Genomic DNA, 144,179 nt, shown 5'->3' on the forward strand with positions numbered 1-144,179 from the left:
CACCTTTGAGTTTCCCTTTGAGACTTCTAGGAGGAGAAGGGGAAAGAGGCAATTGGACCAAGAACGGGAACCGCATGTCCTTGCCACTGCATCGGTTGTCTCTGATACAGGTTGGTACTCTAGTGTCACCTGTAAGTGGTTTCTAAACATGTGAATGTTGCACATGTTTATTTAGTCGTTGTGTCTTGTGCTCAGTGAAAGTGATACACACTTATCTGTGACAATGTTCGGCACCCCCTCAACACCTGGCCATAGGACTCCTCATCGGCGATTGGCTTTTGATGGTCTTTTATGTGGAGAGGGATCACATAGTGATCCTTGTTGATACTAATTTTGGTATTATTTGTTCAGATCAAGCTTTTTGTTTGTAACTATGTCATATATGTGCTTGATGTCCCTTGATGTTTAGCCATTCTTAATTCAACCTCTTGCGTAATATGGAACAACTTTGTTTATTGTAGTTGCATTGTAATGTTTTCTATAACTATCCCTAACCATCTTTTATAATGTATCTTTGTATGCAGGTCCGTTGTTTTTTTGCCCTGTTTTATCACTAAATGGCATTCACATACACGTCGGGTGACAGGCGCAGGTTTTATGCAACTTAATTTTCAGTATTACGCTTTTATGTCTTCAATTTATTGAATGTTCTAGTTAAATAATTAATACTCTTATGGTGTGATTATGTTTTGCATTTTTTGAGTGCTTGATACTCTTATGTCTTACATTTCTTGAATGCTATAGTTATATTACTAACTCTCTTATCGTATGTATCTGCAGACTGCTAAAGAGATTGGCAGAGAATGACGAGGAGTCTGCCTTATTTCAACGCCTCCCGGATATCATTGTTTCGGATATTATTCGAACAATAACTCCCAAACGGACCACTGAGTGGACCATTCAAATGGGAAGATATTATACCGACGACAATATGTACACGGTCCACATACAAGACGTGATCTCCTTCGCCAAATTGTCAACTATGTTGACGGTCGCTTTGCATAGGCGACTATGGCCAGTGTATTTTGCCCTTGCGTACTGGCCAGTCACTCTCCCTCAGATTCACATAATCTGTGCTGACAAACCCCATTGGAGACATGGACGGTCCCTAGTGCCTTACTTTGATGACAGTATCGAGGATGTCATGGCATTCTTTCCATGGAACCTACTTATTATGGACTACACCCCCATTTTCATGGGTTATGGTAGTCCATGGCCAGCAGGGAGGTTTTTGAGGATACAGAGTAGATTCCCATCGTAGAGGAGGTCCTCTAATTAAAATTGTATAACTAGTCCTGTATGACTATGCTATTATTTATAAAACAGTTAATTTCTATGGTTACATAGCTGATCTTTGAACATTGTTTGTCTCGAATGTTTACCATTTATATGTTTGTCTTGGTTATGTTTACAATTTATATGTTTGTCTCAGTTATGTTTACAATTTATATGTTTGTCTCTATGCACTTTGTCTAAAAAGCAAAACACTTTATATGTTAATTTAAATCTAATAAAAATAATCCTTTCTCTAAACAACACGCGTCTATTCTGGCTCCAAAAACGTTAGTCGCGCGTTTTACATCGTCGATTTTGCAATAACAGTCGCGAAGGCCGATTACTAACCTCTCACTAACACACGAAACTAACTGGTGTGATTGACTAACCTATCACAAAAAAATGAAACTAACGGCTATGATTGACTAACCTATCACACAAACGCGATATTAATGGCTGCGGTTGACTAACCTACCAAAAAATGCGAAACTAACGGCTGTGGTTGACTAATGGTTGTGATTCAACTAGTGGCTGGTGGACTTTTCCTTTTGCCACGCGAAACGGCGAGCTAGACTAACACGCCATCGAAACTAACTGCTACAATTGAGTAACCTGTAACAAACACACAAAACTAACTGCTGCGATTGACTAACCTGTCACAAACACGCAAAATTTACTGCTGTGGTTGACTAACCTGTCACAAACACGTGAAATTTACTACTGCGATTGACTAACCTATTAGTAACACGCGAAACTTACGGCTACGAATGACTAATCGTGCACAAACACGTGACATTTACGGTTTTGATTGACTAACCTTTAGCTAACATGCGAAACTAACGGTTGCGAGTCCAGTACTGGCTGGCTCAAAAACAATAGTATGGATTGACGAAGATGCGTGTTAGTTGCGCGTTCTACACCGTCGATATTGCAATTAACGGCTGCGACTAAGTAACTTTTCACTAATGGCTGAAGCTATTCTGCCTCCAAAACAAACCTTTCGTAGAACATGTTAGCGACAGGTTAGTCAATCATAGCCGTTTATTGCAAAATTGACGATGTAAAATGCATGACTAACACACAACAGGTTAGTCAATTACAGCCGTTAACTACAAAAATGAGGTGTAAAAAGCGTGACTAACACGCGTGTTTTTGGAAGCAGAATAGACGCGTCCCTTCTACAATGGGCTATCTATCCTAAAGCTAAGATACACACCCACACTGGTTGACAGAGAATAAGCTTTTGGACATTTGATGATACGACAAGTTGGAAAGACTGACCATAGAATCACTAGCAAACTAAACTTAGATGTGACTAAACTGAATGAAGATCAAATAGAGTTTCTGTTGAGGGAGGACTCTACATATAAGAGGCTATATGAAAAAAAGTGATGAAGACAAGCAAAGACTGCAAGCAAGATTAATAGTTACAAACCTTTCGTGTCGTAAAGCTTTAATAGTTAATACTCATTGATCTATATTTAAAGTGATGAAGACAAGCAAAGACTACAAGCAAGATTAATAGTTACAGACCTTTCATGTCATAAAGGTTTAATAGTTAATACTCATTGATTTATATTTAATATTTATGAAGAATAATAGTCATTGAGCAGTCTATCTTATGTACTTGTGATTCAGTTTATCCATCATTTATAAATAAGCATTTTTTTAGTCTATAAAAAAAAATTGCCATCATACAATTAGTGGTTCTTTTAAATCCGCTATAAAAAAGATTTTAACCTAAAGTTATGTTTCAGGTATAGATTCACCCGCCTTGGTTTGCTAACACTGATTGGGAAGTCATATTAACTTATTAAGAGGATTCCATTCATCATAGAAGCCACATAGAACCATTCAAAAAGCATGAAAAAGTGTACAACAAACCAATCATTAACCATTGATGTTTAAGTGAAGTCAATCACATTTATTTATTTTTTATTTTTTTTGACAAGGTGCCAAGGCCACTTAATATATTTTTACAACTGGTTCAAGGGACTGGTTCAAGAAGGGCTCCCGAAGAAAAGAACTAGAAAGAAAAACTTCGGTCAATCAATTTTATTGAAAATAACCATTCATGAAGCATACAAAGTGTCTTCCTAAATGAAAGAATATGTCTGATGACAAAAAAGTCTGCACCATTGCTGATGTTTTATTGAAGAGGAAAACTTTCGTAACAATGCAAGCCTATTATAGAGGTAGAGGTTGAGTATTTAAATGACTTTTGTTTCCCTCAGTGGTCAAAGTAAGGGGAGGCACATCATTCCCATCATCTTCATCGGTTACAGAGGCAAACACCTCTGCGTACCTCTATGTCCAGTACTGAGCATGTTGTGCACAAACATCTAGCATCTCTTGCATCTGGTCACTTATGATTTTTTTGTTTTAGCACACGCCTCATGAACTACCTCTTGTCTCTCATTCACCATCTGCAAACCACGCACTTCCAGCTCAAGGTCCGTATTCTTATCGTCCAAGTCCATGACCTTGTTATTGAGTTCCATGCATTTCTTATTGAGTTCAGTGCATTTCTTATTGAGTTCGGTGCATCTCCTTTTCACTTCAGTGAGTCTCCATTCAAGATCAGAAACAATCCCCTTTAGCCTTTCATTTTCAACATGGGCAATTTCGACCTTCTACGTTAGCAGTTCTACTTGCATGGCGTCAAACTTCATTGTGTCCATCCCATCGTTCCAGTTTGCAAAGGGTGGTGGTGGTTGTCTTGCAGACTTTCCTAAACTATCATCAGAGGTAAGAACATCGGCCATTCCATTCGCCTTTGAATTCGTAGCAGGCGTTTCGTTCTGCAGAACAGATGTTTCCACACCCTTTCTTTTTCCTATCTGTGGTCTTCCCATTGCCATCCCTGCAAACAATGCCAAAAATAAGTATATGTAGATAGGTGGGCAAGACAACATTAAAAATGTAGGAAACAATAGTTTATGCCAACAAGGAAGGAACTGCTATCTGTTGCATTTTTTGGAATGAATACCATTATGCACGATACAAAAAGTTAACATGTTCGGTAAAGTTGACATGTTCACTAAACTGGGCAGTTGGGTGCCAAGTTACCTGCCAATGAGGAATCCATGTTTTGGGAAGATAACTCCATTAGTCAGCAATCCTCGTCTTGCATCCAACTCATTACACATATGCCATGAAACTATAACAGAAGTCTGGTGTATTTTAATAGTTTTTTTGTTTTTTCTGGTTATTTTTTTGTTGTTAATTCATTTCAGATTCAGTGTTCAAAAACAAACAATAACAATGCTATATTCAACTATCATAAGCTATAGTGGAAAGAGCACATGGTTCACAATTTCAATCAAACATTCCGCTTCATTTGTATATGTAAAAGAGTTGCAGGGACCCAATTGGTACGCAATAACAAAACCTATGCATATGCAACATATAAGAGACCTTGAACAAAACTTGAATAGTAAATGACTATCATCGACTTTATTGTACCATCCACTATCATTATTAAAAATGTTGCGCACCAAAGAAAGGTTTGTGAAGTTATTAAAGGGTAGTTGATGGTGCAGGATCACCATGAAAGAGTCCAAGAAATCAAGCCTTTACAGTTATTTTGCTTAAAATAATAGGAAAGGTGCTTAAAATAGTAGGAAAGGTTGAATAATAATGTACAATTCATCTAAGACAAACAATAATTCAGAGGATTTAAACTATGCTAAGGTAAAAGCCATGTCAATATAACATCTCCAAATCCCATCTAAATAAAGTCTATGAAGACTAAAATTCCACCATAGTATCTCGCTCTAAATATTTGGAAAGAGGAATAACAACTATGATCAAAGAATATTATCGCCTCCGCTGTCTGGATTGCGCAATGGAGTTGACGGCACCATAAAATGCTCTACGCTTCTTCTCTTTCTTATGCAACTCAGGAGGGTTGATGCCAAGTGATCGCAGCCTGCGACTTACCCGTCTGATCACAGGGTCGCGTTTAACATCCTCTTTTTGTGGCTAGACAATTTTGCCAACTTTATCCTGCCACATACAAACGACATCATACGAGTGCTGCCTATTTCATTCCATTGAAATAAGGTAAAGGATGGAATGAGAAGACAGAGGAAGGGATCTTGTCATCTTTGAAACTTACCAAGAGTGGGGAATAGACCAGGTCTTCAATGGGCCACACCACCCACAAGTTTAGAGAATCCGATAAGATATCGACGAAAGGACTTGGGAAAGGTAGCTGGGCATTTGCATCAAAGACTTTGACGATGCGAACTTTAGCATAATGTCGTGGGAGTGGAATAGTATGACACATTACACCCTTCCCCAGGCCATCAACAATGCCTTCCCCAACCACTACCCCATCCAAAAGTAGGTGGACTTCAACTCCAATAGCAACAGCATGAGCATCTTCATTGGCACACTCTTCTTTGTCTTCCATGGTTGCTTGCATCAATAACGAGTGGACACGATCGCTTAAATAAAATTCTTTATACATCTCGATCAAACATAGTCAAATGAATTCATGCCAATGCAGTACAACAATACCGAAGTAGCTGTCTCTCCCGACCTGTTGCCCCCATCATGGCCATGGTCTGCATTTGTACATCCATCATCATTTCCCCCAAACTCTTTCTCAATGCTTGTTTCTATCGGATTATACTGCAAAACATGACACATTGTACAGGAGTGTAAGTACACATTAAACCCATATGCCTACGAACAATACTAGACCAAGGCCAATGAATTTTACACAACTAAGGCAAAAACAAGAACATATATAATGGACACAAACCACAACATCATAAAAAATGCTCCAGTATAACACTACCCCTCATCGCCTGTTATCCAAAAGAAGAGCACAGTACCTATTCATCTTTGCTCTTATCATCCAATGTCTGGCCCAATTGAGTGGACTCCTCTGCAATCTTCTCGCCACTGCATGCACTCAAATTTCCATTCACCGTATCCTTCAGTTTCTCCCTCGAAATAGAATTCTGAAGTTTCTCGTCCAATACCACGACCAACTGCATAAAAAAAGAGTTACTGTATAGTATAACACACCATGTCATGATATAGCACTACAAGTCATGCACAATAGCATCGCATTACCTATTCATCTTTGCAGCTATCCTCCAACCTCTGCCCCAGTTGAGGAGAGTGCTCTACAATCGTCTTGCCACTGCATGCACTCGATTTTTCAATCATCGTCTCCTTCACCTTCTTCCTCCTAACAGACATCTGAGATTTTGGACTTGGTTTTTCGGGAACACTGCAAGTACACACGGTGTCATCAGGCAACTGCATTGATTGTTCTTTGCTCGTATCGTCCATCATCTAGCCCAAGTCACGAGACTGCTCCATAATCTTCTCGGCACTGCATGCACCCAATTTTTCATTCGATGTCTCCTTCAACTTCTTTGACGAAACGAACTTATACATAACAGACGCCCAAGGTTTTCGACTTAATTTTTTTCACACACAGCATTCTGTGTCATCCAATACCATAGGACAGTCCATGCTCCCTCCACAGACCCCATTAGCCTACAATGACAAGGACGAAATAGTCAACATACTACACAGTGTAGTGCAAAGCATACCATGCAATGAAAACACACATATGGACAAGCCAACAGACAGTCACCTTTGATGACAAACGTGTCGCGTCATCTGAAGTCAGACTTGTTTTTTCTGTGGCATTCTTCTTTTCTTGCTTCCTCGATGAATCACATGCAGGCTCATTGGCTGGCACGTTTGTTTGAGGATGTGAAGTCTGCCTTCTTTTTTCCGTAGCATTCTTCTTTTTTTGCTTCCCCGACAAAACAGGTGCACCCTCTTTTGTTTGATGACCTGAAGCCCGCCTTGATTTTTTTGCAGCATTCCTCTTTTTTTGCTTCCCCAACGAAACAGATGCAGCCTCATTCACTGGCACATTTGTTTCATGATTAGCCTTCGATGATAGAACCTCCTCGCCATGGCCTGCACTGTCACTTAAAATCTGGGCACAAGGATAGGATACCTCAATAAGTCATTCTTCACATGTTTAAAGGAATTTAGTAAACTACAAAAAAATACAATCACTAAAAAATTACCTCTATTGCAATATTCTTTCTTTGCAGTAACTCTAAAACCTTCTTCCTTCTCGCCTCCCTAACCGGACTGATGTTGTACACTCGCATTGCTTCCTTTATCTCTTCCTTCCCTTCGGTAGGAAGCTCATCACGTGTTTTCTTGCCATATTTCATACAGACCCGGTCAATGACACATTTTTTTTGCATACTGCGTCGTATGCCCATTTGGTATTCAATATTAGACTCCCTCTTTTTCAACTCCAACGATGATTTCTTCCTATGATCGGCACTGTGCTTTCCACTTCCACACGATTGACGACTGCATCGTGCAATCCCCAAAAATGGTAGTTGATGTTCTCTGGCTCTATGCATATTAAGCCTCCCCAGATCCCAAAACCGAAAACCTCCATTTTCGGAACAATAACAGAAGAGACAAAAGTAGTACAACCTGCCATTAATATGTTCTCTTTTGTGATCAGCCTGTTGCTGCACACAGCCAACAAAGACAAAGAGTCACATTCAATTTTGCACTAATCAAGCATTATAAAGATAATCCAACATATAATGACTAATAGTGGACCTCCTTGTTACTCGCCCCTCCTTGTTCCTGTTCATGACCACTGACAAAATCACGTTGTCGTTCAGCCTTCTGCTCTATGCTCACCTCATGCTCGCTACAAATGTCCCCTTTTTCACTCTCACCACCTCGAGCATCAGTATAATTGGCCTCATCTACACTTCCACTGGCCTCATCTTCCTCACCAGCACAACCACTATCATAATGTTGTTCAATAAAATAGCACACATCATCGATCCATTTTATGCCCGTGTATATATCTACATTTCCACTTATAAATCCCAACTTCCACCAACCATGCCATGCAATGAGAAATAATTACCAGTGTGGTTGTGCAGTCGCTGAGAAGCCGACTTGACAATGGGTTCAAAATTGGAGACCCGACTAGTGACTCATTCAGATTTGAATCCCCAACTAGTCCCTGACCTGAAGACCCATCCCCAGACTCTTTCGGATCTGGATCCCCAACTAGTCCTACATCTGAAAGCCCAACTCCTGAGTCTTTCAGATTTGAATCCTCAACTACTTGTGGATGTGAAAGTCCAACTCCTGAATCTTTCAGATTTGAATCCCCAACTTGTTGTGCATCTGAAAGCCCAACTCCTGAGTCTTTCAGATTTGAATCCTCAACTACTCGTGGATGTGAAAGTCCAACTCCTGAATCTTTTAGATTTGAATCCTCAACTAGTCTTAGATACGAAAGCCTAGCTCTTGAAACTTTAAGATTTGAATCTCCAACTGGTCGTGCATCAGAAAGCCCAACTCCCGACTCTTTCGGATTCGAATCCTCAACTACTCCCAGATGTGAAATCTCAACTCTTGAATCTTTCAGATATGAATACTGAACTCTTCCTGCATATGAGAGCCCACCTCTCTCATGGGTATACAAATTAGCTCTCCAGTCACAAGCATTAAACAGTTACAACACCAAGAAATACTACATGTTACATAATCCATTAAAACTACTTAGCTTACAGGCAAGCCGATGTCACGCAGCCAACTCCCAGGAGATCATCTACCTTTAGCTCCAGCAACCCATAATAAAGATCAACATTTTCCCTCAACCTTTTTCGCAACGCAATTGACATGATTGAACTGAAACTATAAAAAAATGCAATTCATATTTGTCACACTATCAATAACACCACACATTCACTACAAATGACATAGCCAACACACGACCGATTATGCCCACATTCCAATACAAAGTCAGCATGTCGCTGTGTTATGTACAACCCAGCTAACAGTTTAGCCATAAACTATCCATGACATTCTGCTCTAGAACATATTTGGTTGCAATTGCAACAAAATAATGACTATGATCCATCGCCAACACTGTTAAAAAGGCTTCCTGTGTTCTCCCCATCCAAAATACAACACAAAAACTAGACTTTCTTAATGATTGATAAAGAAGGATGCAAAACATGCTTAAAGGATCGGCTGTGTCTATTCCGGCTCCAAAACGAACCTTTCCTACAACGTGTTACCGACAGGTTAGTCAATTGCAGCTGCTAATTGCAAAATCGATGCTGTAAAACGAGTGTGCAGCAATTAAGATGGTCAATCTATGTGAGAGAATAAACAACAATTCATTACCATTAACAAAGTCTTTCACAACAATTAATGGGTACAGAGACCTCCAATTCATTTTTTGAAAGACATAAGTCTTTTGAAACGAGTGTCTATTCTAAAGCTTCCATCTCTTTGTTGACATGGGAATAGTACTATTTATTAAAAACGTACTCTTAAGTTACGAAAAGAAAAAAGAAAAAAACACTCTGAAGGATAGACACGTGAGGAGTTCATCATGCCAACCTAAGACACCTCAAACAGAAGCCCAAATCACAATTCAGATTGGAGTTGGATCATCAAACACATGTACTTCTCAAACATCACGAACATCAATAATCTAGAAATACAAATACACTACAATGAACATTAACACTCTCATGCAAAACAACAGAATATATACAAATTTATAACACATAGTTCGCAAGAATCAAGATTTGTGGTTCATATATTCAACACTGGTTTCATGACTCGAAGATCCATAAATAACAATCGTACTGCGTTTAGGTTCAAAAATTATATCTTATTGTCTAATATGGTGCATCTATAGCATATAATAAAATGCATCAGCCAATTGCATTGTTCATTTTCATTATTATCAAATTCAGTAAAAGTAAGGACATTAATATTACATGATCAAGAACTGAAATTTATACATACATTTGTACCGCATAAAAAAAATTATATACAACAAACTATATATATATATATATAACAAGCACCTTTCAAAAAGTTGCACAAGCCCAAAGATTATTAATAAGGGGACATTATAGTGCAAGTAGTATTAAACAAGGGAGACAAAGCAACAACCTAGGAATGTCTGGACGTTTGTCGAGGGACTACTCAATAGTCCTTGAAAATCAACAACCTACATGGATAACTAATGTTACTGGTAGTCTACATTGGGAAGTAAATGCATTTCAAAAGACATAAAAGGAACCTACATGTTCATATATGAAATTGCAGTTTAACATCCAATATAAACTACGACTAACTAATTTATATCACCTAAATTATATATGTCAACTTGCCATAATACCAGAGCTGTACAAGAGTTGTCTATATCAACCACCTATTTTCGTACTATTGTTGTGCGCTCAAGGACAAACACCTCTATTCCAACTCGAAATCAACGCTATGGTCTGACTAACACGCAACTTAGACTCGAAATCAATGTTACGATACCTCCTCCCTACACATGAAAAATAACCCGCTTGTTAACAAGCGATAACAATACGACTAACACTATATTTTACATTCAATGGATGCAATTGGATAACATGTCACTAACACATAGTACCATTTGTCTATTCTCAAGCCTTGTTATTGACTAACTCCATCTCCTATGTTAAATTGCATCATGTGTTAGCCTTTGGCTTTACTGCTGTTAGCTGCATCAAATCACAACTCGTACATGAACATTGGTCTGAGAGGTTGTGTCTCTTCTGGTTCTAAAATATAAAAATCATACAGACTAACAGCGTTGTGTTAGATAGAAGCAACAATCAAATGCAAAACCTACGATTAAAAACCTGCCACAAACATGGCGTGTTAGTCCCCCATTTTGTTTTTTGCAGCCACAATAGAGGCGTCCCACTGCGAGAGTAACTTGAGTTTCATGCTAGTGTTTTCTCTAATAAAAGTACCAAGTTTTTGCAGCCCGCAGCCTCTTCTTCCTGCCAGGATGCCCTCCAAATGCGATCCCTTCATTCACAAGCTTTTAATTTGCATGTTATGCACAATAAACTGGCAGTAACCACGAAGCATGCCACAGCCATCCTCCGGCATTTCCACATAATTTTGTGTGGGCATCGAGGACTGAAACCGAGAACTCCACAACAACTCCACATCACATACCATGGGGCGGAGCCACAATACAGATAGCCTCCCACATATATATGCATAAATGTTTATTCTGCACTTTTCGAGTGTGATTAGGTGCTTCCAACCTGTGTCAGACATGTCTATTCTGGCTTCAAAATGAGATTGTAACAATGACATGAATCGACATACATGTTTTGGCTCCAAAAAGGACATATCGTACCAATGACATGCATCAACATACATGTCCGAGAATAAATATATATATGCAAATACAATTGGTAGGCACCTAATAGCTACATGAAAGACAATGTGAGGTAAAATGTTTTGTTTCAAATTGAGCTTCTTTTACTTGGTCTTGACCTCATTTACATGTTATGGTTTGCCTTTTGATGCAAACAGACTCCTCAAAATTAGGTTGTTGACTGATTGATGCAACCATTCCTTGACTATGTGTGACCTGCTCTTGTTTAGGAGTTGATCTGTTGTTTGTTTGATGATAGCAAACATGGTGCCTTTTTTATTTGCCTAACGTGGAAAAAGTAGGACTAATGCGTGAACGAAAACATTATTGTTGAAGGGCTCCTTGTTGAAGCAGCCTCCGTCTATTCTGGTTCATTGTTGAAGGGGGATTTATGGGACTATATGTTTTCTTTTTTTTATCTAATGAGCACCGAAGAATAATAGAAACAGAGCATAATATTTCCATAGTTTCTTTTATCTATGTTTTATTCTATTGTTTTCCTCTGTATTATAGAGGACATGCTTGTGTGTGTGTGTGTGTATTGCTTCATATATATATATATATATATATATATATATATATATATATATATATATATATATATATATATATATATACTAACACACACCAAACCGCAAACAAACAATGCAAACCCTGACAATTTTCAACAAAATCCCAAAAATCAGCCATCAACAATCAAACAGGGAACCTTGGTATCCTGACATGACCATGCTGCAAAATGATGCCTAATTTACACAGACAAAACACAAAATGACATAGGAAATAAAAAAGAAATTATTGAATGTCTTAGGGTTTCAAATTACCACAGCCACCTAAGCCTCCACCCAAATCATTGTCCTCTTCACACCTCCTGAGGGCACACTCACAACCACCTCTACGATACAAAAATGATATAAAAATTTACAATTTCAAACACTAGATTGACGAAGGAATCATAAAACTATCTTTATGTGTTAGGGTTTGAATTTACCGATGCTGCCATAACCCTACACAACAATCTTCAATCGTACCACCCCCTATACACTTCGATACCTCCTCCCTGCACATGAAAAAAAACTTGTGTGTTAACAGGCGATAACAATACGACTAACAATATACCAAGACAACTTGGGTTATGCATACGGTTGGCTTTTCTCCTCCCCTTCCGAGCCACGCATATTTTAAGAATGCATACCTATAACTACAATTGAATCGCAAATCCTTCGCTCAGTGATTCAACCGGGCACATGAATTTACAGCCTGAATTTCCATGGTCGAATATTTTGTTTTGCCTCCACCACTGCGTTCTGCATGTAGCTACTGGATGAAATATATTTTCAATTTTCGCGAAATCGAGTTTTCATTCAAAATTTTTTTAAAAATGAATTCAAAACTGTGCCCATAACACGTGACCACTACCCGATGTTAGTCATGTTAGTCGACTCGTCGACGCAATAAAGCGGCTTAGCCAAAAAAATTGCCACGTGGTAAAATCGAAATTGGCGGTCACCGAAAATGTAAAATGCTTGGCCGATGGTCTGTTAACCGCCTCGCCCGATGTAACCGTCACATTGCGGTGACAACGACCGAGAAAGTGTTAACCGTGAGCAAGCTTTTCCATCAAACGCAAAATGGCAACATCATCCACGTCATCGCAGCCACGAGGAATTCCATGTCATCTGTGGGTCCCAGGAATGTCACTCTCATGGACCTGTCGTACTTGAATGGTATGCCTTCGGCATCATATGGAGGCATGTCATTTTGGAACCAGAATAGCTATAGCCTTATGAATTGTCTTTTGCACTGAGGTCAAGTACAGGACGACAACACCTTGTTTAATAAACGCTTTGTTGACAGGATGGTTGACAGCTAAACTTGTCATGACTTAAATGTTTTATATCGAAAAGGTAAGATGCCCTCAACTACTGAATCGTATCCTATACAAGACAGCTCTCCTTGTCTAATAAGTCCTATGTGGTAGCTAGGTCAACAACCAAACCTATTAAAGTTGTGAGGGCCTAAATTTTTTTACCATGAGGAAGTGGTGGGCGCTACTCTAGGCTAATGGGTTAGGTATTGAGTTTAAGGTATATACTTTGATGAAATAAACTTTGTGCAGAATCTGGAGGAGATGACGAAATCCAAAAAAGGAGTTCCCTAGGGAAACCGGTGGGGATTCTTACAGCTACCAGTTCCCATGAAAGAGTTGGAGAATCCTCTGGAGTATGTTCGAAGGGCCAAGCATATGATAGACAAGAAGAAAATGTCACATGCAGTGTTTCTAACCCACAAACTGCTAAGCTACATTACACGATTCAGAAGCCCCAAGGTGGGTACTGTACCTCCTAGACCTTAAAGCTGCACCACCATAACAGCAAAATTAAAAACATCGTGCATTTTTTTGACAGATTACAGCTAAAGCTCTGTACAATACGCTGGCCAATACTACGCTTTGTGTGACGAATATGAATGGCCCTGCAGACAAGATGACAATGGCGGGATATGAAGTTCAAAGTGGCTTCTTTTCTGTGTCTGGCTTTCCTCAGGTGAAGTCATTGACTGTATACAACTAGGTACTTAGCTTCATTGTACCTGGGTTCTTTTTTTTGTTTGTCCAGACAATTCTTGTGACCTGCATGAGGTACGCTGACAACATGATAATGCAAGTGATCACTACCAAGGGTTATGTGGACGCAAACAAGCTTTCTCAATGCTTTGAGGAGGCATTTATCGAGATGACAGATGCCTAATATAAGAAACACTTGATCAGTTTTTAATTAGAAATAGCTACATAATAATAATAAATAAGGTAAATAAGGTGACTGGGTCCATCCTTAAATTTAGGCTTTGGAAATAATTGTTATTAATATTGGATGTTGACAGATATGTATGTTAATGATATCAGATTTTCACATTCTATAATTTGATTAGATTTTGGATAAGATTGTGTAATAGCTTTTTAAATCAATATTTCATATTTTGATCTATATTAGAAAGCTATTTCTATTTACTATAAATTTACCAAAAATAGTGATATGTGTTTGAGTTTGAATTATTGTAATGAAATGAATTACTATTATGGTATTTGATAGTGTCCAGAGTTATTTTTATTAATTTAAGAAGAATTATTTTATTTGTGATCATTGTAGACAAGATTTGTGGTATAAATATGTTTGATATTGACATTCGATTAATCATATGTAAGCATTTCTACAAGGAGGTTATAGTTTATATACGTGTAATTCAAATAACTTTTAGTAACTACAACCTAATCTTTGTCTAAACAAAATAATAGAAATATGATATATGCTAACATTCCCTCCCTTATTACATTGTTCCTGAAATCTTGAAATTCACTCAAGGGACCCCTTAAGACTTACATAACATAAAAAAGACATTGTGTGTGGGAAAAGCGGGTCGATGAAACTTAAAATGTGAAAATTATGTTCAAAGGGACTTGTCCACACACCCACAGGACTTCTTGGTGCAAGTTATGGAGTCATGAGGAATGACTCAACTTCCCAAAGTAGGTTCCATGGTTCTCTATCTCACAAGATCCCTCAAGCCAATGCCTTTTCTCTCAGATCACTAAGCAAAGTGACTTAGGGATGACGAATGCAAGATTGAGGGATGCTTTAGATTGATTTTAACATGAAATGCATCCTATTTATGCATGATTCTATGAATGAGTTAAACTAGATTATAAGATGACAAGATTAGTAGCAATACTATCCTAACATGATATACTAGTTAATGATAATGGGCGCCCTAGGGGGTGACACGACTGTTCGATACTCCGTCAGCTCAAACAACCGTGTCACCCCCTAGGGGGCGCCTATTTTTTTTACCTTTTGCCATAAATTAACCCAAAGTGAATTGCTTCACAATTGACTAGTTATCTTGGAAGATATATGGTGAGCAATCTTAGGGGTGGATTCTTCCCCACCATTGCATTATGATATTACAAATGTCTGGATACTAACTCGGCTCAAAGTTTCTATGCTAAAGTTTAAAATCAGGTTTCTCGTTCAGCCGTCAGTGATAAACTCCCTCAGGAGGCTTCCCAACCTTTAGAACTAAGGCTTTACATATCTCCAAGATACTGGGGGAAGGCTAATCACTGCGCGCAACCGTTGAAAAGGACTTTCGTCACTTTTCACTTTTGATTATAGTGGGTTGGAACACTTGGCATCAAAGTCGTTTCCCACTTAGGTCATTCCCTTCACACCAGCCAAAGAATGGCTTTAAGAGTTTTTCAACCCCTCGGGAAGGCAGACCTGCTAAAGGATTTAATGCAATAAAAACTGAAAGTGTAAGAGTGGTCTAGTTTTTTGATCACCCAGTTAAGGGGAGAGCATATTCCTTCCACTTTCGTAGCAAAGCAAACAAGTGTTCTTTTTAACTCTTCATTGCAATGATTTGTTAAAATCTATATGGAGATGTTTCTCCATAAAAACATGGTGTTTATTTTATCCCTTTAAAGCAATGATTTTTTGATCTAGGAAAAGAACCTGGTCAACAAAGCAAATTCGATGTTTGGTCAACGAAAGAAATCAATCAAAAGGGGAAGCTCTTCCCTCTTTAACTGTGAATGACTTTGGACATGTGTGATTCTTTTACTTTGCAAAAATCTGAAGTGGATCCTTTTATGCACCAAAGGATGGTGAAGTTCATTTTAAACCCCTTTGTTTGCAAAAATAAAAAGATTTGTCTTGTTCTTTTTATAGCCCAAAATGAAAATTTTTGTCCTAGAAAAAGAAAGAAAGATGTTTTTTTGTGGTTCTTTTTATTTGCCCAAAATAAGGTGAGTTCAATTTTATCCAACCAAAATTAAAAGACCCTAAATTTTAACTAATTTAACTAAGAGTAAACATTTAAACTATTTGTAATTCTGAAAATAAAACTAATCTACACCTGCAAGAAATTGTCAAAATCCTACAAAATACCAATCAAAACAGTGCTGGTGGACTTCTACAAGTCTAGATTTAAGCTCGGTTACAATTTAATTTTTTGTTTTCTGTCTGTAATGTGCTACCAAAAAAACCGTACGCGCTACAAGATAACTGGGATGCGCTATCAGATCGATCCGATGCACTGAAATGTTTTCCGAATGCGTTGCTCTGTTATTTTCCTGTGCTGAGACCTACAAGAAAAATGTTTAAAAATTCTATGCGCTAAGTGATGGTCTGTATGTGCTAGGAAATGAGTCCCACATGCCGAACAGTGAGCTAGATGCGCTGGAATGTTAACCAGATGTGCTAAGGGATGTTCCCCACGCGCTGATTCTTGTTTCCCGCATACCTGCAAAAGTGATTAGATTTAAAAACCGATTTGATTAATGGGTTGAGCCCCACGGTGGGTGCCAAAAATGTGTGCTCATCATCCTCATCACCCTCATCATCATCATCATCACCTAGTGGGGTAGAAGAGGTGGCCGAGGTCGGCGAGGGGATAGAGGGAGAGGAGATCAGGGGAGGAGAGGAGACGGGAGTGGAGATCGGGGGAGGAGAGGAGACAGGGGTGGAGATGGTGGTGACAGAGGGGTTCGGGTGGAGAGAGCAGTGCGATGAGCTGTGGTGGATAGAGGGAAAGGAGGTTTGGCTATTGGAGCTGGGGGTGAGGAGAGAGTAGGAGAGGTGATAACAATGATGAGAGGGATTGACAATTTTAGATGGTCAGCTCAGAGGAGAAGGTCTGATGTGTTACCCCCACTAGCACCGAGGACAGGGAGAGGGATAGGGGTACCACTTCATAGGTAACCATCTAGATGCAAAATTCGATGCACCGGGAGGACGCACAGATTAAGTCACTACAGATATCAGTGCAACACCTGTAGACACAACTACTGGCGCATCAAAAATAGATTATACAGCTAACCACTGAGCAGGATATAGTTCTAGAGTGGTTGGGTCGATCTAAGGCTCGACCAGAGGCTTTGGAGAGAGGGGCGGTGGGTGGCTCGATGAGAGATACCTTAAGAGAGGTGGCTTTGAGAGCTAAGGAGGTGGAGTACTACAGGAGGCATTACAAGGATGCGGTACCCAGGGAGCACCAAGTGTTGATTTTTACAGCTTCGAGATCAAGTCGATCCAGAGAGACTGGGTCAAGGACAGAGAGAAGAGGCATGACAAGGCATCCTAGACAGGATCCTCTTGGAGATCTAGGTGTTGGGACATCTGCTGTGAGACTGTCACCCTCAGGAAATAGTCATACCTGAGAGACGTTGTCTCTATTGTATTTTGATCAATTTGTTGTATTTGGCACAGACATGACATATTTTGTACATTGATCATTATATATATATATATATATATATATATATATGAAACCATTTTCCTTGATCCTCATGTGATGTGTTATGGATGATGCTTTCTATATGATGTTGATTATTCTATAATGATGATGCAATGCTTAGATGTATGTGATTTGATATGAATATGATGTGTTAATGCATGATGTTGTGAGATGTATCTTGAAAATGAGATGTATGATATGTAAAATGATATGCAACTAATTGTAAAATGATATGCAACTAATTTGTAAAATGATATGCAACTAATTGGAGCATCCTCATTCAGCGTTTGTCATCTTTGTATAGTCACATGTTTTTGCTTTCTTTGTAGGTATCATTATTCAGCATTGATTTGTTGGGATATGTTGAAAATTTATACAAGCATAATGGTATAATTGAACCATAATGACCTGAGAAAAATTTACATGATTTTTGATTTTGCAAGATAGCACAAGCGTCAAGGTATAATTGAATCAGGACGACCTGAGTGCAGATTATGTATAACAGACAATATTAAACCATTTGTATGCGCAAAGTGGAATCATGTCTTCAGTGATATACCATGAATCACATCTCGAGACAAGTATTCGCACAGTACAAGTGATCGCCTCACAGACATAAAACTAAAAAAATATTGGAGTCCCCATGACTTTGTCCAGCTTGATGCATTGTTGAGAAAATGTAAAGGATCCAATAGTTTAAAAAGTTCAAGTGCAAAAAAGTCAAAAATTTATGCAAGATACAAACATTTGATACTTCTGAAAATCATCCATCATGTTTTGCGAATCCCTTTAAGTGATCAATGTTTGGTTTTGTGATTTTTGAGTTGTTTGTTGGATATGATTGTTTGAGTTTGCTGCAAGTTTTGATGTCTAAAATGTGCAGTAAGTTCTGATCAATGCTGCCTCTAGCTGAGTTTTCCTCTTAATGTAGATATGTACAGTAATTACCAAGCTATGGTGAGATGTGGTGAAAAGATATGTCGATAAACCAGGATAGTGACTACGCTAAGTATGTCCTAGATGGATAGTGTGATAAAAATGTCGGGTGATGGCCAATAGTGCTTGATCGTGGATATAACGGTTTGGTAGTAAAGATATCTAAATACAGGAGTTGTCCTCTCACAGTAGTACCTATTGCCAGGTTTTCACCAGTTGTTTTTATTGTACCTTTTTATTTGTTTTTTCTTGATTTTTGATATTTTTTGATATTTTGCCTTTCTGTGCATTACACTGCTCAAGTGTCGTATTTCTTTAGATGGATGTTGTTAGTTGGTTCATCAAGCACATCTCCTTCTGAAGTTGTTAGCTGATAAGAACCTGATCCATAGGTTGATATGATGACATGGGGACCTAACCAGTTAGGTTCAAATTTCCCTTTCTTTTCCCGATCTTGCTAATTTCTAGGATTTTACTTGAGTACTAGGTCACCAATTTTAAAAATTATGGGAATGACCTTGTGGTTGTAGCTTCTGTACATGCATTGCTGATATGCTTTGAGGTGAGTGTAGGCATGTTGGCGTCTTTCATCTAGAAGTTCTAGATCTTGCAGTCGATTGACTTGATACTGTTCATCTAGAATTAGGCCTTTCAAAGAGACTCTGAGAGATGGAATTTCTACCTCCAAGGGTAAAATTTCTTCTGATCCATACACCAATGAATATGGTGTAGCTCCCATAGGTGTGTGGATGCTAGTTCTGTATGCCTAAAGTGTTGGATTGAGTTGTACATGCCAATCTTTGCCTACATCATTCACTGTTTTCTTTAGGATTTTCAATATTGTCATGTTGGATGCTTTTGCCTGACCATACCCCTTTGGGTAGTAAGGTGTAGAGAAACGATGTTAAATTTTGAATTTTTTACATAGTTCTCGGGCATCTTGGTTCTTGAAAGGTCATCCATTATCTGTGATGATGGAACCTAGAATGCCATATCTGCAGATTAGATAATTAAGGATAAAAGAGGCTATTTGTTTCCCAATCACTGTAGTCATGGGGACCGCTTCAATCCATTTGGTAAAATATTTTGTTGCAGTTATAATGAACTTGTGTCCATTTGAAGATGAAGGATGAATTTTGCCGACTAAGTCCAGTCCCCACTGGCAAAAGGGCCAGTATGTTGTGAATGGCTATAGTTCCTATGCTAGTGCATGTATAAGATTGCCATGGATTTGGCATTTAGGACACTTCTTTGCAAAATGATAAGAGTCTTTTTCCATTGTCGGCTAGGAATATCCCATTCTTAGAATCTTTTTAGCAAGAGTAGGACCACTTGAATGTGTGCCACAAATACCTTCGTGAAGCTCTTGTAAAGCGGAGTCAGATTCATTACGATCAAGGCAATGAAGAAGAGTACCATCTAGACCTGGACGCTACAAAGTATCAGCAGTGAGAGTATAACGGGCGGCTTGCCGGATAAAGTTGTGTTTTTGGTTTCGAGATAGGACAATGGGTAGGATATTGATTTTAAGATAGTCATATATCGGTCTGTATAACGGAGAGTCCAAACTGGTCAAGGTATAGATAACATGGGATTCAGAATGGTCATAGGATGGGGAGAACAGTTGCTCTACTAGAAACTCGTAATGACTTTGTTGCTCTAGAATATGTAGTAGTGAAGCAATAGTAGCCATTGCATCGACTGCTCCAGAGTTGTCCAACCTTGGTATTTGCTCGAAGGTGATGTGTACAAAATATTGTTTGAAATCATCCACCATTCGTTTGTATGGTAGCAGCTTGTTGTCCTTTGTCTGATAGTCATTGTTGATTTGATTGATGACTAGTTGTGAATCTCTATAGACTTTTAATTCTGTGATTCTCCATTCCATGACCATTTTGGTGCCTATAACCAGTGCCTCATATTCAACAATGTTATTTGTGTATGGAAACATGAGCCTATATGATCTTGGTATGGTGTGCCCGCCAGGAGTGATGAACAGAATGCCAACACCTGAGCCATGTTGAGTATAGGATCCATCAAAGTATAGGGTCCATTGTTTGGTGGAAATAGCAAGAGCATCCTTGTCCGAAAATTCAATCTCCATTGGTTGTTTTCCTGGTAGCGGTGCTTCAGCTAGTTGATCTGCAATTTCTTGTTCTTTGATAGCTCGTCACTCTGTGTAGTGGATATCAAATTCACTGAGAATCATGACCCATTTAGCCAATCTACCTATAAGAGCTTCTTTGCTGAGCAAATATTTGAGAGGATCAATTTTTGTGACTAGCTTAATTGTGTGAGCTAGCATGTAATGCCAGAAATTTTGAGAAGCAAAAACCACTATTAGACAAGTCTTCTCAATGAATGTATAGTTGAGTTCATATCCATTTAATGTTCTGTTGATGTAATATATAGCTCGTTCCTTACCTTGTTGATCTTCTTGTGCCAATAATGCCCCCAGTGATATATCTGTTGTTGAAATGTAGAGAATGAGTGGCTTTCCTGCTATTGGTGGTACTAGAACTAGTGGGTTCATTAGATATTGCTTGATTTGATAGAATGATTCTACACATTTGGCTTCCCATCTAAATGGTATATTTTTATGTAGCAAATGATTGAATGGTAGAATTTTATCTACTAGTTGAGCAATGAATCGCCTGATTGACTAGAGCCGTCCTTGTAGAGATCTTAGCTGGTTGATGTTCTTTGGTGGTGGCATCTCCATTATGGTTTGTACCTTTGCTAGATCCACTTCAATACCCTTAGCTGAAACTATGTAGCCTAGTAACTTGCCTGATGTAACCCCAAAGACACACTTCTTAGGGTTGAGCCTGACTTGGAATTTCTCCAATCTGTCAAAAATATTTTCTAAGATGCTTAGATGTTCTGCCCGCATAAATGATTTAGCTAGTAAATCATCCACATAGTCTTCCATGAAGGTATGCATCATGTCATGAAAGATTATTGTCATTGATCATTGATAAGTTGCCCCAGCATTCTTTAAGCCAAAAGGCATAACATTCCAACAATACGTTCCCCATGGAAAAGTAAACGATGTTCTATCTTGATCCTCCGGGGCTATCTTGATTTGATTATAGCTTGAAAAACCGTCCATTAGTGATAGCATTGCATGGCCTGCTGTGAGGTCTACAATTATGTCGATATTGGGCAAAGGAAAGTCATCCTTTGGATAGGCTTTGTTGACATCTCTAAAATCGATGCATATTCTGATACTACCATTTGGTTTGGATACTGGAATGATGTTAGAAATCCATTCAGCATAGTCGATAGGTCGAATAAATCTGACGTCTAATAGTTTCTTCAGCTCAACTTTGACCATGAGTGCTACATGTGGATTCACCTTTTGCAGTTTTTGCTTGACTGGCTTAGCTCCTGGAGCAATGGAAAAATGATGCATGATTAATTGTGGATCAATCCCGGGCATATCTGCATATGACCAAGCAAAATTGATTTTCTTTTCTTTGAAAATTTGGATAAACTCTAATTTTCCTTCGTTTGTCAAAGATTATGCAAGGTGTATATTTTTGGCTGCTTCTGTAGTACCAATGTTGATTGATTGAGTGGGCTCAATCAATATGGGTGATCACTCCTGATAATGTTCAGGAAGAGTGTCAAGTCTCCCATCTTTAGGTACCTTAAAAAGGTTTTCCCCCTCAGATGCGTCCTTTATTTTTACTTTTTTGTGATCTATTGCTACCATTGACTGGTTTTCAGCGATAGATCCTTTATGTTGTTCATTTTTGCGACTGAAAGACTTGGCACTCTCCGGATTGCAGATGTCGTTACTTTGTTTACTAGTAGAGTCTGTTTCAGAGTTAACGGTACATAAGTAATGGATAATGGATTCATCATTTGGGAAAATTGGTATATCATGAGTTTCAGGTTTGTCCCAGTCTATGAGGTCAGGAAAGACAAGTGGTAAGGAGTCATTAGGCGGATCAAGTTCAACTGTTGTAAGTGTCAGGATGGAGGTATTATCGTGGTTGGTTGGGGTATTAAAGAAGTTAAGGATTTCGTCCAGGTCTTTGATGGTATCATCTTCTGTGTAGACTTTCTCGTAATGTCGTTGCTCGTTTTCTTTGGCGTCATAGATATTCTTTGGACCAAATTCAAGGAGTCTAAGTTCTATGTCATGTTCTTCTTGAGAGATGGGTGTATGAATTTCATTTGCAGAAATATCTTCAGTAACATTGGAACAACTACCCCATTCATATTCATTGGAATCAGTTTTAGAGGTATTATCCCAGATTTTGGCAATGCTGTGGACGGGTATGTTGTAGGGTGAAAATAGGTCTTTGATGATTGATACAAGTCTGATAGTTTTCTCTGGTTCTGTGTCAGATCCTACTTCCACTCTTTGCATTTGTTCATATATTGTCTCTCCTAGGGGAGGAATGATGTTATTAGGAGGTGATTCTTCTTTATCGGACACTGGTTCTTGAAGATGATGTGCTTCTGCAGTTGATGCTTATTTCTTTTGTTTGATGGGCTTCTCTTGATGTTTCTTTCATTCTTGATATTCACATTCTTTGCGTATTGTCTCTGCTGACGCAAATAGTGCCTCCTGCTAGGACTCCTCCTTGTATTTCTTCTTTGCTTTCCACTGAGGTTTTTGGTATTTACTTGGTGTCTTCCTTGGTGGTAGAGTGTGTTCATAGCCCAATCCTGTTTTGTTTTTACTGAATTGTGAAGGAGGATCTAATGGTTCTGTGATGCCATCCTGATGTTTTCCGATAGGTCCTTTGCCATTGTATCCCATTTTTTGCATGATCAAGTAGCCTTTTCCATATAGGTGTGTTGGTATAGCTACTTCCATAGTAGTCGCTTTGTCTTCTTCCTCATCCTTTTATAGCCAACTAAGGATGTCTTTTTCCTCCGATTCATGTGCTAGAGTGCCTAGTTGGATAAATTTGCCATCAAACTTGGTGATTGGTTGTGTTGCTTGATGTGTGGATGTTGTAGGTAATCCATGAGATTTAGGCGATGCTGGTAAGTTGGCTAAACACAAAGGTTCCAAAGAGTATTCTCCCATGCCTTGCTCTTTGATTTTCATTTTCTACTTGAAATCCATAGACATTGATTTAGACTTCTCTTGCTGAATAGTTGGTGCTAAAGAACTTTGTTCTTCTCTATTATGTGGAACCAAGCTATCTTGGGCTGCCCCCATAGCATTACAATGTTGAAAAGGGTTATGATCTGCTGATATAGAAATCTCTTGTCTATTGTAGGGGAACTTAACACACTGATGATAAGTAGACGGTACTACTTGCATTTCATGTATCCAAGGTCAACCCAATAAGATATTATATGTGAGGTCTATGTCTAAGACTTGGCACATAGTGTCCTTTTGTATTGGTCCTACTTGAATTGGCAACATTACTATTTCTTTGGATGATCTCTCTTTGTCATCATATGCTTTGATAGTGATCTTCTTGTGTGGATCAATAGATTGCTCAGAGAAGCCTAATGCACGGATAAGTTTCAAGGTACAGATATTGAGTCCAGCTTCTCCATCTATTAATACTCTTTTGACTCGATGCTTGTAGACCAAGACTTCAATGTGGAGTGGAGTATTGTGTGGATGGCTCAATGAGATATTATCATGCTCAGAAAAGGTGAGGTTATGAGGTCCTATCATATGAGCGACCATGGCTTGGAATTTGTCAACATCCAGATATTGAGGTACATTTGTTTCTAATAGTGCTTGTTCCAAGATGTCTTTGTGTTTTGGCGAAAGTTTTAGCAACTCCTGTATAGATATTTGAGTAGGAGTTTTGCGCAGTTGACTAACTAGATCATATTGAATTTTGGGTATGGTGTATTTTGTTGACGTATGCCCCTTCAAGACATATTTTTGAGCTTTGGTTGTTACGTTGACGGATTCATGTTCACACTTGTCCTTGATTGTGATGACATTTACTTGATTGTCCTTGGCTGATATATGATTGATGGTGTTATTGTATATGCGACTGATACAAGCTCCACATGTATCATTTGAGGTTGAAGCTCCATCCTTGTTGTAGTTTGGAAGAGGATTCTTAAAGGCTCCATGGTCACCATTTATCTTGAGAACATCGACTGTTAAGTTGCCTCTATCAATCATGTCTTGAACCATGTTTTTCAGCCTCATGCAATCATTTGTTTGATGACCTTTGTTGCGATTAAAATCACAAAAGTGTGAGTCATTCCACCAGGGTGGTTTGATTTGTGGTTCAAAGTTGTTGATCACTCGTAAGGAGATTATTTTGTTTGCCAGGAGTTCTCTGAATGCTGACTCCAGTGATTTCCCTAGTGGTGTGTAAATGCATTTTGGAAAGTTGTTTGCATTACATCGTGAGTTTGTATTAGGTCCTTGATTGGTGTTATTGCTTTGGGTATTGTTGGCGTTGTTTGTGTTGAGTTGATCTTGATTGGTATTCAGTGTATAAGTGTTACTACCTTCGTTAGCACCTTTTAGATTCTTTGTAGCTTGAGGATTACCTGATAACGCTAGCACGGGTTGCTTGGATTTTGGATCATTTGATTCGTTTCCTCCTTCATTTCCAGTGTTTTTATTTCTGGTCCAAAATCTGGTTTTGTCTAAGTTGTTGTTGTTTTGGTTGTTGTAATTGGATGAATTTGTTCCTTCTTTGAAGAATTTCAATGTTCCTTTCTTGACACATGCCTCCTCTACTTGGATGCCATTTTCAATCAATTTGGCAAAAGATGGTATGCATTGAAGTTTGAGTATGTAACTCATCTCACTATTCAAGTTGTCGATGAAAATTTCCATCTTTTCTTTTTCAGGCACATCTCGAGGATATCTCGAAACCATACGTTGCCAACGTTGAAGGAATGCCATGAATGTTTCATTGTTTTTCTGCTTGGTATTACAGACATCTAGCATAGTGATAGCATGTTGAATGTTATAGGAATATTGAGTTATGAATTTGTTGACTAATTCATTGAATTATCTAACAGGAGGTGTGATTTTGGATAACCATTCCATTGTTTGTCCTCCCAAGCTTCTTGGGAATAACCTCATCAAATAGGTGTCATCATGGGCAAATTCAAGACTCATGGTACAAAATTCCCGAACATGATCATGAGGATCGCTTTTCCCATCATATTTGTCAAATTTGGGAATATCTGAGTTTGGAGGAAAAGGCACCATGTTTAACCGTCTGTCAAAATGATAAGGACAGATTTCAGTTAAGGAGTACCGTACTGTTATCCCTTTTTGCATGTCTTGCATTTGTCTTTGCAACATTTGCATTTGTTGAGTGAGAGCAATCAAAGGTGCATTTGCCTGCCAAGGGAAGAGTTCTTCCCTTGCATTATTTCTAAGCTGAAATGGTGTGTGCAGGGGTATGTTTTTCTCGGGGATGTTTTGCTTGGGCAAGTTCTATTCTGGTATATTTTGCTCAGGTATGTTTTGTTCAGGGTCACATGCTTCCTCCTCTCTTTGTAATTCTTAATAATCATAATGTCAAGACTTGGTTCTAAATATGTCAGTGTCAAAGTCATCAAGGAGTTTGACTTCTTTGCTTGTGAGCATGAGCAGATATTTTTCTTTGTCATTTTCCATGAGTCTTTCCACAAGCTTTTGAAATGAAGCGCTTTCTTGACACTCTTGGAGAAGTTCCTCAGAAATTTTGGTGTCCTCTAGATTTGGACACTCAAAAGGATTTGATAATCTTTGATTCATGCTGGACTCTGCTTGCATTTCAATTTGTTTGTTTCATTGAGAGCGAGTAATAATGGGCATCTAGTAGAAGCTTTCCGTGATAAAAGGAATGAACTCCTCTTCGATGTTTTGTTCAAGGGTTGGTGGTTCAAATCGGGGTATGTTGTAAGTGATGCACTCTTCAGGGAATAAGGCCAGATTGATCTTTCCTCCTTTATTCAGGCATTGACTGAATCCTGATTTTTGACAGAATGCTCTACTCCTCAATGGTTCCTTGTCAAATTCGTTGGTTTTGTCTTGAAGATACAAGCGGATATGATGAAGGAATGTTCGATGAGATTTAAAGAGTTGGCGATTGATGTATAAAAATTTATTCTGTTTGGCAAGTTTCAGAGAACTGGGTTGTTGTTTCCTCAACTTAGTGTTATGATAAATACTCTTTCTTCTCAGAATATGAGGATTAGTCATGCACAAGCGATCAATGGTTTCCTTTGATTTGTTTTGGATTTAGTTGGATTGTTTTGGAAGCTTAAGTTTTACTTTATCAAATGAAGGTTTAGATTCCCCCTCACGACAAAGCATGTCAAATGATATGGAATACGGACTTTCCTGATATGGAAACTTGATTTGACAACTTGGAGTTTTAAAACAAGTGTGTTTTTGGATAGAAATCCTTTTGATTGAAGGACCTGTTTGATACTTGTAATGAGGTTTCTTGATTTTGATAGGAGAGATGTGTGTTATCTTGTGACTAGTTTTCAGATTTTGATAGCTTTGTTCGATGGAAAACTTTCTTTGAGAATAGTTTTTGGTACTCGGTTTTGATTTTCTGTTTGACAAATCTTAGGCTGAGGAAGGAAAGCTTCCTAAATTGTTTTCAGATTTTTCAAAAATAGCCTCTGTTTTGCCCCCTGTTTTCTTTGTTTTTGTTATGTGCTAAGATAGAAACGCAATGTGCTACAGAAGTTCCTTAATGTGCTATAAAATAGACTACACGTGCTACACTGCCCTCTATGACGCGCTAACTAGTTTGTTTTGAATTTATCTTGGTCTAAAAATTTATGCGCTAATATGGGTTGTTAATGCGCTAGCTGCTGGTCCCTACGTGCTAATTCTTGATCCCTACGCGCAAAGCTGTTGCTTCAATATGCCAGCATGTTTTCAAAAAGTGCTACTTTTAAATAGCTAGTGTTGGATTTTATGAAGCACTAATGTTCAGACTTAATACGCTAAGGTGAAGGTCGAATGCGCTAAAGGATGGTTCCCACGCGCTAAGAATTTTCTCTTACACACTAAACTGCCCTAATAGTTTGACTTGGTTGTTTTTCTGCAATTTTAGAACTTTATTTTTAATGATGATGGATAATTTTCTGAAGTAATAAATGAAAACACGGCATAAAAGACACAACCATTTTTCTTAGTCTAAACAATGAGTGTATGTTCTACAAGGATGTGTTCAAATCCCCAATGTTTTAACAGGTTTAGATACAACAACATATAATTCAATCAGACTCTTTTTTCAAGGGTCATAAGTAATATCGTAGCCCACTAGTCTCGATACTCCGTCAGCTCAAATAGCTGTGTCACCCCCTAGGGGGCACCCATATTTTTGCCTTTTGCCAGAAATTAACCCAAAGTGAATTGCTTCACAATTGAGTAGTTATCTTGGGAGCTATATGGTGAGCGATCTTGGGGGCAGATTCTTCCCCACCCTTGCACTATGATATTACAAATGTCTGGATACTGACTCAGCTCAAAGTTTCTATGCTAAAGTTCATAATCAGGCTTCCTGTTTGTCAGTCAGTGATAACATCCCTCAGGAGGCTTCCCAACCTTTAGAACAAAGGATTTATGTATCTCAAGGATACTGGGGGAAGGCTAATCGATGCGCGCAAGCGTTGAAAAGGACTTTCCTCACTTTCCACTTTTGATTATAGTGGGTTGGAACACTTGGCTTCAAAGTCGTTCCCCACTTAGGTCGTTCCCTTCACACTGGCCAAAGACTAGCTTTAAGAGTTTTTCAATCCCTCGAGAAGGCAGGCCTGCTAAAGGATTTAATGCAATAAACACTGAAAGCGTAAGAGTGGTATGGTTTTTTGATCACCCAGTTAAGGGGAGAGCATATTCCTTCCACTTTCGTAGCAAAACAAACACATGTTCTTTTTAACTCTTCATTGCAATGATTTGTTAAAATCTATATGGAGATGTTGCTCCACAAAAACATGGTGTTTATTTTATCCCTTTAAAGCAATGATTTTCCAATCTAGGAAAAGAACCTGGTCAACAAAGCAAATTTGATGTTTGGTCAATGAAAGAAATCAATCAAAAGGGGAAGATCTTCCCTCTTTAACTGTGAATGACTTTGGACATGTGTGATTCTTTTACTTTGCAAAAATTTGAAGTGGATCCTTTTATGCACCAAAGGATGGTGAAGTTCGTTTTAAACCCCTTAGTTTGCAAAAATAAAAAGATTTGTCTTGTTCTTTTTATAGCCCAAAATGAAAAAATTTCTCCTAGAAAAAGCAAGAAAGATGTTTTTGTGTGGTTATTTTTATTTGCCCAAAATAAGGTGAGTTCAATTTTATCCAACCAGAATTAAAAGACCCTAAATTTTAACTAACTTAACTAAGTTAGTAAAAATTTAAACTATTTGTAATTCTGAAAATAAAACTAATCTCCACCTGCAAGAAATTGTGAAAATCTTGCAAAATACCAATCAAAACAGTTAGAAAAATCTTAGCTTTTGTGGACTTCTACAAGTCTAGATTTAAGCTCGGTTACAATTTAATTTTTTGTTTTCTGTCTATAATGCGCTACAGAAAAGACTGTCACTACAAGATAACCGAGATCTGCTATCGGACAGACCCGATGCACTGAAATGTTTTGCGAATGCACTATTCTATTATTTTCCCACGCCGAGACCTACGGGAAAAATGTTAAAAAGTCTATGCGCTAAGTGATGGTCTGCATGCGCTAGGAAATGTGTCCCACACACTAAACAGTGAGCTGGATGTGCTGGAATGTTAACCAGATGTGCTAAGGGATGTTCCCCGCATGCCTATTCCTGTTTCCCACGTACCTGCAAAAGTGATTAGATTTAAAAACCGATTTGATTAATGGGGTTGAGCCCCACGGTGAGTGCCAGAAATGTGTGCAGGAAAAGCGGGTCGATGAAACTTAAAATGTGAAAATTATATTCAAAGGGACTTGTCCACACACCCACAGGACTTCTTGGTGCAAGTTATGGACTCATGAGGAATGACTCAACTTCTCAAGGTAGGTTCCATGGTTATCTATCTCACAAGATCCCTCAAGCCAATGCCTTTGCTCTCAGATCACTGAGCAAAGTGACTTAGGGATGACAAATGCAAAAATGAAGGATGCTTTAGATTGATTTTAACATGAATTGCATCCTATTTATGCATGATTTTATGAATGAGTTAAACTAGATTTTATGAATGACAAGATTAGTTGCAATACTATCCTAACATGATATACTAGTTAATGATTTAAGCTAATGATAACAAAAATACTCTAAAATTCTTATTTAGATTAATTCCTATTAAAAAGAAAGGCTAGATGTGTTGATAAAATTGAGCATAAATGAGATACTAAAAGCTTGGATGATCTTTTTTAAAATGGAGGAATGAGAGCTCTATTTATAATGAAAATAGGGCAATGGAAGGTCAGGATTGAAGGATTTAATCAAGGGTCGGGATTGAAAGTTATCAATCCAAATTCCATGTTTACAATTTTCACCAATGAATGGTGACAATTGTCAACATAAGACTGCTTGAGAGGAGATGTAAGAAGCATTAAATGCTTGAGAAGACCTCATGGTTACCTTAGAAGGTAAGGGTTAAGGTTAGGTTAGGGTTATCCAATGGATAAAGCTTTTACCCGAGGGGTAAACTCTTGTGCAAAGGCTAAAGGAATAACCATGGTCAAAGCAATGAATGTTTGATGAGACCCCTAGGTTAGAAGAGGGTTGGGTTAGGCAAAAAGTCTCTAACCATGCCACTAAGGATTAGTTAACCATTACTGGTTTGAAGACTTTGGGGACAAATTTGTAAGAGTCCTTCCAAATTTGGGGGTATTCAACAAGTTAGCTTGTTGAAGGCATAAAGGCTTTAATGCCTTTTGAAGACTTTAATCCAAATTTGAGAAGTGGCCTCCTCAAATTTAGGGAAAAGGGATAATGGATGAGTTTAGGCTAATTGATTAGGATTAGATGGATTTTAGAAGAAATTAGGAAGAGGGTTAGGATGCAAGTGGGAGATGTAGGAAAATGCAAGTGGGTGGTGAAAATAGATTTTAATTAACATAAAATTAATTTATTTTAATTTGGTTGCAAGTTGGGGATTAAATAAATTAGATCTATTTAATTGGGGTAAACTATTTAATTAAATGTAAATTTAATTAAAAAGTAGAGAGAAGGGGTTTAATTAAATAAAATGATTTATTCAATTAAATGATGTAAAGGGCTTAAGTGAATTTAAATAAATAAATTGAATAGTTTATTTAATTAGATAGAAGAATGTGGGTGATTTAATTAAATTAGATTTAACTAAATAGAGGAATCAGAATAAAATGAACACTAAATATTCATTTAGGATTATGGTCATTTTTATACGTCTACAAACATGATTAAAATAAATATATAGAGAATGTTTTTTTTCAGGAAACAAATATTGAATTAGGTGGAATTCCATCAAGACTTTATTAGGATGTAGCTTTGAGCTAAAGCTAAATTCCTACTGGCTAGTAATAAATTAATGATAGAATTGAAAGAGTCACTTTTAATTTATGAAGAATTATTTCATTATCATTTTATCTATCATTAAATTGATATAGATGTCTTAAATATATGTTGATTTAATTGAAATTATTTAAAAAAATATTATTTTACAATAATTTAAAGATAATTTATTTTATTTATATGGTTTAATTGATGTCTTATGTTTTGCAATATTGTGATAATTTCAATTTTTTATTGGGATTATGTATTTACTGATTGATATGTTAATCAAATTCATATACATATCTTAAATTTAATTCACAAGAATAAAGCTCAATGATACTTAAACTATGTAAGTTCTAAAGAGGGTCCCTCGACAATATTATTCTTAAAGACTTAAGACCCCAATTTTGCCAAGAGACCCAAGAATAAATATCTTATTCTTAATTTAATTCATGGTACAAGCTACTCAAGATTTAACTACTTGTACAAAGTAGTAAAAAGGATATATGGGGGTTTAGCGATTTGATTTCTTATGGTTAAAAGATTGGCTTTAGACTATGGATTGCCCTTGAGCTTTTTTATTTGGATTTCAATATCATTTTGTTAGCTTATAAACTTGTTGATATTTTTCCTAGATATATTGGGATTTGGACAGGGAAATGAGGATAGAATAAAACTATCAATTTATCTTAGGTAAGGTCTCACTAAACAATCTTAATCCTTATCTCCACCACTGAAACTAATTCTTCAAGTATAAGACAAAGCACATGAATAAGACAACATATCTATTATTTAAACATTCATAACATCTTAAGACAACCTCTTAACCTTTTACAAAACATCATGATCACATTTTAAAAATACGAGCATGTTATGTGCACATAACTCTCTGGTAAATTTTAATGGTAAACATTACGTATCCTTTAATTTGGGGATTTAATTCCATGATACATTTTTGTACATAAAACCACTCATCATATTGATATTGAAGAATGTAGTTGAGGGTTAAACACATTCTCCTAGTGTTCTATGTACAACATGTCTCATTACCTTAAGTTATAACTTCTTTTTTTTTAGTCAAAATAGAATTGAGGTAAATTATATTTGTCTAAACAAGTTCACAAATTGATTGCATGGCAGAGTAGTGTAATCACTTCATTAGTATACATATCTTTTAGAAGATAAGAACAAGTCTCACTTTGAAATGTCCTATATAAAATAGACAAATAAAATATATATAATTTTTAATAAATTGACAAATAATTAAATAAATTAAATTGAAATGTGCACAACAATAATTATATCACTATATTTTTAAATAACTCGAGTTACTCATTTATTTACAGATGATGGCTAAATGATTCTACGAGCTTCTACAATTTGTGAGATGGTTCTTACTCGCCATAATCAAATAACTCAATTTCCTAAATAGTATTTGGTCTTGAAAAGTTTCAACTATCTCAAAACTATTGCTTCAATGCATCTAGACTCAAAGCAAATACAGAATTTGAGTTTGACTTCTTTGGGTCTGATGAACTTGAGATCACAGCTTGGCTTAAAGGTTTTGTTTACATTTTTTCTCAAGTACCTTAATATTTTAATTTTCACTAGCTAATGTTTGTACTTTCCCTTATTCCTCCAACATTTCACAATGCTTAGTTTGTTAAGATTTTATTTCACAAATTTTGTATGGGTTAGTGAGAATTTAAATTTAGGACTTCTCATTTATTGTTGGGGTGTTGTAACATTGAGTTACCATCTCCATGCCCTATCATTTTGTTATAGTCTTTCTTGATGATTGCTACATCTTTTGTTTGAGCATGGCCGATTTTCTAATACCCCTTGAAACACGCATTAGGTGAAGACTTCCAAGTTGTTGTTGGGGATGCTCTACTACTTAGCTACCATCCCTCTTACTGACTGGTCCATTTTTAGTTAGGGTGCTCTATCATTGAGCTACCATCACTTCCGGTTGCCGCTCTATATATGGATTGGGTGTGGCTCATTTTCCAACACCCTTTGTTGACTCACATTATTAGTGCGTGGGATCTTAGCTTGGCTTGGCAAGTTACAGACATAGCTTTCACACTATGTTAACTTTTTACGACTAGCTAGGAGTTAAATCTAGGACCTCCCATTTGTTGTTGGCATGCTCTATAATTGAGTAATTGGGCCTCTTGATGATTGATTTATCTTTGATTTATGTGTGATCTATCATTGAGCTACCATCACTAATAATTATTGGTCTTTGGATTGGGTGTGACTAATTTTCCAACACACTCTTTTGAGTCACACTTCGAATGCTTGAAATCTTAGTCCGGCCTAGCTTTGTAAATATAGCTTTGATACAATGTTAATTTTTTATCTAATAACTAGAAGTTGAAACTAGGACCTCTCTTGATGATTGATCCATCTTTAATTTCAGCATAACTCATTTTATAACATACTTTAGTAATACCTTTGTCTAAGGGTTTAAAATACAAAATCTTAATAATAGTTTTTTTCACAATGATTAAAAAATTATAAATTAAAAGATCTTATTTAAAAAAATTTGATTTGTTTCGTCTCAGTCAATTATTTTTTAATTATTTCAACAAATCAAATAAATCTTAATAAAACCACTTCAACAAAGCTGATTTGGTTCAATCAGTCTCTCAGCCATGGGATAAGTTTTCCTTATTCCTCTATTTGGTGGAATCGGCTGATTCAACAAAATGGCAGACCCTTAGGCACTTTTAACAGGTTGAAAGAAAAACGTTTATTTAAAAAAGGTATTCAAGTTTTTCAGGACCTATTGGATCCCTACACCTTCCAATGGAAATCATGGCCTCTTCTTAAATCCCAATTCCACCTCTTAGCCTCTAATAAGCAGTTGGTTACTCCCGAACTTAATAGTTTGCTATCATTGGTTACTCCTGAACTTAATAGTTTGCTATCATTGGATTGTCATGAATTTTTTTTTGAATGATTGGAGATAGCCTATTAATCATAGAATTTGCTTTTTCCCCCTTCGAACCATATATAAGCAGCTCCTTCCTCATATTGCCATCTCGCCTCATCTCAATAGAATGTGGCATTATCCTTTCCTCCGTTCCAAATGGAATAAACTAAGCCTCCAGATATGGAAGTCCAAATCTGATGCTCAATCTCAACTTTTAGCATGGAAAGTGCTTCATGTTAAACTGTCTATTGGTAATTGTCTTAAGTCTGTTCATCCTCTGCCCACTTGTCCTTTTTGTGCCAAGGTAGAAACTATAAAGCATGCATTTTGGCTCTATTCTCATGCTAAAAAATTTGGAACTCTTTGTTCACTGCGTTGCCAGCTTTATTTCCTTGCACATGGTCTTGGAAGTCAGCTCTCCTTGGTGCTTCTCAAACATGCACAAGTGATTCTCAAATGTTTTTGGAAACTCTGATACAATGTTATTTTATCTAATTCAATCCTTCCTTTGCAGATTGAGCTTTATATGATTTGTGCCAATTTGTCTCTCTAATTAAAGTCTCTGCAAAAAAATTGGCACTCACAAGATGGAAAAATTTATGATCTTCTACAACAATTGCACATCAATATCGGGAATTATGGAGATCAAACACGAAGTTGCTGTTTTGTTTGGAAAGGAAATGCTTGTCAGTTTTAGCCTTTGTATTTTCAGCTGTGGTGTATTTCCAGCTGTATTGTAATTTTGTATTTTCAGTTGTGGTGTCTTTCGAGCTGTTGTTGTTCATATTTCAGCTGCTGTAGTTTCCTGTTTGTGTAATTCTTTATTTTGCTTTCTTCAATTAAAAATAAATAAATTTTTTTTACTAACCCACACAATTAAAATGTGACAGATCATTGTATAATTTAATATGTTACAGTAATAGGTGCAGATGCACTGTAAACACTGGAGAATGGATCCACACCTTATACTGCGTTTATTTGTCCCTCAATGTCTTTTGGTACGATGTGATAATGACGAAGACAAAATTTGCAGGTTCCTCAATTAAAAAGAGGTTTAAATAGGTAGTTGAAATAGCTTATCAAAATATATTTATGATTGTAGGACACTGTCTGGAAAATTTATATACAAGTGTCCTTAGGTAAAATGAGAAAGCTGCAGACTGAGTGCAATTAAAATTAAATATGTCGTGAATTTGTTTTTAATAGATTACATCTAAAGCTTGTACAATACGCTGGCCAGTACTACGCTTTGTGTAACGAGTATGAATAGCCCCGCGGAGAAGAATTGAGTTCTGGACGCCTCTATTCTGGTTCCAAAATGGCAGTGACGATTGACTAACATGCGTGTTAGTCGCACGTTTTACACTGTCGATTTTGCAATAAACAGCTGCGATTGACTAACCTGTCGTTAACACGCTGTACGAAAGATCTGTTTTGGAGCCAGAATAGCTTCAGCCCTGAGCTCTATACTCTCATCCAATTTTCAACTCGATTTTCTGTGGACGACTTCATAAGTGAGTTGGTACTACGTACTAGGTACTACTTACCTCGCTACTGGAAAATCCATTGAACAGATTTAATTAAAAGAAAATGTATGCCATCAAAGTAGCTTAGAAAGTTGTGTAACAGCAGACATTCTTCACTCTCTATTTAGGGGAAAGGACTCAGTCATTGAGCTTTCAATTTTGGTGATAGAAGTTGTTGATTTAATACCTCCATATTTGCGATTTAAGGTTCAACTTTTGAACAACATTACACCAATAGTTGTATGATAAGTACCAATAATTGAATGAAATATACCATTTGTTGTGAAAAGTAACCAATCATGTGATGCCACATCAGCTGCACAAGTATTGGGGCTATTTTGCACACCTATTGGTCTCACTTTTTTTAAGGTTGTTTTGGATACCTTGGCAAAAAACATGCTGATGTGGCATCATATTTGATGATGTGAATCTGAAACCTTAGTTATAAGCAAGGGACTTGCCAAGTAAGCTGCTGTAAAAAATTCCGAGTGATTAGAAATTTCCACATAAGATTTTGAGAAGCACAAAGTTAGGGTGCACAACTAATGAATCCTCTCCCCTAATCAAGCTGCAATTAATCAATATATTCATGTGAAAGGCTGCAAGAATCTTCTACCTCGAGCTCAACAATCAACATTCAATGCTGCTGATCGAAAGGATCGATCACACACACCTTAGAAAATGGTGATTGATCATGGCTTTGTCTCTGGGGCTACTGTTTCTGCTTTCTTGCGATAAGATTACACTTAACACAATTACCACTGGGAAGTGCCCCTCATAAATAACACTAATCCAGTACAAGGAAAAATAGCAGAGCCAGTAAAATTAACGCTTTGGCCAGCGAGGATGATACCACATACGAAATAACAAACGATATGATCGCTTTCCATCTTTTAAGTTGAATGTAGTAAATAATAGAGTTGACAAGACCATTTTCTTCGTACAACAAACGAAAAAGGCTTTACTTTTTTGTGAAGCAGGAGACGAAAGGTATTGTTGCAATCAATGCCTGAAAAGTAAATGGTGGAAAATTAAAATGAACAGACGACATGATTTCAAGTGTATTTTCAATCTACTAGATTGTTTAAAATAAGTCGTCCATCTCAAATAAAGGAATGATTTCAGCATCTCTTATTTGAGATGGACAAGCTGATTTTTAAAATCGATGGTTCAGGATTCATTGTAGGGGAAGAGCACTAGTAGCTGTCATAGCTAACTTTGCGCACCCACAGATCTTAAACGGTACATTGGATTTTGAGTTTTTTTTAAGTTGTTTTCGTATGCAACTTAATTGCTAATGGTTATTAATTTGGCTTCTGGGTAGTAACGATGCACGTTGTGGAATCAATTATGCACACAAAGGTCAAAAAAGTACACAATTCAAAGTGTCGCTTGATACCTAACTAAAGATGTTCCAAGAACCGTCAACTCAAAATCGCTAGTACTTGTTGACAAATGTCCCAATAGCGGTGCACAAATGTTCCAATAGTGGTGCACAAATGGGCCAATTATGAACAAAAAATTACAAAAAATGATCGACTATTGGTACAAAACCAGTTTATTAATGGTGTTTTCACTATGACGGCTATTGGGGGGTCAACATGACAATAAGGTGACGGTTATTAGAGCTATGTTATCTATTGGTGCTCTTCCCTTAGTCAATACAAGACAATTGAAACACTTTCGTCCATTTGATTTTTCTTGTTGGTTGTACGTGAAAGTGAGGAGAACTACAAGACAAATGAATACATTGTAAGCTCTTTTACCACGTAGTTTCATACGCTTCCCACATAGTTTTGTACGCAAATACATTGCCTACTTGCAAAAAATTGATCTATCATTACTTGTAAGCTCGTGGGAGGCTACTTGTTTGATTGTTTTTACTCCCAAATTTTTGCCCTCGGTTTTGGCTTTTCTAATGTCTCAGATTTGGGAAATACCCGACATAAAATACACATGTTTTCTCTACCCATTCACGTATTTCTTCTCACACATCTAGAACCTAACAAATTTTCTATTCAGTAATTAAACTTTCATTGTTTTTTGATTTTTTCGTCATCGGGTTTACATTGGTAGGCAGACATTCTATTGGTAGTAGACTCAATGTGGGCTTGTTAAATCTTGCCTTTATTATGCATGAATATTAATCAACATCCTATGAATGTGATCAATTGTTCCGTTGAAGTTTAATGTAAACAAATTATAAACCTCCTACTTCCCAACAATGTCCTAAGTTTCAATTTCCAAACAATTTATGAATCTTTAATTTTTTTAATAAAATATCTCATAATCAATTTTCAAGTTATCTCTATGTTGAGAAAAAATATTGCACATTGAACATTTATATATGTTTCTTCTTAAGATTCAATTCATATTATTATACATAGAGTGAGATATAGATGAATAAAGAGGGATTGTGAGATAGATATAGAGATGGAGATGGAGTTAGAAGATATGGATAGAAAGAGATAGTAGAGAGATGGAGATACAGAGCTGCATAGATGGAGAGAGAGAAAGAGAGGGCAGAGATAAGGAGATAGAGATAGAGAGGGCATGCATGAGAGAGAAAGAAGGTAACATAGACAAGTAAGAATTGCAACAATTAATTTTTATTGACAATACATTCTAACATGAATTGGGTGCATCCTATCAAATGATGTTAATGCATAGCACTTGTAAGAAGTAAAATGTCATTTTTCACATTTAAAGTCTACATAGTAATATCACAGAGACAATATAGTAGCAACTCAAGAGAAATATACAAAATAATAGGCAAGTATTATGTATCATCTCTCTACATGTCATTTATAGGATACAAGTAAGCTAGATTTTGATGAGGTGTAAAGACGTAAATCGAGCTAACTTCAAATAATAGCCGAAACTCTTTATTCTTAAATAAACTCATAAATCAGTTAATAAATCTATTTCATTCCATTTTTCCATCCATAGCTTCATTTGATCATTCCATTTAGATCGTAATAAACACGAAATTTTTATAAAAGATAAATATTCTTTATTCAAAAAAATCGATAAAAGTAGTATTTGGATCATACAATACTTACGCATTTCAAGTTGTCGTAAATTCAATAACGAAATAATACGAAGTAAAGGGTGAGATGCGTCCATTGATCTGCAACCCAAGCTATCGCTAATGCAATCTTTAGCATGAAGACGAAAACAAGATTCAGGCGCTTTTTTCGCCCAACCTTGAAGCTTACGCTTCCCCGGAATTCTTGGTCAATCAAGAATACTCGACCCTGCACGAATTGCTTAGCAAAAGAAATTCGAAATGCAAGATGGAATCTGGTGTATGCTTAGATAATACAAACATTTTCAATTTTCTAACTCTTTTAAGAAACAAGCATTCATTATCAATCTAGGATATGGTAGAGAGGATAAAATAAAAGAATTCCATCTATTTCAATGGTTAATTCAATTTGATTACTCGGCCAAGTATAATGCCATGCACAGTAAAAATAGATAGTTGGAAAAGCAACTATTCTCTCTATAATCCACATTCGGCACCTGTCTTGGAAGGTAACTTTCCACAAACACAAGCCTATCTAGCTTTGTTCACTTAAATTCATATAGAAGACAATCTTTCGCCTTTTAATTCTAGCTTCCTATTTCTTGCAAGATAAAAATACTATGATAAGAAGACAATCTTTTGTTTGAAAAGAAATTGATAAAATAAATCTTTTATTACAACCAATCCTATATTACAGGAAACAATCTTTTATAGATAATCAAATATACATCTAAAATAAAATAATCTTTCCCTTCTATCTTTCAAGCAATTTAAAGACAAAATTAAGATATTAAGAAGGTGTAACACATGTATGTATCTTACATATAAATTGAATAAAATGAGTACACATTCTTTTATTCAATTATCAAAACATAGCATAATCATTAACATGCATTCCATTTCTTACGGTTTAGAATTTTAAGTTTATCTCATCTAAACTCTCTCTATCTTTCCAAGTGTCGTGGTTTATTTACCACTTTTCTCAAAACATCATATTTAGTTTAAAACTAATATGTGACTTTTCATGATTCAAAACTTAACACACCGACTTCACTAATTTACCATATCGACAATCTAATATGATACAAGTTCATAAAAGCCTGTCTATAAGGCTTTTTTAAATGAGACACTCGATAACCATCTTTACTTTTCATGCAAAATTCCAAGTGTAAGTCTTTCCCTATGATATCAAAATAACTTCATTATTTAATAAGTCGTTATCCTATTATTTCATCTTCTTCGTGGTTCAATCACAAAGTTTCTCTCTCTATCCTCTTCCTTTATTTCTAGAGGATTGGGTGATCTATGAGAGTTTCACTAAGTTTATCAACAAACTTAAGAAAGTATTTCACTATTGTATCTATATTTACATGAACGTAATTTTTGAACAATTAACAATGATTCCTTTCACGATTCTATCTCTTCCATTAGAATATTGCATAAGTCTAAAACTAGATCATCCTGTAGAGAATATCTAAAGCAACCTATGATACAATTCCTATCACTCTTTAGCATTTTCCATGCATCTTCATAGTTATTTAATCATATGTACATCATAATACATTTCTCTATAAGGCTATTCAAAAGAGAGTTCACACAATTTTGTTCTAATCATGGCTTGTCTCAATCAAACTTTATTCTAATAAATAATTATATATAACTTCATGACTCACTCACTATCCTTGCATAATGACCAAAGAATTAAGGTAGATCCTACCTCCTTATGCTCTTGTTACTAGCTTTAGGTGATGAACTTTCTTCCCTCTTCACATTTTCCTACTCTCTTTCAAGATGGTTCACAAACTCTTTGTTGCTTTCCATCTGTCGATTCTTCTACTAACTCCATCCTCCATATCCTTCTTTTCTATCTCTTTTATCTCTAAACTTTACTCTAAAATTTGACTCTAAATCTGAGATGATTACGACTTGATCGTAAAACACATCTAAATCTCTACTACTTTTCTCTTCTTCCTTCCATTCTCTATTCCTTAGTTTCATCTCCTCCTCTAGACTCTTCAATAACCTTCTTATTGCTTGATGCTTCTCACACCGTCGCTATTCTAATACACTATTTTATAACTTTACTATTCCTGCATCTCTTTCGTTCTCTATTCTTCTTCTTGTTGTCTTTATCGAGCTCATATCGCTATTCATCTTACTATCCTCCTATGTTAGCTACTATTATTTTGGTTTTGACTCAGAGTTTAACCATCTCAGTAGCCACATCTGTTAGTCGTAATATAGTTTCAGTTTCAAATGGATTAAAACTCGTGAAGGAATGTTTACATGTCGTCCATGCACTGCAAATACCGTTTTAATGATTGAGAACCTTGTTACTAATCACCCATGTCTATATGTTCTCATCAACCGATAGTTCATTTTTAATAAAAACACCAAGTGCTTGATATTAATATTGATTCACTTATCTCGCGGTTTACTCTTAGTCAATGAAAGGTTTTAACACTATCGACCTCCTCCTCTTAACTTATTGTTTTCTCACAGTCACCCTAAATACCGATTATCTGCAAGTAAGTTTTCAATTCTTAATGGCTGCTACGTGGGTTTATACTTTAATAGCTTGGTCGGTGTTTATTGCCATGTGCCATGTAGCTTGGTCGGTGTTTCTTGCAACGTGGTGCAGTTGTACGTATAAAAGGGAGGAGGGGTGGTCGGTAGTAATACCGACCCCTCCTTTTATTTAAGGGGGGTGGTCGATGTTACCATCGACCACCTTCTTTAATATATATTTTTCTTTAAACTAACCCCGCCATTATCACTATTATAATTTGTTTTATTTTTTTTTATTATTTTTTTTTTGTTTATTTTAATTTCATTTTTATTATATTTTAATATATAGTTAATGTTTTTTCATTAATATATATATATTTAAACATTAATCTTTGTTTAACAAATTAAATATACATGTAAATGTATATTTTGGTTTTTTATTAAAACAATATTCATAATTTAAAAAAATATGTTTTTATATATCTTAATTACATATGTATATACTTGTATATGGTCGATTCATACATATATATATATATATATATATATATATATATATATATATATATATATATATATATATATATATATATATATATATATATATATATATATATATATATATATATATATATATATATTTATTTATTTATTTATTTATTTATTTAGTTAGTTATTTTAATCTCAAATGATTATGCAGATATAACAAAATTCATGAAAGAATCATATTTCACGATAATTGGATATTTATAACTATATAGATATACATGTATATGATTAAATTGATTTCTCATATACATATACATTTTATACTATTGACCAATTTACAAAAGTAAACTCATAAGTACAATTTTCATACATTTATACATATCTAAAAAGAACATAAAACCTAGGGTCAATATTCATTTTTGAATCGTTTATACATTTCATCTCTTTTAACAATAAAGCATAATATTTCACCATTACTCATGCAACTTAAATTCAATTCAATCGCCACTCACATCATGCAATCAATGCACATGTATAATTATTTAAATCAATCTACTACTCATACTAAATTTATCATTTCAATTTGAACAAACACTCAAATAAGGTCATTTAAATCATCCATCTTTCAAGATGCAAATATAAATCCTAATGTGGTGTGTGAGAGGTTCCATCTGTCCTAACGAAATACAAGAGCTAAGACAACTCTACCTAAACCATGTTCTCGTCTTCATCATTGTTCACCTATTCCTACATTCACTTTGCACTCAATCGCTCATTAGCAATGACGATCCCAATTTACAATAAAAATTATTACTGATCATTCAATTGTATATAAATCATATCAGTACATTCGATATCCTTTCTTATTTCATTAACAGTTCTATTTTCATTTCATCTCAATTTCATTTGAAAAATAAACATTATTTTCCTAATTAAATAATTATGGAAAAATAGGGTTCGTGACATCCTTCCCCTCTTAAAAGAGACATTGTCTCGATGTCTTTATTATTCTATCAATAAGCACAAACTTTCTCAACATCATAAACATTAACCACACATTATGGTCTCAATCAAATATAGCAATAATAGTATCATCTATACTATCCAAATTTACAACATGCAAATCAAAATCAGAGTATTCAAGTATTTCATGCATCAAGAAAATACTACTCTAAGAAAACAAAAGATGAATATGATAGTCAATCATCGCATCATCCTCCCAAATAGAACTATCATCAGAATATCGGTCCACTAGATCCAATACTGAGTGAAATCTCTGCTAAGTAGTCTTAATGCTACTTCGATCAAGAATTTGGATGTGCTCCACTAGCATCATTCCTGGATCCTATATCCATAAGCAATTGGATTCATACTTCCGGCACATCGAGGGGTCCCACATATCTTGGTACCAACTTTGATGATTTCCTCAATAAAATAAAGCTCTTATGAGTCTTCCCTCTCAAAAGAATTTCTTCTTCAGTAACAATTATCTGAGAGTCTTGTTTCTATTATCATATCTTTTCTTGTCTATCGACTATCTCTTCCAATATATTCTTGATCAATTTCATTTGCTCATTCGTTTCTTTTAAGCATATTAGAACCAATGATGATCCTATCTTTATTCTATCCCAACTGACAAATGTTTGTCATTTATGTCATAAGCATCATAATGGGTATCATTCCTTAAAAACACATGAAAAGATTTTGTTGTATGCCAACTCAGTCCAAAGGCAAATATTTCTTCCATTCGTATTTCTAATTCATGAGATACATCAAAATGAATTTTCCACAACCCGATTAACTCTTTCTATTTTTTTTCCATTCGGTCATCTACGTAAAGATGTCATGTCGATTTAATTTAGTTCCCAAAGATATATTCAATATTGTCCAATTCCAAAATATCATCCAAACATTCCTATTTGATATTTTTATTTTTGAAACTCTATGCAATTGCTAAGTTGAATAAGTAAATGTCTTCACAAGATTTAATGATTCATCTTTCTATATATCCAAGTATGAAATATGCAAACTCTGTCAATCTGTTGACAATAACCAACTATGATGTCATGCTTATTCTTTCTCAAAAGCAATCCTTGAATAAATTTCATATTAATTTTCAACCACCTATACTTAGGTTTGATATAAAAGTCCTATTATATGATCATACTCAACTTTCGATTGCTAAACATTGTGTCACATACTCAGCTATTTTTTCCAAAATTCTTAGGTTCGTCACATCTTTATCAACAATCTCTAGATTAACTAGATATTTCCAAATGTTTTAAATATGGTACAATATTTACTTCCTCAAGTTTCTGCCTCTAAGTGAGTACATCCTTCATTGACGTTCTTAATTATCCTCAAGTTATTTTCTCAAATCTATCAAATCTATGATCCAAAATATCTACATTCAAAACTTCAATAATGTTTTTCTTCCAAGTGATTTTGTAATAATTGTTATCTCAAGTTGATCTTATAGTAAACATGATAGATAAAATTTCCTTGATCTATGAGAACCCATCATTTGACTTCCTTTTATTTCCAACTATTCCAACCAACTCAATCTATTTCATACCTTAAACTTCTATCAATCCATAAGATTTCCAAATTACTATGTATGCTCTTAATCGACAAACAACAAGGCAATCATGATGACAGAAAATTTCCTAACATCATAACATATGTTATTCAACTACTAACACAACCTTATACTCAATTATCTCAAATGTGTTTTTATGCCAAAGGCCATATATTCTTGAATGTTTAAGACTCCAAAACCTATTTTAGCAAAAGACATCTTTCATGGTCACGTGATCTCGAAGGTAAAAACTAAGTAAGATCTCATATAATTGATGAACTAATTTGAATTTGTCTATCTACTAAATATGTATATAAAATTTATTTTCCTTTGCAAGGTCTATTCTCTTATTCCACACATTGAATTTACTCAAACTAAAAATTTCACAACACATAGTATTATTGCCCTAACTGACACAGTACCTATGTTTGATACACTCTCTGCTCCTACTCTCTTGGACATACCCTCAGGGGTTCACTATGATCATGATAAGGATGAAATGCAATATGCAACCAAAAGACAACTAATCCAAAAAACCAATGATCAAATAATTCATCAATAAACCCAATAAAGCATCAAACTGAATACATAACAAATGTACTGTGTATCTAGGACTAATCACATATGAAGGGGTGTTGCAACACCTTAGGGTATCTTTTCCAGAGTGTGCAACATAGTACCTATAATTTCATGTTTGAAGATAAGGACACAAATCTAGAATACATAGTCCTACGCAGATTTCATCATATCATCCATAATTCCTATCCATAAAGTACCTACCTCATACACTATAGACATAGAATAATATCTCTCACAAGAGATAAGCTAGAATAATTATCAGTCATAATAAATCAAGCATCTCAAGCATCTAGGTTCTAATAACAACCATCACTTGTATATCAATAAAATCCCAACTTACAACTTTACTATATAAGTACCCAACTCTTACTCAATAAACTATCATCCGACGAATGTGTTCATTAAGTATGTCATTCTAGGAGATACTCTCTCTCAATCTATCCAGACACCATGTTGATTTCGCAAAAATCAACTTTACTTATCGATTGTCCATAAATGATATCACCAAAATTTATATCTCTTCTCATGGAATCAAATGGGGTGCATCCTTTCGACTTATCTGGACTAAATATATAGTTGACACAATAGGGACATGCTCATATAGATATTCTTCGTCTATCTCCTCAATAAAATAGTCCAAGTATTCTTGTCTCCCAAGGGAATGGTAGATGAGATTTCCGTTACCCTACACAGCTTAGTTAACTATTTCTTCTCTCTTGGTTTAGAAGTTGATTCCTTTCTTCTTTCATCTTAGAAGCAAACAACTACTTTTCTCGACCTTATCATTCTCATCTTGAATATCCTGAATTCATCTCATAGTAGGAGGGAAATTTTTCTTCCTTATTCAACCATCCTCCTTCTTCTAGGTTGTTGTCATCAATTAACCTTGAAAAGGCTCTATGCTCCTTTATTTGCAAATTTCATGCATTAAATATCCAATAGCAAGTTTGTCAAGCACATGACTTCATTCATGAAGCGGACTCATAGGCCCTAGAGTTATAAACTGTGCTCTGATACCAAAATGTAAAGACGTAAATCGAGCTAACTTCAAATAATAGCCGAAATACTCTTTATTCTTAAATAAACTCATAAATCAGTTAATAAATCCATTTCATTCCATTTTTCCATCCATAGCTTCATTTGATCATTCCATTTAAATCGTAATAAACACAAAATTTTTATAAAAGTTAAATATTCTTTATTCAAAAAAATCGATAAAAGTAGTATTTCGATCATACAATACTTACACATTTCAAGTTGTCGTAAGTTCAATAATGAAATAATAAGAAGTAAAGGGTGAGATGCGTCCGTCGATCTGCAACCCAAGCTATCACCAATGCAATCTTTAGCATGAAGACGAGAACAAGATTCAAGTGTTTTTTCCGCCCAACCTTGAAGCTTACGCTTCTCCCGAATTCTTGGTCAATCAAGAATACCTGACCTTGCACGATTTGCTTAGCAAAAGAAATTCGAAAGGCAAGATGAAATCTGGTGCGTGCCTAGATGATACAAGTATTTTCATTTTTCTAACTCTTTTAAGAAACAAGGATTCATTATCAATCTAGGATATGGTAGAGAGGATAAAATAAAAGAATTCCATCTATTTCAATGGTTAATTCAATTTGATTACTCAGCCGAGTATAATGCCATGCACAACAAAAATAGATAGTTGGAAAAGCAACTATTCTCTCTATAATCCACATTCGGCACCCGTCCTGGAAGGTAACTTTCCACAAACACAAGCCTATCTAGCTTTGTTCATATAAATTCATACAGAAGACAATCTTTCGCCTTTTAATTCTAGCTTCCTATTTCTTGCAAGATAAAAATACTATGATAAGAAGACAATCTTTCATTTGAAAAGAAATTGATAAAATAAATCTTTTATTACAACCAATCCTATATGACAGGAAACAATCTTTTATGGATAATCAAATATCCATCTAAAATAAAATAATCTTTCCCTTCTATCTTTCAAGCAATTTAAAGACAAGATTAAAATATTAAGAATGTGTAACACATGTATGTATCTTACATATAAATTGAATAAAATGAGTACACATTCTTTTATTCAATTATCAAAACATAGCATAATCATTAACATGCATTCCATTTCTTATGGTTTAGAATTTTAAGTTTATCTCATCTAAACTCTCTCTATCTTTCCAAGTGTCGTGGTTTATTTACCACTTTTTCTCAAAACATCATATTTAGTTTAATACTAATATTTGATTTTTCATGATTTAAAACTTAACACACCGACTTCACTAATCTACCATATCGACAATCTAATATGATACAAGTTCATAAACGCCTGTCTATAAGGCTTTTTTAAATGAGACACTCGATAACCATCTTTACTTTTCATGCAAAATTCCAAGTGTAAGTGTTTCCTTATGATATCAAAATAACTTCATTATTTAATAAGCCGTTATCCTATTATTTCATCTTCTTCGTGGTTCAATCTCAAAGTTTATCTCTCTATGCTCTTCCTTTATTTCTAGAGGATTGGGTGATCTATGAGAGTTTCACTAAGTTTATCAACAAACTTAAGAAAGTATTTCACTATTGTATCTATATTTACATGAATGTAATTTTTGAACAATTAACAAAGATTCCTTTCACAATTCTATCTCTTCCATTAGAATATTGCATAAGTCTAAAACTAGATCATCCTTTAGAGAATATCTAAAGCAACCTATGATACAATTCCTATCACTCTTTAGCATTTTCCATGCATCTTCATAGTTATTTAATCATATGTACCTCATAATACATTTCTCTATAAGGCTATTCAAAAGAGAGTTCACACAATTTTTTGTTCTAATCATGGCTTGTCTCAATCAAACTTTATTCTAATGAATAATTATATATAACTTCATGACTCACTCACTATCCTTGCATAATGACCAAAGAATTAAGGTAGATCCTACCTCCTTATGCTCTTGTTACTGGCTTTAGGTGATGAACTTTCTTCCCTCTTCACATTTTCCTACTCTCTTTCAAGATGGTTCACAAACTCTTTGTCGCTTTCCATTTGTCAATTCTTCTACTAACTCCATCCTCCATATCCTTCTTTTCTATCTCTTTTATCTCTAAAATTTACTCTAAAATTCGACTCTAAATCTGAGATGATTACGACTTGATCGTAAAACACATCTAAATCTCTACTACTTTTCTCTTCTTCCTTCCATTCTCTATTCCTTAGTTGCATCTCCTCCTCTAGACTCTTCAATAACCTTCTTATTGCTCTATGCTTGTCACACCGTCGCTCTTCTAATACACTATTTTATAACTTTACTATTCCTGCATCTCTTTCCTTCTCTATTCTTCTTCTTGTTGTCTCTATCGAGCTCATACCGCTATTTATCTTACTATCCTCCTATGTTAGCTGCTATTATTTTGGTTTTGACTCAGAGTTTTTAACCATCTCGGTAGCCACATCTCCTCATCGTAATATAGTTTCAGTTTCAAATGGTTTAAAACTCGTGAAGGAATGTTTACATGTCGTCCATGCACTACAAATACCATTTTAATGATTGAGAACCTTGTTACTAATCACCCACGTCTATCTGTTCTCATCAACCAATAGTTCATTTCTAATAAAAACACCAAGTGCTTGATATTAATATTGATTCACTTATCTCGCGGTTTACTCTTAGTCAATGAAAGGTTTTACACTATCGACCTCCTCCTCTTAACTTATTGTTTTCTCATAGTCACCCTAAAAATCGATTATCTACAATTAAGTTTTCAATTCTTAATGGCTGCTACGTGGGCTTATACTTTAATAGCCTGGTTGGTGTTTATTGCCATGTGCCATGTAGTTTGGTCGATGTTTCTTGCAACGTGGTGCAGTTGTACATATAAAAGGGAGGAGGGGTGGTCGGTGGTAATACCGGTGGTCGATGTTACCATCGACCACCTTCTTTAATATATATTTTTCTTTAAACTAACCCCGCCATTATCACTATTATAATTTGTTTTATTTTTTTTTATTATTTTTTTTTTGTTTATTTTAATTTCATTTTTATTATATTTTAATATATAGTTAATGTTTTTTCATTAATATATATATATTTAAACATTAATCTTTGTTTAATAAATTAAATATATATGTAAATATATATTTTGGTTTTTCATTAAAACAATATTCATCATTTTAAAAAAATATTTTTTTATATATCTTAATTACATATGTATATACTTGTATATGGTCGATTGATATAAGTATATGGTCGATTCATATAAGTATATATATATATATATATATATATATATATATATATATATCTCAAATGATTATGCAGATATAACAAAATTCATGAAAGAATCATATTTCACGATAATTGGATATTTATAACTATATAGATATACATGTATATGATTAAATCGATTTCTCATATACATATACATTTTATACTATTGACCAATTTACATAAGTAAACTCATAAGTACAATTTTCATACATTTATACATATCTAAAAAGAACATAAAACCTAGGGTCAATATTCATTTTTGAATCGTTTATACTTTTCATCTCTTTTAACAATAAAGCATAATATTTCACCATTACTCATGCAACTTAAATTCAATTCAATTGCCACTCACATCATGCAATCAATGCACATGTATAATTATTTAAATCAATCTACTACTCATACTAAATTTATCATTTCAATTTGAACAAACACTCAAATAAGGTCATTTAAATCATCCATCTTTCAAGATGCAAATATAAATCCTAATGTGTTGTGTGAGAGATTCCATCTATCCTAACGAAATACAAGAGCTAAGACAACTCTACCTGAGCCATGTTCTCGTCTTCATCATTGTTCACCTGTTCCTGCATTCACTTTGCACTCAATCGCTCATTAGCAATGATGATCCCAATTTTCAATAAAATTTATTACTGATCATTCAATTGTATATACATCATATCAGTACATTCGATATCCTTTTTTATTTCATTAACAGTTCTATTTTCATTTCATTTCAATTTCATTTGAAAAATAAACATTATTTTCCTAATTAAATAATTATGGAAAAATAGGGTTCGTGACATGAGTTGTATGACCTATATTTTGATGACTTTTCATTCCTAAACATGTTACATATTTACATTGGTTAGAATCTTGTCCTAAATTCTCATTCACATTTGAGTGTTATTCTTATACATTTTGATTTTATTTAAAATTATTAAATATAAATACAATACAATATATAATATATTATACTTATGATTACATATAATATAACAATTTATTTTATGAATTATATTATTATTAACCATTATAATCTATAATAAAACTTCTTGAATACAAATAAATTATTATAATTAATATTTAATATATTTTAATATTGAACATATTAAATAAACATATAAATATAATACAATATATAATTAATATATAGTATACATTTTACATAATACAAATTAAATATTATTATTAGTATTATATATTATATTATATAATAAAATTCATTATAATTAATAACTAATATGTTTTTATACCATTAATCAAATCAACATACAGATAATCTAATAGTTAAATTATTATTTACGGTAACTACTGAGCTCTATACTCAAATCCATCTCACTGCCGTAACAATTTAAGTATGCTGGAAAATTTGCAACTTTCAACTCGATTTTCTCTGCACGACTTGACAAGTGAGTTGGTACTACTTACCTCGCTACTGGAAAATCCATTGAACAGATTTAATTAAAAGAAACGTATGCCATCAAAGTAGCTTAGAAAGTTGTGTAACACCAGACCACCTTCACTCCCCACTTAATCAAGTAATTAATTAATATATTCATGTGAAAGGCTGTAAGAATCTTTTGTCTCGAGCTCAACAATCAACATTCAACGCTGCTGATCGAAAGGATCGATCACAAACCTTTGAAAATTGTGATTGATCATGGCTTTGTCTCTGGGGTTACTGTTTCTGCTTCCTTGAGATAAGATTATACTTAATACAATAACCATTTGGAAGGCTGCAATCTATTTTGGTTTCAAAACAGATCTTTCGTACAGTATGTTAGTGACAGATTAGTCAATCACAGTCATTAATTACAAAATTGACGATGTAAAGAACTATCATACTATCATTTTAGAGCCAAAATAGACGAATCCGAAAGAATCCCTATAATATAAATAATACTAATCCAGTACAAAGAAAAGTAGCAGAGCCAGCAAAATTAACGCTCTGGCCAGGGAGGATGATACCACATACGAATTATAATCGATCTCCATCTTTTAAGTTGAATATCGTAAATAATTGAGTTCACAATACCATTTTCTTCGTACGGCAAACGAAAAAGGTTTTTTCTTTTTTTTTGTGAAGCAGGAGAAGGAAGGTACTGTTGCAATCAATGTCGTGAAAAGTAAACGGTGGAAAAGTAAAATGAATAGGCGACATGATTTCTATCGTCGCACTGTGCGTTTGTTTGAAGTCTTTCCGTCAGCGTCTTTTGGTACGATCTGATAATGATGAAGACAAAATTTGCATGTTCCTCAATTAAAAAGAGGTTTACTTAGGCAGTTGAAATAGCTTGTCAAAATATACATTTATGTTTGTAGGACAATTGTCTGAAAAATTTATATACAATTGTCCTCAGGTTTAATGAGAAAGCTACAGGCTGACTGGAAAATAAAAAATGTCGTGTATTTGATTTTGAAAGATTACAGCTAAAGCTTGCACAATACGCTGGCCTGTACTACGCTTTGCGTAAGGAATCTGAATGGCCGGGCGGATAAAAAACGTTTTTATTTATTGTTGGATTAAGAAGAAAAAAGAAACGATATTATCTATATCTGAAATTACAATCAAGACAGTAATAACAGATAGGGGAGAGGAGCCAATAGTGTGCGGGTACCAATATATGTTATAGTACATAGACAAAATGAGACCAATAGTGGTGCTCTAAAAATGTCATGTCAATGTTTTTTTTTCAAAAAGTTTCTCTAAAATTCAAAAAATAACCAATGATGTGATGTCACATCTGCGCACAAGTAAACATGACTTAGTGCACACCTATGGATCTTATGACAATTTGGGACCATTTTGGACACCTTCACAAAAATGCATGCTGATGTGGCATCATATTTGACCATATGGACTTGAAATTTTGTTTTTGAGTAGGGACTTGACAAGTAAGCTGCTGTATAAAAATTAATTTTTTTTTGAAATGTCCACATGATTTTGAGAAGCGTGAAGTTAGGGTGCACACGTTTTGACTCCTCTCCCCTAGACGGAGGTTGTGATGCACATCAAATTCACCGATAAAGTATAGAGCAACATTTGCAAAAGCAACAACACTTGCAACGAAGAAAGCTCCTCCAGAATTGGAGAAAAAGTGAAGAATTACAATGAAAAGAACAGTCTTAAAATAATATCATTGAATTTTTATAATATATGAGATTAATTTTGTTTGTTTTTAGATTTGATTGTAATTGTTTTGATCATCAATATTTTAGATTTCATTCGTGATATCATCAAGATGTTAGAGAACTTAAAGTTCATGACGAACTCCCTCATAATAGATCGCAGAAGAAATCTAAAACATTGATGCTAAAAAAACTTATATGTGAACAACTACTTCAATAATGAATTGCAATCTGAAAGAAAATTAGAGATGGCACAAACCAAAAAATAGGAGAGAAGCAACAACCTTAACAAAGCTGGAGAGGACACTTAGACATCTCCAAAGCCATCAATAGAAGGTGAGCCTGCTACAGATCCAAAAGAGTTGTAAGAAAATTTGATAAACCTCAATTCTACCAAGGAAAAGTGTCTCTTAAATGGGACAAGTTGTATATCCTTCAACCTACTGTAGTTATGCTTGAAGATTACAAATAGATGTGTTTAAGATCATTGTTAAGTTTGCAAATAATTTTAAGTCCAATTGACAAATTTGTAATTTGTAGAGAAAGATAACAAATGTAGGTAGCTTTATATTATTTAAATATTGAATTATTTAAATATATTTAATTTCACATATAATCAAGCATACATTAAAGCAATTTGTTCAAATATATATGAATAGAGATATGATAATAGATTTCAACATACTATTTAAGTAAACAAGTCTAAAGGGCAAGCAAAACATAAGGAAACTATTTTCTTTGTAAGAGACCATAAGGTCAAATACAATGAGTACATAATACATAGCTGATGACAATCCTAATGGGAACTCTCGACATCTATCCCCCTCAAACATACCATTGGTGAGAATATTGTCAGAATGTTTTTCTACTCAATCGTGAAGCACTATGCCTTCCTCCAATTATTTCTAACATGAAGAATACCCAACCATCACAAGGATGCTTAGCAATACGAAACTAACAAGAGTAATGGAATATGATGCAATATAATATATCTAAATTCTAAGATGCTAATTTAATGATATTATGATATGGAAGAGAGTGTGAAACACAAAGATTCAAATAGTAAGAAACCAAACATAGATTTTATGAAGGGAATGGAAAGAAGTTGTGTGGCAAATGAGGAACAGGAAGGTGAAGTTACCCAAACTGACTGTATATCAGAGAAAGGAGACTCCCTTATGTTCAGAAGAGTCATGATGGACCAGAGCAGTGAAGATACCAGATCTACTCAGAGAAAGAGTCTTTTCCAAACTGTGTGCAAATCAGGTGGTAAGTGTTGCAAGGTTATTGTGGATAGTGGAAGTACTGATAATTTGGTATCTTAATAGATGGTAGTGAAGCTTGAGTTGAAGAGGCTTGAGCATCCTTGTCCTTATGAGGTAATTTGGTTACAAGATGATCAAAAGTTAGAAGTAAAGGAACAACATTTGGTGAATTTTAATATTGGGCCTTTTAGGGATGAGGTCTTGTGTGATGTTGTATCTATAAGTGTTTGTCATGTCTTGTTGGGAAGACCTTGGCAGTTTGATAGAGGAGCTATTTATGACTGTAGAAGAAACCTAATCACTATTGAGAAAGATGGGCAGAGTTCACATTGACTTCTTTGAAGGAGAAAGAGAAGGAGGTCAAGAATCTGAGTCTTGAGAAAATTTGCAGTATTGAGAACCCAGTTGCAGAGGTTATACCAAAAGATGACATGAGACTACAGAAGGATCTGATAGATAATCTTGATGGATAGATAGAACCGGATGACATAAATCTTATGGTGACAAATAAGATGAAGTCTTGTGGTAGAAATAAATCAGAGTTGTAGAAGAAAGAGAGCAATAAGAAGAGACAATATGCAGACCTGAAGGAAAGGAAGAGAAACAAAGGGAGTCACAGGTTAGAGAATCTGGTTGAGGTCTTGGAGGAGCTAAAGAAGAGGTTTGCATATAAGGAAGATATTTGGATCAGAAATGAGCATGGGCTCTTTATCCCGAATCCTTTTTGATGTTTATGAGATGCCTCTCATCGAACATCTATTTCTACCTGGGGTGTCTAATGCATGAGCATCCCCGGTCTTTGAGCAATCTTGCATCAACCAAAAATACTTCCCTTCAGTTTAGTTCTTGTTCAGTTTAGTGCGCCTTTCATTGTAGATGCTATTTTCAGTTTCCAAGCTGGTTCATGTGCTTAATTTCAAATTTTTAGTCCATTTGGATTCTTTTTCGGCTAGTTATCGCTCTTGGTTGACTGTTTCTGGGTTCCGGGACAGTTCTTGTGCTTATCGGTTGGTCTTCCTTCATTTCCGAAGCGGTTATTTGGCATGTGAATCTATTTGGGGTCTTGTTCGATGTTCGTTGGCGTGTGCCCAACCTTCTCGCTGATCCGTACTTCTTGGTTATTTTTCATAAGAATTTATTTCATTCTCAGGGCCAACCTAGTTACACGTTTCATTTTCCTGCATTGGTAAATGTAATCTTTTGTGGCTGACCCAGACATGTTCTGAAGGGTATATATAGGTTATTATGTAATCATTTGTAGGACATAATAAGTAGAAATCAGAATAAGGATTAAGATTCATGATTAGTGATCCGGTTGATTCTAAGAGTCCTGGATGGATTGTATCTGGCTTGTAGCCTGCATGTAACCGGTTGACTACCGGATGTTCTATGATGATTGTATGATGATAACCAGTTGGTTGCTAGAGGTTCTAAGATAATAATATGATTTGTTTCTGTAATCTTGCTATGTTTTCTTGTTAGTTTCGTTGTGTTACTCTTGTTGCATAAGACGATCAGTTCTCTTTTGAGGGTTTACCGGTTATGGCTACATCAAAAAGTGAGCTAGAGCTCAAGAGATCAAACAAATAGAGAGTGAAAATGAGGAATTAAAGTGAGTTTTATTGCTTTGAAATGGGAATATCCATTTTGGATGTGTTTGCACAAAGAAACACATGTAAAAAGGGTGTTGATGTCAAATATATCTGTTTCCATATGGAACTTTTTGGGATATTTGCATGCTAGAATATCATATAACATAATTGATCTTAAATTTGAACCATAGGCTACTAATGTTTCATCTTTGAAACCCATGAAATTAGAATTACGAAATCATGATCATGAATTTTTTCATAAATGCATTGGGCTCAATACATAAGTGCCATAAATGCTTAAGGCACAATTTGTGACACTATACAAAAATTTATTTACACATAAACACCTTTTGTAAACTAATGAAACAAGAAAACAAGAAAGTCCAAAGTCAAATCTGACTAGCACTATTGATACATTTATGCAAAATCTAAAATGAATTAGATTTTTGAAAGTATCGAATAAAAGAGTCAACAACCATACTAGTTTCCAATATAATATATGATGAGTTATTCACACAATCAAGATTGGTGTAGATGGGATAATGAGATCTAGCACTCAAACATGATTTGGATTTTCGGTCCTTTAGTTAACCATACAATCAAGATAAGAAGAAAACAAGAATAAGGTATCAACACTCAAACTCTACAAAACTCTAAAAAAAGCCTTGATCAAGTAAGTTAGTGGTCTTTGCAAGATCACGGTGGGCCAAAACAGACCCTTAAGTGGAAATGAAATTTCAGAAAAACAAAGTTAGGAAAATTCACGTAAAAATTTGAATAAGTTATGAACATTATTTTAAAAATATGTAACAATAGAATCTGTAGAAAATTGAATATAGTTTCTAACCTACTAATTGTTTTCTAGAAAAAAAAACAAAAAAACTATTTGATGAAAATTTGAAATTTCAATGCACTAGTACTTAAATTTCAAGAAAAAGATAAGTATGTGTGTCTAACTACCCTAACCACAATCAAATCATGATTATTTTTTATACGATTTTAAATATAAGTAGTAGACTCATGTTTGGATGTGACACATTTTTTTTGTATTTTTTTAAAAGTAAATAATTAAAATTATGATTTTTTTACTACAACTTTTTCAAAAATATAAAAACTCGTATGACTGACCACCTTAACTTAGTAAAAAAATTATAAATTCAATTTTTTGTAATCCTATAGCAGGCGAATAATAGAATGTGACACATGTTTCAGATTCAAAAAATATGATACCATTTGAAAGTTATAGATGTCTTTCAATCAACCTATCAATTAGGACTTTAGTCAGAATTCAATTAGAAAATGAATAGTATTTTTTTATTAAAGTCAAAATAAGGCAAACCTTATATTCTTGGAAAGCTGAGAATGTCCTTAAAAATTCCTTTTCATTTCATCAATTTTGGCTATAAAAAAAGTCATCAACCACCAGGGTGAAGTTTGGAAAAGCAAGGAAAACTCAAAAACACGTTTTTTGTGTTGACTTTCTAGGCTTGGCATGTCCTAGCCAAATCCCAAAGAAATCCTAAGTGAAAAAGGAAGGGAAAAAATTATGTTAGGAAAAATGAATATTTTCTTTCAATGTCATTGCTATGATGTTATGTTTTCTGAATCGAATATCCATTCAAAATAGATAATCCATTTTGGAAAACAAATTAGATATCCGTTCAAAATGGATATTCGTTTTGGAAACCAAATCAGATATCCGTTTCCATTATGAAAAAATTAAAAAACACATTTTAGTAAAATGGGCATAACTTTTACGTTTCATATCGAAATTTTGATTTTTTACAGGCATTGGAAGGGTGATTCAGAGATCTATGATATGTAATAGGTAGTGTTTCTTTATTTTGTATTAAAAAAATTATAATTAATTTAAATTCATACTTCATTTTTAAAACATCAAAAGCTCACAACTTTTTCATATGAATTCCCTCTTTCATGAATTTTTGGTAACAATCATCTCAAAATACTTGAAACACAAAATAAGTAATTAATAAAAGAAAATTTAGGAACTTTACTAAGTTTAATAAATTTTGGTAAACCATGTTATCTCTCTTTATTTCTTTCTCTACCTCTCTCTCCTAAGATCTAAACCTATCACTCCACATGTTTGTTGCTCCCTCTCTATCTTTTGTCCATATTTATACATCTCTCTCTAGATGTATCCCTCTAACTCTCATTGAATCCCTCAATCCTTCTCTCTCTCAAGCTAAAGACTTAAATTTATACCTCTTCATCACTTCCTCCTCTATCACAATCTCTCTCCCCTCACTAATACATTTGGCCTAAAATTCCGACGGAGAAGGTATATTGTGATCAAATTTGATTTTTTTTGAAAAAATTCCCGCTTTCGTCGGAATTCCGACGATAATGCAACATTTGGTTTCGGCGGAGAAGGAATTGGCAATGACATTTGTGTTTTTTTATAAAAAGTGCCCACGTTCGTCGAAATTTTGACGATCGCGGGCATTACTAAAAAAAAAGAAAAATCCAAGTCATTTCATAAATCCCGCCTCTTCGTCCCGTTGACCTCTGCCATTACAAAATCCCACCTCTTCATCCCGCCTCTACCATTACAAAATCCTGCCTCTTCGTCCCATGGACCTCTACCATTACAAAATCTCTAGCTTGGATAAGTCTCCTCTGGCAGGGAACCTATGGGTTTAATCACTGCAGGATGTAGGAATAGTCAGCTATCCTAGCTATCTACTACTAGTGCTCCAGCTGCGGAATGAAGCGGTTCCTCCCATGCCGATTCCGGCGAAAGAATCCAGATCAATTACATGCTCAAGAAGTCGCGGGTGGGGGTCTAGTAAGTCGAGAGGTTATTGTTGGGCCATCCCCTGATGAACACCAAGTAGGGAGGCAGACATAGGTTCCCTGTGGGTTTAATCATTGCAGGATGTAGGAATGGTCAGCTATCATAGAGCTGTTTTCCTTTCCTTTCACATTTGAGCCAAAGGATGTATTTGTCAAGGTGGCCATTTCAATTATCATCGCTTCACTCTAAATTGGGCATTATAAGATCCGGTTGAAGAAAAAAGGTAGGGTACAATCAACAAATTCATTGTTATACATATTCAAACATTTAGATTCAAAGTTTATTTTATATTTATTAGATTAATTGCCAATAGCAGAGATGGTGAGAAGTTTCTGTAATATGATATGATCAATTTAAAAGAAGAATTTTTTACAAGACCTAAACCGTTGAACAATCCTACAATCATGTATTAATTAAACACTACATTTTAAATAATGAACAATATAGTAAGCCTGAAACATATCAACACTACTTTCCATATTTAAAATATATCCTAATTAAGGAGAGGGATGACCTAAACCTGCGTGATCGAGTACCATTATGTAAAATATATCCTAATTATGGATGCTGGTAGATATGGTTGTGACAAAAAATCCTTGCTGCAGAACTGTGAGAGCACTGTGTAGTGATTGAGTGCTATTTTTTGTCAGTGTTTTGGAAGGGAGCATAAGTGTACCATTAGGAAGGTGGTATAAAATGGCAGCTGAGAGGTATAAGGTTATGAGGCGTGGGTTAGGATAAGATAGGGAGGTAAGTGATGAAGGATGTAATGGTGAAAGAGTAAGTTAAGATATGTTAGGGGTTTGGAAGGTAGGAAAGTGAATGGGGGGAGATAGAAGGATGTGAAGGATGGAATGGGGTTAGGTTGATGAAGTAAAAGTGTGTATGAGTTTAAGGTTTAGGATAGGATGTAGGAAAGTGGAGGAGGTTAAGATAGGGGATATGAAAGGTAGATGGAAGGTAATAATGATAGTAAGTTAGGTAAAGGTTATGAGGTGTGGGTTAGAAAATAGGGTGTAGGAAATGGAAGGAAGGGTCATATCACTTTGAGAGTTTTCACCAAGATGGGTAGCCCGAGTATGGACCTCAAATCTTACAAGCCATGAGGATCCACTTGTAGTAGAGGAGCATATACTTGCATCTTGGGAGCTTATTAGGAGTTTGCCTTGAATTTGGGAAATACACATAGAGTAGATAGAATATTGATCAATACACATTACCTAGCCTCATCATGCATAAATACAAGAGGTATAGACTATAGCAAGCACATATCATGAGCCAAAGGATCATATTCAAGAGTTGCTTCATCTCCAATCCTCTACATTTTTAAGATCCACAAATGGGGTTGAGGATAAGTCTTGGTTACTTACCTTGGACTTATGCTTTGGGTTGCATCTATATGTGAGCAACCTAAAGGCATAATTTTCAATGCAATTTTTGAGAGGACTTGCTTCCACCTTGTGGTACTAGGAGGATAAAATGCACCAACTCACATTGGAAACCCTCTCCAGATACCATTTTGGAGTGCTTCAAAGTGTGTTCTATTTCAAAATATTTTTGACAGAGATGCATAGATGAGTTTCACAATTTACATAATAAGGTTTCATGGTGGCTCAACATGAGAGTTAGTTTTTGGAGTTCTTGTAGTTTGTAGATTACATTCAAGACAAGTTACTTGTCAGTTATTTCATTAGGGGTGGAAAGCCCAAAATTCTAGTTTTCCTACACATGGCCAATCCAAATGACTTTAGGGTTGCTATGGCAAAGTCTCTTATGGAAAAGGAGGTACATGGGAGGACACAAGAAGCATGAGAGAATTTTGTAACCTTGATGAAGGGACTAAAGTGTCTATAGGCCTCCCCATCCTTCAAAGGATAATTTAGACTTACTATATGATTTACAACTTAGAAAAACCCAATAGTATCAATATTAGGGACAAAGGTCTAGAGCATAGTAGGGGCCATAGGGTAGTCACATGTGACCATCATCGACACAAGGATATTTTAGGTATGAGAGACTATAGGGCTATCAAGCTAGGCCTTCTATAACTCAACAACCTTTTAGGGGAGAATCTAGTGTTTTTAGTAGTTAGGATCTTCTAATTATGGTGGGGCCTAGCCAACATAGGGTTATATGAGAGGCACATGTTATGTATATTTTAGTATAAGACAGAGAGTGCCCACAAGGTTTTAGAGTAGGTGGACACCATCCTAGGATGTCAAAGTATATAGTTGATATGTGGGTCTTTACCCTCCCAACCACTCAACATATACCACCATGGGTGTTTACCCTCCCAAACACCCAAAGGTCAAAGGAAGATTCACTGCTGCAACACTCACTTTTTGTGACAGTCTTAAGAACTTAGGACAGTCACTCCTTTCGTGGCCATTCTTCTTCACACAACACTCTCTAACATTAATTATGATGATAGTGTACCTCCTTAAACCTTCCACCAACACCTAGCTCAATACCAAACTCTTTCCCAATCTCGCTAATGGACTAATTAACTCAACTTGCTGTGAAATTGTGATGGTCAATGCAAGGTTTAGGATGATAGTAATTAGGATCTTCTAATTATGGTGGGGCCTAGCCAACATAGGGTTATATGAGACAGGGGTAAGTTCAACAGTGATGTGTATTAGATTGTCATCAAAGTTTCCTATTAGTGTTACTTTGTATCAGCATTAACCACTTATTGTCATGGGAATCAACTAATAGACAACATAGATATTTATCATCAACCTCCTTTTTTTTCACCAAAAGGATAAAAATTTATTAAACACAATGAGAATTACAAAGCAAGAAAGTAGATACATAACCTAATCTAATGTCCATTTGCATAACCTAAGAAGGTAGATACAACTAAATAATCTTGAAAGAATTGCATATGAAGGGCACTATTAGAAAAGAACTTATGTACCATGCTAGTCTATGTAGCTACTACTAATTATTGCATAGAAATAGATACATGTGTTAGAATGTGTTGAAATAGTAGCTAGCTCGAATAGGACAGACCCTATAAATGTAACTTGTAATTTGGTCTAACCCTAATTGGGTGATGTAACTTGTGGTCCTATATTGAATGTAACTTGTAGATAGGGTGATGTAACTTGTGGTCCTATATTGAATGTAACTTGTAATTTGGTCTAAATGTAACCAAGGATAAATATTCAAAAAGTATAATAATTACAGTAATACATATATCACTCTCACGCCTTCCTTAATTTGATATAAGGTCCCTCTATCCTATTAATGCATGATAGCCTCGGTAGGATAATTGATTGAATGAGAGATAAATGAAGTCTCTCATTCAATCATCTATCCTATCGATAAACTATGATGAAGACTTCAAGCTATTGTTCCTTCATTTGATCGATGGTCATTCTTAAATTTGTATATATTCAACCATACTTGAAATGTTCAATCAATGCTTAACTCCTAAGACCTTAAAGGCCATAATGGACCTTAAGACATCATAATTGATTGGCTCTTCACTCCTAAGACCTTCAAAAGTATTTAATGGCTTCATTGAGTCCTTTGGTCTTCTAGATGCACCTGCACCAACTTGAATTCTCCTTCCACTAGTACATTTAGAGCTGATTTCTGACAGTCGTTTGTCGGATTTTCGACGAATTTTTGTCAGAGTGTCAACAAAATCCACCGTTGAAATCTCAACATCAGATTGGTCGATGATGCCATGCCCGTCGGAAATTTGACAATCCAATGGACTCTACCGACGGTCAAAGAAGTCATCAGTCGAAAGCTTGGTATTCATCGTAATTCTGACGATGACCATTTTAATAAAAAAAAGTAATAATTATCATCGATATAAAAAAAATAATACCTGAGAAAAGCCCTTTTGGTTTCTAATTTGGCGTTACAGTACTATTCACTTAAGTGATGGGTCCATTTATCATAAAAGTGTTCTCCCCTTGTCATTTACCTAGGCGGTCCCTTTAAATATTTTATTCTTGTTTGCTTTTAATCTGCCTTTTCTAATGTCCGTCGGGCCTTATAAGTATCATGCGATTTTCTGTTGATCTGATGGCCCGCGTTGATTTGTGACCAAAAAGTGCTCGAAACTTAGTTTCCGCGAAGTAGTGAAAGGCGAAGGTGGACCCGACATATAGGTTTGGACCAAAGCTAAACACCGATCAAATTTCATCTGATCGGATGGACAGCGTGGTTTTGTGATATCAAGCTGAATGTGTTTTAACCTTCGCGAAGTGGCAAAAGGGTTTGGCGGGTCCCAGAGATAAGCGGTCTTCTTTGGTTAAAGAATGATCAAGTTGGAAAAATATCAATGGCTTCTCGTTGTTTCGTGGCCGGGAGATGCACGAGCTATGCCTTCAGCAAAATAGCGAAAAGGTGGAGGGTCCTGCTAAGAGTGGTAGTAAATGTGGTAACCCCAGTTGGCGATGACATGGCAGTGGGTCTGGGCAAGGTTGTCATTAAAAGAGTAAACAACGAGCAAGTTCTTGAGATCTAATGGCTCGCATGAATTTGCAAAGATAAGATGCTAGCAAGTTAGTCATTGCAAAGTAGCAAAAAGGCCAATGGGCCCAAGGGACAGGCATGGTATGAAGTTAAAAGCAAATAAGGTCTGTTTTGATCTAACGGTTCTCATGGTTTCGTGGCTGCAAGCCAAACGAAGAATAATGTTCATGAAGTCGCGAAAGACAGGTGGAAATCACATGGAGGAGTGATGTGACACGTGGTTTAAAAAAGTGGTTGAGGGCCCACCTAGGTGTAACCGGTAGTTATGTGGGAATAGTAAAAGGGAACACATGGCGGATTAAGGGTGGAACCAAAAGGAGTTTCCAGGGCTAATGGCCGACTGCCATGTGGTGTTTATTAACTGGATAACAAGTGGGGTAAGTAATTTCTGGATAAAGGGCCCACTTAAAAGGCATTCATCTCAAGATTGATCCAATGCTTCACGTTGTTTCATGACCCGAAGATGCCTGCAGCTTAACCTCAGCGAAATGGTGAAAACTGTTAGCCATCAAGATGAGGCGTGGTTAGTTAAAAGGATTGACAGTCCCGGTTGGAGTTAAAGGCCGGGTGATTTGAGTTTGATCTAATGCTTGGCGTGGCCTCGAGAAGGAAAAGTGCACGACTATTAAACTTCGTGAAGTGGCGAAAAGGAGGTAGGGTCCAACACTTAAGAAAAGAGATTAAACGGAGATAAAGGCGATGTAAGTTCTAGAGATCCAATGGCCAGTGTTGTTTCACGAAAGAAAAGAGCACGGGTTTTATGTTTTGCGAAGTAGCGAAAGAGCAAAACAGAGGAAAGACTTAGAGAAATATTGACCCGTTGGAGCCAGTTTTGAATTCGATTTGGCGAATTTAATTCTGAAAAGAAAGCTGAAGCATGCGGAGTTAATTTCTAAAAACTTAAATGCCAACTTTCCCTTTTCAGTTCGCATCAACTTGATTGCTAAGTATTGTTTCATCGAAGTTTGTTGCAGAGCGAATTGTTGCAGAGCGATTTTCTTCAGGTGAATAATCAGGTTTCTTGTGCTTTTCTTGATAACTCTTGGTTTGTTCTCAAATACTGTTGTGTAAATTATTTCATTAGAGGTCTGTGCTAGCTTCTAGTGGTATAATTATTTGACCAGAATGGCACCCAGAAGAGAATTTATAGGGAAAGTGAATTACCAGGACCGAAATATCTATGATGATTTTTTAGAGCAATTAACCAAGTCCACCAATGCTGGGGCTAAGGCCAAAGAGCTAGTACCTAAGAACCCTCATCTAAAAATTGGAGATGGCCTTTATGATAAGGGTAATTGGTTGAGGGACCCTGAAATAGGATTGTCAGGCTTAGGACTCTTCAAAGTCAGTTTTGGGCAGAGGAATTCCCCAGCTCCTTTGAATGACATATGGGAGCAGGATGTAGGAAAGCTTGTGGTCCCAGGTCTTTTTATGGATGTAGATCTGTTAGCCCTAATTGCACAAAATTATGACTCTGTGGCAAGATGCATTAGGAACATAAAGGGATTAGTCTTGATTGAGATACATGAAGATGAATTCAGGAAAGTTTTTAAACTCAATGAGTCCTCCAATTTGTTAGAACCTATTGACTTTGAGTCGTTAACCCAGGTTTACAACACACAAAGGGATCATCTTAGAAGTGGCCCATTGAAAGAATTCTTTGTAAAGATAGGGGGGTTAACAGTTGTAGGCCCTAGCACAATGGAACCATTCTCTCTCAACCTATTCACTTTGAGAGCTAAGGGTATGTATTGGGCATTATGCTAGATTTTTGGAGAGGATGCTGAAAAGAATATGCCAACCCATTATATGTTAATGATTGCACAAATTCTAAACCCCTCCCTAGCAATAACATTTGATTATGCCTCATACCTTGCTAATGCAATTCATAAAGGGTTAGTAGGAATCAAAAATGGTAAGGTGGATAGGCCATTTGGATGGTACTCCATGTTAATGCATATGTTTCTGTTCAAAGGGGCTGATTATTTTGGAAAGGAGATGGCCCTGATTAAGGTCAAGGATAAAGAGGAGATGCCAGTGCAATTGTGGAGTACTGTTCTATCTTGGGATAGAGAATATGCAAGTTATTTAAAGTTTGATAGATGCTTTGCATCTAAAATTAGGATTCTTCTATGTAGAGAAAACCCTAGAATTCCTAAGGCTCTTTTGGAGTTTCTCAAACCAAAGGAGTTTGCAGAGGATATCAAGATTGTTCACAATTGGGGAGACATATATTTGTACCTTGTGTCTACTATTTTTAGACTGTTTGGATTTAGAGGCACCCCCTTTTTACTACCCTATCAGGTCCCATTGAAGATAGGGATTGCAAAAGTCCTGAGACAAATTGGGGGAGTACAAGAAGCAGAGCTAACCAATAGAGGTAAAGGGATTATTTTCCCAACTATTACCATGGCTCACCATTTTGTGATCACTAAGGGTGGATGGAGATTTTTTGAAGAATTCTTTAAGCCATATAGGCTGTCTACTACAGTGTCAAGATGTGCAGACCCCGAGGATTTTTTCAATGGCATGTTCAGAAAAATAGCAGTGTGCAAAGGTAGGCCACATCAATTTCAGTTCCTAGAAGATCTGATTAGAAATGAATTCAACTTAGATGAGCAAGAACTGAGGAAGGAGAAGTGGGTGGCATATAAGAAAGCCCTTGATTTTATCCATCAATTTGACACTGGCTATGACCCCCTTTCTAGCTTCAATCCATTTGAGGAGAAAATAAAATTCCTGATTCTTTATTTTGAAGATCTCATGCAGACCTTAAAAGAAAAGAGGGAGGCCATAATGCAAAATGAGTCTGATAAGGCTAAGATGGTATTGGCTAAGCCTGCCTTTTCTAGAGATATCCCACGTGGTGACTATGTAATGCACAAAAGGTCAAAGTACACTGTGATAATGCCAGTGAAAGGTGAGCCTTCCACTTCAAAAGAGAAGAGGAAAATTGAAGATGTCATTGACATCCAGGATTCCCCTAAGAAGCAGAGAGTGGGAAAGGAAATTGAAACTAATGAGCCTCAATATTCTCCATCTTAGTCTCCTATCCACATTGGAGATGAACAAGTTGTGGCTGAACAATTATTGCAGTTAGGGAGTCTTGGTGAGATTGCCTATACCTATGAGGAGACCAAAGAGGGGATGCCCGAAGAGCCACCTAATGCTGAAATGGATTTGACTGATGGTGAGTTAAAGGGCCAAGAAATGGACCTTACTATTAAGCAAGCTAGTGGATAATTCCTAGCTGATAGTAATTTTGTCACAAAAGGAGCTTTTATACAGTTTCTATGGAAGAAAAATATTGATCAATTCAAGACTAGATGTGAACAGAGGAAAAGTGAACAACCTCTTAAAATTACAACTCAGATAGAAGAAGAGGTTAAGAAAGAAATGATGGAGGAGTTCAAAGTAATCACCCCTGAGAAAGGAAGAGAAATGGTAGCAAAGGCTGGTTGTGTTGATTCTCCTTGAATGGGATATAGCTGATGCCTTAGTGCTTGATGCAGTGAGGAAAGAAACAAAGCCTATGGAAGGAGTGACATTTAGCAAAGATAATGCTGCTCTTGTCATGTGGTATTTAAAGAAGGATGAAAACAAAAGAAGGAAGGATGCATCAAATTCTAGCCTCTTAGGAGGCATGATAGTTAAAAGAGTCCAAGACATAGGGGTAGTGGAAGCTGCAAGCACAGTCCTAGAGACTGCAAAATTCAGTGTTGCGGTGGCAGAGACAGAGGCACAAGAAAAGGCTAATCTCCAATTGAAGTTGGAGACTATTTTCAAAGCTTACAATGATGCTAAAGAAGGAATAGCCAACAGAGACAACATAATTGCTAGACTCTAGAGTCAACTGGCATGTCAATATCATCCTGGTGAATCTTCTACACTCATGATAGCCTCCTCTCCAGCAAGACCCCCTCCTACTAGTCCCATCATTAAATATCCCCCTTCTCCTATGCCTTCTAGTTCCCAATTACCTGAAAATGTCCAACATGAGTTGGAAAAATTGAAACAAGCTCAGACATTGTATGCAAACAAATATGAGGAGAAGGTGAAAGCCACCATCTTGAAGTTTGTTGACTCAGTCAAAACCTCCAATGTATACATAAATATGAAGAGGATTCTTGAGATTTTGTTCAAATTGAGAGAAGAAGAAGCCACTTTGGAACCAATCCTGAATAAGTGGGTGCCTAGAGGTAAAGAGTTAGATCTCATGTGTTCTTCCCATGCAGATGCAGAAGAGAATGACAATCTAAGGTCCACATGTGAGTTTATAAAAGAGATGAATATTCTTTTAGTGGAAGGAGCAGGTATAAAAAGAAAATCCCAACTTTATAGGAAAGAATATGCAAATCATAAATTTAAAATGTTTCCAGAAGGTTTCATTGGTCCTATCCAGCTAAAGGAAGAGAAGACTTGGTTAAAGGAGGTGGACCACAATTTGTCCCTAAGGATCAATTAGATTATTAGTACTAATGACACATCCTTATTTGTCCAAATGATTGAGGAAATTGAAAAAGTGAAATCTCATTATGGTTTCATAGAAACAGAGATTGGGCATGTACGAGTCACTTGGAAGCGGCTAAAAGATATGAAACAGAAGATTGCTAGTTTTACTTGGCCTAGTGATGATGTGTATCAGGAGTGGAAAGATAAGTACATGGGACAGAAAGAAGATGCTCGGGAGCAGTTACAAGAGGTTGCAATAGAACAGCAAGTAGAGGAAGCCGCAGATGCTAAAAAGGACTTATAACCGCTTCTTGAAAATGACTGGTTGTTTGTAAAAAACTTTCTTTTGAAGAGTCCAAAGCTTGTATGCATCCATACTATTATAAATGGATACTAGGACTCCTAAAAAAATGATCGCAAGTAATTGTAAGAAAACGTTGCAGAAATGTATCTGAGCTTTTTTCCAATCTTATGGAGAATACTCTGAGTTTTGTAATATTTTCTCCAAATTAATATCAATATATAGACTAAAAATAGTGTATATACATAAATGTGCATAGCAGTCATAGGGCAACTCATGTCAAATGTGCAACTCAATACAATAAATAATCTTAGTTTGTAGCCCTATAGCATCATAATGCAGTCCTTGACCAAGTATGCATACAAGAAACATCTAGTTCTATTAAGGCACAAGCATCAAAGTCAGAGGTTATGACAACTAGTGAAAAACATCAAGAACAAAAAGTTTAGTCTCAAGAATTAGGAGTTGTAATAAAAAAAATTACAAGGATGAGGCATATTCATAACTTTTGCAGTCCCACCTTGGATATCAACACTAGAAGCAACTCATATTGTTCGTGTAAAGACAAGACAATATGGGAGTTCATTATACCTAGCAACTCGTGGTGTTGTTGTTCGTGTTGGCTCTGTTGGACCCTACAATTAAGATTCAATATACATTATTCAATAAGATTAACTGTGCAACATAATGAAATATTGAAAAGTGTGTTACCTTGTTGAGCTTTGCTTGGTTTCGAGAATAGTTTAATATTCTCTACTTAACAGGGCCAACCACATGAAGGTGGAAGCTCATTTGGCCCCTCCCCCCCCCCCCCCCAACATCACTCTAAATTCCCCATTGACATCTTATAACATTCATTCATTTATTCTTTCTACCATTAATAAAATATAGCATTCATTCATTAATATCACATAACATTCATTAACACATAACATTGATTAACATTAATTAACATGCAACATTCATCAATATTAATTAACACATATCATCCATAACCATTAATTGGCACATAATTACATTCACTAACACATAGAAATCAGTCATTATCAAATAAGTTAGATTACAATCATTTCTTTCTTTGTTTTTTCTTTGAAGCTATGAAAAGACTAAGTGGAACATCAATGTCTTCATCATTTCCCCCCTCTGCAAATGTTCCGCCAACTGCTCGTGATCTCAATGTATGCCTAGTCCTATACTAAGGATGAGGATAGTGAAGCGAAGGGGGGTCCTCTGCAATAACAAAGAAATGGATTAAATTCAAAAAAAAAAAATATTATTGTTACAAGTATTTCATTAATTTAGAGAACATAATTGTTGTGCTCTTTACCCGATGGGGCCACATCATTTTGTGTAGCCTTAACCTCAACATGCTGAACACCACGGTCCTCTTCACCTGAGTGGGGAACATCATGTTTTTGAGGTTGTGTACCCAGATCCATGCTCCACTTTCTCACCATCAACTACATGCTCTAAAATATTAACAAGAAAGGTTACATTAATTACTACTCTAATTACAAATTAAGATGTTTAATTGTATTAATAGCTAAATAAATAAATTTGGATAGCAAATGAATACCTCCACTACTGGGATGCACATCTAGACGTTCATGTGCAGGTGGTGTTTCACAATTAGCAGGTTGCATTCCAATGACATGCACATTGTTATCATTGCTTGCTTATTTAAAAAAAATATAGTCACTTTATGTTGGAACTCAACATCAATTAGATTATTGGTAAAGTATTCAATTTGAAACAACTTCCATTTACCATATTTACCTGTGTGACGGATGCACTCGAATGTTGTGTATGCCCACTCAATTCTCGTAGCCGATCAACCACGGCTGAATAGCCTTGCTGGTAGGCAATTCTCTTGTCATCTTCTGTGGGCGCTCTATTGAATTCAAAGCCCTACATTTTTACTTGGTACTGTGAATTTTTCTTGCATTGTTTGATAAAAAAAAACGTTTGCAATTTATTAATATTTTAAGAAAATATGGGAGTTTACATGAGATACTTACAATTCGTGCAACAAGTTTCATGTAACCACTAGAGCCGAGTTTGTGTTGCCCGTTCTTTTCTTGCCTTGCCTTGGTTGCCTTTGACGTGTCACTCAGTCTATAAAAAGTTTGAAACATGTTAGATTATATAAATATAAAGAGTAATTAATTAGTACATAATTACATTCTTAATAGTATCTCGTACCTTCTTCTGGCATCTACTGATGTATTTTCTTTTTTCCTTTCAATTCTCTCCTTGGCATCCAAAATCAGGTCCTTCCACTCCCTCTCTGGAATCATGGGGGGATGCTCGTACTATAGGTTCCTCTCCAAATGGGTCCTGTATTGGTCCCTCACATACTTTAGATATGTGCCAGCTTTTTCAAGGAGCTTGGTTTTGTCAAATGTGTCATTTCCAAACCACTCAACCATTTGGTTTGTCAATTCATCTTTTAACCTTTTTTCTTGGTCATTCCACATTTTAAAGCAAAAACAAACCTGTTAGATTCAGAAATGAACTGAAGCTACATTTATTACACTTGAAGAAATGGATCAAAGGAAAAGTATTCTAGCAATGATATGAAATCAAAAGTGGATAAGGGTTAGTTCACATATGATGTACCACCTTTTACGTATGGTGGGCCCAAATATCTGCAATGCAATGTCACTAAGATGTTTATAGAAAATATCATTGCTTGCAAAAAATTCATGGGATCAATATTAGTCCAAAACAAGTGATCATAAAGTAAATTACAATTAGAGTATATATAATAATAATTTTAAAGTACCTGGAACCTTTTGTATCTTTAAGGGAAGCATTTCTTCGTCGCTCACCACAAATGTGGCCTGCAATGTTCCCGTACTAGCAATACGAGAAGATCCAGGAAACTATGCTATGTTATCATTAGTAGTCACTGTGGCACATCCTCATGTGCATCTCCTCCTGCAAAAAATGAATCCACTATGAAATGGCATTAGAATTCAAGAAAGAACGCTTGAAGGGAAATAAACACATGACAGAAGATAGAGAAAAAGAGGGATCTACCAACAGTGGGCGGGCCAATATGACGTGCACTAGAGGATGTCTGCATGCTACGTGTTGCCAACATTGCAGTTGGCAATACAGGTGAGGGTGACCTCTGATGAGGCGGGGTCGGCATTTGCACAGTAACATTGACAGCACCTAAAGAATAATACATTAAATATATTAAACATTAAATATATGAAAAGTGCAAGAATTGTAAACAAGGATGAACCTTTATTTTGAAAATTGACAGTATCAAGTATGATGTGTTTTGGGTACTTAAAGTGATAAGCCAAGCAAGTGATAATACAAGAAAATCGCCATCACCTGATCCTGCAACACCCCGATCGTAGGAACGAATTTCATGAGGGTGGATAAATTGCTATAAAAACAATACATACATATTTTAGTTAATGACATAAAAAGAGAATAAAATATAAACCATTATTGAACTTTTGTTATAATTAAATCTTTCATTACTGTTTACTTGCAAGTTTTCTGCTGTCTTATACAATAGTTCCACCCTTTGTCATATCTCATCAGTGGTAGGATGCACGGTTGCCAAAGCAACAATCCCTTTTCTAATTTTTATAAGAGGCATTTTAAAGAATTTCACAAGGTCTGTGGGATCTTCAGGGTCATCATTGCTTAACCCTAATGATTCCACATCCATAGAAAGGTGCTCAGGTACTGCAACTACCTTTCCCTTTCCCCGAACATCCATATGTGTCAAGAATATCATTAACAATTACAAAATTAGTATAAATCACTAAAAAAAAGAACATAATAATGTAACAGTTTGCTTCTACCTAATTTGTACAATTACAATGAGGTTTACCTACTCGGTAGAAGTGTCACAAGGTACATCTCTGTCTGCGATATGTGATGGATCCATGTCAGCCTGTGACAAAGAAAAAATATAAAAAACATTAGCGAAATTACATCATACCAGGGGCTCGTTCTACTAATATATGAACATCTTAAGGATAAGGCTAGGGCAACCAAGGATGATCCTTTGATCATTAACGCTCATATATCTGAGAGTTGCAAAGACTCTGACTCGAATGGGGATCAGCCCAGCACCCCTACCCACAAAAAAAGGAAAGTTGAAACAGAGCATGAGGAAAAGGAGGTGCATTATGATGAAGAAGAGGAAAAGGATAAGGACACTGATACTGAAATGGAGCAAAATAAGGATGAGAACTATGGTGAAGGGGAGGAAGGGGGTAATTCTGAAAACCCTCACTCTAACCCTAAGGGTTCGGAAAATGAGAATGATGCTCTGAATCCTAAGGAGTATGACAACCCTAACTCTGAGGAGACTAAACAGGGCAAGGACTCTGCGAACACCATCTTGGACACTGCCCGCAACTGCACTCTAGAATTCTTCAATTTCTAGAAATGGGTTGTTGAAAACATCACCATAATGTAGGGTTAAGCAGAGGGAGCTGGAAGATAAGATTAATATGTTGATTAAGATTTCTGACTCTGGGAAACAGAATGAGGATATGAAAAATAGTGAAGCTGAGGAGAAAATGGAGATGGAGGACTGGTTGGAGAAAGATCTGATCAAAGGGGACCTGAAACATTTGGAGGATGTTATTAGAACTCTGAAAGAGCAAGTGGAGGAGGACAAAGACTACGTCAACACCCGGATCGCCCGTAATGAGAAGACTTTGAAAAGCCTTATGAACCACAACCTCCAGGTCCTTAAAGTTTCTTCCCAGAATATGAACGCGTTGGTGGATCATTTGGAATGGAAAAATCAGGATAAGAACTTGGTAATTATAGAAGATGCTCCTACTTCCAGCCCCACCCACCAGAACCCTAGACGCAGAACTAGGCAGACCACTATTGGGAAGGACACCAAAATGAAAGAAATTCAGCTTGGACAGGAAAACAATGACCTGAGGGAAGCGGCCAAGGCGATGATGCTCTTGGTACAGAATGCTGAGGAAACTATGAAGAGTTTTTAATTAACTTGTAATGTTGGGCTTGGGGCCAATTTCTTGCTGGCCTCTTATTGTCCCTTTCTCTGCTGCTGGTTTTTTTGCTGGTCTTTTGCAGCTATCTTGTTTTGTTTCCTTCTTGATTATCTTTCGAATGTAATCGGGTTTTGAGTCCCTTAAAACCTATTTTTACTTAATAAAAAACATGAACTTTGTAGACAAAAAGAGTATTAAATAATAAAAAGATGTTGTCATCAAAATCATTGTAAATTTTGTAATTCCTTACCTTTACTTTATGTAGACTATGCAGGATCCTCAACTAAATGGTCACATAAATAGTCACATAGCTAATAAACAATCCAATTTCCATAAATAAACACAGTTTAAAAATTGTCACATAAATAGTCACACCCCCTATCTCCATCTCCATATTAAAAGGTGCATCATGAATTAATTATGTAATGGCATTAGAATTCAAAACAGAATGAATTAATTATGTAAAAAAAATTATATCAAGAAGTCAATATTCAATAGATAATATACTAATCGCATTCCTCATACATTTCATTCCTCATCATCATGAACATCAAGGTCGTCTTCTTCTTCTTCTTCTTCTTCTTCTTCTTCTTCTTCTTCTTCTTCTTTGTGAAACTGTCGATCGTGATCATCATCCACTTCATCTTCTACTTCTTTGGTATCTTCTTCTTGCATCACATTATACTTTATCGACCTTCCTCTTGGATCATGTCTAACAACAAATGACCAACCCGGTTTATGTGGAACCTCAGAGTAAAATACTTGCTCACATTGGCTTGGAAGAACATAGGGCTCATCCCCAACTGGTTCAAATGACCTTGTATTTAGCATTATAAAACCATTATCATGTTCAATAACAGTTCTATCAGGATCATTTTTATTCAATCGTAGCCTGTACCATTTGACGACTAACAAAACTAATTTGAAGGAATTAAAGTCACACTCAAGTATATCATCCAAAATGCCATAGTATCGATTTTGAGATTTTTGAGGATGAATGCCATTTCTCAATGAAATATTTGTCACCTCAAAGACTGGAGTGATGCCAGAATCACAAGTTTTCTTTGTGTCATCCAACTTTTTTATGCAAAATTTATGACCATTGCAGCACACAGCATTGTGGTGTTTGACCTGCGATATGTCAAACATGTAAAATTTATTGCATTGTGAGTTGATAAACATATGGGTGATTAATAAATTTATATGTACCTGTTTATCTCTTAAACCATATGCTAAATCAATTTCCCTTTGCGTAACATTGGAATCTCCATTACGATGTGCTTCTTTAACCAATGAAGCTACACCTTCCCATGTTAACATGCGTCCAGAATGTTGACAACGTTCAATCCATACCATCATCCAATCAAGATTGTTTGCAATATACAAATGTAGTACATCCCACTCTCGACCAACTATACAAAAAATAAATAGACGTCTTACAATCGACTTATTTTGAAGATTAAGAATTAATTAACTACAATAACATCTTATAATTACCTCTCACTTTCCTTAATCTACCTTTCCCCATCAAGTACTCCCCTTCGAATTTGTTAATGGTGTTGGGATCCCAAATGCGATCCATGTGGATCTTTGCTGAAAACTTAGGAAGATATTTAGAAATGTACACCATAGTCTGGTATACCATATATCCCTCCACCATAGAACCCTTAGGATGTGCTCTTTGTCAAACCAAAGCCTTCAAAAATTTCAAGTGCCTCTCAACCATTCACATTGACCTAGTGTGTACAGGTCCACACAATTCAATCTCCTCAACTTGGTGTATGAGGTAGTGTTCCTGTGCATTGAAAAAAGCTGGAGGTAGACACTTTTGTATTTCACACATTAAATGACGAATTTTTCTCTTCCAATATTTTATATCGTCTTTATGGATTTCTTTACATGACAACCACCTACAAGGTATTCAAGATGCAAAAAAATATATTACATAAGAAGTAAAACAAATCGCAAATATAATATCTATAAAATGAAATAAACAAATATCACTACTTACCTTATGTATTTTCCAAGATCATATATGACTTGCTTGACATTATTGTCGAAGTCGTCTGGGAGAGATCGAGGTAGAACGTACTGCAACAATTATAAAATTATCTTTTCATTTTTTGTAACATAATGAAAAGTACATGTATGCTCAATACTTAAATACATACTACAAACACAAGAACATGAATTACCTTAATTAAGGTATGCCAATCATGCATTTTCATCCCTAGCCCAAATTCACTTTTCTTTGATATGAGATTGTTTATGTTCACAGCAAATCCTATGGGAAATCGAATTTTTCGTATGACTTCTTTTATAGCATTGCTTTGCTGGTCCGTTAATAACCAAGGAAGCTCACTTATATTAATCTGGTCTCCATGGCTATTTGATTGAATGACATTTATCATTACATGATTGGAATCCTAAATGTCACTACATATTTTGACAATTTTTTCTTTGTCACGCCTTCCATCCAATATTTTCCATAATGTCTCTGTTATATTCTTTCCAATATGCATACTATCAAACAAATGAACAATTTGTAACTGCTCGTAGTAGGGCAACCTTCTAAATTGTCGGGGATAACTTTTTATTCCCTTAGGAAGGTGGTCATTTATGCCTTCATGACCATCATGATCATCAATCACATCATCAGTAAACAGAACAAAATAGAAAAGATGTTTTATGACAAACCAATAGATGGAATGGCATTACCTTGACGATTAATTCTATTATATTCCAACTTCCACAAGTGAGGTGTCATTCTTCGTGGCTTTGATGTATTCTCTTCTTTCCCATTGAAAAGATGTTTTTCAGTATTTTGATACTTATGATTTTTGTGGAGAAAGTGCCTATACTCATCAAACACTTGCTTTCCTAAAATTTTTGAATGACGAGATTTCATCTTTGGACCACAAACAGGACATGCAAATTTTCCCTTTGTTTGAAGACCTACAAGATAATGTATAATTGGATTAAATATGATAATTTTTTGAATTATAATGTTCATGCACAACTTAAACACTATAACATACCACAAAAATGTGTTAGCCCTGGGGCATCGTGTATTGTCCATAGAAGCATCACATGGAATTGAAATTGTCTTTGTCCTATTGGTCTAGAGATGTCATACATAGTGACACCATTCCATAACTCCAGCAACTCATCGATAAGAGGCTCGATATATACATTCATATCTTTAACTTGGTACTTACCTAATCGAATGAACAAAAACATTACATAATTATTATGACCATTTTACTGCAATATTTATAGTTAAATTTAGACGACTATATTTAAATGATAAAATACCTAGAACAATCATTGCCAACATTATGTGCTCCCTCTTTATTGACATCCATGGAGGAATGTTATTGTTGATAACAAAAACAGGCCACACTGAGTAAACAGATCTCATCTCTCCAAATGGATTGACACCGTCCGCTGCCAATGAAAGCCTGAGATTACGAGGTTCTTCTTTAAAGTGTGGCCACTTTTCCTCTATGTCCATAAATTCTGAACCATCCGCAGACATTCAAATAATGTCATCTTGACTTCTATTGCGTGCATGGTAATCCATAAATTGTGCCAAGGTAGTGCACTTGAATAATCGTTGCATACGTGGAATAGTGGGAATATAGCGAAGAACCTTGTGAGGAACCCTTTTTGTTATTTGATCTATTCGATATCTACTAATATGACATTCAGGACATTCAGTTTGAAATTCATGTTGTTTGTGATATATAATATGATCAGTGGGACAAGCATCTATTGCTTGATACTCCATTCCAATATCTTTCATAACGGCAGATAATTCTCAGTATGAGCGAGGTAGAATATTTGATGGTCGTAACAAAAACTCACCTATCAATCTACAGCAACAAAATATAATTTTTTATAATAAAGAATATTAATGGTACAACATGATTCACAGTTTATTATGACATATATGACATGCCTTAACATACGTGACATTGTTATGCTGGATAAACCATTCATAACCTTCAAGTTCACCAACAACAATACAGCGGAGAGAAGAGTTGCCTGCAAGCCTTCATAAAGGGCCTCAGATGCCTTCTCAAGTAGAGGGACATCATGAACAGCATCAAGGTCATCTTCATAATCATGATCAGCTACGCGAGTACTAAATGAGTCATGGATCAATTTATTTGTACCATCATCTTCAATTGTGTTTTCTGGCTCATGATCATCATCTTCCATGGGATCATTATCTTTAGCTTCGATATTCACACCTCCATGTTCGTCCACTTCGAAAATCATATTCTCAGGGTTGTGTTGATCTATACCATGTGCTCCGGGGTGCTCGACCTATATAAAATTGATATACATAAATAAACCATGATCATGATCTCATCATCACGTGATTTATTATGTATATAAATTGTCAAAACGATATAATGAAAAACTTACAAATGGATGATAATCATGTCCACCTTCAATGTGACTATGCAACCTACAATGTTTCTTCACTATTTTGATAGAAGTCTTCTAGTCTTTAACCCCTTACAAATTTTGCACGGACAATAACATTTTCCATCACCTTTTCTTTTCAAGTTAGACCACAATCTAGCAATTGTCTCCTTATTTTGTTGTTTGTTGATATTGTCTAACATGGTCTTTCTTCACAGGCAAGAAAATAGAAATTATTGTCTGACATGGTCTTTCCCTCAGGAGCTGGCAAATCCTGCTTCCATACTTTAATTCTATTTTCTCAAAGGACAATCCTAAAAATCCATGCATTGCAAACAACTTTTTATACCTTTGTTGGTTGTGGTGGCGTCCCAGAGAGTTTACATAAATAAATGAGGACATGCCAATGCTTTTAATGCAGTAGTAGAAGTCTATCTCTTATTCAATATCTCTAGTGAAACCCCCATGATCTTTTGTTGGAGTAGAATTTGTTATATTCTAGAAAGGGTCTTGTCCTTTGTTGATGGGATATTCATCTACCTCAAGAAATAACTGTTCTTATCTCCAACAAGAAGTGGAACTAAATGAAGATCTAGCACCATGAAATTAATCCTCAAAAAGATTACTATAGTTAGTTTTGGTAGATAATGATCTGGGTAAAATACTAATGTGGCTTTACGAAACATTATGTACTAGCTTAGCATACTCTAACAACTTTGGTGCGACATGCTACATACAATTAAGTCTCCATCGGTATCTCTATTGTGTTTATAGATTGGGATTCAATGTACTCTTTTTATACACATATTTTACTTTCAACTGAGGAGGTTTGTATGTACTTACTTGTCTTTTGATTGTATCCCTATTTCAAGAATTTCTTCTATCAAAAAATCATTTGTTGTAAGTTGTACAAGTGGAATCTTGAACATTCCTTCCATGCTAGCCTTGTTGATACGTTCAACACCATCTTGTGCAACAAATCTTTAGAACTCCATTTTTCTGAATTGAAGAGTGAGTAGTAGGGACAATCTAGGACACTTACAGAGGTTTTGTAAGAGAGATAAATAGACCTAAATATTATGGCTTAATAATGATCAATAGGTAAACAGATAAGAAACTCTCAATATCAAAATGACTTTCTCAATTGTCTTTACTAGAAATGGATAGATCTGCTAATAAGGGCTTTATGACTGTATGTCAACTTTAGACTCAATCCAAGAAGAGCTATAACTAATATGCGATATCTAGATTTATGATCTCTATAATATAACATTCCAATAATTATGTTTCCACGCATCTATACCACAACACAAACATCATGCCAGTGTTCAGCCATAGCAATTGATATCCTAATTATAGAATGTGAAATATGCACATAACTATGAATAAAGATTAAGAAAAACAAAGAAAGATGCTTATTGCAAACATAAATGACTAATGGACAAGAATTGAATTCATTGTAGATAGTTTTGAATATCAAATTCACTTATTTGTGTGCATTTAGTTACTCATGTACTTGTGGCCAACCATTTATCTCTTTCATAAGTTAAACACTTATTAATAACATTAAATGGCTGAGTAATTATGTTTTAGTAGAAATTGAAAATAAAATATTTTATTTCAGGACAGCTCACACTATTCCCTATCATATTTTAGACTCTCGGTTTTGTTAGTAGTGGTTTGATGTCTTTGGAGCTAATCATTGCATTTCTTTAGTTACGTTTTCCAGCCTACTCCCAACCTATGCCAAAATGGGAGCTTTGGAACAAGGTATGGACATCCATCAAAGCATAAAAGATAGAGGAATTTTGTCAGATGTAGTTGCAACTGCACAAAATGGATTTGTTGAGAAGGCTTTAGAAACTTTCAAGCAAATGCAATCGACAGGTGTAAAGACAAATTCCATGACCATTGCTACTATCCTCCCTACCTGTGCCAAAATGGGAGATTTGGAACAGGGTATGGACATTCATCGAAGCATAAAGGATAGAGAAATTTTGTCAGATGTTGTAGTTGTAACTGCCTTGGTAGACATGTATGCAAAATGTGGAAGCATAGACAAGGCATGTGAACTATTTGATAGAATGCTTGAAATAAATGTTGTCTCGTGGACTGCAACAATTGTTGGATATGCACAAAATGGATTTATCGAAAAGGCTTTAGACACTTTCAAGCAAATGAAATTGGAAGGCATAAAGCCAAATTCCACAACCTTTGCCAGCATCCTCCCTGCCTGTGCAAAAATGGGAGCTTTGGAATAGGGTATGGACATCCATCAAAGCATAACGGATAGAGGAATTTTGTTAGGTGTTGTACTTGCAAATGCCCTGCTTGACATGAATGCAAAATGTGGAAACATGGACAAGGCTCGTGAATCGTTTGATACGATGCCACAAAGAGATGTGATCTCATGTGAACAATCAACACGCACATATACGGGAGGAAGGGATTGCTGATACAAAATTGAACGCTCACTCCTCAATCACAGTTCTATGGTTTTACGAGATTAAACTAGGACAATTAACAACAACATCTATATTTTTTGCAACATGAAATTAAAAACTAGGGCAATTTGAATCTACCTCCTGCGTGGGATTGCCTTTGATGCGGGTTTGATGTTCTTGGGGGTTGAAGTCGCCATGGACACCTACGTGGGATTTCAATTCACAAATGAATTCCCCACCTCTTTTTTTATTTTTGTAATGGCCGTTGTCGTCGGAATTACGACGAACTCGAGCACTTTTTTGAAAAAAAGAAAATTCTCATTGCTAATGCCTTCTTCGTCGAAACCAAATGGGTAATTTTCATCGGAATTACGATGAATGCGGGCATTTTTTCAAAAAAAAATCAAATTTGGCCACAATATACCTTCTCCGTCGGAAACCTTAGTTGAAAATCTAGTCCAAATGTATTAGTGTTTAATGCTTGATTTCTTGTTCACTTGGAATTGAATTGATTTTATAATTAAGAGATCACTTTAATTGTAGGTAGACCCCTTCAAATGATAGGGTAGGCTTCCTTTTATACCTAATATATGTCTTGAAAGCATTTTATCCCGATGGCATTAAATTAAAGTACTTTCTCTTCTATCTGGTATTGGTGGAGCAGAGGTTGCATTGCATCAACCTATGATACATATTTCCGCAGATACAACACAAGTTAAATGTATCCAAGGTTGATGCAAAGCAACCTCTACTCCACAGATCACCAGAAAATAGAGAAAGAACTTTAATTTAATGCCATTAGGATAAAAGGCTTTCAAGACAGATAAAATTTGAGTTTGATTGTCATCATTTACTTTGCCAAATTCTTCACACGTAACTCCTGAATCAATTTCCTACACACAAAATGATGAAAATAGGTTTGTTGATAGGGGCTTTCCTAGGTCAAATAGGTTTGAATATACCTTGAAGTGTGTAATATGGAAGGTTTGTATTCTTAATCTCCTGCCCGTTTCTTAATTTAAAAGACAATATCTTTATTAAATATCTCCTCTATTTTTGGAGGTAGACATCTTTACGAAAAGATCTCTTCCTCCCTCTTTAAAATGATCCCTTTAGATATAATCTAAAAATGCTTAAAATTGAACATGATACCTTGATGAATCTTTCTTGAATCCTCACACAAGGTTTTAGGATGTCATGCAGACTGTTGATCATGAATGTTGTTCTTTAACTTGAATTCTCCTTCAATGCTTGATGAATTCTTGATTGTTTGTTCACTTGGAATTTAATTGATTTTATAGTTAAGAGATCACTTGAATTGTAGGTAGACCCTTTCAAATGACAGGGTAGGCTTCCTTTTATACCTAATCATACATAAAGTGTTTGAATTTTTTCTCACACATGAGGCGAGAAATGAGGGGTCATATTTTGGGTCCCAATCACGAGTCTTGTCAATTTAGGATGTGACATGCTAAAGTGGGCATCAATGTCTCATGATTAGATGGACCTTAAGTGATTGTCTCCCTTGCATATGATTTGTTTGGGTGATAAACTTCACCATTCTACTCACAAGAATTTTATTAAGTCTCAAATATAGGGAAACATAAGGCTTCAAATAGAAAACTTGTACATGCTGTAGACACCCAAAATTGTCATGTCTAATTAAATAAATATTTTATTTATTTAATTATCTAAGCCTAATTCTTCTATTAATTAAATAAATCTTTATTTATTTAATTAATTCATTTATCCTCTTCTAGCCTTATTTCTCATTTAAATAAATACATTTATTTATTTAAATTATCCCTTTCCTATATTAAATAAATATTTTATTTATTTAATTGTCCTACTTCTTCTATTAATTAAATAAATCTTTATTTATTTAATTAATTCATTAACCTTTTCTACACATGACACATGTCATTCATCTCTTAATTCATACACTACCTACCTCTTTCATTATTTTGGTATTTCTTATACCTACCCTCTAATCCTAGCCGACCTCTCTTTTTACACCTCTCAATCTTAACCCTCCATTTCTTATTGTGTCTTCTATTTAAGGAGATGCTTTCTTCATTGACAAACCCTAATGACTAATTTTGGAGGACTTGACTACACTACAATTCTACTTGCAACCACATTCCGTTCTTTGTTGAGCTCTTGTGCATACAAAAATCTGAGAGCAAGCATATCAAACAAGATCAATGGAGATAGGAAGAATGGAGATCAAAACCCTAGTGGACAGTGATGGTATAATCTTTGTGATTTTTGAGTTATTTTGCATTGTCTTAGGTTATCTTCATATGTTATGGTGGATCTTTGTTCATTGTTAGGCTAGGGTTTTGTGGTTGAATCCATTTTAGTCTTTCAATATTGTTGTTTATTGCTATCCATTTTCACCATATACATTTTGGCACGCCCGGTGGGACTCTTGTCCCTTTGCATTTAACATTTTGTTGCAGATTTTGCATTTTTGAAGTTGCAGATCGGACGATTTCGACGACATTTTAGGTTTTTTTTCGCGTCTGCGAGTGTTCGGATCGCGTTTTTGTATTTCAGAGGCGTCTGTGACATATTTTATCGCGTCTGTGTTTCTGTCATTTTCTATTTTTGCAGGTTTCCGAAAGTCGCGTCTGTGATCCCGAATCGCGTCTGTGAACCCTCTGATCGCGTCTGCAGAATAAAAAGGCGTCTGTGTTCTGAAATCACGTCTGCGAATCACAGAGCCGCGTCTGTGTCGGACAGACGCGTCTGTGTCTGGTATAACAGCGTCTGTGCATTCTGTTTTGCAAAATTTTTTTCAAGTTTTTCGATTCGGGTTTTCGGATTTTGTACTTAGGGTTTCAGATCTGGTTTATTTTTGGCTAACCTTTGCAGATCTAGCTAACCTGGTTTGTGCAGCTTGCTTTGGAGACAAATACGTTTTTGTTGAAGGCCCCTTTTCACAAAGTCTTTTTGGGTTTTCTTAAAATTTACCTAACTTGTGTGCTTGCAGGAAGGGGTTATCATTTGAAACAACCCAAACTACTAACAATTTTGTTGCAGGGCCTTAGCTAGGGTTTTGTAATTTTATTTGTGTGCCTTGTCTTCATAGCTTAGCAAACACTTCAATTGGTGCACTAAAATTGAACCATTGTCTTTTGTGTCTTGAGCAATAGGCTCTTTTTGTTTATTCTTTAGAGGGCCTGTCTTCCCGTGTGGTCATTAGGACTACTAGTGAGAAGAGAACGACCCAAGTGGTGGCAAAAGAAAAGCCATCTTCTTCCAAGCCACTATAATCAAATGTATTCATGGTGAAAACTATGAATAACGTGTGCTGATTAGTTCATACCGACACTATGTCTCCCCATAAACCCGTTTGATCAAATTTATTTGATCATTTGTAGGGCGTAACCCCTACCGGCTGGGAGCCTTCTGTATTTACAGAGCTGAAAGTGCCGCATGTATGGCCACACGAGCGGATGCCCTTACTAGTACCTCATTGTTTTAGATGCCCAAATCCTTCTAGTTGTTGAGGCAGGAGGTCGGACCTCTGGTAGCGGCCCACACACATACGGTTCTTAGTAGAGATACAAAGTTCGCCATGGGGAGTTTTCATGGGGACTGATGCTTGGCTGACCCGAGAAGTGAGTGCCGAGGGTGGAGCCAGTGAGGTCAAGCATCTAAGTATCCGCTCTGAATAGCGTAGCCTCGGGGGTAAAACCCCATGTGGGATCAACAATTATTGTCCTGGCCAGCCATAAGAATTGTGCTTGACTTATGATAAACACTCAAACAATCAAGACAAAACAGCAAAACATTGTGTCTTTTGTGTCTTCAAGTGTATGCAAAAACTTTTTACATCAAACAACACACTTTTTGGAGTCTAAACAGTCTGCAAACATTGGGTCATCAACACTGTGTCCTCTTGTCACGAAAAACAGTCGAAAAATCAGATTTGGTCACAGCAAAACAAATTCACAGATAGGAAAGATTGCACTAAGGTTACAGAAACGCGTCTGTGTCTGTTAAAACCGCGTCTGTGTCTGATAAACGCGTCTGTGAAGTACAGAATAGCGTCTGTGTTTTTATCAGCGTCTGTGTCGAACAGAGACACGTCTGTGTCTGGAAATAGCGTCTGTGACGTATACAGGCGCGTCTGTGTCCACAATTGCAAAAATCTGTCAGTCTTAGCAAACATCAACAGGAAATCTCAGAATCACGTTTGTGTCAAACAGAATAGCGTCTGTGTCTTAAAACCGCGTCTGTGAAGTATACAGAGGCGTCTGTGTCAGGATTTGAAAAAAGTTTAACAGTCAAGCAAACAAAAAAATCAGTTTCGGCACACTTGAGCTTCCTAGGTTATCTCTTCAGGTTCATCTAGCATTCAGCCTGTTCTAAGGTCTTACACAGTCCATCATTGCTTCATACCTCATTTTACAGTCATGCTTGTCTAAACTTGAGTCAAAAAGGTCACTTGCTTGTCCTCACTATACTTTGTCAACACACTACATACTACAACACTTTGCTAAGTGGTCCCTCATCAAGGTTTCTTACCTTTGGGTCTCATTTGGTCTTACTTAGAGTCAAGGTCAGCTTACCTCATCAAGAGAAACTATCCTCTCTTTGGAAGTCACACCTACTCTACAACATACATACTTGGTCTTACACTTTGGACATTGCAAGTAAACTTCAGATTCATTTACACTCCATACAACTCTTGGTCTTACATACTCTTGTCATTTTCGTCTAAGTCTCTCACATATTGGTCTAACACCTAGTTCATTGTTGAAACCCGTCTTCAAAAATCTAGGAGAAAAGCTAAAGAAGCTCAAGGGCCCGTAAACATGAGTTCTTATGAGTATGACAATGATGTCTTCTACAATCCTGAGCACACTACATTACCAGACATGAATGTTTATAGACACAATCCAAATATGGAAAGCGCAAACGCTATACACAACGCTACACACAATGATAATGTGGACAATTCTTCAATACTATCAGCAGACATACAAGAATCTATAATGGATCCTCAATTCAATAGATTGGTTGAAGAGATAATGAGGAGAGATCGTCAATACTTTCTAAACATGATGGCACAAAGTGGAGCTAAGATACCACATGATTTTGACTTATCTCAACTTATGGAAAGTAGACCTTCACAACAAACTCAACCAAATAGTGGAGGACCAAATAATATGATGCCGGAGTCACCATCAGTTTTGCTTCAGAAACCAGCAATCCCACATACACAAGCTCAAATGCATGATACTTACACTCAAAGACCATCATGGAGGCCTTATGCTCAAACACATGCTCAAGATATGGGTCAACCAAGACAAATGGATACTCAAGGACTTCCTCAAAATTTTGACACAAGGAGACCTCATGCCAAAATTGGGGGCAACACAATGGAAAATGAAAGGCCTATTGAATATGGTTTATATACACAAAACAGATATGGGGTTCCTCAACAAGAAATTATGCCAAGTGCTCCATACATGTCGCAACAATATCGACCTCCATATGGACATGTCTACGATCAGTATCATCCATACATGCAACAAGCTCCTCCTCAAATGGGTGTTTCAAACATGGGATATGCTACAAGAAATCCATCTCCTCCCAAAAATAATTTGGAGCAACAAATTAGAGATCTACAAAAGAAAGTGGAAGACATGGGCACATCAAAACCCACATATACTATGAGAGATATATGCCCTTATCCCTTTGATAAGAGCATTCCAATGCCTCCGTTTCCTCCGCACTTTGCAACACCGAAATTTGACAAATATAGAGGGAGAGGAGATCCCAAGGCACACATAAGACAATTCTTCACAGCTTGCATTGAGGTAGCAGCAGAAGAAACATACTTAATGAGGTTGTTCCCACAGAGCTTAGGAGATCAAGCGATGGAATGGTTTTCTCAATTACCTCCTGGTATTAAGTCATGGGGTGACTTGGCAGAGGCATTCATTCAACATTTCTCTTACAACATTGAAACAGATGTCTCAGTTACTACCTTGTGCAATACGAAACAAAAAGAAGGAGAATCTTTTGCGTCATTTTTGCAAAGATGGAGGAACTTAGCTAGCAGATGCTCTTGTGAAATCCCGCAAAAACAAATGGTGGAAATGTTCACACAAAATGTTAACAAGGCTATTGGTTATGATCTCAGAAAAGCTTGTTTGTCTACATTCAAGGATGTCATTGAAAAGGGCCTAGCAACAGAAAGAGTCTTAATTGAACAAGGAGTTATCAAACTATTCAAAGAAAACAAAGAGGACTTTAAGGGAAAGGACAAACCAAAGTTTTGGAACAAGAACAAGAACACAGTTAATGATGGTGTTGTTGATGCTAACACAGTGAGACCAAAGTTCATCTTTTCTGGATCAAATTCTACCAACAATCAAGTGAACAATCAAACGGCTGCTAGACCACGAAGGAAGTACACTCCATTGGGAGAACCACTTGAATCAGTATTCAAAAAGCTTGTAGCAAACAAAGTGATCACGGTCCCAGATTTTCCTCCATATGAACCAAAGGTAAAACCGAATTGGTGGAATGATGATGAATATTGTGAATTTCATAAGAGCAAGGGTCACAAGACAAGTAATTGCCATCGATTGAAAAACATTGTACAAGATCTCATTGACAGAGGAGATATTGAGATTGAGGGACATTCATCTAACCAAGAGCATGAGGTGTCTAAGGAACCATTCCCAAAACATGACAAGGGAAAAGGCAAAGTCACAGATGATCAAGCCAATTACACCAGAACATCTTACAATTATGATTCTACTATTAATCACATCTCAATGGACAATCATATTTCTACCATTACTATCAAAAATAAAAATCCTGAGAATCCTCCTCAGCGACCTAAAATTGTCCTAAAAGGTGTGGGATCTTCATCCGAAGCTACCTCTGAATGTCATGTTACAACCCGTCGAGGTAAGATCACATTGCCAGGAACCTCTTCTAAGAATACCAATCTTCCGTCAACTAAGCCTGAGTACGATCTTGTAGAGCAATTAGGGAAAACACCCGCACTCATCTCTATTCTTGAGCTCTTACGTATATATCCTGCACATAAAGCTGTCCTTGACAAAACCTTGAGAGATACTGCTGTCCCTACGGATCTAAACGTGGATCAGTTTCAAGCCATGGTGGGATACCTATCTATTCCACACTCCCTCACATTTACAGAAGCCGATGATGCCTCCATAAGTCAGCCTCACAATGCACCTCTACATATTGAAGCCTTCATACATAAACACCGAATAAAACGAGTCCTGATAGATGGAGGAGCAGGTCTTAATATTTGTACATTGAGCACCATCAGACAATTGGGATATTCTGACAAAGCTGTGAATGTTACAAACCAAATCACTATTAAGGCTTATGATGATGAAGAGCGCTCGTCCAAGGGCACGGTCATCTTACCACTCAGAATAGGGCCAGTAACAAAGGACGTGATTTGTCAAGTCCTGGATCTAGACCTCACGTATAACATATTGCTAGGACGTCCATGGATTCATGAAATGAGAGCGGTCCCATCAACATACCATCAGTGCATAAAATTTCCTCATAATGGAGTCGAGGTAACGGTCAATGGTGATCCAAATCCATTCATATATTGCAATAACTTGAGATCACATACTGAGATTATCATTCCCAGCAATCGTGAGGCTACTCCTTCTTCAGCATATATTGATCCTGAGTCATTAAAGCCCTCGACATCCAAACAAGGTGAACTTAGAGCCAAGTTTCAAGACAAAGGCATGGGAGAATACACTCTGAATCAAACAATGTTCTTACGACAAGTCATGAACTCCCCCAAGGAATATGGGAGACCACATCCAAATAAGCAAATCTCCATCATGCTCCTCAAATGGGATCCTACCGTCTTTCAAAAATGGGGCGAACTAGAGGAAGAAAGTTTATATAAAATGCTATATAAGGACGCTGAAGATGATACACATGATCAAATTATAATACCCTGTGAAAACTATGGTAAAGGTTTCAAAATTCTGCAGAGATTCGGGTATGATGGAAAAAGTCCTCTCGGACTACGCAAAGAAGGTGTCATGGAGCCTCTGCAACCTGAGCTAACTACAAGAAGGGAACGCTCTAAGGGGCTTGGTTTTCTAAACCCCAAGATTCAAAACAAGAGGACAAAACAGATATGGCGAGTCAAAGTGGTTGAAGTTCAACAAGAGGATAATTATTCCACAGACTCCAATGAGTGGGAATGGGGTTCAAACAAATCCTCCAGCGATTATGAACTTAATGAGACATTTAGAGAGCCAGATGAACCTACAGAGGAGGAGGAGTTTTACAAGAAATTCAGAGTTGGTCAAGAACCGACCCATAAGGATCCCGCACAAGCTTCGTTTCAAGGCCCTAGGTCAGGATCACATAGGATGAGGACACCTGTCCCTGAGGGTGCTACTAGTGATGATAATTTGGACTCACTCACGATCGACACTGATGAGGAGAGTGCCATTGACGACCTCGATGACTATCTTGACATACCTGAATATAACCACATCTTCACTATTAGCCTGGCGGATTCTAAAAACACTAAAGATCTTCCCCTCGTTCACCCCCAACTCATTGACTGGGATCAGGATGGACCACCACAGATTGATACATTTCAAAATGACGAAGCTATTGTTGATTATCTTGGCATTCGTGATGATCTTCCTCTTGGAGACCATAAAGCAGGATACACCATAGAGCTAAATAACATGGCATACTTTGGTGAGGGTGTCGGGCCTTCTAGTCGCAAAAATGTGAAAATAAAGACAAAACAAGGGTCTTATGGCGAAAACCACACTGTGGCGCTCTTTGACTCTAAAAAAGTAAAAAGAAAGGACGTATCTGAGGGTGAAAACCTCTCTGAGGCGCCCGAAGATGGAAGGTTTGACATTCTCCCAGCGTCATACGAGGAAAAATCATCCATGTTGGTAGAGGAGACTATAAAGACAAACATTGGTACAGCAGAGGTTCCACACAACATATTTTTGGCTCAATCATTGACAGAGGCCGAGAAAACAAGGTTCATAAGCTTCTTTAAGGAACGACAAGTCAACTTCGCATGGTCTTATGCTGATATGCCTGGACTAGACCCCGACTTAGTAATGCATCATTTAACAGTCAAACCGGGAGCAAAACCAGTAAAGCAGAAATTGAGGAAAATGCATCCACAAGTGGCATTATTAGTCAAGGCAGAGCTGGAGAAATTACTAGATGTCGGATTCATATGCCCAATTGATTATCCTGAATGGATCTCCAACTTAGTACCTGTTAGCAAACCAGATCGCAGCATCCGAATATGTACAGACTTCAGGGATATCAACAAGGCTTGTCCGAAGGACGATTTCCCATTACCAAACATTGATTTAATTGTTGATCTCACAGCAGGCCATGAGATGTTATCTTTAATGGACGGATTCTCTGGATATAATCAGATCAGGATTGCACCTGAAGATCAACATAAAACATCATTCACTTGTCCATGGGGAACCTTCTGCTGGAATGTCATGCCCTTTGGGCTGAAAAATGCAGGTGCCACGTATCAACGAGCCATGACTACTATCTTCCATGATCTCATGCATGTAAAGGTGGAAGATTATGTCGACGACCTTTTGGTTAAATCAATAGACAGAAATACACACTTGGACATACTTTCAGTTGCTTTTGATAGGCTGGAAAAATACAAGGTAAGATTAAATCCAAAGAAATGTGTCTTTAGAGTAACCTCCGGGAAGCTCCTAGGATTCATTGTGTCTAAAAGAGGAATAGAAGCGGATCCAGCAAAAGTCAAGGCTATCTTGGACATGCTGCCACCCAAGAATATCAGTCAACTTCGGTCTTTACAAGGGAGACTCCAGTCTATACGAAGATTCATAGCACAACTTGCAGATAAGTGTAATCCTTTCCAGCACCTGCTACACAAAAACATTAAGTTCAAATGGGACGAGAACTGTCAACAGGCTTTTCAGGCACTTAAAGACTATCTTTTGAACCCGCCAGTTTTGATGCCACCAATTCCGAATCAACCATTGCTACTTTACATATCAGCTACTCCAACAGCACTGGGGGCACTACTAGCACAGCAAATACCTGACGGCAAGGAAAAAGCAGTCTACTATATCAGTCGCACATTGGTGGGATATGAGCTCAACTACACACCAATTGAGCGTGCATGTCTCGCTGTGGTCTTCGCTTCACAAAAATTACGACATTATATGCTCACGCACAAGACCAAGTTGATTGCCAGAATTGATCCACTAAAATATCTGCTCAACAAAGCTACACTTACTGGGCGACTGGCCAAGTGGGTAATGATTTTGAGTGAATTCGACATTGAATACGTGGACAGAAAAGCAATCAAAGGACAAGCCATCGCAGATCAACTGGCAGATGCTCCCATGATAGATGATGTTCCTCTACAGTCAGAATTTCCAGATGAGTCCATTCTAACAATATCACCTGCAAAGCCATGGCAACTATACTTTGATGGCTCATACACACAGCACGGGGCAGGAGCGGGTATACTCTTTATAACTCCCCAAGGTGATTCTATACCAAAGTCATACCGCTTATCATTTCCTTGTACCAACAATATAGCAGAATACGAGGCATTAACAACTGGGTTAAGAATTGCAGTTCAGTGGAAGATCCAAGAACTTCGTGTTTTTGGGGATTCTCAACTTGTCATCCGTCAAGCAACTGATGATTATCAAACAAAAGATGAAAAGCTAATGCCTTACAAACAACTGGTAGATGATCTGAAACAACACTTTGCAAAGATAGAGTTTGAGCAGATACCAAGAGAACAGAATCGCGCTGCTGATGCCATGGCTACAATTGCTTCACTCATTGACCTACCACAAAATGAGACCTGTTATGAGTTCCTGGTTGACAACCTGCTGATTCCGTCATATGAGATCACTCTCACGGAAATGATATGTGTTGTTGGTCCTGAATCCCAGTTATATGGTTCCATATTCACATACCTTCGCGACAACATCTTACCTCCCGATCTATCGAACAACCAAAGCCGCACTTTCATCCGCCAATCCTCCCGATACGTTATCCTAGCTGATATCCTATACCGATGAGGTCTAGATGGCACCCTCCTTAGATGTTTAGAGAGTGACGAAGCTCAGATTGCGTTACGAGAAGTGCACGAAGGGATATGTGGTCCGCATACTAGTGGTCCTACCTTGGCCAAGAAACTCATCAGGACTGGATACTACTGGCCTACTATGGAAAAAGATGCATATCAGTTTGTCAAGAGGTGTAAGCAGTGTCAAATTCATGGAGACCTCATACACGCACCAGCACAAGAACTACAGCCCCTTGCATCTCCTTGGCCCTTTTGTCAGTGGGGACTCGATCTCATAGGCAAGATTCACCCTCCTTCTTCCAACGGACATAAATTCATTATCACAGCCACAGAGTATTTCACAAAGTGGATTGAAGCCGTGCCTCTCACGCAAGTTACTGGGAAACAAATCGCTACTTTCATCCTGAACTACATCATTTGCCGATACGGGATTCCTACTTCCATTATTACCGACAACGGGCGTCCTTTCAAGAATCAGGATGTTCGTGAACTCTGTGAGCGATTCCATATCTCTCATCGTTTCTCCACACCATATTACCCCCAAGGTAATGGCCAAGCTGAGGCGTCTAACAAAACAATTCTCAAAATACTTAAAAAGACAGTCGATGACGCTGGCCGTAACTGGCATGTCCAACTCAATCCCGCACTTTGGGCCTATCGTACCAGTGTCCGCACACCTACAGGAGCTACACCTTACTCACTTGTCTATGGTGCTGAAGCCATCTTGCCTATTGAGGTCGAGTTACCTTCTTTACGGGTCTCCTTGAGAAACATAATCAACGATGAAGACTACAGGGTCTCTCGCTTACAAGAACTAGAACTGCTGGAGGAACGACGACACACTGCTTTTAATCAGCTCAAGGCTTACCAACAACGAATGAGTCGCAGTTACAATCACAAGGTCAAGCCTCGCACATTTGAGGTAGGTGACTTAGTCCTCAGAGAGAACCCCAAGAATCAGCAAGATAGAGAAAAGAAGGGCAAATTTGAACCCAACTGGCTTGGTCCTTACATCATTACAGCAGTATATGGATCTGGGGCATATCAACTCTCAACTACAGAAGGGGAATCCTTGGAGGATCCTATCAACAGCATGCACCTTCGCAGGTTCTACACATAAGCTCTTTTTGAGTATCCTAATGCAAAAATACAAAAAAATCAAAAAATTTCAAAAATACAAAAAAAATTTATAAAACAAAAAAATCGTTACTTGGTGAAAACCTGGCAAACAGGCGCCTTGTGACAAAAAAAAAAAAAAAAAAATTGCAAAATCCAAAAAAAAAGTAAAGAGAAATAATTTCGTCCAACGGTGAAAACCATTTCGGTGGCGCCCTGGGCAAGTACCATGGTGAAAACTGGGTCACCAGCGCCATGCGTAGGGACTTTGCTCCTCCCTCCTTCAGGATTCCCTTTCGTTCTTTCACTTCGCACACACTCACGACCAATTCACTCACAATAAACTTACCCATTCCCATCATGGCTTGTTATTGATCTACCCAAGATTGGTCAGCCATTCATAATAAACCCTCCCTTTTCACTCTCTTTCCATCCATAATAAATCAGATCCTATCTGTGACTACGGCCAATTCCTACGTCTAGTAATGGGTGTGGAACTGAGAACATCACATGTTTCGAGGAGTACAGTTTCTTCTAGCTTTCTTCAGTCTATCCGCGCGCAATTCGCAATAAAGCAACATTTTGCATCACAGATCCGCAATAAAAGTTCCATCTTCTCCACAATAAGGTATCAGTTTCATGGATTCAGTCAGTTTCCAAGGAGACACAGCAGCAACAATGGGCTTCAACAAAATCAAATCTTTTAACAGACTCAGACAACATATGGTTCAGTGCTATCTATCCTTTTTGTGAAAGTGAACATTGTGACCACAATCAAAATTTGACTTAAACAAGTGACAAGAGACACAAACTTGAGGACTACAGTGGATGTGGGTGTCGAGTCTTGGTTTTCTTTTGGTTTTATCTTTTTGGTGACATGTCTTTTAGCTTTTCCGGGATGTCTTTGACTAGAGATTCTATCTCCAGGATGTCTTTGACTAGAAAGGCCAGGATGGGGTATCATCACTTATTTGCATTTGCGGTCTGTGGATTGTCTTTTAGTAATGCTATGACTTGTCCAAGGATATGAGGACACTGTGAGTCTAGTGTGAACTGGGGCATTCCTTGTTTGTGACTGTCTTATCTCCATGCAAACAGGTACAATGACTTTCTGGGCCGAACATATGCCTCGATTGTCATAACCTATTCTGCCATAATAAAGCTCAATGATGATAACGCACAAGAAGCTCTTTCACGTTTATATCTTCTGTCTTCCATCCCTCTTTCTTGATTGACTTCCATTGTCCTTCTCGAGTCCGCGTAGCCCGCTATCACATGACTGAGTATAATGACACACCAAAAACATTTGCATTCCATATAGTTGCACCTGCATCACCACATATAAGCATTTCATACATATAGATATTATCATTGCATCACATCCTGCATACAACACATGTTAGCACATCTCACATTTTCATTATGTAAATAATCATTTGCATTATTATATTCACTTGCATCACATACATTTTCATTCGCATCATGCATCACATATACAACATAAAAGAACAAAAATATATGGCATTGCATCATATAAGCATCCATATCACAACACATGCATCACATAAGGTACACATGCATATAGCTGCCGCAAAAGATGAATCATCTCATATATATAATCAATCAAATGTGTCATAATACAATGATGTCAAAAGAATCATATGGCTACAAAAGAATCACCCGCAGGTGTCTACAATACAACAATGATACATCTACTGATACAATGGGAGCCCACTATAGCTATGAGGAACTCCCTCCCTCGGAGCCACCTCGCCTCGACGGAGTCTGAGCTGTAGATGGCCCTGCCCCTGGATCCCCCTGTCCCTCTGGTGGTGGTGGAGGCCCCATAACCCCACCGCTGGATGCCTGTCTCCTGCGGCTCCCTCCCGTAGCCGTCGCTGTGCGCGACGACCTCTGGAAGCTCCTAGCCCGCTGCTCTGCTGGCACGGCTGCATAATATAGATCCCTCCAGTAGGCGATCTCCTCTCCCGCTCGCAAAACATAGGCGTAGCCTGCCCCTGCATCCTCTGCTGCCCGCCTACCTGCCCTCAGAGCTGTCTCGGCCTCGGTATATCTCTGGATGGCCTGATCCCTCTCCCGCTCTGTATCGCGGACCCTGATCCTGAGGTGGTTCCTCTCTCGAACCAAATCCTCAATCTCATCTGCCTGACCCTAGCAGATCTCCCGCAGCCTCACCACCTCATCCTCCTCGGAGTCTCCGCTCTCCGTCCCTGCCTGTGGCTCCTCCTCTACAGGTGCCTGTCCCTGTGCCTCTGCCTGCACCTGTCCCTGTGCCTGTATAGGTACCTGTGGCTGTACCTGTCTCTGTCCCTCTGGCTGCACCTGTCTCTGTCCCTCTCTGGGACCCTGTGCTGCTGGCACCTGTAGGGGCAGTCCACCCCGTCCTCTCACCACTGGAGCTGCTCTCTCCTGACCTCCCTCCCTCCGAGGTGCTACCCGTCTCTCTCCCACCACTCCCCTCCGCCTCCACCGGCCCCTACCTGCATCCCCTCCTCCCTCATCATCATCTCCTCCACCCTCTTCATCCACTGGCTCTGCCGGATCTGTCAACCTCGGAAATGGATGCTATGCCCAGTACGCAGAGTACTCTGCGTCCATCCCTGCATCATCTACCTCTGGCCACATGTCCCATGGCATCGGCATCATCTCCGCTAGCTGCATCACTGCCTGATCATAAGATAGCAGTGGGCCAAACTGCACCTGATCTCTAACAGTACGGGCATACATACCCGAGCCTCGGGGCATCCTCTGAATCCGGCCATACTGCCTGCATACCCGGTCCACCAGCTGTCTCTCTAATATATAGGGCGTCCGCCCAATCAGGTACCTGCTCCGGAAGGTGTAGGGCAGCTCCAATGCATCGTCCCCCCACTCCTCGCACCCCAGGTACGGCCTCCAGATCACCACATCAATGTCATCAATGACTCTCCTCCAGTGCTCCAATCTCCCAATCCGAGGCTGGGATGTGATCATGGCATACAAATGAACAAAACTCTGTCCCTGTCCTCTACCTCTGAAATGAATTGGCCTCGTCACTGGAAGGTGCTCATAGGCCCACACCTGCAATAGAGTCACACCGCAGCCCAGCCCCACTGATCCGTGGTATACAAACTGATGCAGCTCATAGTACAAATGTGCTAGGACACATGGCCCCCATGCATACCTAGTGTGCTCTGCCATCAGCGTCTCCAAGGCCCCTCCCCAGCCCACTGCCAATCCTCGTGTGGCCCTGTCTGGACACAGGTATCCACTGATAACTCCCCCAACAACTGCCGGCAATGCTAATCCTGTGGTAGTCATGGTGTCCCAGGCTACATGGCCTGCTCGCATCTCCAACTCAGGATCCTGAAAGACCCGTCTCAAGGCCTCCCTGTCACCGTCACGGTCGTAGGGGATCAACTCTCCATCAATAGGAACATGTAATATCCTGTATACATCCTCCAGTGTCACTGTCATCTCACCCATCGGCAGGTGAAACGTGCATGTCTCTGAGTGCCATCTCTTGGCCAACGCAGTCAGCAACCCCATGTTTGCCCGAAACTCGGGCACATAGAGCATATATGTGAGACCCATCTCCTCAATGGAAATCATGTCCTGGATGGACAACTCTGGACGCAGTCTCTGTGTCGACGGGAATCTCTCCCGTGACTCTAACATCGGCAAATACTTCTGCAGTCAAGTAAATCAATCTTGTCAGTTATCGTGGCATTCACTGTTTATCACAAAATGCTACTCGCTACCCAAATGCATATGGCTATCTACCCTAGTGACACTCACTGTTCATCACAAAGTGTTGCTATCTATCCTAGTAGTGCTCCCTGTTCATCACAAAGTACTACGAGTGTGACATTCCCTGTTCATCACAAAGTGTCACTCACATTCGCACTCCCTGTTCATCACAAAGTGTTGCATATCCTGGTGCTCCCTGTTCATCACAAAGTGCCTTGATCTATCCTAATCTTCCTAGAGGACCTGCTTGAGTGTATCCTCTCAGCAGCTTATCCAATCGACAGCGTATGTTCATCACAGAACTGCCGATTTGACCTAAAGGACTAAAACCATGCATTTAAACACATAAACGCACTTTTTCAACACACACGCGCTTTTAACTCATAAACGCGCTTATAGACTGCATAAACGCGCCTCTGCAACACAGACGCGCTTTCTAAACACAAACGTGCCTATGCCAGACATAAACGCGACCAGGGAACACAGACGTCCCTGCATGACATAAACGCTATTCAAAAGCACAGACGCTACTACATTTCACAAACGCGTCCGCATTCAACACAAACGCGGTTCCAGGCACAGACGCGCCTGGACCCGACACAGACGCGCCTGTTGGACACAGACGCGCCTGGCGCTGACACAGACACGGTTGCGCGTTTTTACACTTTTAAACTACCCTATTTCTAGCGCATTTATTGCTCCTAAACATGCATTAATGACAAAACTTGAAATGCGTGAAAGTACGAGGAGGTTTTCGGGTACTTACTGGCTCTCCTGCATCGGCTGGTCGCTGGAATCGGTGGACACGGTCGAATCTATGAACGAATGCCATCGCTGCTGACTGTTGCTGCTCTTTTCTCGCTCTGCACTGTGATCTCGTAAGGGTGTGAATGACAATGAGGATGTCTTTTGCCCGTGGTCTATCTTATAGCCTACCCTAGCCCTCGCCCTCATTTCCCGAGTCAGTCTTCCTCATCCCGTGACTTTGTCACTTTATCTAGTCAGTCCATTCTATCCCATCTTTCTTATCGAGAGATTGTCTGCAATCTTTCCAGACTTTTTCATCCAATCTCTCGAGGGGGCATATCATTCCCATCCTGGGGCAACTCTGTATCAGTTCATCTTATCTTCTTTGAAACAACGCGACAAGCCGCATTGTCTCAAAGAGGGGCAAAATGTAGACACCCAAAATTGTCATGTCTAATTAAATAAATATTTTATTTATTTAATTATCTAAGCCTAATTCTTCTATTAATTAAATAAATCTTTATTTATTTAATTAATTCATTTATCCTCTTCTAGCCTTATTTCTCATTTAAATAAATACATTTATTTATTTAAATTATCCCTTTCCTATATTAAATAAATATTTTATTTATTTAATTGTCCTACTTCTTCTATTAATTAAATAAATCTTTATTTATTTAATTAATTCATTAACCTTTTCTACACATGACACATGTCATTCATCTCTTAATTCATACACTACCTACCTCTTTCATTATTTTGGTATTTCTTATACCTACCCTCTAATCCTAGCCGACCTCTCTTTTTACACCTCTCAATCTTAACCCTCCATTTCTTATTGTGTCTTCTATTTAAGGAGATGCTTTCTTCATTGACAAACCCTAATGACTAATTTTGGAGGACTTGACTACACTACAATTCTACTTGCAACCACATTCCGTTCTTTGTTGAGCTCTTGTGCATACAAAAATCTGAGAGCAAGCATATCAAACAAGATCAATGGAGATAGGAAGAATGGAGATCAAAACCCTAGTAGACATGTGATGGTATAATCTTTGTGATTTTTGAGTTATTTTGCATTGTCTTAGGTTATCTTCATATGTTATGGTGGATCTTTGTTCATTGTTAGGCTAGGGTTTTGTGGTTGAATCCATTTTAGTCTTTCAATATTGTTGTTTATTGCTATCCATTTTCACCATATACACATGCAACTAAATCCATTGACTAATCAGAAGAACAAAATTAAGAAACGGTTTGATCATCTGAGAGATGTTGTAGACTTGCAACACACCAGCTACTTAGTTTTTGCAGGTAAGGATTTTTTTTGTTTTGGTTATGGTTGTGGTGTTTGTAGGGAGACATTTACAAATTTATATCTATTTTCACTATTTAATGGTTTATGGGTTTGTAATGGCAATTTAATGTTCTTTCATATTTTTGTATATATTCTTTATAATAGCCTATTATATTGATTTGTTCTATTATGGATAATGGTGTGGGTCAGACGGCTTTGCCATCAGTGCATGAAAGCATTGCAGGAGTTCTACTTTTAAAAATTACACGAAACATTTTTAATTTATTTGATTTAGTGTTATTTGCAAAAAAGTTTATCAATGATGTTTCCTTTCTCCAAGAATTGTCTAGGATCTTTCCGTTAGATAATATGTAACATCGAATGACTAAATATTTTATTTACAAATGCTTATTTTATTTAATTATTATCTGAGCGTGAATTAAAATTTATATCTGTACAGAAGCAGAACATACAAGTTGAAGAGTCATGTGTAAGTAAATTTTGTAAAAGAAAGCAAACAAACATTATCTTGAATGACATGGAAACAAGCTCATCAGCTGCCTAGAAGAGAGCAATTGGAGAAAAGAAGAGGAAAGTGTTAAAGGGTGATAAATACATAGAGAGTATGCAATACAAACAAACAATGTCTGAAGTGTGTGATGTGATGTCTCTAATTTATGTCCAGAGGGACTAACTGGTTTTGGAGTTCCCGCGAAACCTATTGGGCCACGCTTGGAGGAAATCAATGTGTTCATGCAAGGAGCACCTTTTTTCTATTATGAGAATGATGCTTTTGCACCGAAGGATATTTGAAAGGAAATATCCAAAAATTTCTATAGTGTGGAACCAGAGTTGGCGGACTCGAAGTAATTTTCATCTTTCAGAAGACCAAGAGGTTATGTAAACAATCTCCCAATAGAAGGGCGATTTCAAGCATTACCTCTCCCCCCATGACTATTCGGGAAGCACCTCCTCAAACAAAGGAATATTGGCTTGCATGGGATCAAAGAAAAAAATTGAAGCATAGACTCTAGACGATGTGGTGGTGTCCTTCGGGAAAAAATCTGCACTATAATTGAAAATTCATGAGGGAAACTGCAAGATAGTGAAGAGAAATACATTCTTGAAAAGTGGGAAGAATGGATCTTGGTTTGGGTGGGACCAAGGTCAGGTGGCTCCTCTAGAGGTTGACGAGATAGAAATCATGCTCTGATTTGAAAAAGATAACACTTGTGGAACTTCATGTGCGAATGATCGATTGCATTGTTTGGGTAATGTATTCCAAATAGATACAATTGCGTAACATTTATCTGTCTTGATTAAAGCCTTTTATCCTGATGGCAATAAATTAAAGTACTTTCTCTTCTATTTGGTATTGGTGGAGAAGAGGTTGCATTGCATTGTATCCCAGGTCGATGCAAAGCAACCTCTTCTCCACCAATACCAGATAGAAGAGAAAGAACTTTAATTTAATGCCATTAGGATAAAAGGCTTTAATCAAGACAGATAAATGGTATGCAACTATATCTATTTGGAATGCATTACCCAAACAACTCAATCGATCAGTCGCACATGAAGTTCCACGAGTGTGATCTTTTTCAAATCCTCATATGATTTCTATCTCGTCAACCTCTAGAGGAGCCACCTGACTTGGCCCCACCCAAACCAATAAGATCCATTCTTCCCACTTTTCAAGAATGTATTTCTCTTCACTATTTTGTAGTTTCCCTCGTGAATTTTCAATTATAGTGCTGAGTTCTTCCCAAAGGACACCACCACATCATCTAGAGTCTATGCTTCAATTTTTTTCTTTGATCCCATGGAGGCCAATAGTTCTTTGTCTGAGGAATTGCTTCCTGAATACTCATGGGGGGGAGAGGTAATGCTTGAAATCGCCCTTCTATTGGGAGATTGTGTACATAACCTCTTGGTCTTTTGAAAGCTGAAAATTACTTCGAGTCCACCAACTCTAGTTCCACACTATAGAAATTTTTGAATATTGCCTTCCAAATATCCTTCGGTGCAAAATCATCATTCTTACAACAGAAAAAAGGTGCTCCTTGCATGAACACATTGATTTCCTCCAAGCATGGCCCAATAGGTTTCGCAGGAACTCCAAAACAAGTTAGTCCCTCTGGACATAAATTAGAGACGTCACATCACACACTCTAGACATTGTTTGTTTGTATTGCATACTCTCTATGTATTTATCACCCTTTAACACTTTCCTCTTCTTTTCTCCAATTGCTCTCTTCTAGGCAGCTGATGAGCTTGTTTCCATGTCATTCATGATAATGCCTGCTTGCTTTCTTTTACGAAATTTACTTGCACATGACTCTTCAGCTTGTATGTCTTGCTTCTGTACAAATATAAATTTTAATTCAAGCTCAGATAAAAATTAAATAAAATAAGCATTTGTAAAGAAAAGATTTAGTCATTCAATGTTACATATTATCTGACGGAAAGATCCTAGACAATTCTTGGAGAAAGGAAACATCATTAATAATCCTTTTTTGCAAATAACACTAAATCAAATAAATATAAATGTTTTATGCAATTTTTAAAAGTAGAACTCGTTCAATGCTTTCATGCACTGATGATAAAGCCATTTGACCCACATCATCTCTCACCGTCGGTATTCCAATGACAACTAAAGAAACATCCGACAAGGATGTTGTATATCCGATGTCACTTCCATGTCGGACAATCGTCAAGGAGAAAACATAGCATCCGTTGGAATTCCGACGGTAATCCGCCAAAATTTGTGGCCAGGGGAGCAAATATAGCTGCCGTTGGAGGAGTTCATAATGTTGTCGGATGACCGACACAAATGGCATCGTCGAGAAGCCCGACAACAAGTTTTTGATGGTAAATTTGGTCAAAAGTTGGACGTGTTGTTGTCGCAAGTCCGACAATTAGCTGTCGGAAATTAGGCCCAAATGTACTACTGCCTAAGAGCTAGACTAGTCTCTCTACATTGCCCTCCCATCTCTAGAAAGAAATTTTAGAGGCGAGGAGGAGAGGGGTAGAGGGAAGTATCAACAAAAGGAGAGGGGGAGAGGTGAGGAGAGGGTAATTTGGGGAAAATAGAATGAGAGAGAGATGGAGGTAATTAGGTGGTAGGAGAGAGAGATAGATAGAGAGAGAGAGAGGTGAAGAGAGAATGAGAGGGAGAGTTGGGAATAATTAGGGTGTAGGAGGAGAGGTGGAGAGGGAAAAGTATCAACAAAGAGAGAAGAGAGATGGAGAGAGAGGTGAGAGAGAGATCGTAATTGAGGGGAAGAAATAATGAGAGAGAGAGAGAGAGAGAGAGAGTTGGGTGTAATTAGTGGATAAGAAGAGAGGGAGAGGGGTAAGTATTAACAAAAGGAGAGGGGGAGAAATGTGGAGAGAGGTGAAGGGAGAGAAAAAGAGAGGGTAATTAGGGGGAGGGGGAGGGGGTGATGGAAGTATCAATAAACAGATAAAGAGAGAGGGTAATTAGGGGTCTCTCTCCCTATCTCTCCTATCTCTTCCTTTGTTAATACTTGCCTCTTCCTCCTCTTCCCTTTCCCTAATGACCTTCTCTTTGGACCTTTCTCTTTGAACCTATCTCCCCATCTATCCCTCTCTCCCTTTGTTGATACTTTCCCCTCTCCCACTCTCCTCCTACCCCCTAGTTACCCTCAACTCTCTCTCTAATTATCTCTTCCCCAATTACCATCTCTCTCTCACCCCTATCTGCCCATCTAACTCTACCCCAACTCTCTCTCATTCTCTATTTGTTCCCCCAATTACCCTCTCTCTCACAACTCTCTCCCCCTCAATCCCTTTGTTGATACTTCCCTCTCCCATTCTCCCCCTCTCCCCATCCACATAATTACCCTCTCTCTCTCTCTCTCTTCAATTCTCTTCCCATATCTCCTCTCCCTCTACTGATACTTGCCTCTCTCCCCATCTCCTCCTACTCTCTAATTAACCCAACTCTCTCTCTATCATTCTCTCCTCCCCCCAATTACCCTTTATCTCTCTAACATCCCTCCCCTTCTCCCTTTATTGATACTTTCCTCACCCTACTCTACCCCTCCCCCTAATTACTCTGTCTATCTCTCTCTCCCTCTCTTTTCCCCTAATTACCCTCTCTCCCTTAAAAATCTCTCCCCTCTCCCCCTCCCCCCAATTACTCCTTGTATCTCTCTTCACCTCTCTCCCCATCTCTCCTCTCCCTTTGTTGATACTTGCCCCTCTCCCCTCTCTTCCTACCACCAAATTATCCCCAACTCTATCTCTCTCTCTCTCTCTCATTCTCTCTTCCACCCAATAACCCTCTCTTTCTCTAACCTCTCTTTCTCTCTCCCTTTTTTGATACTTCCCTCTCCCCCCTACCCCATCCTATTAACTATCCTCGCTCTCTTTGTCTATCACTGTCCTTCTTTCCCCATCTCTCTCTCTCTCTCTCTCTCTCTCTCTCTCTCTCTCTCCACACACACACACACACACACACACACACACACACATCTCTCCCCACTCTCCCCCTCCCTCCTTAGAAACAAAAATCAGAGGGGAAAGATACTCCACACAACTCATCAAGAACAAAGATCAAAATATAGCTAACACAAAAATATATAAATTAGAAAGATATTCAAGATTCATTACCCATAAGGATAAATATCTCTACATAGATGAAAATAGAGATAGAGAGGGAGATGGATATAGAGAGGGAGATACAAATAAAGAGAGAGGAGAGGGAGATACAAATAAAGAGAGAGGAGAGGGATAAAGAGAGGTAGAAGAGATAAATATATAGAGAGGGAGAGATAGAGATTATAAAGATAAATATACAAATAAGGAGAGAGATAAAGAGAGGGAGAGATACAAGGATAAATGGAGAGAGATAAACATACCTAGAAAAGAGATAGAGACGTAAATAGAGATATAAATATTAAGGACTATGAAGAGAGAGGGAGTAATACTGAATGACAAGGATGGATAGAAAGAGGGAGACATATCTAGAGATTGAAAAGGAGCTTGAGGAAGATAGATATAAAATTGAAGATAAAGGGAGATCAATAGATATAGAGAAAGAGAGAGGTAAAGAAAAAGATAAATATATAGAGAGATACAAAAAAATGCATAGAGAGGGGTACATAGAGTGAAATACAAAAAGGAAGACATAGAGAGATACAAAGGAAGAGATAGAAAGATTTAGATAGTGCGAGAGAGAGATAAAGAGAGAAATAGAGGTTATAGATAGGTATAGATAGAGAGGGAGAGTGAAGAGGGAGATAGAGAGAGATGGTTAAGTGCACAAAGATGGTGGTCAAAAAGTGGGGTATAAGTGGACACTTTTTTTTTTTGAAATCAGGTGAACCTGAACTTGGATGCAAAATTTGAAATTAATACACTCAAGATATGAAGATAATGAAAGAACAAATATTGGAGTACTTTGAATCTAGTTTCCAAACTGCTAAACTTTTTCAAAATTGGATAAGATTAAGGGGGTCAAATCCTTCGTGCACTAAAAACAGACCCTGATTTCATTACATTTTCTGTTACTGAAGTTTTTTTAGATTCAATCTCTAAGTGCATAAAATTTCTAAAAAACATAACATAGTGTTTGACGTGCACATAAAAAAGTCATAGTTAGATTTAGTATTTTAAGAAATCCTTTGGCATAAAGATAGTTAAGAGTGAGCACTAGAAGTGTAACTTTTTGTTGAGTATTTTTTTTTTATGATTTTCCCAATCGAGCACATCGTGAAAATTACGTACCTATTTGTGTGCAAAGCATAACTTGCACTAAAAAAATTTAAAATACATTTTTTGTTTTTTTAAATTTTAAATAATCAAGTGCACTACAATAATATATAATTTTTTAAAATTTGGATAAGTAGCTCAAAATTTATTAAAACAATGGTACATGTATGTCTGTGAGAACTATGGAGACACTGGTAAAAGAAATTCAATAATAATATGTTATTTTTGTTGAAATTTTTTTTAAAATATATGGTTAGAAAGCTCAGAAGATGGGTGAAAATATGGTGGCAATTTTAGAAATACCCACTTGATTAAGTGTAAACTTGATGATGACAAAGTTGAGAGACCAAGTTGATAAAATAAAACATGTCAAAAAGGAGGGAAATTGAGGTAAATCAAACTTCCAACTCGTAGCTTTGTCAACCAGGCCTATTTCCAAGCCTAAATAGTCAAAAGCGTGTATGGGGTACCTATGGTATAAGAAGAGCGTATGCGTTGTCTTTACTATAAACAACGCATATGCAGTAATAAAGCTAAAACAACACGTACGCGCTAGTTTTGTTTAAAATTTGGGAGTGTGTATAATATGTATAATATGATATTGTATATATAATATTTGTATAGACATATAATATATAATATACATATGTATATAATATATATATGTATATAATAATATATAATATATTAAATATATATACACACATATGTGTGTATGTATGTGTATTGTCTCCCTCTCTCCCCCTCTCAAGCGCGTACAGGGTCTCTCTCTCTCTCTCTCTCTCTCTCTCTCTCTCTCTCTCTCTCTCTCTCTCTCTCCCTTCTCCCTTCCTCCATACCCCATCCCTCTCTCTCTTCTTCTCTCCCTCCCCACTCTATCTACCCCCTTTATCTTTCTTACTTTATATTGTTGTATTGCAATTAGGTCTGCCATGTAGTAGTCACCATTTGGATGAATAATAGACCTAATAATCCCAAGGTCCACAGTTTGAGCTCGAGAGGCTATGCTTTCCTTGATAGACCTAGCATTTGACCTAGTAAACAAAACCCATTGTGCATCATCCCTCCACCACACTCCTCCTATGGTGAGCTTTGGGCAATCTTTGGTAATGCACATTTTTTCTTCCTAATTTGCTCCCTTGCAATTCTTAGAATACAAAGTGGTTTCCAAAGTCATGATTTGATAAGATAAAATTTAATTGATTTGTGTGTGTGTGTCTCTCTCTCTCCCTCTATGTGTGTGTGTGTGTGTGTGTGTCTTTTTCTATCTCCCTCTGTCTTCCTTTGTCTCCCTTTGTCTTCCTCTCTCTCTCTCTCTCTCTCTCTCTCTCTCTCTCTCTCTCTCTCTCTCTCTCTTTCTCTCCCTTTCTCTCCCTTTACCCCCCTCTCTCTCTCCCTCCCGCTCCCTCCCCCTCTCCCTCTCCCTGCCCCTTTCCCTCTTCCTCTCTCCCTTTTCCTTCATAGTTTCTTTACTACAAATAGCACATACAGGGTATTGAGCCTATTAGTTCACTTCCTTGCCATAACATTTTAAGGCCTAGGAGCGCGTACGCGGTATTTATGAGTTCTAAGCGCATACAGGGTGCCAAAAATTACCGTTGGACTTGAAAACATTTTAGGACTAACAACGTGTATGCGATTATTAATAGACCGCGTACGCGGTTATTAATAGACCACATACTTGACACTTAGACATAGTTTTAGTTGCCCAAGAGCCTCAACAACCTCAAAAGATGTTTTTGAGGTCGTTGAAGGCCCCACTACAACGGTGTCTGCAATTCTGTCACTATTTTATACATAGAAGTAAGTGAATTTTTTGTTTTTGCATGATTTCAAATGATTGAATTCTTGTTCTTATTAGTTTTGTCAATATTATTGTGATTGTTTAATAGTTTTGATTCAAAAAAACAAGGATAAGATGTATATTTATGGTTATTTGATTATTTATGAATTTTTGTTTACATATATATATATATATATATATATATATATATATATATATATATATATATATATATATATATATATATATATATAATATGATTCTATTTAGGACAACCGATATCAACCATGGGAAAGAACAAGCGAGGAAAAATGGAACAACGAGAAGCTAAAAAGGAAAGACAAAGGCAATGTATGAAGAAATTACGTGACATAAGAAGAATAGGACAAGAAGGTATGTCATCCTCAACATCTCAATTTGATTTACCAAACAAACATAATGCACCTAATGCAATTGAAGACGAAACATTTGATTTATCGTATGAACCTAATGCAATTGAAGAAGAGATCACATTGAGTAATCAATTAAATGATGAATATACACCTACTCTATTTTACGAATTGAATGTACACAATGCATCGATGCTAAAACCTCCTAGAATCATTCGTAGGAAACCAAAGTATCTAATTGACATTGATGAGAATATATGGAAGCCAATGCTTGATAAAATGAATGAACGAACTTGTAGGAGAATGGTTAAATGAATATGGAAAAAATATTTTGAAACCTTAAATCAAACCACAAGATGTCAATTAATTTTTCAAATGATTCAAAATTTGAATTTTAGAGAGGCAATAAATATTCTAGGCCTAAGATCATCCAAAGGTAACAATGAAAGAACTATTGTGAGAAATCTATTTGATGCATATCAAGCTATTGGTTCAAAATCACGTACTAAAGATTATAATATTACCCGATGTGTCATTACATCAACCATAATGAGAAAGAAAATAAAAGAAGATCATTTGATAAGCAAAACAAGTAATTCATTAAATGTTCGTAGAAGAACATTAAGTAAAGCATTACAGAGGTGAGAAAAAATAGAAGAACCTAGAAATAATTCTCTTTGGGTATTCTCAAGTAGACTACCATGCAAAGACAAGGTTGTTGATGATGCACTAAGAACATTAATTAATTTTTTTTGACATGAAAACACAAGAGTTTTGCCCAACCAAAGAGATGTTGTTAGAAGGCGAATGGGGTCTACAAATTGTGAGCCACATGTGAAACACTATTTGGCTATGACTCAAACAAAATTATATGAAAGATTCCTTCAAAAGTTTCCTCAAATAAGAATTTCTCAAAGATTTTTTGAAATGGTAAAACCTTTTTATATTAAGATTAATCATGTATGCACCACGTGTTGTTGTAGGATGCATATTGAATTTTCCATGCACTATGATATTTTTCATCATATTTGTTCTACTTTGCACACTAACGATGTTTTGCAGGAATGTAATATACAAGCACCTCCTAAGTTGGTAAGAGAATTTATTTCAAGTGTGCTATGTAATAGACATGATGGTTGCATTTATTATAAGATGCCTTGTTTGGAAGGTTCTTGTGATATATGTGGTGGTTTGCAATGTTTACCAAGATGTGTACATTTACAGATCACACATGAAATTGGTAGGAAACTAGTTTCTTTTGGAAAATACAAGACAAACACATATGGAGTTCAAGATGGAAAATATTTGAAGAGATGTGAGTTAGTGAAAAATAATATATGTGTAGCTGAATTTATGAAAATGTTTCAAGAGAAACTAGTTTATGAGTACATAATGCATACACATAGAGCTCAATGGTTAGATGAGCAATTCAATTTATGTAAGGGCACAATTCCTCTTGGCACCATTGTCTCTATCGTTGATTTTGCTAAAAATTATACACTACAACCTCAAAATGAAGTGCAATCTATGTATTATCATTCTACACAAGTTTGTATTTTTGTACACATAAGATTCATGCATGCAGATGATAGCACAGAAAAGGATAGAAAGATTGTAAGAGAGTATCACTTCTACATAAGTGATGATCATACTCATTCATCAAAGTTTGTACAAGGATGATTTAAATTTTTCTATGATAATTTAAAGGAAAGAAACATACAATACAACCGACACTGAATATGGTAAGATAATTGAACCGCACAATTCAAGAATGCAAGGATGTTTTATTGGTTGACAAGGATGCATATGATAAGCGGTGTAGAACATTTTTGTAATTTCACTGAGGCTAGACATGGTAAGGGAGAGCACGATGGTGTAGGAGCATGTGTAAAAATAGCCCTAGCTAGAGAAGAATTGAAGTAGAGATACATACCTCCACCCTCTCTCGATCCACGGGTGAATCAAGTGCATTCAACAAATCCACATAGCTCAATGATCGTTGTACATGTAAAATAGACAAAAAACACTAATCAATCTACAAATCCCAACTAAGAAAATTTCATCATTTTCAAATAATTGTACAACTAAAAATGTGTTCAATTACCTTCTTTCCACATTTTGGCATCTTCGAGGAATTATTTTGCTTAGGAAAAGGCCTAGACGTAGAGGGGGTGCCCTAAAAAAAATAAATTAACATGAGATATTAGAAGAGATAATATATTAAACATAATTTTAAAAATCTAAAATGAAATGAATTGCATATTCCATCAAAACAATACATAAAAAAGGGTGTACAAAATATGATACCGTATAGCCTTGTAGGCCAAAATCGATCATTGAGAGCGCGATGTCATGAATCTGGGAGATTTGGTCCCCTGTCAACACCTACAAACCAAAAATTGGACCAAGCATTAAAGATAGTTAATATGTCTTGTAATTTTTTTGAATTCAAATTGTATTATTCTATTTTAACATGTTACAAAATTTATACCTTAGGTATCGAAGTTCCAATTGTAGTAACAACGGGAGGATTATGAGATATCGCTATTGCATCCTGAAATACATATTATTTGTATAAATTTAAATCGATGTATAAATGAAAATTCATTTATGTAATTACAAATTTAAAGTGATTCATAAATAAAATGCTATGAATTCAAATCAACACACATGTGTCTACGACTGATGGCCAAACAACATGTCCATCAACTCGTCTGTTAGCGCCACATCCTCAGTTGTGTGGGTCTGATATCTATTCCCGCAAATCAAGCACGAATGAGATGTGGATCCATCTGCAACGGCCTCATCATCCATCCCTGTGCATATTCCGGAGCAACTGACACACATATGCTGACTGGGCTCTCTGTCGCCACCTGGAGAAACTAATTGCTCATCATCCATTAGAAGAGGGTGTGCTAACTATGTCCCGTGTTGGATGATGGCACCAATCAATGTTGTGGCTGCCTGAAGAGTTCGTAGCTCCATCGAGTCTTTCAGTTCTATTGGGACAACTTGATGCACCTTGGGTTTGGGTGCTAGGGGGTGGCAACTCTTCGGGGCTAATCACCTACGAGCTCCAGGTCTATCTTGGGCAGAGATGCCACCTCTACCATGGAACTCTCTAATGTCAAAATAGTTTGGCCGCACATTGAGGACAAACTCACAGTATACTTTTCTTAAAAAATACAATGGCACCTCATAATTATTACAAGGTGGATCATCAAAGACCATCCACCACCTGTGCCAAAAAAGATTCTTCATCTGTGCATTGGTACACCAATGTATGGGAACCTCTTTGCATTAAGAGGTAACGATTGACCAGTTTTAGGATCAACAAAAAGGGCACATATTTGTTGTTTACTAATATTTTTGTTTTTCACTCCCTCGTACAATAAACCACTAGCATAGTATTGACGACACATATCCCTAAAGTTTCCCCATTTTGTAATTTATTTGGAAACGGTTGTGGCACCACTAGATAATGTTTCTAGGCTAGCGGTGAGGGATTTATGATGCTTAAGATCAAATGTTTTCAATTTATTAATCAGTCTATTTATTTTAGATGTGTTTTTCCCTAACTGATTAATCAATTGCTCATGTGTATCAGGTGTACGGTCAAAAGGAGGAGCTAGACGTGTACCTTGTGGGTTTTGTTCAGGGTTTTCAGGAGGTGCATCTTGTTTTTGTTGTTGTGGATTGACAAAATCTGGTTTTTGAAACAAAAAATTAAAAAAACCTAATCAAAATAAACAAAATTAAATTTGAAACTTAAAAAAATTGAATGAACGAGAAAGAAAAATAAAAATGAAGCAAAACTAACCTTTATCCATAGCGTTTGGTGGATAAATGTGGCAGCCCATTCACGGTTTTGTGGGTAAAATGAAGAAAAAAATGATGCGGTTGCGGAGAAAATAAAACCCAGTCGTTTCTAAAATCCTTTTTTTGACAGGTACTGCATACGCGGTCACTTTCCTAAAAACATTGCGTAGACGGCCACTTTCCTAAACACACCGCATACACGGTAACTGTCCTAAAAACACCGCATATGTGGTATCTTTCCTTTAGGCTCGGGGACAACAGACTTAAGCACGTACACGGTGATTTTAAAATTTAATACCACGTACGCGATGCTTATTTTTTCATTTTTTTTTTAGGTGGTTTCCACTTTTCTAACCACCATATTTGTGCACATACCTAGATATATATAGGGGTTATAGAGAAGGATGGTGGGAGAGAGCCAAAGATATATAGAGAGGGAGTAAATAAAGAGATGAAGGGAGAGAAAGGGAGAGATACATAGAAAGGGCAATAGAGGAAGAGAGGGAGAGGTGGATTAATCATGTATAGAAGAAGATATATAAAGATAGAGGGACATATAGAAAGATATATGGATAAGGAAAGAGATAGAGATGTGAAGATATGGATAGAAAGTGATGGAGAGAGTAGGACAAATGGAGAGAGAGATGGAGTGAATAAATGATAGTTAGAGATAATGAGATATAAATATACATGAAGATAGATCTATATGGAGCTAGAGATAGATGAAACAAGATAGGGAGAGGAAGGAGGTGATAGAGACAAGTAATAAATAGATATAGGTAGGATAAGGTAGAGGGGGAAGATAAATAGAGTGGAGAGAGATTACATGAGAAATATAAAAATAAGGAGTGACAAGGATAGAGTAGGAGAGGGAGAGATAGGAATAGAAGGAGATATATGTAACTTGGGAAATACCTAGATGGGATGAGAAAAAGAGTGAGATAAGTAGAGAAGGAAGAGATAGATAAAATATATTTATAGAAATATAGATAGACAAGTGATGGATAATGGAGGTGATAGGAAAAAAAAAGAGACTTTGTATGCAAAATTTGTGAGTATTTAAAGTTTGTAATGTCTAAGTTCAATATGTGGTCTTACTTGTCTCATTTTGGGTTTATAGTCAAGTTGCATAAAAATTATCAAAATTGACAATGTTGTCAATTCAAAATTTGTTGTAAGAAAAAAGTGCATTAGGAAGTGGTTTGTTGGTAGTTGGTGTTCAAGGGGTGGTTATGATCGTTGGAGGGCTGGAAAATCCTTTAAATATATTCATTTCCACGACCAAGTGCTGGTTGGATCACGTATTGAGGCATAAGCAATAAAAGTTCAAAGTTTACCCTACACTTTTCTTGTTTTTTTGGTGTAGTAGTCTGATACCAAGCAGTTTTCACTGTGAAATTCTTATTGTGGACATTTGAAATGTATTGGAATTGAAAGAGAAATGATTCCTTGAATTTTTGGCTTTGGTTTTATTCATTTTCACATTGTTTTGAGCAAGCTATCATAAAATTTTGTAGAATCAGTCACAACCCCTTGCTAGGGTAACCAGTGACATAAAAATATGTAATTTTTGGTTATCCCATCATCAAATACTCAAGAAAATGGATTGGATGACCATTGGAATTTTTTTCAGTTTGTCTTCCTTGAAGGGTGCCACATACAAGTTTTCACGTGCCAAAGGGTGACACAAATCTTAATTTTGTGTCTTGGTCTAATTTTCTCAATGGAATTGATGTGTTAGAGTAACGAATATACAAAAGATGAAACTCCAAGGGTTGGTGAGTAATTGGGAGTATGTGTGGGGTTAGTGCAAACCCTTATCAAGTCTTTGAGGCCCTTTATTGGTAAAAAATATCATCATTTTAATGACTGGCCTAATGAACTAGTAACTTGAGATTTTGTGAATATGATGCAAATAAAGGGTTTGGTGAGTGGAGGAAACTTGGAAAAGGTGTGTGGGGGTCCTTAGTAACCTATGACGATAATAGGAATACTTGGTGAGAGGGTTTAACTCAAATTATTATGACTGTCCTAAACAAATCTGTGGCTGCCACAATGAACCAGTGATATAGCAACAAGTTTTCTTTATGGTCTTTAGGGTGGATGGGAGGGTGAAGGATGGTGATTTTCCTATGTTGAAGAGTATCTTCAAGGGTCTCTTGGAGTCCCTTGGGTTGGTAAATATCTACTTTTCATTGCGATTTATGCTTATGGACAAGTTGGGGTCCTAATAGGAGTTGGTCTTGTGTGAGTAGGGTTTAAGGCTTTGGTGTGATCTAGGGGTTGGAGAGACTCATATTGGCCTTGAAAAAGTTTTTTAAACCCAATATAGTGAATTATAATGGTTTTACAAGGTTTGGGAGGCATGCATACACTTTTTGGGTGTTGAAGCCTATTGAGCACCTATTAGCCTTGTGAGGGCCCTTGAGAGTTTGTGAAGAGTTTTTTGTGTTTGTTGGATGCTCTACATAAAAGTGGTATTAGAGAAAGGAAGTAGATCCTTGAAGGAGATAATTGGAATTTAAGAGTAGAGTGAGTAAGAGGTTGAAAACAAGATGCCTCCTAAGAATATTAGTATTGCTAGGGAGTTGCAGGAGTTGAGAGAGAAGAATACTAGGTTGCAAGAGTCCTACAATGTTGTGTTGGCAAGGCTTGAAGCCTTGGAGTTCAATCAAAGAAGAAATGTTGATTTGGGAGATGTGACTGATGAAGAGGATGAAGAAGAAGAGGAAGAGAAAATAGATTTTGAAGAGCAGCGGACACTTAGATTGTTAAAGGCAGTGAAAGGTGACCAATTTAAGGTAAGGGTTGATTTACCTATGTATGGTGGGAATCTGAATGAGCAGGAACTACTAGATTGGATTGTAGCCACAAATACCTACTTTGAAAGTGAAGATGTACCTGATGATCAAATGGTCAAGGTGGCAAAGACCAAACTAAAGGGACATGCACTTCTATGGTGGAATTATGAACAAGCAGAGAGGAGAAAGATGGGAAAAGACAAGATAACATCTTGGGACAGGATGGTTGCAAAATTGAAAGGTAAACTCCTTCCTAGAGATTATGATGTTCAATTGTTTACAAGATTGCAAAGTTTGAAACAAAAGGATTTAGATGTGAAGACATATACTGATGATTTTTATAAATTAATAATAAGGGTAGGAAGAGATGAGGATGAAGCTGAAAGATGATCCAAACATTGTTTCCAAATTAAAAAAGTCTTTGTATGGACTAAAACAAGCCCCTAGATCTTGGTATGGAAGACTAGACAAGTACCTAACTGATCGAGGATTTCAAAAGGGTTTGGCTAACAAAAAATTATACTTCAAGACCAATTCAGGTAAATTCCTAATTGTTGTAGTGTACGTTGATAATATAATCTTTGGAGGAAATGAAAGTACATGCAGAAGATTTACTAATGAGATGCAGAAAGAATTTGAGATTTCTATGATTGGTGAGTTGAATTTCTTCCTTGGGTTTCAAGTTAATCTAAATAATACAGGAATTGTCATTTCTTAGTCTAAGTACATCAGGTAGTTGTTAAAGAAGTTTGGGTTGGATAATTCCAAACCGGTGTGTACACCTATGAGCATCGAATGTACATTAACCAAAGATGATGAGTCTCCTAAGGAAAATGCAAGTAAGTATAGGTCAATGATTGCAGGACTGTTCTATTTGACTGCTACCAGATCAAATATCATGTATGCAGTATGTTTGACAGCCAGATTTCAACAAGAACCAAAAGAATCACATGTTGTAGCTGCATAAAGTATCTTCAAAAATATGAAAAGCGCATAAGAGTTTGGTTTGTGGTATCCCAAGAAATCAGATTTCATGCTGACAACCTATACAAATGTAGGTTGAGCTGAAAGTGTTGATGATACGAAAAGTACAAGTGGAGGAGCATTCTTTCTTGGCCCCCGGTTGGTTGCTTGGTTGACTAAGAAGCATGACTCTATGTCCCTATCTATAGCTGAAGCAGAATACATTGTAGCATCTTAATGTTGCACTCAAATCTTATGGATGAAGTAAACTTTGAAGGACATTGGTGTAAAGTTTGATGACCCTATCTCAATCATGTGTGATAATAACCGGTGCAATCAAAATTTCAAAGAATATGGTAGAACATTCCAAAACAAAGCATATATCTATTCGGTACCATTTCTTGAAGGAAAAAGTGTTGGATAATGAAGTCAGTCTTGAGCATGTACCTACAAAGGAGAATATTGCATATATTTTTACTAAGGCATTGTGCAGGGATACTTTTGAGTATCTTCGGCAAAATATAGGGGTATTACCCCTTTCTAGTTTGAACTAATGTGCATTTTGATCTTCATTTCTCCAGTGAGCAACTTGCATATTCTTATCTGGGCTAATGCTTGGGTGCTCCCTCATAGCGGGACCATGAGTGATTTTTATAGGGGGAGTTTTGTCCACCTTTATTATTATTGTCAAAGGGGGAGAGAGAATATGATATATGTTGTTTGTCTTGATGGATGTTTCCATCAATGACAAAGGGGGAGCTTGTTAGCATTATGTTATATGTTGTCATTGATGTCAAATCCTATGGTCTGGATTAGGCCTAAATGTGGTATGTTGAGCAACAATGTATATATGAGATGTTGTTGGGCATTTGCATATTTCCCATATGTCTTGGATTTTTCAAAAGATTTGTTCAGTGCTATTTTTTGGATTCGGATTGATCTAGAAGTTGAATTCTTTGGTCCAGACATAGAGGTTGTGTAATGGCAATTGTATAGCGTATGGACAATGTTTTAGGTCCAATTTTGGCTATGTATGTAACATGTTGATATGTTCGATGAGGAACATTGTGATGTGGTCCACTTTTCATTCCTTCCCACCACTAAAATGTTTAGTGGTGACCTATTTTAGATCTCTATCTTGGCCGACTTAGAGGATTATGTTTTTCAAAGATAGTATATGTAGGAGTATGATCTGAATGATTTTGTGTGGCTTTGTTTGTGTTGAAGGTATGAGAGATTGAAAGAATCCAATTGATGTGTAAGAGTTGTGTTGCAGATTGTTACCAGAAGTAGTCCTAGCAGTGCAAACTATGCTTCAATGGTGGATTCTTTGTTATATTTCTCTCTTTGGCAGTCAGCCTTTCTCTAGGAAGTGAGCACTATGACAGTGAGTCTTTTTGGGTAGTGAACCCTCTCGTAGTGAGCCATCCTTTTTAAAAATTACCTTAACTAGTGTCACCTTAATCGATGTTTCTAAATTGAGAATTAGTATTCTTTGTGGCTTTTCCCTTCTTGGGTTTTCCACGTAAATTTGGTTGTTCTTTGTGCCTGATATGTTATATGCTTATGCTTTCATGCTTTATCTATTTTTATTAATTCTACTAGTTGTTGCGGATCTATGAACAAATTTTAAATAAGATTTTTATTGTCAATTGATTCATCCCCCCCCCTCTCTCAGTTGCTCGGATATTCAACAAATATGTCTAGCATTTTATTTATCAACCAAAAGTACAAGGGAGAATTTAAGAGAATATGTGCTAAGAAATTTAAAGGCTTTTATTGCCATAAATTTTATAAAAAATTAACAACCAGCCTCATGAAAGAATAGAAATAAAATAAAGATTTATTCCACTGAAATAAAGACAATAGTGATTTTTTTTACAACCAGTAATAATTCCCTCTACCCAAGGAAAAGCCTTCCAAGCTTAAATCTGTAGTTGTCTTCCATTTAATTTCAAGCTTCAATCCTATCTATTTCCTTGCTAAAGAGATCCCCATGAAATGTAAATCTATATTTTCTCCAAGTTAGCACAATAAAATCCAACAAATAACTACAAGCCAATGGGGAGCACAAGCTCACCTCCCAACCATTCATGGCATCATCAAGCTATATAAGGCTCTAACCATACCTCAAGCAAGAAGAACCATTAAAACCCCAATCATATACAATTCTCATTAAAACAACCAATATTTCTAATAGCACAAAATCACATAATAAAACATCCAACATTGCTAATCACTCAAAAACACATAGTAAACACAATGATTTGATGAATCACCAAATCTCAAAGTCTCACAAAATTTAAACACCCCCTCAGACTAAATCATAACTATTCAATGCCACAACTACAAATTCACATTCATAGCATAAACAAATCTCACAAGAAAACTTTCTCAAAAATTTTAAGATCATAAACTTCATTTGTGTCAAAAGAGAGAGAAACTAACCTCTCATTTCCATAGACCACCCCCCTTCAAGCCCCCTTTCCATTCGTTCTCCTTGAGAATAATTTTCGTGCCAGCTAGAAATTCCCCCAATCAAAACCCAAAACCCCTTCCAAAACTATTCTTGAAAAATAAATAGAAAAACCCGTCTTCTTCCCTTTAGTGTGAAGGTGACATTTGTCCCCTTCACACTCCATCCTTATCCCTTTTGATGATTCATGAATGTTGAGAGTTTCTTCCTCCCAATAAGCTCCCATGTGTCCACCTCAAAGTGGGTGAGTCATGGGAGGTTAACTAACCTCAACCAACCTTAAACAAATTTGAAAAAAAAGGAATGAAATGATGACACCTTTCCCAATTCCTCATCCTAACTTTAAATATCCCAAAAATATGCTTAAACTCATCCATAAAACAAAATAGACTTCATAACACTCCTAACCCATATGTACATACCTAGGCTACTTGAAACCTCAACAATAATCCAAATAGTCACTTAAACCACCTTTTAACCTAGCTTAAAATGTGGAACAAAATACTAGCAAGAAATATAAATACCCCATCCAAACACACAAAACCAAAATAATATCGGTAAACAAAAGACAATATTCCTAAAGGCAATAAACTAATGAAATTAGAAACTAAGACTCCATCCAAAATAATAAAATACAATACATCAATTCAATACATGAAGTAATAAGTGAGGTCTTAATGATTCTCCCTTTCCCCCCAGTGGCACTACAATGGTTACAACACTTATGCATCAAAAATATTTGTATAGTTAGTACACCATAATAATTTATTTATCTACTAACATTATTAGGGTTAGTCTATCACTAGTCTATCACTAGTCTATCACTAGCACCCAAACATCATAAAAATAAAATTACAAGAAATAATTGATTATATACATAACTTACCACTTTTCCTTACCTCAAATTTACCCTTAACTTAGTTGGTGCTAAACCCACTCATACATGCATATGGTTAATTTGCACTACCATTTGATATATTAAAGCTTTTCCCACGCTCTTACTCCACTCCATTGTTTCCTCATCACAATCAAGTCGATGCATTAGTAGAATTCATTGATCAATAATACACCCACACTTTTTCCTTCCCACTAATTCTACCTACCTTATACTTTTTTTTGTCTATCCATTACAAATTCACTAAGCATTCGATTCAATTACTAATCCATTGCATATTCAATAAAGTATGATATACCACATCAACCATCAATGCCTAGTTTAGAAATTCAATGAATCTAAGACTTAATCACTTCAACTTTCAACTCCACTTGAATATAATTATATAGCTAAACAAGTTGATAAAATCTATTATAAAATAAAAATATCATTTTCAATATGGTACAAGAGAAGATAAAAAGAATAATTATATAATTGTATAGTTCACCAACATATTCCAAAGGAGTTAATATAAGTCACCATAAGGGTGGGCCTTAGAAAGATATGGCTAATTTTTTTTTGTAAAAGTCGACTATATAATATGATGAATGAATGTGTGTAGAACTATTAGAGGTCAATTCTATGATACAAAAATGAATATAATTTGCAGTGCAAGCCATCAGCAAGCAGTGTAATCATTGGCATGTGTTTTTTCCTTTGAATGTATATGATGTTTATTGAATATAAACTTGTAGTTAAGTTTTTTTATATGTATAAGTTTGTTTTTTAATTGTTTAGTGTGGGCATGCACTTTGAGTTGTTTGTTTAGAATGTTTGGAAAGATTCAATGTATATTAAACATGCAATCGCTATTAAAGATGTGGAAGGGAGCACGAGTTAAGAACAATCCATGTTTATCATTTATATTGACGAGGTGTATGGAGTAAATCATTAATATATAAATATTTGTTGTAAATGTTTTGGAATAAGAACAAGGGCCAAGTTGACGAGTTTTAATTGGTAGGTCGCATGCATAGTTGTGTAGTGACAAATTGAAATTGCACTTAAGAACCACATTGTACACTTCTATATAAGATTATCAATAGTCTATTTGGAATTTAAATTTGGCAGTTTCTTTGGCCACAAAGTTATTGCATGAAGAGTAGAACCTTATTAGAAATGTCTGATACATAATTTGAGTGCAAATCAAGCAAATTAGAATACAATTATATCACGTGTACATACAGGAACGCGGTAGTCTGTCAAAAACATTAAATGATGAATGGAAGAGAACTTAAGGAGGAAAAATGTAAAATATTTTTTATATATATCTGGAAAAGGGAAAGCATTATGTTAATACAAAATATTCCAGCCCGTCACGAAATGTGGGCAACATATTTTAGTCTATTAGTAATTGAAAGGTGAGTAATGTTTTGTAAGGGAAATAACATTCATAGTGGACAATTGTTTGGAATAAGTTTGTCCTATCTTTATTTGTTTACAAGGAGATTATTGTGTACTTATGTAGATATGAGTACAACATCAGTGATATATACATTGATGCAAAATGGTTGCTATAAAGAATATTTTGATTCAGGTATCTTCAAATACATATGTTAATCAAAGGTTGCTTTCAAGCATTGTAACTGGAACACATTTCATTGCCCGCTTGATGCTTGTCTCTTCAGTGGAGATATGGAATTGATGATCCCTGTGGTTGCACCGATAAGGTGTAAGTATTATTTTTGGATAGAAGAATAGAACTGTAACTGTTACATAATAGAGGAATGTAGAGTTCACCAGTAGTAGAAATGGGAATAAGTGTGCGAGAAGCGAGAGCTTGTCATAGTATTTGGTGGTAATACCATAGCAAATGGTTCTCTGTAGCTGCACATAACAAACATTGTAATTAATTCAAGCAAATGTAATATGAAGATCAATAATGTTAGGAAAGGGCATTAGGAAGGAATGTTACAGTTTGTGATGCATTCGCTGGGTGCGTCGACTGTCAAAGCTTCAGAAGCAATGTGGTGTGAAACTTGTGCAAAATCGTTTTGGAACAATCAAGCTATAAAAGAGTATCAATTTTAGTAAAATATAAACGACGATGTTGAATGGAATACAAGTGATTGATGATTCTATTTGTGAAAGTTTTCGTACAGATCGTTGATGGGGAATGAGTGTGCCTGGGTTGCAGCTGACCTATCACTATCTGCTCGATGCATGAGTTCATAAATATGGAGGTCACGAGTAGATTCCTAGAGTGCCTACAAAGCAGTATACTTGTGAAAGTGAAATAAATGTTCAAATTTAAAAGCAAAAGGAATAGGCTTGTTTAGAAAGCAGAAACATTTGCGTGCGCCTATGGTGAAGGGTTTTGAGACTTTGTGATTTTTTGCAAGCAAGAAGTGGTCAAAATTATTTATGGTGTGGTAGTTGTGTTCCATGGAAAATATGTAGACTTTGTATAAAAACAAGTGGAGATCATGGAGGAAAGAACTATCACTAATGGAATAATAATATTCAATCACCCTAGGTAGAAGCTCTAAATATAGAAAATTAGAAAAGTAAAGGGAAGGAATAAACATTGTGGTATGTTTACATGGTTGAATAAGCACCTAATTATTGTTATAGAATGAAAGGACAGAGTTATGGAAATATGTAGGCAACATTTTCATGTTGGGAAACATTGCTAATCAACATAATACAAATATGTTCTAAATGTTTACATAGTTTAGTAAAGCTGGCTTAATGTGGTGGATGGTAACATACTGTTAGTGAACAGATTTTGTCTTTCTTTTAATTGAATTGATTCGAAGCTTTGTTACCCTCTTTGAAAGACAAAAGTTTAACTAAACAGTTGGGTAAGTGTGACATACATCACTTCCCTCTGAATTTTAGATAGGTACAGCTCCCTCCATTAGTTATTCAGGGAATAATCTAACTAAATAAAACTGACATGCTTTTAACCTGAAAGCACGTAAGGCTACCTACTTCATTCTTAGATGAGAGGCTAGTAATTTACAAATATTTCAGAAAAACCATCCTTCAAGATGCTTCACCATGAAAATCAGAAGTAATCGAAACAAAGTTCAATAACGCCGACTCGGCACTTCATAAAAATAAACAAGAGAAATAAAGTCTCTTTTCAAACAAAAAATCTTCTAAACAACAGAGAAAAAAGCCCCAGATTAATAACAACATTCACCATCAGAAAGATAATCACAGACATTTTGATTGGATTAATATTTGCAAAGAAACACTACTCCATGGATTCAAATTCAAATATTTCCCACCACAAAATGCATATGATCTTTATATGTATATTCCATGCAACAAAGACATAAAGATACACACATAAGTTCTTTCCAATTTCAGATTCTAGAAAAACTGATCACTTCCTTCAGATAAAACAAAATTTTCTAAAATCTAAGTCTACCATTCTAACCCGTTCTAAAACTTTTTCATCTAACTTATAGTAGTCTTTTGAAGAACAGAGGAGGTCTACCTGAAAATCCGACCTCCTCTGAAACAGTTATAAAACCAACAAAGTATTTAGGGGACAATTTTCCTGAAGTCATTGCAAGGTTTTGAAAAGCACATAAAAATAAAAACAAAGCGTAAGCATCATATTATGCCTCATCTCTAGCGTCATCTCCTCCACTTTTCCAGGCATTGTGGGCGGTTGCAAGCTCTTGAATTATAGACTAACTTAGATTCTTCATGGCATTGATCTTTGATTTTGCGGCTTCCTTTTCCGACCTGTGTTTTACCATTTTCTCGGCATGCTTAGGTAACTGATCATTACCAATGAATGTCATAGACTCAATTCGCGCGATCTATGTTATACCTTGAGAAGTAAAGTTGCCTTTGGTCTTAACTTTCTCCATGTGCAACTTAAATGCCTTTACCGTGTCCTGTGTATTCATCCCACAAAGTCCTAGTTGCCAATCATGGTCTGGGTTAACCACTTTATTGTCATTGACCAAGCTACACTGAAGTTCCTGAAGCTCGTAAACAGAGGCCTTGGCATTAGAAATCATAGACTTGAATGTAATTACCCGCCACGCTGTAGTTTTTTTCAATACGAAGAGTTGGCACTCATCTGTTACCAATTTAATTGATTTTTCTGCTAAAAACTTTGGGGCTCCATATTTTTCTATCTTGGTGAACATGGGTAATACATTTTCCCATTTATGCTCTTCCTTTTCCCATGGCACAATCTGATTCTGGATCTCTTTAGTGAGGTTTTGCATTTCATCGCATAGCTTCCTATAATCTGTAATATATTTTTTGCCATCTTTGATCACCCCTTCAATCCATTTCTCTATGGCCCCTGCGATGCTCTTGGCTCGCTGAACTTGATTCATCAGTTTCTTGTTCTCTGGTGAAGTGGGATCGAAACTTTCTGAAGCTTGCGATATGGGAAGTGCTCCAAAACAGCCTAAGCTATCAATGAATTGGGCTAGAACCTTGCCATGCCATTTCAGTTCCCTTTTCTCTTGTCCGTCTTTTTCTGACCTGGTGAGCATCTTCTTGGCCGCCATATTGAAAAGATGGTTATCAGAGTCCCTACTCATGTTTCCAAGATCTACTTTGGTGACCTCAAAATCTTCTGCATTTATTTCTTTACTTTCTTCCTTGGGTTTATAGGAAGCGATTTCAACAACCCATCTCCCAGACTTTTCATTAGCATCCAACCTGCTGGTTGTTTTGAACTTCTCCTGTCCAGGCCCTTTCTCCATGTATTTCACCAACATGTCTTGAATTGGGATAGACACTAGGATCAAGCCCTATTTTTTACTTACTAAAGTAGTTAACCATTTGGGAGTTGTGCTTGAACTAGCTATTGCTCCAATTACTTTAGGTGGTAGTGTCATGGCTACAGTGATTGCATGAGGATCCATGGTGTTGACAATGTCACTATCAAGGTCCTCAACGTCAAAAATCTGAGTATTAAGGATCTTGTCATTCACCTCTGTGTCTCTGGCCTGGTCCATTTTCTTTTGTGCAATACTTCATGACCTTGTGTATCATGGAGCTGGAAAGTTAAAAGCAGGATTAGGCTTGTGCTTGGTGTGGGATGACTTCTTATTTTTACCTGCATGAACAAGCATAGAAGTGAGGTTAGAAAAGCATTTTGGGGAATGTAGAGAAACCACATTATCTCTTGCAGGACCAATCTTGATGCCTGATTTCATTACTCTTTTCTTATTAACCCAATCTGTAGTTCTCTCTAAGACTCTTTTTGTTCTGAGTTGTATATCATCTTCCTCTTCCATATCTCACTTAATGTAGTATGTTTCAGGTTTAGTTTGATCTAGATACCCAAGTTCAAATAGCTCCAGATAATCCTCTTCGATCCCACTTATATCAAGTTTCACCTGTAGTGAAACTACTTGTGCTAGAACCATTCTCATATTTGCTCTTTTGACCACTTCAAGCTCATCACAACAATCTTCCCAAAAGCCCTCCAAGTGTGGGATAGGAAGGTGCGGCATCAAACCAATACTTTGTGAGAAACCTTTATTATCAAAACCATTCCTTTCATGATACAATTGAAAATTAAAATTCTTCAAGTCGGCTCTTATGCTTAACGCATCTGACATTGAACTACAAGATAAAGTGCCCAATTGAATAGGGAAATGATCCTCCCATTTATCCCTGGGTTGAGATTTCTTAATTATAGTAGACAACTACCTACAAATCTCAGCAAGGACAAAACAATCTGAACAAAAACGAGGAAGTCTAAAAGGCTCTTCTTCGAAACCACCTACCCTTATGTAACAGAAACAAGGAAAATGAACAAAGAAGCTACCATATCTTTTCACTAAGGCCTGGGCATCTTCAGACATCCTCTTGGATTTCATGTTCTTCAATTCATAACATAAGTCTCCTAGGAAAGCATTATGTACTCTCCTAAAATCTTGCAATGCGTTATCTTTTTACAGCATGGGGTAAAAGTCGTATACCGAAACATCCCCTTTGGCAAGTTGCCTAGGAATTCCCATTATTTCTTTGACAGATGCTAGACAATATATCAAATACGAAGACATAAAGAAATTTTTTCTTGAACTTCTTTTCCATGCTCAGTTGTTCCCTCATGGAGTCAACAATAAGCTTTGCCCAGTCAAGGAACTGCTTTCCTTCCAACACCAGTTGCACATAATAGTAAATCTAGTCATCAAAGTTGTAGGCCTCAGCTGAACCTCTAACTCATTGTAACAAAAACATAACATCATGGATGTGGGGAAGCATGTGATATTTGTTGGGATATTTAGGTAACCTGGAGCCACCCCTATGAGGAACTCTCAACCAATGCTTCGCTATATTGTTCCGGTGTCCAATCTTGTCCACATTGAACTCAATGACTGATTGGGCAGTGGAAAAATTTGAGAACTTATAATCAGGCAATTTGAAAACAGAAGAAACGACTTCGTTATTTATCGCGAGGAGTATTTCACCATTATCCCTCTCGATAGTTTTAGAAATAGGGTCATATCTCGCAATGCGCTCCCTAACTAATTCTCGGCAAGGAATAGCTAGAGGGAAGGTTGCCGCCTCTATCAGGCCACTACTTATAATTTCTAAACCAAAAGAACCATCAATTTTTTAAACTCCCTTTCCTTAAAGACCTCCAAATTCTCTCCTTTCAGGTCTGTGTCACTGACAATGGGTTATGTGCAAGCAATACTGAAAATATTTCCAAAAAGGTGGAGAGTGGACTTCATAATTCATAAACAACAACCCTTATTTCTCCTAGCAATTTTATTACAAGAGAGAAAAACAACTAAAAATCATTGGAGAAGATAGGATTCAAAACTCACCTTCACAGTTGAAACCAACTGAATGACTACCAACAAACAAACCTTCTATCAAACACTCCGCAACAATGAAGAACAGGTTTGAAAAATTAATCACTTCATACCTTATAGCAAATGAAGTGCCAAAAGCTCATTTAGTGCATTAATTTCGGCCGTCAACTCAAATGTGTCGAGCATTGGGATTTGATATCACACATGCGTATTGAATGCATGATGGCGCTCTCGGCATAACTGCCAATTCCCAAAAAATATTACTTTCCTTCAAAAATCGGCAGGTTGGCATCACCCGAGATATGGTCAAATCTTCATCACACTTGGCAATAGATGCACCATCACATCGTTTAGTCTATGGGACCCACCTGATTCAAACATGCATGAACAATTTGAACTGACTTCATGAGAGTTCAGGTAGTTCAAAGCATATGTTGCACCAAGGAGATTTTCCTTTTGAAAAGAATAACTTTGTTTATTGTTGCTGGCCCTTTGAACTTCATTGAACATGTTGAACATCGTTGAACTGTTTGAACTAAGTTCAAATGGTTCACAGTCTGGAGAAAGAATTAACGAAAGATCACCCGCAACCGTGAAATAGAGCTGCTGCAAAACACTTAAGTGAACGTTAGCCTGAAAATGCCTTAGACACTACTTAGAACCTGCAGTACCTAAATGAACACTATGAACTCTTTTCAAGATGGTTCGAGGGGTTCATGAGGTTCAAACAGACCATTGAAATGTAACGCTAAGGATTTAGAAATTATTTATAAGAGGATTAGGGATTGAACCAAAGAATTTTAAACAAGACAAGGACTCAACTAAAAATTTTGCAAGGTGACTCACTCTTGTTATGAGGAATGAATGAAAAGGTAACACATACTAATTAAGTGGCAAGTCTAATGAAAAACACGTTTGAAACTATTTTTTTTTCGCTAATGCACTGTCTTCTTTTGTTCTTAGAGGTGAGCTGGGTATAAAGGGGGTTACAGTAATTTTCATGGTTGATGATGTTTTCATCATAGAACTGTTCCAATTTAAAAGAATAATTAGAACACGATTTCAGTAAATATGTACATGAGAAAAGATGTATTATTTGGGTTAATTAAGGTTTAATCATAATAAGAATTCAATTTTTAAAAAACTGTCAATGTAAATGTTTACCTAGAGTAGTGCTTTGGACAGTTGGATCAATAGTTTAGATACAAATGGAAAAATGATTAACATGAGAAGTTAGTATGTGACAAAGAAAAGTTATCTGGAACCTAATACAAGAAAAAATAACATTAAGGTAGTTGATATTTGGACAACATGACTGGTACGTAGCATTACGTAGCATTTTTAATTCGAAGAAGTTGAACAGTCTTTTGGAAATTGGATATTCACTGAAGCTATGTTTCCAAATAACATAGTTTTCATAATGGATTAAAACGAAAGAACAATGAACTTTTGGTGGTAGCAACAAACATAAAATATATATACAAAGAGAGTTGGAACAATTTGTGTTTAGGAAAATACTATCCAATAGTATTCCAATGGCCTGTAGTGTAATTGATAGAAAAAGAGAAGACAAGTACTTGTTGTTGTGTAATTGGAGTAAGTAATATTTCTTGTAGAGGTTGAAACCAGTGGACTCTAGAACGCGGGAATTTGAGAAATTATGGACGAAGTAGTGAAATAGATAACCATAGTGAAAATGGTAACTGTATTGAGGTGGCAAAAACATATCAATGTACCTGGGCAATGGTGGGTGAGAGCATTTGCAAGCGAGCCTCCTCTTTCTTTTTGAGCACTATAAAAGCATTTTTTTTGCATTCTACAATACCTTCCGGGTGAACTCACAAAGATGGGTCCCACTTTTTGGTACGTCCTGATTTTTGCTGAAATCATAAATTTTTTAGAAAATATAATGATTTAAGCTTTAAGAAGTCCCATTTTAAGTAATTAATTGAAGAGAGTTAAATCAAAGGCTCTTAGATCAAAATTTCTTGGATAGAACCTCTCTACTTCTAAATCATACTTGCAATGGAGTCTCCTTTGCATCTATCAAATGCTGATAAAAAACAAATTTTACATTAGCTTTTGGGGGGTCAAATCAACTCATTTAAAAGTTTTTTTTTTTAAAGTAGTTATTCTTTATTATAAGTTTTCCAAATAGTATAAATGTAAATATATTTAATTTCATTAATATATTTTTATTTTATTTCTTATGAATGTAGGTTTTTCACCGAACATGAACTTCTTTGTTCAATGCATTGGGAAAAATAGTAAACTAATTCAAAAAAATTCTGAAAAATATCTATGCACTAGGTATTGATGTTTTCTTTCTAACAAAAAAAAAGAAAATTGAATTTTAATATATATAGAACAAGTTATGTGTTCAAACGTACACCTATATCTAAATTATAATTAATCGAACTTCAAAACTCAATAAAATGAAAAATATTCAACATGTCACTATCAAACGAACTGCATTCCCTGGGTATTGATGTTACAAACCAAAATTCAAAAGAATTAAGTTTTTATCATTTATAGAAAAAAAAATTATGCGTTTCAGGATACACATCACTCTTAAAAAATGTTGTTGCTGTAAAAAAATACTTTTTGAGGGAGATGGAAAAATCAATAAAATTTTATTCAAACAAATTTGAAAAAAATATATTTAGAATCTACAAACAAGATTTTAAAAATCACTAGTTTATATCATCTTCAAATTCTTAACGGTTTAAAAGTTATAGGTGTCGGAAAGTGAAGGTTTTTTTCAAAATATTCATATAAGTGTCAAAGTTGGTCAAAAAGTGGGAACCAATATTGTGAGTTCACCCTTCCAAAAGTTAACAGTGGATCTATGAAGAGGCCTTCAATGCTTTTGAGTATGAAAATTGATGTAAATGTCAAGCCTTATTTTTCATGATTGCCAATGTCCATTGTTGTTGTTGTTGTCAATGTGAGCCCTTTCAATTTATGTATTGTTATAGCCCATGCCATTCCGAGTGGGAGTTGTGTGTGGTTGCCACATGTAATTAGAGGGGCAGGGATTTTTGGGGGTTTTCCTTGTCCTATGTAGGGCCTATAATTATTGAATTGTGTCACAACATAGTTTGGTGGAGATGGTGGTTTGGAATGACCATTATAAACAATGGATTTGATTTCACCTAGTGATCCATTGACAAGGTCACCTTGGACCCATAGGTTTGAGGTTAGCATAACTTGTTGGCCAATGCAAAGTAGTAGCTCAGGGAGTAGTTGGTCATCGTCATCATAATAACTTAAACTTTGTCGAGTTGTTCAAGTAGTGTTAATGGAAATAGGAACATTCAATAGCTTTAGCATTTTTCTATTGTACGATGCTGCTAACTTATTGGTTGTGAACAAATGGATGGTTGTATCAAATTATTGTCTTTTCTTAGGGGTTAACATTGTATTTGTTTGATTCATAAGTATATTCCAATCATGTTTAAATTGCTCAAAAATTTGTATATTAAGGAGGATATTGCAGAAATTTTGATGTGCATTTTGGCCTTGTTGATGGAAAATGGTATCTAGCGCAACAATGGTTGTGAAAGTGTTCCATAGAGTGAGCGCTCTAGAGTGGGATGCATAAATAGATTTGTCCATAATCGGGGGGAGTTGGCCAAGGTCACCAAGTAGGATAAGAGAAACACCACTGAAACTTTATTCTTGTTTATCGGGGTATGCTTGTTGAAGTCGAGAATCAATCTTCAGCAATAATTTTGGGCCCAAAAAACTCATCTCATCTATCAAGATGTAATTTATATGTTTAAAATCTTCTTGGAATACCATTAATGATTTCCCCTACAAAGAATTTATTTCTTTTACAGGGATCCATAGGGAAGTATGGATTTTTGTACCATGTATGTTGTAAGCAACAACACCTATGGGTGTGAGTACAAGCAATGGCTTATTGTTACCATGAACTGAGTTGTTTAATTACTACCACATAGAATTTATCAAGAATAATTTGATTGTCCCTATTGTGCCCTAGATAATCATATGCATTGGCTCTTGTGGGAATGGGTTTTGATGGTGGGTCTTCAGGATGTTGAGGACACGATGTTTTGGAAAGAACTGAAAAGATGTTGTGTCCATAGATGAACATAGCATATAAGTTCCATTTTGTTGTGATTTAAAGGCTAAAATAAAGTGGATAGCAATATGATCGAGTTTAGGTGGCACATTGTGTGTATTCCAAGAGTGGGTAAGATCAAAATCTTGTCTATCCAATAATTCAAGCTTATCTATGTTAAAGTTATGGGTTGCACCTATCTGTGACAACATTTTCGATTCATATTCATCTAATGGAGATTGATAGTGGAAATTATCATCATCACTTTGGGACTGGTCTTCAATAGGTGGTGTGATGGTTACTTTATCAATATTCCAAGGGTGATAATTGGTTGTATTTAATGATTTCTAGTTTCTAACTATATCTTATTTTGCAATACCTATATCAAGTTGAACATTTTGAAAAGCTTTGTATAACAACAATTCAGACCAACAAAATGTCTCAAAGTTTTTGAAGCAATCACCGGTGAGGAGGGACCTTAAAGAGATCAATCTATACCAGTCAATAAGATTCAACACAATAGAAATACACATATTTGATGGAGGCAATGCAAAACATAAGTTTTATTGCATGAAATTTGATTACATCCAACCGGTAACAACCAGGTTACAAAATACCGACACACAGGTCTGGTAGAATAGGTCACAACCAAGACCTTGAATCAAAAGATCTATATTCTATGTACAGTGTAGCTCCTTGATTCTATTATTGATTACATTCAAGAACATAATTACAATTATATATCATTCCAAAGGATCAAGTCGTCCAAAAAGGGATCAAAACTTGAAGAACAAGACCTAACATGAAAATAACAAAGGTCGATCTCTGCCAAGAGTTTCCTTCGAAAAATCCAAAGGATGAAATGTAGAAGGTCGGCCACACACCAAGGAACAATGAAATCAATGCCCAAGGCTCCAAAAGCTTCAGAATGGGTTCTGGTAGATCACCATAATAGGTCTCAGGCAACCAGTAACAAGAAACGAACATGGAAACCAATAGTGATATCTTATGAGAAAGTGATCCAAATGTGATGTAGTTTGAAATCAAGAAACATGATTGGGTCTTCAAGTAGAATCCAACTCCACAGGATCCGGTGAGCCAAAACCGAGACACACAGAAAGGAAAATTGAAGCTGCAAACAAAAAACAAAACATAAAGGAAAATGTTTTTAGTTGATGCAAGATTGTTATGAACCGAGGATGCTCCTGCATTAGACATTTAGGGTTAATGAAAAAGTGAGTCTCTCACTTTGCTGGGGTCAGAGGGAAACCAAGGTGGTCTACTTCTGTTTGAGAAATCCAAGATGAATCTTCAACTGGTCTGCCCTTCCACTTCACAAGATATTCCTTATACTGATTGTTTCCTGGGTACTACGCCCAATCCTATTGTCCAAAATCTATGGTCGGATTCCTTCCAGGGAAATTATTTCTTAGGGTCTACAACACCGTTCTCACTGAATTTTGGTTCATAGTACTCATGAAGATCTGCAATATTGAATATAGTTGAAATACTTAAAGTATCTGATAGCTCCACTTCATATGCATTTCTAGAACTAAACTTCCTCAAAATCTTATAGGGTCCAAACTTCTTCATCTTCAACTTATTATAAGGTCCAATCGAGAACCTCTCTTTTCTCAGATATACCATCACTTCATCACCAACTTCAAATTCATTATGTCTCCTCTTTTCATCTGCCTTCTCCTTATATTTGTTGTTCATGTCTTCCAAATTTTGTTTAGCCTGAATTTGCAATGCTGCCATGTGATCTGCAAAATCTTTTGCTTATGCACTCTTCTGGTCTTCACTGCTAATGTCTCCCAATTTTGATATTCCTCTAGGGTGCACTCTGGTAACAATCTCAAAAGGCATTTTTCTGGTACTTCTAATCACTGAGCTATTGTAGGTAAACTCTGCTTGTGCAAGGACCAAATCCCAACTTCTAGTTTTATCTCCCACTAAACATCTCAACAAATTTCCCAAACTCCGGTTAACAACTTTTGTCTATCCATTAATCTGTGGATGAAAAGTATAACCGAATGTCAAATCTATCTTCATCTTCTTCCAAAGTGTTCTCCAAAAATAGCCGACAAACTTAGTGTCTCTATCTAAAACTAGGCTCTTAGGTAATCCATGCAATCTCACCACTTCCTTGAAAAATAGGTCTGCTACGTGCAATGCATTTGATGTCTTCTTACAATGTATGAAATGAGTCATCTTCAAAAATCTATCCACTACCACATATATAAAATCATTCCCTCTTGGTGTCTTAGGAAATCCAATTACAAAATTCATGCTTATATCCTACCAAGGTCTTACCGGTACTATCAAAGGTTTATACAATCCCACATTCTGACTACTACCCTTTGCAACTTGACAAACTCTACAACTCTGCACATATCTCTGAACATCCTTATGAATCTGGGGCCAAAAGTACTGCTCACTCACCAATTCTACTATTTTGTCAATACCAAAATCTCCACTATGTTTCTCTTTTATCAGGATCTCTCTCATGGAACTCTTAGGTATGCACAACCGAACTCCCCTAAATAAAATCCCATCTTGAATGAAATAATCCAACCATTTTCTCCTATCAACCATAACCGGTTCTCTACATGCTTTTCAAGGTTCTGCAAAATTCGGGTCTTCATCATACAAGGTCTTCAAATCTTCAAAACCTAATACTGTCACTCTCATCTCTGTGAGCAAATTCCTTCTCCTACTCAATGCACCAACAAATTTGTTAGATTTTCCACTTTTATGATTTAACACAAAGGTGTAACTCTGCAAGAATTCTACCCATCTCATATGTCTCTGATTCAACTTACTCTAACTGTTCAAATACTACAAAGCTTGATGATCTGTATACAACACAAACTCCTTAGGCAACAAGTAGTGTCTCCATTTCTTCAAGGCTTAAACTATGGTATAAAATTCCTGATCATACACTGAATATCTTTTCTGGGCATCATTCAATTTCTCACTGAAATAGCCTATTTCTCTCCCTTCTTGACTCAAGATTGCTCCTATTGTTTTTCCACTTGCATCACAATCCACTTGAAATACTTTATTGAAATCTGATAAAGCCGACATAGGTTGCTCAGTCACTTTCTGCTTCAACAATTCAAAACTTTTGTTTTCTCTAGTGGTCCACTTGAATTCCTTCTGATCTCCTCTCATGGTCTCAGTCATAGAGTTACAAACTGAACTAAAATTTTTGATAAACTTCCGGGAAAAACTAGCCAATCCATGAAATGATCTTAGCTCCCCAATGCTTTCTGGTGTAGGCCACTCAAAAATGGATTTCACTTTCTCATGGTCCATCCTCAAACCATCTGTAGATATCACAAATCCTAAATAGATTAACTCATCCTTCATGAAAGTACACTTATTAATATGGTCAACAACCTTTGTTCTCTCAACCTCTACAAAACTTTTCTTAACTGCAACAAATGCTCCTCTTTTGTTTTACTGATAATTAGAATGTCATCCAAATACAAAATAAAAATCTTACCCAATAATTTATTTAATACCTCATTCATCAGCCTCATGAAAGTACTCAGTGCATTAGTCAATCCAAAAGGCATCACCAACCGTTCATATATTCCTTTGTTTGTCTTAAATGTTGTCTTCTACTCATCACCTTCTCTGATCCTGATCTGATGATATCCACTCTTCAAATCTATCTTTGTAAATTATTTTGCTCCACTCAAATAGTCCATTATGTCATCCATCCTAGGCAAAGGAAACCGATATTTCACTATGATCTTGTTTATTACTCTTGAATCGGTACACATTCTCCACTCTTCGTTCTTCTTAGATGCTAATATTGTTGGTACTGCACAAGGGCTCAAACTCTCCCTGATCAAAGCTTTCTTCAATAGCTCCTACACTTGTCTATTCAGTTCTTCATTCTCTGTCGATGTCAATAGGTGTACAACTTTGTTAGGCAAACTAGCTCTAGGAACCAAGTCCATGCAATGACTAATACTTCTTACAAGTGGAAATCCATTAGGTACATTGTCCTAAATGATGTCCCCATATTCTCTCAGCAAATATTTTATCTCTTCCAGGTGCTCTCCATCCAGTTTTGGTCTCTCATTCTTCTTAGGAATTAAGGAAAAACACACATTCTCATGTCTCAGTCCATCCATGAATTTCCTTCCATCTACTAAATAGATTCTGGCATTCGTACATACTTCATTCTTCAAAGGTTCCTCCAAAGGTAACAAGGTTTGCTTCATCCCATTGGCCACAATAGTGTATGTATTCTTCATCCCATCATGTCTTGCCTATCTATCAAACTATCAAGGTCTACCCAACAAAAGATGACAAATATCCATAAGCATAATATCACATAAAACTTCATCATGATAATTCCCAATTTTCAATTTCACCAAACATTGTTCACTTACTAACAACTTATGTTCATCTTGAATCCATGCTATCTAATAAGGCTTAGGGTGTTTCAATCTCTCCAATTTCAACTTATTCACCATCTCTTCTGAAACAAGATTATTTAAACTACCACTATCAATAACAACTTTACAACACTTATCGGATACCTTACATTTGGACTTGAATAGATTCTTCCTCTGCAAAGGCTCATCATCTCCTCCGATATGACACAAAGTTCTCCTCATCATTAACAGTTCTCCATCTTTCAATTTATTGTCTGACCCGGTGGGGTTTATTCCACCACTGTTTATCTTCTAGTAGCCTCTATCTTCTTACACTCAAATGCACGGTGTCCTTTTCCTCGACACTTAAAGAAAGTTCCTCTAAATGTCTTCTTGTCTTATCTTCCAAATTTCTCATTCCAGTAACCATCTAGTGTTCTCCTCCGGTAGAAATTTCTATCATCCTTCTAGTATGAATTACCTTCTTTGTTCTAATCTATAATGGTTCATCTTCCTCCTTGAAATCTTCCTCTAGTAAACTTTCCACCTCTACCTCTTTTGTCTCTGCTCATGTCTTTTGCAGAGTTTACTTTAGTGGTGAATATTCGCCAATGGCAAATTTTTCATGTCGGCCATGTCGGAAATGGCGAATATTTTGCACCGACTGGGGGTGGCCATGTCACCAGAACATTATCAATTTTCGTCAAACTCACGACCCGATCGCCATATGTTTTATGCAAATAAATGTTTCTATGCGATGATTTTGCCAATACAATATATGGTGGACACACGGTAAATTTAATTGTTTTGCCTACACTCTCCGAGGTTGCCTTAATAGATGACCTTAATTTGCCTACAGGCATGTGAAGATTTGTTAGCTAGGGGACCCAATTCGCCTGACATCTTGTCGACACGTGTCTCCATTCACCCCAACTTTCGCTAACTATATTGTATTCGCCTATTATTTGGATGACCTATAATCGCCTTGAAAATTACATAAGTCATATTTGGATGACCTATAATTGCCTCAAAAATTACATAAGTCGTGTTATAGTTACGTGGGATTCACTAAATATTTGTATACCATATAAAATTCCCACGAAATTCGCCATATAAGGATTGGTATAAATAAATGCAAAGATCAGATCTATCTCAACATAATCTAGTGGGTTCTAGGCTCTAAATTCTGATCAATAGCGAAGTTTCAGACCAAGGAAAATAATTGTTGTTGAGTCGTTGACTATATTGGTGATTGCTAGTGACCTAAAGCCTAAAGGTGAGCGATCATATTTTTGAAGTGGTATATTATACATTATAGCCTATTATTGCTTCTTCAGCAAATTGATATTTTTTTGGCAGCCTTTATTTCGTTGGAGATGTCAAACAGGAAGAGGGGTAGGAAACCTGAATGTGGGGAAGGCCAGGAAAGGCCAACAAAAAGTAGAACATTGTCTTCGTACCTTGGCATTGGAAAAGATTGTGGTACTGATGAAAATCAGGAAGGTACATCATCACAAGTACAAGTACAAAATTCGCCACCTGCACCGCATGTTGAAGATGACGGCGAACCTGATATCTCAGATTAGGATGATCTTGAAGAAGATTATCTGGTAGATACCCAATTTAGCCGAAATGATATAATCGACTTGGGTGATAATGCCATTGATGATAATGCATGGAAGGGGAAAAGAAAAGACATATCAAAAAAGGGTGAACCACAATCAAAAAAGGATCGGGAGTGGGATATGTCAGTGAGGAATTTTCAAATTAATTGGGCATCAAAGTATCCATTCATTGAACCAATGGAGAATCCAATTGAAGGCGAGCCTCCAATAGAATGCAGGTGTAAGATTTGTACTTGGAAACATAACAAGGAAATTAGGTTGTAGCTAAAATTTGACACCATAGAAAATCATATGAGTAAAGTTTATGAAAAACAAATAATAGACGAGGTTGAAAAATCAGTGATAAGATGGAAAGCAAAGGATGAATGTAAGCATGTGAGGAATGCCGAAGAGTATTATTTTCATGAGAAATTATAGATGAAGCCTGCTGAAGTTAAAGGTTCCATTGAATCTGTTTTTGGAAAAGCAATGCAAATAGAACAACTAGGAAAAGTTGTTCAGTTAAGTGTTTTTTTTCATATTTTGAGCAGAGGGCGTGCTATGATAGATTTCCCATCAATTAGTGGTTTATTACACTTTTTGAAAGTTCCTAACTATCCTAATAGACATTGGTCAGTAAACAGTGGATGGGAATGGGCAAGTTGTCTTGCTGAGGTTGAAAAAGAAGATGTACAAGAAAAAATAAGAGAGTCAAACTTGATTGCATTTTCTTTAAAAGTAGTTACCACCGTAGACAATACTTCATGGGTATGCATGCATGTTTATACTATAGAGAATCATACCCGCCAACCTCATCTACTATCTGTTGCTAAGATGAAGGAGAGTGCAACAACGGAAAATTTATTTCAACTAGTAAAGAGAAGTTTAATTGAATATGGAGGTATGGATGACATGACGGTAGCCAAAAAATTGGTTTGTGTTGGAGTAGATGGAGCTTCAGTAATGCAAGGTCATAGGAACAGACTTTGTACAAATATTGAAACTTCATTTGCATCGTACATTACTACAATTCACTGCATGGCTCACAGAATGAATCTAACTTTTGGAATTGTGAGCAAGTTTGCTTCGGTTAAAAAAATTGAAATTTTCATTAGAGAGCTCTACTCACACTTATGTCAAAGTCCCAAGTGATTTATGGAATTTCAAAAATTTTCTGATGGATTAATTGATGGGAACAAGCTTCTCAAGGATAATGATACCAGATGGATCTCTTTGGATGGTCTAGCGCATCAAGTGTTTTCAAAATATCCATCCTTGATTGGACTTTTTCACACAACTCGCGACGAATCAGATCAACCGAAATTTCCTGAACTTCTTGGCAGGTTAAGTAATTTAGAGACACTCTTAACTTTAGCAGCTCTTCTTCCCATGCTAGAGGAAATGAGGAATATTATGAAGGCTGCCCAAAAAAGAGCTCTATATATTACAGAATATGCTATGCTGCGTAAGATGACATGCCTGACCCTCAACAATCTCTATCAAAATCAACCAACACTATCTGATGAATTTTTTTTTAAGTGGCAGACACTCACAGATTTGAGCAATCCTGATAACTTTTTACAAATCGGTGCAGACAGGGAGGTATGTGTCGATGTATGGGAAGTTGAGATACCAATGAACTTCTATGCCACAGTCGACCCCGAGGAACCAGGAAAGTGCCCCAGGAAGAAACTAGCAAGAGTTACAAAGGAAGATTTCGACAAGATTGTTGAGACTGTAACTACTTTTGTGAAGAAAATTGCATATGATCTTTCCTCACAAATTAGAAGCAGATTCCCTCCTGACAACCTACTCGAAGCCATGTCTATTGTGTTTCCTCATTATTGGAGCCTCAACAATGCATCTGATTTTCGAAGTAAGCTACTGACTTTGGTAAAACAATTTTGCATATCGAGAGAATTTAATGGAGTAACTATAAATGGAATATTAGACGAAACTCATCTTCGAGAGAAATCAGCTCATTTTTCATACACTATGAAAGAACAATAGGCCAAAATGGATAACCCCCGTGAAGAGGGATCAGTAACAAGGGTTTGGAAATATATAGCTGAGAACAAATCCTTGTGTGATTCAATGCCAAAATATGTGAAGCTTGTTGATTTATGTCTTACCATGATACTGGGTTCGGTGGAAGATGAGAGAGTTTTCAGTTCTTTGGGGTTCCTAAAATCAAAGCTAAGAAACAAACTAGACAAAAATCCAGAAAATTGCTTGAGGCTCTATACATCTAGGTATGATGTCCACACTTTTCCTTACGATAGGGCACTGCAAAATCTGGAGGTCCAAATGTGAAAGAAGAGGTTTGAGCAACACTTCAAACCAAAGTGCCAGTGGGACTATTGGAGCTACTAGTAGCATTGAGATGCAATTCGGCGAAGATATGCAGACTCAGACTCAGAGTGAAGAAACCACAGACGGGAATCAAGAAAGCACTAAATTTGATGAGGATGAATGGCAACTATAAGAGATTGGTATTTATTAATCTTATTACTGTATCTCATCATTCATATTACAAAAGCATATTACTTTTTGCAATTAAAATTTAATATTGATTTGTAATTATATTTTTCAACTTTCTATTTCCAGATTTAAAATAGCACAATAAAAAAAAACCATAATGTGTTTATTGATACAGAGATGTTTATTGTTTATTTATACATGTTTGAGTCTCAAATCTGTGTGATACATTTCAGAACCATATGATACAATTCATTCAATAGTAATACACATGTCGAGAACTTAGATTTTCATTAATTCTTTCAAAATATAGCCATATGATACAATTCATTCAATAGTAATACAGCAAATTCCAATCTGTGTGATTCTCCATACCAATTGCAAAAGTGAATACAAAGTTTTAGAACCCTTTACAAATGACCCTGAATTCCCTTTTATAAAAACAAGAGAGCAACAACAACTCCTGTGTGATTCTCCAATGTCCATGCAAAAGTGAATACAAAGTTTCAAAAGTAGAACCCTTTGCAAAATTGCAAATGACCCTAAATTCTCTTTTATAGAAACAAGAGAGCAACAACAACTTCAGGTTGAATTGCAAGTTTGCAACATGTGAACACTGAACATCAAAATCAAAAACTCAACACATATTTATATGGCCATCACAGGCCGTATTAGCAATTTAACATCTGCTACATGTTTGATGTCTCCTGTTCAAAAAACAGAGTTCAAAATTAAATATTAATTCATGCCATGACAAATTAAACATAGATAATAGCAGTGCCTAAAACCTACTAATCAGAAATAGAGAAATGCATAAATGTTAAAGCAAGGGAGAATTTGAGAATACAAATTTACTGGCTGAAGTTTTGCACTGTGCATCATAGATTCATAAGCTGGATTAGCAAAATAGCAATAGCGAGTGATGTTTTTTTCCTATTCATAAAATAGATTCATAGGTTGGATTAGCAAAATAGCATTAGTGAGTGCGTCATATATTCATAGGTTGGATTAGCAAAATAGCAAACAAAAAAAACATAAAACCTTGAAATTAAGAATAAAAAAAGAAAATTGTGCAATACATACCATGACTCTTAAGAATTCTGTGCCAGTTTTTGTAGGGTGCTCCACTCTTCATCTGATGGAAGGTCAATATTCTGTAAACTATGGAAAGTCAACTCCAACTTCGTCAACATTCCATATTTATAAGATTTACTTGACATCACTGTTTCATCCAATACTGTATTTAGAGTTGTAAATGGTTGGATGAATTCCAGAAAGCTTTTTGGAGTTGTGTCCTTTGGAAGCAAGTCTAAATCAGACTTCATTTTTATCTCCATGATTTTTTTGTAAGCTTCTTCTCCAATGAATTTATTTGATGTGTCAACAGGCTTAGGCAAACCAAGTTTAATCAAATTATTTTTCATTTCTTCTAGCTTCACTATCTTTTTTCCACAATTGTCCATAACTTCTGATGTTTCCCTTAGCTTCTGGCATTTTTGAATGATAGATGATGTCTTAACTGTGGAATCAATGCGGCTCTTAATTCCCTTGGATGCCAAGTAGCTATCACTGGAATTGTAGACTACTTTCATAATCTTTTTTGTCATTTCCTCTTTTGAATAAACATGTGTGCTCTTCTCATAATGCCCTTTGATTTTTATAAAAAATTGTCTCATACTTTTAGTCAATTGAGACCATTCACACAACTTCTCACTACTCTGCATTATTCATCGCCACATGTTTTCTTGTATATACTTCATTGTATTTTTCATATTATCTTTCAATCTATCCTCCAAAGTTTTTATTTTATCATTTGCATTGTGTAGGTCTTCTTTCATTTGTGCACATTTTTTTCTTTCTTCCTCTACTTCTTCTTGCAAATGTTTTTCTTTTTCCTTCCCATGATCCAATAGGTCCTGTAACTTTCTCATTTATGCAGCAGCAGACTCATAACTTCTGTATAATTTTTGAAAGCTGGTTTTTTCCTCAACAATTTTTTTACTGCTTTTAGCCAGTTTTTCAGTCAGGTCCTTCAATTCTGCATCCTTCTTCTCCTGCTCTGCAATTTCAACTGTAGAGCCCAAATTTTTAATCCTTTTTTGTAAATCATTGCACTTGTTATCTGCTGCTTTCCTCCTTGATTTTTCATTTTCCAGGTCTGCTTGTAACTTTTCTATTTGTTTCTCCAATTTATTTTTTTCTCTCTCCACCTTTAGTAGTGACGTGTAGACCACTTCGTTAGTCCTTTTTGACACACTAATTTTGTCCACATTATGTACTTTGGAAAAATCCATTTGGAGGGTGCTAACTTGAAATTGAGAGGGATCTATCTGACTGTGTGGTGGATTTTTATCTTTAGATGTGTCAGGGGGCATAACAACCATGAACTCCATCATATCTTTTTGTGGTCATATGTTGGAAAAATCATGTTCCTTGCAGGTTGTTCGTTTACAACTTCAGACACGGAATTCCTATGAAATGTTTCTTTTTTTCTTTATTTGAGTTTTTTGTGTGTTCATATTTTTCATAGTAATCACGAAATTGAAAATTTGGGCTTGCTGAAGCAATTGAATGTTTGAAAGGTGACATAGGAATACCATAGGCTCTAGTTCCACTTATTCCTATGGTTTTAACTAATGCTTGACCAGGATTACCAACAACAGTTCCTGATGTTGTCCCACTCCCACTGACACTTTCATGTGTAGTTTTCATAGTCTTTTGAGGTGTGTGATCTGAAGCTACAAATGATTGATTTGTAGTATAAGTGGCACTTGATATAGGATTCTCAATAGTATGAGATTGTGTATCTACCTCTAGTGGCCTCTTGCGAGAGATATTTTGTTGTTGCCCTTGTCCAACACCAAGACAACTAGTATCAGTAGTAGACCCCATGCTGACCCCACCAATCAGAGCGACACTTGACTGAACAATAATTGGAATACTATCCCCAGATTCCCCACCAATGGTAGTGGCACTTGATTCACCACCAATGGGAATACCATGATGTGGTGGTGGTTGTGGATTTGAACCTGAAACAAATGAAGGTGGACCCTGAGGGTAATGAGTAGTACCTATCTGTGATGAATCTGAAGAATCAAGTCCAATGACTTGTTTATAAGGACCTTTTGATTTTGACTGTGATGGAAGTTGTACGTGAAGTGGATACCAAATGCCATCTCCTCGGGCACCTAGACCACCACCTTCAAAACCCATTTTTTCCACAAGGTTTTCCCCTTTGCTATATTTTTCTTTCATGGACTCACTGACTCTACCTGATATTTTTGGGACTGTAGTAGTTGTTGGAGGGGGCTCAATGGCAACCTCATGCTCATCATCATCACCTTCAGTCCCGCCATGCTCCATATCCCATAGTTTGCTAAACTCTGCATCCTAGTCGATGCTCTCAAATTCTGCACTTGTCTTTGGTTCAGCGAGATTCCTCCTCATAGTCCAAAAATCATTTATTTTGGTTTGAGTGAAATAATTCTCTTTACATTTGTGCAGAATTGATTTGGGAATAGATTTTTTAGATGGATTAGTAGATTTTAGGTAGAAATTGTAGGACCTCCTATTTTGGATGCCCTGGCCCTCCTTTGTTGTCCTCTCTGTGTGCATTTGCAATGCCATAATTTGTGATGAAATTTCTTCTGTTGAAATGCTATTGTCATCTGCAATTTTCTCCATCTCTTTTTTAACCTCATCCTAGGAGTCCTTGTTTCTAGGCTTTTCTAGCAATGGTTTACTTTCATGTTGACATAACGCTGAAGAGTTTTCACTTTTCTTAAGCCTTGCTTGAACTACACAGATTGGATCATACTGCCACAATGAATGCTTTTCTCTCAAATGTGAACCCTCCACATGAGAAAGGCAAGGAAGGAAATATGCTCTTCTTTTGTTGACCATGGAAGTGCCTATCTGTGCTCTCCAATTGTCGTACATACTCTAATTCAAATACACTCTCTGTCACATGTATTGGAAGTCTGTATGGTTTTACTGTCGATTCATAAAACCTTAACGCAGTGAATTCTTCCATGAAGAACCAGTCAGCCAATTCTATTTGACTTCCGAGTTGAATGCAATCTCTACAAGACATAGGCAACCTAGGCATTGGAGTGCTTGTAATTTCATTATACATTGGTGCCAAAAAGAAGTCTACAAAATGGTTGTAGTTCTTTCTGTTGTCATGCATCCTTATCTTTGGGGTCCAATCATATATTGGACACTCTGTTCTCTTCCCAGTCTTCTCATCAATCTTATAGCTCACAATTTAAAGCTTGTTGGTCTCAAATATTGCACGATACTTGGATAGAAGGAGATAGCACAAGTAGGATGAGAACCTAAATGTCTTACAAGAACCTTTTTTTATCATTAGTAATTGTTTTTGCATGGATTTTACAATGTGCTCAATAAAATTATATCTTACTGGCTGACCTACACAATGGATATTATAAATCATTTCAAGAAGGCTTGCACCCACTTCCCTATCATTTTCCAATCCCAGGCAAAACGACAGCAAGGAAATAGTATCCCCAAGCCATGGAACAAAAATTTTAGAATCATAAGGAGGCTCATGATTCTGATCCAACACAATACCAATACCAATCTTTATTAGAGCTTTGATAAATGAATCTCTGCAACTTGGATCGAGACTCTCATAATTCCCTGCCAGATTTTCAAGGTCAATTTGGATGTTTGAATTTTGGGCTTCAAATCCTAGTTTCAATAAACGAGCAAATTCTCCCTCGTTTATGGATAGAATTTCCTCTTTTGTATTTTTATTGACAATTGCTTTTTTATCTTCATCATAATTTTCGGCACAGACCATGACAAAATTAGGGCAAAGGAATACTTCAGGTAACACCATGCTTCCCAATCCAACATCCCACAATGCGATTTTATTTGTTTTTTGTTGTAACATTGGGTTGAAAACAGTAAATTTTGCCCTGGATGCATCTGTCGCCTTACTAGACAATGTATATCTAATATCTATGATACGCTTTTCACCATGGATAGCAAGGTCATAAATATCATGGTATTCATCAATGAAACCTGGTGTTTTAACCAGTTTGGTTAGGTACATTTTGTTTTTCACTTGGCTTCTTGTTGAACTACTGCTTCCCGTTTTCCCCATCACTATTATTGTTAATAATTCAAAATAATGCTAGATTAAAACCTGAAAATGCTAACCCTCAAATTGGACCACAGGATTACCAAAAGCAAAAAAGGCGGGATGTAGGTGCTCTAGATTTTACCCGAAAATTGGAATTTCTATTTCACTAGATTAGCTCAGACAGTCTCTATTGCAACTTGTATTCCTCAATCTAGTAGTTGTTTTTTAATCTCCCTCGATTTACAGGTTTGTCCAAGAAATGAAAGACGATTATGATTTACAAGTCTCTTATTTTGAAAACTCTAAAAAGTAGAAAAGTAAAACCTAAATGGCAAAATATCAAGAATCATGTTGTAATTTTATTAATTACTATTAATAACTATTCGATGCCAAAGGACAAAACATTCATTACTTCAGTATAAATTCCAAGGACATTAAGAATCATGTTGTAATTTTATTAATTAATTATTAATAACTATTCGATGTCGAAGGACAAAACATTCACTACTTCAGTATAAATTTTGAGGACATTAAATGTAATACGTTCAATTCTGGGTGAAGTTCTCCCAAATGTGTTCACTTCCCACATTCGGGCCGAAATCCACCCTATGTCATTGGTCTTTGCTCATCCAACGGATGAGGGACCAAGGTACCTATTGTGACTTTACAGGTCTGTTTTTTAAGTCTGTTTAATAATTTTAAACTTCCGTCCGAAAAATGCTTTATAGACTTACTTATATTTAATTAAATTTAAAACGTTTCAATTCTGGGCAAAGTTCTCCCACATGTGTTCACTTCCCACATTCGGGCCAAATTCCACCCTAATTCGTTGATCTTTGCTCATCCAACGGACGATGGTACCTATTGTCAGTTGTCGTGGGTCCCATGACTTCTGCCAATTTTCAGGCACGTCACCATACTCGTGTCACTTTTCCGAGCAAAGTTCTCAGAAATCTACTCACTTCCCACATTCGCCCCGAAATCCACCCTAAGTCATTGATCTTTGTTCATCCAACGGTCGATGGTACCTGTTTTAAGATGTAGTGGGCCCAATGACTTCTGCCATTTTTCTGGCACGTCACCATAATCGTGTCACTTTTCGGGTTTGATTTTTAGTCTATTTAATCATTTTAAACCTCCACCCAAAAAAATGCTTTATAGACTTAGTTATATTTAATTACATTTAAAATGTCCAATTCCGGGTGAAGTTCTCAGAAAGGTGTTCACTTCCCACATTCGGGCCAAAATCCACCCTAGCCGTTGATCTTTGTTCATCCAATGGACGATGGTACCTATTTTAAGATGTAGTGGGTCCCAGGACTTCTGCCATTTTTTTGGCACGTCACCATACTCATGTCACTTTTCCGGTTTGATTTTTAGTCTATTTAATCATTTTAAAATTCTGCCCGAAAAAGAGATTTATAGACTTAATTATATTTAATTAAATTTAAAATGTCCAATTCCAGGTGAAGTTCTCAGAAAGGTGTTCTCTTCCCACATTCAGGCCAAAATCCACCCTAGCCGTTGATCTTTGTTCATCCAACGGTCGATGGTACCTGTTTTAAGATGAAGTGGGTCCCACGACTTCTGCCATTTTTTTGGCACGTCACCATACTCGTGTTACTTTTCGGTTCTGTTTTTAAAGTCTACTTAATCATTTTAAAATTCCACCCGAAAAAGAGATTTATAGTCTATAGACTATAGACTTTCACTTAATTCTATTTAATTAAATTAAAAATGTTCAATTTTGGGCAATAGTTTAAGATAACTATTAAATATAATGTTAATATTATTTGTAAAAAAAATTAATTCAAAAATAGTATAAAACATGAAACTTAGTTTCTAGAATAAAACAAATAATTAAATAAAAAAATAAATTTTGATATGCAATTTGAAAGGTAAAAGTTTAATATTAAAAAGAAAACATTCAATATTAAATCTAAAATATTAATTTAAAGTTTAACAAAATATTATGAAAATATGTTTACGATATATAATTTTCAAAAATAGTTTAAAAATATATATAAAATTTCAACATAAATTTAGTCTATTAATTTTTAAAAATGTGCAACTGCAGTTCTCAACCTATTAAGGCAAGCAAATTTGGAAAGTACAAATGCCAAGGTGGTGATTAATTGTTGCACAAGGAGTTGTCTGTGGCATGCCGCATGAAAGGAGGAAGCGGAGGATGGCGGGAAATCTTTTTCCTGATCTCATGGCATTAATGTCTTATCGTGCACATTCATTACCCAGCCTATATGACGGAGGTAGATTTTTTTACCTTTTGATCTGTGTACCACTTTTTGCTTTGAAGTAGCTACAGAACAAATCTGTAGTTTGTAGAATCGTACCTTTTGTAAGAAATTTTTTGCAGGAAGTGATTTTGAAATTGTAGGTGACAATGGAGGTCAATTTCACACTTTGAACAGACAAGAAGTTGTTGCCCTTTTTGGGCAAAGTGTCTGATAAATGAATGCAAGGACTGTTCAGGTTTAAGGAGGAGAAGTTGTGGGTGGCAGCTCAACTGATGCTTGCGGAGGAGGTGGCACATATCAGTCACCGGTATCGAACTAACATGGAGGTTTACTCTCTGATTATGGCGTGAGCTTGTGAATTCGAACCGGAGGTGGAAAAGGTAAAACTCACATTGGTCAAATTGATTGATGGGGAGTTTTTGATTAACCTGGATTCAATCTTGGAGTGGGTGGTGTCACGAGTTGGCATTCAAATTATGGAAGGAGATGACCAGGAGGAATTGCTTCCTTTTATTCGTGGCCCAGAGGATGAAATCAAATACTAGTGCCGTGAACGAGCCCAAGTGGGGTGGGAAGCGATGAAACTCTTTGTTAAATTAATGAGGGTGGATGAAGTCCTGAATGCTTTGCATGTGGTGGCAAGGATGGAGGTTGGTAGGGCATTGAGAGATAGGGTTGAAGAAGGAAGGGCCATACAACTACTGGCAAGCTTGGAGAGCGACCCCCACTTCGGGTTCCTAAATTGCAATCCAAAAATGAAAGCTGAAGCGGCAAAAGGGAAAGCCAAAGCATCGACCTCCGAGGAGGGAAGGGACTGGGAGGAGGTGACCCAAGGGGATAGTGAGACTGAGTGAGCGGCCTATCGGCAATGAACTAGTTTTTTTGTCTGCTTGCTATAAGTTGTGGGCAAATTTTGTATCTTGAAACTTTTCAATTAATTGAATGAAAAAACCTTGACTGATAAACTTTTGTATCTTGCAACTTTTGAAATTTTGTATTTTGAATGACTATATAGTAATAGTATATATTTATAAAATTATAATCAACCATAATCAATGTACAAATAATTAATGGAACAAATTGAAATTTTTTTATAGCATTACATAAAAAAGATCACGATATTAAATTTATTTCCATTGTTTAACAAATAATTGAAATAACGTAGCTCGTATACAAAAAGCATTTGAAAGAAATTAATTAATAAAAATGAAATAGAATTATAGAAAGCATTTTTATATCCATAAGACTGTAAGAGGCAAAGAGAAACAAACTGGAATTTGAAAAATTATCATTAATATTTATGCTTTTGAAATTTACAATTTTTTTGTCTGAGACTTGAGTCCCACAAAAACTTAAAAGCCAAAATGAGTGAGCCACTAGCAGCGTGTTAGGGTTCAAGGACATAGGAAAAAAAAACTACAGGGGGGCAGAGCTAGGGCACAGGTAGTGGAATTGTTTACAATTTTGCCCTAAGAATATGGCCCTCCTTCCATGTAGAATTGTTCGAACAACATAAGCTGAGAGAA

Source organism: Cryptomeria japonica, chromosome 8 (genome assembly GCF_030272615.1).
Source record: "Cryptomeria japonica chromosome 8, Sugi_1.0, whole genome shotgun sequence".
NCBI classification, from domain to species: domain Eukaryota; kingdom Viridiplantae; phylum Streptophyta; class Pinopsida; order Cupressales; family Cupressaceae; genus Cryptomeria; species Cryptomeria japonica.